Source organism: Bubalus kerabau, chromosome 10 (assembly GCF_029407905.1).
Source record: "Bubalus kerabau isolate K-KA32 ecotype Philippines breed swamp buffalo chromosome 10, PCC_UOA_SB_1v2, whole genome shotgun sequence".
Lineage (NCBI taxonomy): Eukaryota > Metazoa > Chordata > Mammalia > Artiodactyla > Bovidae > Bubalus > Bubalus kerabau.
In genome coordinates, this window is record NC_073633.1 from 85,784,330 (window position 1) to 85,928,508 (window position 144,179).

The following is a 144,179-nucleotide window of genomic DNA, read 5'->3' on the forward strand; positions in this document are numbered from 1 at the left end:
TGATGAAATCAGGGATGTTGTTAGCCATGTGGTTTTTTTAGGTTGATAAAAAAATGTGTCAACTTTTGGAAGATTTGGATATTCAATAAAAAGTACTCTCTAAATGACTAATGCACAAAATTATACAATCATGCATAGGAAAAAAAAGATTCACTTAAACTATAAGATAGACCCATGGATTTTAATATGACAGACTATGAAAAGATTACTGAATAGTTTTTCTCAGTAAATTTTTTTGTTTTGGAAAGTTCAAGTAACCTTGAAAAATTAAAAATAATTTTCACATATAATGGATTGGACTGTTTTCTAAATTTTATTTCTTTCTTTCTTGGCTGCACTGCGACTGTTCCCGTGAGCAGGCTTTCTCTAGTTGTGGCAAGTGGGCTGCTCATTGTGGCAGCTTCTCCTGTTGCAGAGCACGGGCCCTAGGGCACATGGGCTCAGTAGTTCTGGCACACGGGTTTAGCTGTCTCTTGGCATGTGGACTCTTCCTGGACCAGGGATCGAACTCGTGTTCCCTGCATTAGCAGGTGGATTCTTTATCACTGGACCACCAGGGAAGTCCTGGATTGGATTGTAAAATGTTTATTTTATTTTATTATTTTTTATTGAGGTATGGTTGATTTATAATATTATATTAGTTTCAGGTGTACAACATGGCTATTGCTATTTTTAAATGAATAAAGATGTTTTCATTTCTCAGTTTTAATGTTTAATGTGGTAAATCTATGAGTAAATAAATATATTTATAAATAATAAATAATTTGGTAAATATGTGGATATCTAAATATATGGCTATAAACCAAACAAATACAAGCTCTTTGTGGTCTTTCATACTCTGTGTTCATACTGTTGTTTTCCTGGAAGTCACAGGTCCTAAGGCCAAAACTGCTGCCTTCAAGGTAAAATTATTAGCCAAATCTATGGCTGAGGAAACTGAGATTTAGAGATTAAATCACTTGCCTGGGTCACATTGTCCCTGGGTAGCAACATCAAAATCCAAGTTCTGTTCACTGCACTATGGTTGTTTAAAGGCATGACATGCTGTAGCCATTCTGAAGGTCTGAGCTATGCCCCTGGCTTACATAAACTGTCTTCTATTTGTATAGGCTGAGAGCTTGCTAATGAAGCATTTCTGCACAGGTTATTTAATTTGATATCTGTGAAAACTTTGAGTGGGAGGCTGGGCAAGTGTCACTGTTCCATTGTACAGAAGAGGAAATCAAGGCTCCCAAGATTAAGTAAGAAATTGATCATTGTGGGCACTGATGACTTATGAGAGAGGGGTAGGAGAATGATTATCTTTATATTCTTTTATGCCTTTTGAATGTTATACATATGCATGGATTAACTATTCAAATAATCCCATTAAATGGCTTTTGTAAATGAGGTCAAGCAACTTTATGAAGGTCCCAGAACTAGTAAGTGACGGCACACTGGGATTCCAGCTCTAGTCACTGGGCTCCAGAATCATAGCTTAACCATAATGCTTTCTGCCCTCCTAGAATATGCTGTCTTCTGGCTTTAAACACTGTGAAGCATGGACATGAATGCAAAATATTTGTATCATTATTAATAATAGCACTAGACAGAGGGCCTTTTGAGAGGCTGAGACTTGGAACTGTCAGGAGCTGCTTTTGTCTAATGAAGTGAGTTAGGCCAGTTAAAGGGGGCAGGGGTACCATCCTTGGACACTGGGGAAGGACAGCTCCTCTCCAACCCAGTGCTGATGAAGCAGAGAAAGCTGGTCAACTGAGAGAGCAGGTGAGAGACGATGGACCACTGAGATCTATGAAGGCGGGTCATCCACTGATTTGCTGGTTCCCCAATCCAGATTCCCTTCCATCCTATTAACTACCAGCTACAACCAATTAGGGCTTCCCTGGTGGCTCAGGTGGTAAAGAATCTGCCTGCAAAGTGGGAGACATGGGTTCGATCCCTGGGTTGGGAAGATCTCCTGGAGAAGGGAGTGGCAGCTACCCATTCCAGTATTCTTGCCTGGGAAATCCCATGGACAGAGGAGCCTGGCAGGGTACGGTCCATGGGGTCACAAAAACAACTGAGCAACTAACACACACACACACACACACACACACACACACACACCCAACTAGGTGATGGGTTTCTGCTCCTGGAAACTAACCCAGTCCTGACAGAGTCCATGCGTTAGGCATCTACTGGCCATGTACTTTGCTTTCACACTTGATCTGCTTCTCTGGCCAGGATTATTATTACAGCCTCCCAGCTGGTCTTCCTTTTTCAGGCCTTGCCCTCTGCTTATTGTCTACACAGTAGCACACACAGGATGATTCTGCTAAAATGTTAGTCAGATCATTTCATTCCTTTGGACAAAATCTCAGAGCAAAAGCCAAAGTCCTTTCTACAGCCTGTAAGACCCTAAACATTCCAGGTCTTGACCCCTCTGACCTCATTTCCCATCACTCTTCCCTCACTTAACCACAGTTACACAGGCCAGAGAGAGTCCAGAAATAAAGTCATACATCTATGGTCCATCGGTTTTCTATAAGATTATCAAGCCATTCAGTAAAAAAAACTGTCTTTACAACAAATGGTGCTGGGACAACTGGACATCCACGTGTAAAAGAATGAAGTTGGACCCCTCACACTTTATTTTAAAATTAACTCAAAAAGGGTCAAAGATCTAAATATAAAACTATAAAAGTCTTGGATGTAAATGCTTATGACCTTGAATTATGTAGTAGTTTCTTAATTATGACACCAAAAGGCCACAAGCAACCAAAAAGGGGGGAAAAAATGGACTAAAATACATTAAAAAACCATCAAAATGTGAAATGAAAAGCCACAGAACAGGACAGGACAGTGTACTTACAGATCATGTATCTAATAACAGTCTAGTATTCAGAATGCAGAAAGAACTCTTAAACTCAACAATAAAAAGACAAACCACCCGCTTTAAACATAGCCAAAGGATTTGAATAGACATTTCTCCAAAAAGGATATAAAAATGGGCCAATGTCAGTAATCATTAGGGAAATGCAATTCAAAACCAAAATGAGATACCACTTCACACCTACTAGAATGACTGTAATACTTTTGTTTTAAAGAAAGAAAGTGGAAAATAATGAGTGTTGGCAAGGATATGAAAAATTCAGAAGCCCCATACATTGCTGGTAGAAATATAAAATGGTATGTATGGCCACTTTGGAAAACAGTCCTTGAAGTTCCTCAAGAAGTTAAAGCATAGAGTTACTATATGACCTAGCAATTCCACAAGAGAATTGAAACATATGTTCACACAAAAACTTATACATGAATGTTCACAGTGGCATTATTTGTAATAGCCAAAAAATGAAAATAACCCAAGTTCCCATTAACTGATGACTGGATAAACAAACTGTGGTATGTCCATACAATGGAGTATTAACTCAATAATAAAAGGGAATGAAGTCCTGATACATGATACATGTGGATTTCTGCTAAGTGAAAGAAACCAGACATAAAGGCTACACAGTGTACTATTTAATTTATATGTAATGTTCAGAATAGGCTAATTCATGCAAACAGAAAGTAGATTACTGGTTAACAGGGGATGGGGAAAGAGGGAATTGAGAGGTGTGGGGTTTCTTTTTGATGCGATGGAAACATTCTGGGGTTCAGTAGTGGAAATGGTTGCTCAATGCTGTCAGTATAGTAAATACCCAATGAATTATACACTTTAAAATGGTTTCAATAGTGAATTTTATGTTATGTGGAATTTATCTCAATATAAGAAAACTTAAGTAAGTTGATTAAAAAAAAATCTTTCCATAAAGAAAATTCCAGGTCCAGATGGCTTCAGTAGTAAATCCTACCTAATATTTAAGGAAGAACATGTATCAATTCTACACAGAAAATGAAAATTACAAAAAAGGAACACTTCCCAACTCATATTTTCAGTCAAGCACTACTCTGATACCAAATCAGAAAAAAATTTGATTATAAGATTGCAAGAAAAGAAATAAATTTCTAATGAACATAGACCCTTAACAAAATTTTAGCAAATCAAATCTAGCAACAGATAGAAAGGGAAATGAGGTATGACCAAATCAGGTTTATCCCAGGAATGGAAGGTTTGTTTACCATTTGAAAATTAATCAGTGTAATTCACCATACTAGCACAATTTAAAAAAAAAAAAAACCAAACAACTATATGATCATCTCAATAGAGTTGCAAAGTTTTTTGACAAAATTCAAAAGCCATTCAGTAAACAAGAAATAGACAGAACCTTCATAACTTAATAAAGGACATCTATGAATAATCTCCAGCTAACATAATACTTAATGGTGAAAGACTGAATGCTTTCCCCCAAAGACTGGGTAAAGGGCAAAAATGACCACCTTAGCCCTTGTTTTCAACATTGTACTGAAGGCCCTAGAGAGTGCAATAAGGAAAGTAAAACAAATAAAAGACATATAGATGAAAAGGAAACTATCTTTATTCAAAAACAACATGATTGTCTACTTTGGAAGTCCTAAGGTAGCTACAAAAAGCTATCAAAACTAATAAATAAGTTTGGCAGGGTCACATGATACAAAGTCAATGTACAAAAATCAAATGTATTTCTGTATATTAGCAATAAATAGTTAGAAATAAAAATATAAAATACCATTCACAATAACACAAAAACCTAGTATCTCAGGGATAAATTTAACAAAATATATGAGGAACTCTATATAGGAAACTATAAAATATTCCTATGAAAATTTTAAGACCCAATTAAATGAATGTTAAATGGACAGATACACCATGTTTATGGATTGAAAGCCTCAATATTGTTAAAATATCAATTCTCCTCAAATTAAGCTATATTTGAAAAGCAAATTGTTCTACAAAACCCCCAATTAGATGCCAGTGGGCTTTTTTCTTTTTTTTTTAAAAGAAATTGAAAAAAAGCTGACTACATCTGTATATAAAATAGGTAAACAATAAGGTCCTATTGTATAGCACGGGGACCTATATTCGATATCCTGTAATAAATCATAATGAAAAAGAATATACACAAATAACTGAATCATTTTGTTGTATATCAGAAACATACACAACATTGCAAATCAACTTTACATCAATTAAAAATTTAAGAAGTGGGAGGGAACATGGGTAAACCTATGGCTGGTTCATGTTGATGTTTTGTAGAAACCAATGCAATACTGTAAAGCAATTATCCTTCAATTAAAAGTTTTTAGAAATTAAATAAATAGAAAATGTATGTGGGAATAGAAAATACCTAGAATAACCAAAACAATTTTATAAACATTGAAGAACATGGAGGGACTTCCCTGACAGTCCAGTGGTTAAGACTCTGTGCTTCTACTGCCCAGGGGCACAGGTTCAATCCCCAGTCTGGGAAATAAGATCAGTGCAGCCAAAAATTAAAAAAAAAAAAGAAGAAGAACAGGGGATTCCCTGGTTGTCCAGTGGTTAGGAGTCTGTGATTTTACTGTTGAGACATGGGTTTAATTCCCGGTCAGAAAACTAAGATCCTACAAGCTGTGCAGTGCGGCCAACAAGTAAGAACAAAGTTCAGCTAAAGAAAAGAATAAAATTAGAAGACTTACTTTATCTGATCTCAAGACTTATTACAAAGCTACATAATCAAGACAATGTGGTATTGCTATAGATTATAGATCAATGGAACATTATAGAGCCAGAAATAGGCCAATACATATACAAACAGTCAGATGTTTTACAGAAGTGCCAAGGTTATTTTATGTAGGAACAGCGTTTTCAACAAATGGTGCTGGAACAACCTGATATCCAACTAACTTCAACCCTTCCCTCACACCTTCTTATACAAAAGTTTTTTTTTTTTTGCTAAGTCACTTCAGTCGTGTCCGACTCTGTGCGACCCCATAGACGGCAGCCCACCAGGCTCCCCCGTCCCTGGGATTCTCCAGGCAAGAACACTGGAGTGGGTTGCCATTTCCTTCTCCAATGCATGAAAGTAAAAAGTGAAAGTGAAGTCGCTCAGTCGTGTCCGACTCTTAGCGACCCCACGGACTGCAGCCCACCAGGCTCCTCCGTCCATGGATTTTCCAGGCAAGAGTACTGGAGTGGGGTGCCATTGCCTTCTCCGATACAAAAGTTAATTCAAAAATTAATACTAGAAATACAATAGATTTTTGTATATTGACTTAATATAATGTGACCTTGATGAACTCACTTGTTAGTTTTGGCTAAGGAGATGGGTAGTCAGGATGGGGAAAAGTGGGATCGGGGGGGTCATGTGTGAGACTGGCTAATTTAGAACTGGTGGTCAGGGAAGCTCTCCTGGGAGAGGTGACATCTGAATAGATTTGAAAGAGGCAGGGAAACCAGACATGGAGTTCTTTGGGAGGGGGAATTGGTGTCTCCCAGGTCTGCCAGAATTTATACTCACAACAAAGCTGGCAGCAGAATCAGGGGCTGAGCCCAGGTCTGCCCCTTGGAAAAAGTCTGAGAGAAGAGGCTTCTTTGGGGTGGGGGCAATCAGCCAGTAACTTGAGACACAAAGACACAACGACTGCTCAGGTAGCAGGCTGCCTGCCTGGGGAAGGGAGGGCCTATCCTCTGGGTGGAGTGGTGTATGGAAAGCCATTTGTCACCTCCCTAGGGTGGCTGGACACCAGCACTCTAGCTGGGGGGCCAGTAGCTTCCCCAGTGTCTACTCGGACAGAGCATATGTCACAGTGTGATACTTTATGTATTCATTCACAGGAATTCCTTGGTGGTCCAGTGGTTAGGACTCTGCGTTTCCACTGCAGGGGGCCTGGGTTCAATCCCCGGTCGGGGAACTAAGACCCCACAAGACACATGGCACAGCCAAAAAAAAAAAAAAAGAAAAGAAAATATATATTCATTTACTTATCTGTCATCAGTGTCATGAAAACATGAGCTCCTTGGGGACAGAGACCCTTAAAGAACAAGCAGGTGATTCACACAATTTCTGTGTGATGAGGGACTTCCCTGGTGGTTCAGTGCTTAAGACTCCGCACTTTCAATGCATGGCACATGGGTTTGATCCCTGATCAGGGAAGTAAAATCCCACATGCTGTGTGATGTGGCCAAAGGCAAAATAACACAGATCCATGTGATGAGCAATCTGGCAAGCCCTCCATTCCCCTCTTAAGAGAGGAAGTCAAAGTGGAAGGCCAGATGGCCTGGCCCAGGGGTAGTTCAGGCTCTGGGAAAATACTTGAGCTGAGGGTGATTCATAATTCCCATCCCACGCAGTGAAACCAGAGACTAGGTTGCTTATCCTTTACTTCATTCAGTGCTCACAAATGCCCTCTAAGGTAGATTATACTCTCACCATTCCCAGATGAAGGATCCCTGCCTCAGTGTTGAGATACCTTTACAAGTTTACATAGCTGATAGATGACAAAGCTGCTTCTCTCCAGGACCCAGAGTCTGTCATTCCACCCTGAGCTTTAGAATGGGGTTTGAAGTCACAGGTGGTTGTTATGGTGATGGGGTGGGATGGCAAAGATGAGCTCCAATAGGTGTTCTGACTGACTGCTGGCATCTGTTAGACACCAGAAGCCCTTGGGCAGGAAAGGAGACTTGGGTCAGATCCTGCTCCACTCGGACAGCCGTCTTGCCCTAGAAACACTGAGTACCACAGACTCTCTGATCTGGCCAAAGGTCCCAGGCCCAAGAGTAAATCCATTCAAATGGAGGGAGAATCCTGTGACAAAGGGGATCGTTATCCAAGGGCCTAGCTTGGAGCACCTGTGAGTTCACAGGGGAACAGCACACCCAGTGAGTCATCGGGTTTAAAGCACCTGGGTCTGTGTCTAACACACCGTAGGTGCTCAATCTTGGGTTGCTGTTACTATGATAAAGACACTATCCTTACGCAGAAATTAGTAATAAATTGGAAAGCTGAATTTCCTTCTGGGCTGAGAGTTGGAGAGCTCCCCAGGGCCGGGGTTGTGGGAACCAGATGAAATTTGTTCCTAATGAGGGCTCTGTGGAAGCTCAGCAAGTAGTTCTATCAAATTAACAGGCCCAGCGGACACAAGGGAGCAGATTTCTTCCTGAGCCTGGGCCCTGCCATCCCTCAGCCCTTGGAAATCAGATTATCGGGTGGGCAGGGCCAGGGAGGAAACTGAACTAAATACAATTACTAGCCCCGGCTGGTCCATCTGAGCCTGGAACAGGGCAGGGAGGAGGGGAAGGCAGAGGGGAGTCAGAGCCTCACTCAGGAAGTTACAAATCCAAGGAAGTGGACAGGACAGGCCCATCCCTGCTGGAGGGCCTTGTTTCCATGAGCCCATCCTGGGATTAATTGTCTCATCCCCATGCTGTTCCCACAAAACACCAGTAACCCAGGCCTCCTTCCTTGGAGATAAGTGCAATAATTCCTTTTATAGCTATGATCCCATCCAGCCTTGGCTTGAATCTCCCTAGTGATGGGGTGTTTGTTACCCATCAAGTTCTTCCATTATTGATTCAAAAGCAGCCAACTGTAGGCAAAAGCCACTGATATCTGGCCTTAGATCTGGCCACAAAGTAGATGTAGAACCGTGGGTGGGCTTGGCCGCATTTCCTCACCTGTGAGATTTGTGGCCTTGTGGGAGGCACTGGGCGCGTGTTCTCCATGTCCTTCCACACTCTCCCATGGTGAGTTCTGACTTTACAGGTGGACTCTTGCTCATTGAAGGACATCAGCCCATCACGGTCTCGAGTTGACCTGGGCGTTGCCTTGGCTGTGGTGGTCCAGGCAGAGCCACCCCTTCAGACTTTCCTGCCACGACTGCAGGAAACTGCTCTTGCCAGATGAGAACAAGACAGCCTTTGCTCTGAGTGCTGATGATGAGGGCTACCCCGCCGCCATGGAGGAAGCCGGCCTGACACAAAGCAGACACACACGGAGGCAGAGCCGAGAGTTGCGGCGGAAAGGATAGGGCCTGAGAAATAAATGTCCACTGTATCCCAGAACTTTTCAGTTATGGGGGAGCCAATAAATTACTATCATTGTTCCATGCAGTTGGTTTAAGCTGCCTTTTCTGCCACTACCAGTCTCTTAATGGGCGGAGAAGCCTTAAACGTGTGGAGATTTTTCCTATAAACCGGCTATACCTCAATGAGGAAAATAATAAATTTTATTTAAAAAGTGAAAAAAAAAAAAAAAGTGTTTTCCTAATAGGAAACTGGCTTCTCGGAGTTTCGATTCAATGGCTGTGGTTACGGCACTGGCCGTGCACACTCTGTTTCCACAGGAAGCGAGACCAGGGATCTGCTGAGTCTCTCATCTCCCACCCAGGTCAGCAGTAAGCCAGGAGGGATAGGAGTTGTTGTCAGCTCTTCCAGAGAAAATGCAGCAGAGGAAGAGGAGGAGGAACAGGAGAGGAGTCCCAACAGCTCAGCTCATTACTGAGCCACCGCATTCCCTTTTCGGCTCCTACCGAAGTTGGGTTTAAGCTGGGTTTCTGTCGCTTGTATAGACATCCGACTCCTAAAACCATTCTTTCCATCTCTGCTCCCCAGCACCCAATACTGTCTGGCACATAAGAGACTCTCAGTTAAGATTATGACTTTACTTCCCATGATTTGGAGCCTTCTACCAATTTTGCCAAATTCAAGAATATGTTAGTGTATGTGGTTGTCTCTTTGGAGGAGCAGGTTCGATTTTTGGAAGGCAGGTTCAGCAAACGTCTCTCAAGTACTGTGCCAGGGGTTTTCACATATATTACTTCATCTACTATCCAAACCGCTGTAGGTAATTCTATGCCCATTTCCCAGAGAGAGAGAAACTGAGGCTCAGAGAAAGTTAAGTAGCATTTTAAAGTCACCCAGCTAAAACTGACGAAACCAGGAAGAGAAGATATGTCTTCTTAGAGTGACACTGTTGACTGGTGATAAACTTTCATCTAGTTAAGAGAACACCAAAGGCCTTGCGGGTCCCTTTCAACTTCCTTTGTGAGAAAACCCTCCCCCACAGGCTGGCCGTGACCCTCTTTGGGCAGTGGCGGACATGGTCTGCATGCAGCTAGTCAGTCCTGCCCTGGAGTCAGCTTTGAGTCAGTCCCAGGGAGCCTTTGCCAGTGCTGGTTTTTGAATCAGAAATTGTTCGCTGTGTTCTTAGCAACTTCAACTTAGAAGTTGCTAAGTTGTGTCTGACTTTGTGCGACCCCAGGGACTGCAGCACGCCAGGTTTCCCTGTCCTTCACTATCAACGTCCATCGAGCCAGAAGGGCCAGAGGCAAAAGTGCACGTTTGAGGGAAATGGCCAGCGGGCAGGGTTAAGGTAGGTGAACTCACCCAGTTCCCTGTGAAACCAGAAGCTCAAAGAGGAAGAAGTTACTGGCAACCATGTGAGCATGCCCTCCCCCTCTGCCCATTCAAAGTGTACAACAATTGTTTTTGATACACACACACACACACACACACATACACACACACACACACACACACACACATATACACACACACACATATATACACACACACATACACACATACACACACATATATACACACACATACACACACACACACATATACACACACACATATACACACACACATACACACACATACACACACACATATACACACACATACATACACACACACACATACACACACACACACACACACACAGTTGTACAGCCATCACTATAATCTAAGTTTAAAACATTTTCATCACCCGGAAAGAGACCTTATACCCATTAGCAGTCACTCCCCATTTGCCCTCAATCTCCCTTCCCCCAGTGCTAGGTTACTTAATCCACTTTCTGTTTCTTTAGATTTGCTAATTCTGGACATTTCATAAAAATGGAATCACACATCTTGTGGTCTTTTGTGCAGGTTTCTTTCACTTAACATAATGTTTTCAAAGGTCATCCACGTTGTAGCATGAATCAGTACTCTATGGCCAAATATTACCACATTGTATGGATATACCAACTGATGGAGTCATCAGTTCATGGACATTTGGGTTGTTTCTACCTTTTGGTTATTAGAAATCATTCTGTGATGAACATTCATGTGCAAGTTTTTGTGTGGTCCTGGTTTATTTATATATTCATCTCTGTTCCCCATTCTCAGGTTCCTTCCCACATAGGTAACTGTTTCAGTTTACGTAATGTTTTTTAGTTAATGTGTTTCTGATAAATGATTCCTCTTGGGTGTGTGCATTTTTAATTTGCTCACATGGTGGTATTATGTTGCAGTTCGTTTTCTGTACTTTTCTTTACTCAGCTCTGTAGTTAGGGGGTCCATCTATGTTGCCATGAGCAGCATCTGGTCCATTGTGCTATCTGCTGTGGGTCCTTAGGGGTGGGCTACTACCACATTTTGGATCCCCATTTCCACTTTATTGTCCATTTTGCTGGCACCACACCCAAACCCACAGTGGACATCTGGTATGTGTCCCCTTCAGAACCTGGCGAGAATAGCTAGAACGTATGTCTGAGAGGATTCCTGGGACATAGAATATGTGCGTACTTACTTTGAGTGGTGCCTGACTATGAACAGTCTCCGCTGCTGGCAGACAAGACTGGGGCTGCAGAATTGTTCTTTTCATCCAATTTCCCCACACGGAAATAATAGCCTCAACAGATACTTGCCATCCTGACTTGCAAAGCCTCAGGACATCAGTACTGAGATGTACCATGCCTACTGAATGACAGAGATAGACACACCTTTTATTTCCTGTCTCACATCTCTTTACTAAGTTTCTAGGACACTGACTACATTTATACTTCCTGAGCTCATAAAGTGAGGTTGTTCTTTATCCCTCGTGGATAAAATTTATGAAGAAAAACTACTGTTTCACAATTTTTGTTTTGCTCTTGGGGTGCAAAGATCTTTGACCCTATAATGACCATCTTCTTTTTTTCTAACCAGGAGGTGAGTGGGAGGGGACTGGCTCCTTAAACTCTCCCAGCACTAGGAGCACCAAGGAACTGGGAAGAGAAGGGAGGATTCAAGGGATCAGCTGGGAATTTTCTCTGGGGTTTCTGCTGACTTCCTAGAGAGAGACTAAAATCCTTATGGATGGTGGAAACTGTGAAATTTCTTCCCTGGGAAAATGTCCTACATTTTGGGAGGATCAACCATCTGGGCAAAGCCCGAAGTTAACACATCCCCTGGAGTCTCCTAGGGGACTGGTTTCCTTTTGTTTGTTTGTTTTGGCTGCACTGCAGGGCATGCAGGATCTTAGCTCCCTGACTAGGGATTGAACTCATGCCCCCTGCAATGGAAGTGCAGCAGGGAAGTCCAAGTGGTTTCTTTTCAAGGGACTGGCTCAGAGCTTACCCTACAGCCCTACACCCACGGGTGCATCTTTTCACAAAGCACGTGCGTGTCATCATAAGTCTTTTGCCAAGAATCCATTTGTATGTAATGTGAATCCCTTTGTCCTCGTTCTGGTTCCCCAAATTCAGATTTCTCATAACTGGCTTTTCTTAAGTGAAGGCTATCCTCCTACTGGACAGACCAAACCCCTGTTGGACGGTCCCAGTGAGTCACTGGCAGGGCCTGGTGGACAGCTGGGAGTGGCTGCTGTGCCTGGGAGGGTTAGTGCTCTCTCTGCCTGTCGTCACTTCTTTCCCTCACTGACTCCTGGTTTTCAAATTCTAGCTCTGCCAAGTGGCTTCTGTGGCTGGCTTTATTTGAAAGTATTTAGGACAAAGAGAGAACCCAGCATTTCAAAACACTGAGCTTCACTTCCACGCCGCTTTCTCATAAATGCTGAGAGGGAACAGATTAGGAAGAGGAGATGCCACCTTTGGAGAAGTCACCCTGATTTTTCCCACTTCCAATGTCCTCAACATTTTGCTCAATACTGGCATCATAGACATGAGGTCAAAGGTCAGCAGGTCACTGGACCTGGAAGGAATTATTCCTTAAAACCACCCATTTTAAAAAATTTTATTTATTTTTTAATATATTTGTGGCTGCACTGGGTCTTTGTTGTTGCGAACGGGCTTTTCTCTAGCCGCGGGGAGCAGGTGCTATTCTCTAGTTGAGGTGCGTAGGCTTCTCACTGTGGCCACTTCTCTAGCTGCGGAACACAGGCACGCGAGGGCTTCAGTAGTTGTGGTTCCTGGGCTTAGCTGCCCCACAGCATGTGGGATCTTCCCCAACCAGGGACTGAATCGTGCCCCCTGCATTGGTAGGCAGATTCTTAAACACTGGACCACCAGGAAGCCTGAAGACAAGATTATGATGAGACAAAAAGCGGCACTCTTTATCCAGTGCCTTCTTCATGATGGATGTTGTGCTAATACTTGAGCCACTGGATGTGAAGAGCTGATTCATTGGGAAAGACTCTGATGATGGCAAAGATTGAAGGCAGGAGGAGAAGGGGATGACAGAGGATGAGATGGTTGGATAGCATCACTGACTCAATGGAGATGAGTTTGAGCAAATTCCGGGAGATCGTGAAGGACAGGGAAGCCTGGTGTGCTGACGTCCATGGGAGTCGCAGAGTCAGACACGACTCAGTGACTGAAAAACAACAAATATATATATATGTATGTATGTATGTATGTATACACACACACACACACACACACACACACACACATCCCTTTCCCACTAACTGTGACCATATTACTGCAAGGTAAGCCTTATCTGAGCTTTGTGTAGCCTACAACCCCAGGGTACCCTGGACACCACCGTCTACCCAACTAAGACCCTCATTTCTCTCTGACTCACTCTTCTGCTATTCGAAGGTGACTGGGCTCTGACTCAGAGCATGGGGAGGAAGAAGATTCCTTGGCACCAGGAAGGGGAAAGGGACACAGGGCTGTTAGTTCCCTCTCTGTGGGACTGAAGGCAAGCAGGGGCAGGAGAGAAAGGCCCAGGAGTGGGCAGAAAGGGGCACAGAGGGTCTGGTCACCAGAAGGCAGGGATGGTGTGGAAGTTGTTTCTCAATCCCACCCTCTGACCCCTCAGTCCTTCATAGAGCAGGACCCACATCGTGTCCCAGGGGGAGGGCTGAATGGCAGAAGCACCTGGGAAACCACACAGCTGACCCTCTCTTGGCCTTGAAGTCACCTTGAGGGCTGAGAAGATTCCTGCGATGTCAGCCTGGCAGGGGTCACGCATGTGTGGTGGGCTCAGGTTTTCCCTCCACCCGGCCTGTGCAATGACCTGGTCCTTGTGCTAAAGGCTGGTCAGAACAGGGGAAGGAAGGGAGACTGGGGAAGGGAACCCTGTAGGGAGGGAGTCCACAGTGCACTTAGCAGAAGGGTGAGGAGAGAATGAAGAAGACTGGGACTCAACATGCCTCCTTTTCTGGACTGGGAGTGCCACTGGAGGGGGCTGGCAGGACCACAGTGTGCAGCTGAGCAAATGGTGCCTCCCACCGCACTGGGAGGTGCCATTCATGTAGACCACAGTGCAGATGGCAACCCCTAGGGTCAGGCGCTCCACAGGCTGCACGGCATAGGAGTAGTCATGCCCTCTGTGCCTTAGTTGCTGTTGTTTAGTCGCTAAGCCGTGTTTGACTCTTTCAGGCCCCATGGATTGCAGCAGGCCACACTCCTCTGTCCTCCACTATCTCCCAGTTTGCTCAAATGCATGTCCATTGAGTCAGTGATGCTATCTAACCATCTCTTCCTCTGCCGTCCCCTTCTCCTTTTGCCTTCAGTCTGACTCTGTCTGAAAAGCAACAGAGTCTTTTCCGATGAGTTGGTTCTTCGACTCAGGTGGCCAAAGTACTGGAGCTTCAGCTTCAGCATCAGTCCTTCCAATGAATATTCAGGGTTGATTTCCTTTAGGATTGACTAGTTTGATCTCTATGCAGTCCAAGTGACTCTCAAGAGTCTTCTCCAGTACCACAGTTCAAAAGCATCAGTTCTTCAGTTCTCAGCCTTCTTCATGGTTCAACTCTCACATCTGTTCATGACTACTGGAAAGACCATAGCTTTGACAGTATGGACCTTTGTCTGAAAAGTGATGTCTCGGCTTTTTAATACATTGTCTAGGTTTGTCTCTGTGCCTAGAGAACATTTTAGAGGCTACTGCCTATTCTAGACTTTGAAGGTAGGAGCACTCAAGACTTGAGCATTGTCCAGGAATTGAAGAAGCCTTCTGAAGAGGCCATAATCAGTCATAAGGTCAAGTGGTTCTGGCAGGGGCCTGGCCAGAGAGGCCTTCCTGACTGCCATGTCTTGTCCCTGGCCCCATAGGCACCCAGGACTGAAATGGCAGAGTCCTTGATCTTTCCCTGCATCACCAATCACAAGAGTCAATCCCAGTTAAAAAGAGAAAGTCTAAATAATCTCAGGCACACATGAGCCAGTCCTCTACAATGAAGACACAGCGTTGCCTCTTAGGCCTGCTGCCCCAACTGTTCCATCTAGGTTCTAAGTTTGACTTCTTTCCAGTGGAGACCCCAGAGGTATGCTTGCCATTGGTTCTTTGCCTTTTCGGGTCCCCATCCCTCCTCCTGGATTCCCATCAGTAAAAAGAGTGTAGATGTTTAGTGGGCAGGGGGTCCAAACCCCACCCCTCAGGGATACCTCAGTATACTTGCCCATTTTAGGGGGAAGCGAGGTTGCCCACTGGATCCCAGATTAGGGGAGCAGAGAGAGGAAGTCAGTAGTCAGATGGAGCTGCTCACTAGACTCAGTTGACCTCACAAGGAAGACACACAGCACCCCGATTCAACAGAAGCCAAGCCTAGGGCATCCTCTCCAGTCTCTCTGTAGAAGGACAAGCTGGGAGAGTTGTAGGCTTTGGACACTGGCCTGAACAGAAGGACAAACTTGCCTTTGTGTCAGCTCTTGCCCCCACGGTTAGCCAGACATGAACGAGGCAGGGTCTCTGCCAGCTCTTCCACCTGTTGGGGCTGCCCCGCTGTCCCCAGACAGGCTAAACTAGGTGGCACCTGCTCATGGAATGCCAACCCAGGCAGGTGCTTGTAGAGCAGAGTGTTGGAGTTTTCTTTGAGCAGGGAAGTTTAAAACTGAGATAAAGATGAAGAGATCTGAACTGTAAGCTGCTTCTCACAGCTAGTTTAGGAAAAAGATCTTACCAGGACCCCACAGCTAAGATGAGTACAGAGATTTGGACAGTCTTCTTTGGTCTCCAACTGGGTAGATTCCATTTGAAATGTGTTCCTTCCTCTTCTGGTCCTTGGGTGCTCATAACTGGAAAGTTCTTCTCTCATTCATGAGTGCCAGCATACCTAAAACCTAATGAGCTTACACAAAAAATCTACAAACAATAAATGCTGGAGAGGGTGTAGAGAAAAGGGAGACTTCTTGCACTGTTGGTAGGAATGTAAATTGATACAGCCACTGTGGAAGACAGTATGGAGATGCCTTTAAAAACTAGGAATAAAACTACCATATGACCCAACAATCCCACATAGGCATATACCCTGAGAAAGTCATAATTGAAAAAAGTTACATGTACCCCAATGTTTACCACAGCACTAGTTACAATAGCTAGGGCATGGAAGCAACCTAGATGTCCATTGACAGGTGAATGGGTAAAGAAGCTGTGGTACATATACACAATGGAATGTTACTCAGTCATAAAAAGGAACACATTTGAGTCAGTGCTCATGAGATGGATGAACCTAGAGCCTATTATACAGAGTGAAGTAAGTCAGAAAGACAAATATCGTATACTAATGCATGTATATGGAATCTAGAAAGATGGTACTGATGAACCTACTTGCAGGCAGCCGTGGAGATGCAGATGTAGAGAACAGACTTATGCACATGGGGACGGGGATGGTGGAGAGGGTGGGGTGAACGGAGAGAGTAGAACGGACACATTCACTAACATATGTGAAATAGATAGCCAGTGGGAATTTGCTGTATGACTCAGGGAACTGAAAGCGGGGCTCTGTGACAACCTAGAGGGATGGGGTGGGTGGGAGGTGGGGGGAGGTTTAAGAGGCAGGGGACATATGTATGGCTATGGCTGATTCATGTTGATGCATGACAGACACCAGCACGATACTGTAAAGAATTATCCTTCAATTAAAAATAAACAAAAAACCTAATGGCCATCCTCTGATCCCTTTGATCTTTTCTTCCAGTCTCCCAAGATGTTTATCAGTCCCCTCTGAAATTCATCCAAGAGATGTGCTGACCTTTCTGGGCACTGAAACATCAGGATGGCACTCAGCACCCTACGAGCCGTCAGAGTTGCTGAGAGGTGCAGCAACAAGTCACGTTAGTCTGAGGGTAAGGGCCCTGGCGTTGATTTTCTGCGGGTGAGGGTGGTCCAAGCTCAGCTGTCTCTGGTCTTCCTTTGCACAAGGCTTTTCCCTCCTCGCCCTGCCTCCTTCCAGGCCATCTTCAACCCCCACTAGGGCTGTGTACTGTTGTCAGAGCCCCGCTGGAGTCACACTGAGGGCGGGGAGAGCAAGGTAAGTGCCCGCCTTCCTCCTCCCCCTAAGAACTACATCTAGGAAGAGCATGATGTAAGGCAGGTGTTGGACTCAGATGCCAGGCCAAGCCACTAACTGGCCTTGGGCTCTCCTCAGAAACGAGGGGGTAGACTAGACAATACAGCTACCCACCCCACCCCTTCAGGAGCAGCCCTTCCTACCCTTTCTTTACCTTCTCTTCCGGCAGATGTGTTTTATCTAAAAAGTTCCCCGCCTCACCCAACCGCAGCATAATTTCACTGTCTCTTTCCCACCAGCAATTCAAATCCCTCCTTTCTCCTATTCCTCTGCTTACCCTCTTCAAAGGCCTGTGCTCTGAGATCTCTATTCCAGATCTGGCCTGAGGCTTTAGTGGGCGGGGACTGAACTCTGACCATTTCCCCTCTTGGCCAAGTCGGATTTCTTTTTTTTTTTTTTTTTTTTTTATGGTTGAACTTCTTCTTAAATTAGATGTTACAAAATATTTAACACACATACACATGTGAAACAATCCTGCATGGAAAACTCTGGTCAAAACTTTTCTTTGGCACAAACACAGAACATTTCCATGGCTTCCCACTTTCTTGATTCTCTAGGGCTGGCCCATGGCCAGATGGAGGAATTTTAGCTCTCAAGCCAGAGAGAAGTTTGCTGTCCCAGCTCCTGAGGTCTGGGTCATCTCCAGTACCACCATATTAAGACTGTAGTTTAATAAAATCTGCCAGTATCCTCCGCCCCCTAGCCCCGAAGGATTGCTAATAGTTAAGCAAGGATCTATGGGCCCTGTCAGCCAAGTCTGGTTCTTTTTTAGAAGCTCTTAGACAAAGCCTTTAGACAGCTGGCTCCCCATGTTGGAGGTAGTGTCCAAGGCCTCAAACTCAGCTTTAGTCTGGTCCACTATAATGGGGATAATTTACTCTTTTCTATGATTTCTGAGTAAGAATAAGGTTTGCTTGTGTTGAATCTGTGTGCATGCTCAGTGTCCGAATTTTTGCGACCCCATGGACAGTAGACCACCAGGATCCTCTGTCCATGGAATTTTCCAGGCAAGAATACTGGAGTGGGTTGCCATTTCCTCCTTCACGGGTTCCCAACCCAGGGATAGAACCCATGTCTCTTGCATCTCTGGCATTGGCAGGTGAATTCTTTACCACTAGCGCCACCTGGGAAGCCCCAAGGATTGCTGCTGTTGCTGCTAAGTCACTTCAGTCGTGTCCAACTCTGTGCGACCCCATAGACGGCAGCCAACCAGGCTCCCCCGTCCCTGGGATTCTCCAGGCAAGAACACTGGAGTGGGTTGCCATTTCCTTCTCCAATGCATGAAAGTGAAAAGTGAAAGTGAAGTCGCTCAGTCGTGTCTGACTCTTAGCGACCCCATGGACTGCAGCCTACCAGGCTCCTCCGCCCATGGGATTTTCAAGGCAAGAGTACTGGAGTGGGGTGCCACTGCCTTCTCCCCCAAGGATTGCTAACAAACAGTAAATTCTTTCTCTGAAGGAGAAGTTACTTTCTATATTCCTTGGCAGACCCCATCCAAAAAAGCCTTCTTCATGGTTGCTGTCAACAAGCAATGAGGGCAGAGTAGAGAGGAATAATGAATGCAAACACTTTAGTGCTTTCTATACATAGGGCTCTAAGGCACAATAATATGCATGCACCCATGCACGCATATGTGTGCAAATGTTTTATCCTCTAACAATGTACTGGCATTTCCCGCCATTTTACAAATGAGGAGCTTGAGGTTCCGAGCAGCTGTATACTTACCAAAGATCTTGGCTCACCGGTTGGTTCTGGTGGGCACTATAGTGATGTCTCAGGAATGAGACTCATAGGAATGGGATGTAGACAGGACATGGAATTGTTAGGGGGACACACTGACTGAAACCGCCCGCCCTGGCCAGGCACCACAGTGACCATTTGCACGTTATTTTACGACAGGAGGTCCTGGTAAGGAACACAGAACGAACAAGCTACTGCCAACCAGAATTCAGGAAAGGTCAAGGGCAGATGCCAGGTGTCCTGCCACCTCCCAGAATCCTTCTCACTGGCACCCATCTTGGCTGAGCAATGCACGGGGTACCAGGAAGGACCCTGACTCAGAGTGACTGGCCAGAGAAAACCCAGAAGTTAATCCCATCACAATAAAAATGGAAACTGCAAGCCACATGCCTGAGCAGTCTTCCTAGGTACCCTTACCTTCCTGCTCTCCACCCAGGTGCCCCTTTTCCCAGTAAAGTTTCTTGCTTTGTCAGCACATGTCTCCTCAGACAATTAACTTCTGAGTGTTAGACAACAGCCCACTCTCGGGCCCTAGAAGGGCCCCCCCAAAAACTTCCTGCAATAGTATGGAAAGAATGACATTTTAGAGTTGAGAGGGACCTTGATTGTACAGTTCCCAAGAATCTGAGTGATCTGCCCAAGGTTCATGAAGCTACTCCATTGAAGAATCAATACAGAATCCACTTCTTTTGTTATTTCAATGCTATTTCTATCCTGCTCACAGGTCTCTCTTATGAGGAAGGGAAAACAGACATTAGCTTTAGTAATTTAAGGTGGGGTCTTGGAGAGGCTAGAAATGTTAAAAAAAAAAACACTGACTCTGAAAGAAAAAATAAGTTTAAGAAGTGGTAAGGGGGGAAAAAAAAAAAAAAAGAAGTGGTAAGGGGAAGCCCCAAATAGTGTCACGGACCATAGCATCTACGAATAGTCCAACAGGGAGATGTTACTCTCTGAAAGCCTATACCAACCACCAACAACCATACTTATCTGTTTTGGGTACTTGTTTCACTGTGCTGGTTCCCAGGGTTATTTTTTCCTGGAATGTATGCATTCCAGCAAAGCAAATTTCTCCCAAACCAATCCTTCACTTTTATGACTGACATTATAAATTTGGCAATTTTCAAGAATCTTGATGACCCGGTGTTTGAGGCTGATGTGGCACATTCAACACTAGTTCTGTGATCTGGAAGCAGTGCGAAGGCATCTAGCATCTCACTCCTCCTACTGCAGCCATCCTATTCTTCCTCCCTTCAAACATCTTCCATGTCAGCTTCCCTGGACCACATCTCTCGTGGCTAAAGATCTCGGTTAGCACCCTGGTAACTTTCTGTTTTACTACCTTTCTCCAGCCTTGGTGGAGGTACTGACAAAGTCAGATACAGGGAGACTCGAAAGCTAGCATTCTATATTTCAGCTGGAATATTCCATTAGCTCATGGCTTTGGGCTCCAGAAAGGAGTCATTTCCCAGTAATTTGAAATACTAGATACTCGATTTCCTTACAATGTGACTGTCTTGTAGATAAGCACTGTGGGCCCCTGCTGCACAGCTCAAGTAAACTGTTGAGGGAACAGGACTGACCAACTCTTCCTGCTGTCCCTGGCCAGGTCAGCGCTGGCCCAGTGAAGTTTATCTTTGCCTTTCAGCCTCCTTCCTGAGAAGCATCTTACCACCTTTTTACTAAGAGTGAAGTGCAATTAGGGTAGATGGCTTAGATTTTCTTTTCATATACATTTTTCTTCTGCTGCATGTGGGAAGCACTGTACTTTGAAGAAATTCAAAATTATTCCCGAGACACTGAATGTTATTTTTACTCCAGCATCAGTGCTCAAGGACAAATGAGCACTTAGATGAAAACATCCCGCCTGAGAGAAACACACAGCTTGTCCAGAGCCCTTATCCTGATGCTGTGGGCAAGTCTGGACTCACCAAGCCGTGCTTCACCTTTGTATTTCAATTGCTGGCACGTTGCCTTGCTTAGGTCATAAGGGACGGATAGTCTTCCTTTGGCAGTATAGATTTTCCTCACAAGAATTTTGGTTGGCAAGAACTTTTCAATTAACTGAAAGAGGCAGCTTTATAGGCAGGAGATATACAATGGGTTGGGTTTATTTTTAATTTCTCTTAGAAGTTTACCATGTATGTCTGGGACAGGGCAGGAAAAACAACTTGATATTTGGAAACATCAGAAAACATAACTCTTTGGAGGCTGTCTGCAACATCACTTTGCTGCATCTTTCCCTCAGTTCTGACTAACAAAAGGGTCAATTCCAGGATTTCAGTATCCTCAGTCCATCTAAGCCTGGGAAAGGAGATCAAGTAGATACTTCCTCCAACTCTCGATTTTGTGGTCCTAATGTGACCTTTGTCCCAATACCTAGAAATGACCTTGACCACTGGCATCGAGGCAGTGTACCACAGCTTTTCTTCTAGTGTTCAGGGTGGCTTTGAATCAAGTTTCCAATTAGGAAAGAATTGAAACAGGAAAGGAATAAAGGAGGAGGGGTGTCTAAGCAACCAAGTCTTCCCTGGAAGAGAAGAGGAAGCCATGAGAAGTGAATAATAGGTTTATTTGCATATACATAAGAGAAGAGCTAGCGTTGCTGGGAGAGAGGCAAGGGCTTGTGAGGAGGTAAGGCTTCAGCAGAGGAAGGCACCTTGACAAACAAGGACTCCGGGCTCAGTAAACCAAGCACAGTTGCAACCTTCTTTTGCCCCAAGCCCACTACTCATTTAACTCATTTACCTGTTGTCAGAGAGACATGGGAATCACTTACAAAACCAGGTGGTAAATAAAGTGGAGGGAACCAATTTTATAAATCTGGACCAGCCACTTAAAACTTTATGTACAGGATGCAGAAAAAACCCATAAGAGGCACCTTTGAATAGCCCAAACCTAATCAAGTGCCATCTGCCCTGTTAGTAAAAATAGCTATCACGGAAGAATCTGGGGATTAAATGTGCCTCCAAAGTTGAGGCCTCAATCCTACAAGTTTAGGCAAAGGGACCCTTGAAGTGGAAGTTCCTGCCAGGTTTGCAGGACCATGATCACAGACAGGAGATCTCTGGGGATCAGAGTGGAATGGCTACAGAAACACGCATTTCTCAGCCTGCTTCTGTGGCTACGCTGTGGGGCCGAGCTCCTGACAAGCAGAATCTGGGGTGTCTCCCAAGGATGGAAGGCATCCTTGCTAAAAACATCTTTTCTTGGATTCTAAAGTTGAACCAGAACGAACTTTGACTTCTCTTCTGAGTATCCAAATGAGATAAAGACTCTTAACATGAAAAGATCAAGTTCTGCATTTGGGAACAGTGACTACCCAGTGGCTAGTTCTCAAGGGAGCTTTACCTACTTCTTTTTCTCCAGGAAGATATGTGGATTGTCCTTAGAGAAGTCAGAAGTGGCCAGCTACTGACTAGATGCAGTAATATAAAACAAAAAGATTGGACATGCTGACTAGGAAGGGGAAGAGAAACACACACTGAGTGATTATATCTTTTTTTTTTGTATATAAAGGATTAAAAAATTCCAATTTAATAATAAATTTTGGAAAAGCAAATGTAAAATGACTTGGGCTTATAAAACCATAATTTACAATTATCTGTGTATAGTCAAAGATAAATCATAGAACCGTTCTGATTACAGATTAAAGTAATTCTACTGGTTACAGAATCACTGACCCACTCCCCGGTGAGATTACAGTTGTTCAATTGTAAGCATCTCCACTGCTACTCACACTCCTTTGTCTCCTCCTCTTCAGACAGTGTTTTCACACCCAAGTCACAGCACACACACCAGGCACATCTTTCTTTTCACAAAACTTAGCAAGATGATCCCTCCTTCTGGCTTAGATCAACAACCTTCTTTTATAAATAACCCCCCTTCCCCTGGTCACTAAATGCGTCCACGTCTTCATCCTCCACAGGCTCCCTCCCCTTGGTCCCAGTTCCAGTAGGACATGTTCATCCCTAAAAAGCACGCTGGATTTGTGAGGCCACACCAGTCACAAGCTAGGACCTCCCCAGGCCCATGGCGCTGGGCTCCTGGGTTGTCCAGTGCCTTTGTGCTCAAGAAAGCTGTAGTGTTCTCTCCCCCTCATCTCTGCCCAGCATTCTCCTGCCCTTTCATGACATCCACGCCAACAAGCTGTCTGCCATTTTAGGTTTCCCTGTCTTGTACAAGCCTTCATCAATAACCAAGTGACTGTAACTACCACGGCAATGCTGAAAAGATCCTTGTCTTTTCCTCTCTCAATCTTTATCTACCTTCATGAACAGAGTCTCCTCTAGAGGCCAGTGACTCTTCTCTCCACACTCTCTGCATCCTGAGGGACCCACTCAATAGGAATCTGTTACTCTGAGATACCTACTCTGCAAGATCCAGTCACAACACCACAGCCTCTGTGAACTGCAGGCTGGAGGGAAGATGCCAGGCCCACCAACTCTGATTGATCATTTCGGGTTAAATTAAATGAACGCAGTACCACACTCTGCTCTTCCCTACACTTCTTCATTAACACACCTATAACATCCACTTTAGTAGTCTGAGCACAAAGCTCTTGAGAGCTCTCTTTCCCCTTCTTTCCATAGGCCGAGATGCCACCATGTGGGGCCAAGCAAGTGCCTGCTGGCCTTCTGAGTGCCTCTTAGGAACTAGCGCCTAACTTGTTAAAGTGTTACCCACAACCAGTTATATTCTACGGCCCCTACAGAACGGTGCTGCACCATCAATCAATTTGCAACCAGTGAACTTTATCAGGGATCTATGTTCTCTCGAATCTGATCTTAACTGCTAACCTCTCATGAGCATGAAAATCGCTCCACTTTTAGTACACCTACTTTAATGCTCAATGAAGAAGTGCTACTGAGAAAACATGGAAGATTTCTTTAAGAAAGGAACCACGCTTTCCTTCCCAGCACAGCCAGTGGGCTGAAGGCCTGTTTCCACTCTTGTCTCCATTCTTTCAGCGTGAATCCACTACTCACTGGCAACACAGTCTGATTTAGCAGGCACTCATCATTAAAACCAGAACATCTATGGCATATAAACGAGGTGAGATGGCAAAAAACACAGATCCAGAGAGCCTTTCTGATGGAGAATGGAAAGAAAAGTCTGAGACAGTGAGCTCATGCGTGCCAGTGCACACACATGAGAACCAGTCAAACATCTCAACAAGGATTTACTGTAACAGAATCTGCACAGGTACACTATGCTCAAGTCTTACTAGAAAGGACTCACTTGCATTTTTTCCCTTTCTTAACGCAGCACGACCAATGGCCAGCTAAACATCAGACCCATTGTTGAATAGAAGGGAGCAGCATCAGACACAAAATTCCAGGCCCTGGTTTTACGTGCCTTTAATACTATTTTTCCTTTCCTCTGTGTTCACTAAACAGGATATAAATTTTTGTAAAGCTACTTTTCATAGCTTTTTGTTTTCCCTTTGTATTTATCATGTTTTTAATTTCTTCTCTGAAGAGGAATTCTCCGAATCTGGGTCTTCCAATTCAATTCGGTGCCTCTTGAGGCCACTATGGCCATGAACAGCCCTGCTGCTGTCTGTGTCTGGGGGGTCAGTGGGGTCCTCTCTCGTTCCAGCACTGGGGGACTCACAGGCCATTTCAGACCCACAACAATCTTTGTGTAGGAGTATCCCTGTCAGGGACAAGTTATCGTGGTCAGTGTCCACACGTCCTGGGGAAGAGCAGGCCAGTGCCTCCAGCTCCCCAAAGTTCTGCCCATTGCTGTGGGGGTGTGGGGGGCGGGGGTGCAAGCGTCCATTGTTGTGGTTGGCACAGATGGTTTCGAGGCTCCTCTCCTCACTGTCATCAGACTGGGTCCTGAGACAGTTGCCAGACCCGCTGCTCAGAGTGGAGCCAGACGCCTTGGGGACAGGAGGGGAGGGTGGCTCCTCAGCCCGGCTGCTCAGGGCCTTGCTTAGGGCCTTTCCATTGAGCTTCTTGGTTTCAAAAGTGTGTTCTACAGTGCCACCATTGTTGGAGTCCTGAGAAGCATCCTCGGGTGCCTCTGCCCAAGGGTGGCCACTGGGCTCGGGGCCCGGGCCATTGTTGGGGCTTACAGCAGAAGTCCCTTCTTTAAAAGCGTCCTTGCTGCGGCCTTCTGGCGGCAGGTCCTGGGTCCTCTGGGCCACGGCCACGTTTAGACAGGCTTCCTTGCTGGAAGAAGGGGCTGCGTTGTCCTTGTGGCTGGTTCCCGCCCTCCCTTCATCGGCCTCCCCAGACACGAGCGAGCTCTCTCCATCTTTGTTGTTTGAGTAGGAGATGTAGGAGTAGCGGAGCCACTTGTAAGCTTTATAAATCTTCCGCTCAACTGACTCTATGTCGGAAGTTGGCGATGCTCGGCTTGGCTGAATCTCCAGAGTGGACGCGCTCCGCTCAGGGGAGGAGGTGGGGGAGGAAGAGAGGTCATCTACTTTGATCTGGGGGTAATCATAGTTGTCTTCACCAATGTAGGTGTCAGTGGGCTTGGGAGGGGCGCCAGGCCTCTCTTCTCGAGGCGTCTTCTGCCGGCGCCGCATGGCGTTCCGCTGCCGGGTGGATGCGCGCCGTTCGTTCAGCTCCTCCTCGTCCTCAGAGCTGCTGGAGCTGCTGGAGCTGCTGGACTCGTCTTCGGGGCTGGGAGACCGTGGCCGCGGAAAGAGGTCTGTGTCCAGTTCCACCTCACAGGCATTCTCTTCAGAGTCAGACTCGTTGGAAAGGGCCAGGAGGCGTTTGTCCTGGTAGCGCCGCAGGGCAGACAGGCGCTGCTGGCGAGACGTGGCATCCTCACACGAGGGCAGCGGTGGGGTGGACGCCACCATGTTTGTGGCAGTGACCCGCAGGGGGCCCAGGTGGAAGGCGCTGTCGGCAGACTCATCCACTGTGGGCGGAGGGGAGCGGGGCAGCGAGGCCGAGGACTCGGAGTCGGTGTAGCCCGAGCGCTCGCTGACCCCCGCGTGCAGCTGGAGGATGGTGCTCTCGCTGAGGTCACTGTCCGAGTCAGAGCTCCAGCCCTCGATCTCGCGACGCACCAGGGAGTCAAAGAAGGCCATCATCCGGGGGTCTTCCTGCACCGACTGGTTGGCGTAGTCGTGAGACAGGCCACTCCCACTGTTCAGCACAAGGCTGATGTACTCTTCGTGGGTATAGAGACAGCGAGAATCATCCTCAATCCGACCGTCCAGATCTCCGGTACATCCTGGCTGCTTGTACGGGCTCCAGATCTGCACAGAAAGTGAAAACAAAACCAAGAAAGCCTGATTGGAATGTATTCTAAAGCTGTTGGCCATAAAGAGCTTCCCCAGACTCTCCCTGTCATTTAGCCAGGACTTGCTAACCAACTTTAAGCCCAGGATAAACACATACCATGACTCCCATTGCCCCCCTCCCCTTTAGCTTCCTCTACCAGTAGCCTGGAAATCACAATAACCCCCTACAGAATATCAGAGGACAGAGGATGACTTGAAGATTGCCCAGTGTGTTAAAAACTCTCAGAAGACTGGAGAGGTACCACTTTTCCAAAGTGAAAACAGACCAGCAGTCAGTCCTCTGCAACAGTTGATATTTCAGCCTATAATCACTTCTCCCCAAATGCAACATTTCTATTTTTAACTAATGGGAATTGCTTAGTGGAGCTTGGGAAGAACAGCCAGCTGCCTACACTGCAGTTCCCTCTTGGACATGCAGGCATCAGTTACCCAGGAAACTGGGTTCCCTTAACCAGGGAGCTGCTGGCTTGCTCCCCAACTATTCTGTTAGCTATTGGAGTAGGCAGGACTCACCCTCCAAGCCCACAGACCCATCTCTTAATACATTCCACAGTCAGACCTATGCGCTCATAGCCAAAAAGTGGCAGAACTAGGATTCAGACTAAAGTCTGTCTGAATGCAAAAGCCCAGCTTTATGAGCTGAATTAAGTTATGCAAAAGTGGAGTTCAAGGTAATTAAGCTGTCACTGCAGATGAGAACGATTAGCTTCACCTGACTCTACCAGACTGGTCCTGAGCAGCACAGAGAAGCTCGGTTATATCAGCTGGTAGTTATGGCAACTCAGATGAAATTCCAGGTGATTTTCTTACCTTAACAGGCTCCTGTCTATCTTTAGATGGCACCTAACCCAGAAAGTAGTGGCTTCTCATTCCCTATCCTCTATCAAGCCAATGGCTTTGCTTCCCCAAAGTTATCCAAGGACAAATTCGCCTTCCTGTGAGCATACTCCTGAGGCCTGCTCCCTCTATGCTTTACTTTGATCTCCCAGGAGGCAGCATCTCTCAGGAGGATCCCCAGTTCAAGAGGGGCTGAAGAAACCTTCTAGGCTAGGTCTCTTCACCAATTCTCAATTCAGATTCATTCCTCCTTCAACTTTGTCCCCTGCCCACAACTCCTCAGGTGTCCTCCCACCCCCAGCTTCACAATCTCACCCAGGGGAGGGTTAAGGCAGTGATTCTCAAACTTTGGTGTGAACGTGAATTACCTGAAGAATAATTAAAACGCTGACTCCTGAGTCCCACCCTCAGAGATTCTGATTCAGTAAGTCATGGGGAGGTTACCAGGGCTCTGCACTTTTAATAAGCACTTGAGGAGTGTGAAAGTGGAGGGACCAACTTTTAAGAAACACTGGAATATATTAATAGTTAGCATAAAATAAGTTGCATAAAATAAAGGCTTTGTCTGAAGCAATTCTCAAATTCTTTGTGAGACTCAATGTTTGGGAAACATTTAGATCTGGTCTTTAGCAACAGGCTCAAGCTATAAATGACTATCTTTGCAAACAGATGTCTCTGGGAATAAAAGTTTGGTGGCTTAGGAAAAAAACTGAAAGGTTCAACAAGCAAAAACCCTTAGAAGGTTTCAGAGTTGTAGTCTATATGCTGGGCTAAATCTCACTCCCCCAGTTAAAAATGGAAAATGTTACTAACCATGTTATATAATATGAAGATAAATCCTTATGTACTTCTCAGAAACTAAGAATTTAACAAAAGAACAAAACGTTCATGGTGAGATGCTTGCTGGCCCAACTATCCAACAAGCCTGGGTTTAGTCTACTGCCCAGCCCCCTGCATCTTCACTTCAGGAATGAAAATCACAACACTGAAAGCTGGCATTTATATGCGCTCTGGAATGTATTAAGCTGAGGTAGACTTCATTCCTGAAGCCTGGAGTAATGGAACAAAATGCTGGATCAGAAGGCAAGAGGCTTGAGCGTGGGTTCCCACACAGCTCTCGTTTGCTCAGCTCCCCATCTAAACAGTGAAATTAGACGGGTCTCATGCAACCCGAAGATTCAGAGCAAAACAAAAGATCCATCCCAGACGGCCAGTCTCCAGTCCTCAAGGGACCTATAGCACAGAGCTGTGGGAGAGGCAGAACAGGTAGGGACCTGAGCCTCCTCACTCACATGGCCCAGAGCAAATGACTTCACCCTTGAAGGCTCTTTCCTTAGTTGTAGACATGAGAAGGATGAAATGATGCATCATATACCAAAGTACCAATAACTGTAGTGCTTCCTCCTTCATTTGGCAAACGAATACCTCAACTAGAGGTATAAGACTCATCCTCAAACAGACTTTTGAACACCAGAGGCACTGACCATCCCAATTATGTTAGTCCTCATCCTTAAAACATCAATTTCAAACATTTGTGAAATTATCTTTTTAATACTGAAAGTCAACAACTCAGAAGTGAAGCAATGAAAGCACAGCTTCCTGTTGCATGTGAACTGTGGCTAGATATCCCTCCTCATGGGACAAGGTTCATGAGAAAAGGAGGAGGGATGTGCAGCTTTCTCTTGAAGCCCAGTGACAGTGACAAGTTTAGCTCAAGAGGCTGTTGAGCAAACAGATGCAGTTCAGTTCTTATTCAAAAATCATTGAAATGGACCACAATTTCAGTAACAAGTGTTCTGACCCACACAGGTGACCGTGACATGCTTGATGTAGCATCTCTAAACCCTCTTCTCTCTCTGTACGATTATACTAAATTCAGACATCTGGCCACCTACCAAGAAAAACGACACAGACAGAGACTTAAGTTGTTATTCCAGGAGTGCTTCACACTCTCTAATCTGGATTCCAAGACTCCCTGGGCCCACCTGTGGCCTACACCTCCCAGCCTTACATCCAAGCCCTCCCCTTTCTGTGCTCTTCACTTTGGCCAAATGATCATTTCCTAAACAGGCCCTACACTTTGCTGCTTGTGAGCATTTACTCATGAGCATACTACCTGGAGTGCAGTAGGTGAACAATAAATATTTATTGATTCAGTAAAATAAATATCCAATCTCTCTCTTTAAAATGGCCTTCCCATCTTATTCCTTTTCTTTTGCAGACTTTTTTCCTCAAAATCTGGTTCAAGTATTACTTGAGATAGTTAAGTGTACTGAGATTACCCCAGATGGGGGGAAAAAAATCTCTGCCTCCCCACACAGCAATGTTTCTCTTATGTACTTTGCACTTTTCATTACTTTTAGTTCTTTTCTCTCCTACTGGGTCATCGATTCCTATGGGGGACCTGCATTCCTCACAGGGCCTAGCGCGAATCACACACAGTAGGTATGGTTCACAAATACTGGGTGAATAGACAAATATTGGTCTTTGAGGAAAAAGAAAACGCCAGCAATTGTTCATCTTTCTCTCTCTTATGTTTAACTACAAAATAACCCTGGTTTTTTGCTAAGTGTGGGCATTCATAAGATCTGCCCTGACTCCTTTCCTCCAGGCTAGTAAGGCATCAGTAAAGGACAAGTCAGGGAGAAGGTGGAGCAAACAGAGACAGGTGGAGAGAGAGGCTGGCTGGATTAAAGCATGGTGGAATGATGCTCTTTGAGCCACTGACTCTCTCAGAAAAAACACAAGAAAGAAAGATTATTTTTTTAAGATTTTTTTTTTTAAAGCTGGACTATTTTTAAAGTCTTTATTGAATTTGTTACAGTACTGCTTCTGTTTTATATTTTAGTGTTTTGGCCATGAGGCAAGTGGGATCGTAGTTCCCCGACCAGGCATCAGACTGGCCCTCTCTGCATTGGAAGGTAAAATCTTAACCATTGGACTGCTAGATAAATACCTGAAAGTGACTTTTATTAAAATAGAAACTGTCAGGCACAGGTAACCTGTAAGGCACTCCTAGGTGTCATTCACTTGACAGATGGGAGACAGATTCAAAGAGCTGCCCAAGGGTACTAACTGTTACTGACTTAAGGTTTCCAGTGGCTAAACATGCCTCCTGGTGGGGTAGGGTTCAGACCCCACTGGAACCTGGAAGCAATGAGTTCTACAGTTTAGTCTGAATATTTTCACAGAGAAAATATTTTCTCCTTTAAGAACTTGGCTAGTCTCCAACCTCTGACCTCTTGGGTAAGGATTCCAACTGACTAAACAACGATCGGGGAGACTTAGCACAGAAGCATCCTAGGGTGTCAGCCAAGCAGGAATCTCTCTTCTAAAGGAGATGCTGAAGCAGAGCTCCCTGATAAAGAGAATGATGTCAACAGGACTACGGAGGACATGCTACTATGCCAACCTGTGAGTCACACGCTAAAGGAAAAGGGAAAGCAACGCAAGGGACAGGGCGGCTCAGTGACCACCAAGTGAAGGACTGCTGAGAGGAACAAATACAGCGGGAGCGCCAGGCCACCTGCTGCCTTCCCACCCGCACGGGAAGGGCGGCCGGACACCAAGGAGAGCAAAGAATGGGGCCCTGTGCTGGCCTTACCACTGCTAGCTATATAATTAACCCCAAACAGTAAATTTATAATTTACATCTCATCCTCTGCGAAAAGAAAAAGTCTATAAAAACAATCTAAGTCTAGGTCTAGCCCTGTTTATTTATGGGTAAATAAATGTATGCAATCATGAAAGTCAGCCCTGATCAACAATAAAACCTAAATAAAAGGAGTTGGAATAATGACAAATAAAAATACTGACCCATACTCCAACATTACATTTCTGATAGTTTCCTCTGCCTCAGACATAAGTTGGATAGTTTTTAAAAAAAGAACAAAAGAAAATGAAAACTATCCATTTGTTACAAATCAATCTTCACATTTCCCCTGAAATCTCCCTCAAGTTTTCAATTGTTATTTTGGGGGAAAGTGAGGAGTTTTATGTTTTGCTGGGGGGAAGAGGGAGGAGATATCACCTATCTTTACTTAAAAGTCAAGTCATCACAGGGTGGGTCCTCAGGAATTCATCATTTGCCTCGAGCCCTCATTTTCTCAGCTGTGGAGAAGGGTTACTAGCAGTACACTGGAATGTGAGTGATGGGCAGTGGGCCATCCTTCCGTGGACACAGGCCAGGCTGGGTCTCTCATTTACAAGCTCTAAAAATATCCCTTGGCAGGGTTACGTTCATTCAGTCAATGCGCAACTGATGCAAGTGTTCATCCTCAATCACAACCACATCAAGTGGTTTTTGATATGTCCTGAGACAAGTTAGCTGTGGTTCTGGAAGTCACTTGTTGTATCTGTGCCATATGAGGACAGCAATTAATGCAAAGTGCACAACCAGTAACTGAGGGGATGGTAGCTTCTTTATCTCCAGATGGGGTTTGGAAAGCAGAATTCATCAGACTCCAGATCAAATGCCATTGGAAATGCAGCAGCATACAGGTAGTATCTGGTTTCAAAGCCTCGTGACTAATTTTTAAGAAAAGAGTCCCTCCTGAAAGGAGGGTTTAAAAGCCGCTCTATTTATTATAACATAAATTTTTCCATATTTTGTAATATGTCAAAATAATTGAGAATTCTGATAGACCTTTAGTTATGTTTAGCTATGACGTGCTACATAGTTTTGTTTTTTCCATTTATAAACTTGCAGTGATTTCTCTAAAAGGACAAAAGGGGAATGTGCCTCACCTTGATAATCTTTTCTACACCAGAAGAGCAGATCATGTAGGTGTGGGGGTTAAATCGGACCTGGTTAACAATAGACCGATGCCCTTTCAGCACCATGAAGGCTCCGTTGACCACCCTACCAATGCCACCTGGGAAGACAGAAGGAAACAAAAATCAAATGATGAAACAGATGGAAGTAAACAGGCTCCAGTAATAGCAAACAAACAGCTCTGAACCAGAGTCGAAATTTTTTACTAACTGATCACCAGCAGAATGCCTAATCTTACAGATAAAGTTGCTATGGAAAGAAGGAAGATGAAATCTCTCTCAGCATATGTGCTCTTACCCAGAGCCTTTATTTAGCCTTTAAGCATTGCCCACACCCACCCACTGCAATTCCATTGTCAATGAAGCCACAGCCACTTAAAACATTTCTCAAGTTTTTGATCCTTAGGACAGAATCCCAGTGTTACCTTAGAAAAGGCCAGTCATAAGCAAAATGAGACTGATCTGCTTGGGAACAGTTAGGCAGCTAAGTCAGGGACATGCAGAACCAGAAGCATATAATTACTTAAGTGTACCCAAAACATCACTGATCCAGTTGCCCTCAATTTCTATGATGAAAGTAGCAAACAAAACATACAAAAAACCTCTGGGAAAATAACGGAGAAAATTCTGTCTTCACTCTGATAGGGAGAACTAAGGATAAAGCAAGGAGATACGGGTCACTTTCACAGTAAGCAGAGTCCAAGTATGGAAAATTACAGAGGGTGGGCCTTGAAGACATCATGTATGGAGGCTGCTGATAGAAAGCAGTATCTTATGGACCATCCTGTAGGCTTTCTTTTTCGATGATGAGAAAAATACCAGAGGCCCAGAACTTATAACACAGATGAAAATGTCATCATTTATGAACTTGGGATAATCTTAAAGGTTCAACTTCATTGGTAAGGGCATCACATTCCCACAGGACACAGGCACCCAAGTCTTGAAAAAGCTCACTTTTAAGCAGCCATCAACAGCTCAGTACACACAGGCTGACATGCGCTCCTGGTCAACTGGCAAAATGTGACGCATGCTGCTGCTGCTGCTGCTGCTGCTGCGTCGCTTCAGTCGTGGCCGACTCTGTGCGACCCCATAGACGGCAGCCCACCAGGCTCCCCCGTCCCTGGGATTCCCCAGGCAAGAACACTGGAGTGGGTTGCCATTGCCTTCTCCATTGTGTGAAAGTGAAAAGTGAAAGTGAAGTCGCTCGGTCGTGTCCGACTCTTCGCGACCCCATGGACTGCAGCCTACCAGGCTCCTCCATCCATGGGATTTTCTAGCCTAGAGTACTGGGAGTGGGGTGCCATTGCCTTCTCCGGTGATGCATACAGACACAGACAAATGAGTGCTCATTTATTTAAGCAGGGAGAGCCTTCGCAGACCCTGGCAGGAGTGCGGCATCGCTGGGGCACAAAGTGCCATTGGCACCACCTTGGCTCCACGTGCTCCACCCCAGGGCCAACTTCACTCAGTTCAAACATTCGTGCCAAACAATTCTCATCTCGCTATCTGCAAAGAAAATGGCTAGAACAATATCCCTCTTCCAGGGATAATCCGGTTCTGCAGAAGGTGTCTTCTGCTTTTGGCCTCCTGACACAATTCCTCTTTCACCTGTCCTGCCTCATGAGAGATATTCCTCTCTACTGACATGTATATAACGTATCTTTTTTTTTTTTTTGCAACAGCAAGAGGTTGGAGACTGCACTGATTTACTTTCTGAGTGGTGTCAACTTGGCTAGCACCAGGTGCTTACTCTACTTACCGAGTGACAAAAATGTTCTTTCCCTAAATTTTGCCCCATGTCTGACATTATTAATATCTGAATAACCCAGGATGGACACTACACTTATAGCTATTCGTATTTCAGCCCAACATCATCACATTTGCTAATAAACCATAAAAGAGAAGAAAGTAACTGGGACATAGGTGTGTTTTTATGGAGACAAAAGAGTCAGGAAAGGTTTAAGCACCCAGGTAGGCTGCCATGACAGGAACACTGAGGCATCCTGAGTGTACTAGGTTCCTAAGGTGGAGAGGGAGGAGGGGAAGGTAATCTGAGCCTAGTCAAAACAAAAAGAAACTTGAGAGAACTAAGAGGGATCCATGGGAATCTAAAACAGTTGTCTCAACACACCCCCCAAGAGTTCCTTTGGGTCTGTTTCTTTTCTATAAATGGTTGATTCAATAAGCAGCAATCCGGCTCATGCATTTCTTCTCAATCCTACGTTTCAACAGCCCACTCCTATCCATACCTCCACTGGGGTGGTCACTAGCAAAGAAACTTAGGCTTGAACCTAGTACCAATATCGTTGAATTCTTCTGCTTCTAAGAAAAAGAATTTAAGTGACTCAGAGAATTTCACGGACTTCTTCCAACTAGCTTGGCAGAGACAGAATTTGAACCACAGTCTGTTTGGTTTTAATGCCTAATATCCTTTCCATTGTATAAGTGGCCTTTAAGAGATGAAAAGGTTTGAATAGGGATAGAATCAGAAGGTCATAACCAATTTCTAAATCCTTCTGGCAGTCATCATATAAGTTGGTTTTCATTTTAAGTCCTAAATTTAATAGCGGGTGGGGTGCTTCCCAGGTGGTGCTAGAGGTAAACAATCCACCTGCCAATGCAGGAGACGCAACAGAGGCGGGTTTGATCCCTGGGTTAGGAAGATCCCCTGGAGGAGAAAACGGCAACCCACTCATGTATTCTTGCCTGGAAAGTCCCATGGACCAGAGGAGCCTGATGGGCTACAGTCTATGGGGTTGCAAAGAGTTGGACATGACTGAGTAACTGAGCACATGCAGAAGCGGGTAAGGAGAAGATTCTATCCAATGGTATCCTGAGTGCAAGGTCTATAGTATCAGCACAGGACATTTCATTCCATTGCCAACACCAAACAGTTTATGAAGTAGAACTGGATCTCATGCACACCTAGAACCTGGAGTGCAACACCTGAACTAAAGCAGGTAACCACTGTTGAATGGACAATGTTTCAGGAGAGGGCAATTCTAGAATAAGTACCACTAAAGGAGGACTTCGGTGAGATAGAAGGTCGCATGTCTTAAAAAAACAGCTACCACAGAACCAAGGTTTATTAACTAAACCAATCTTTCTGTCAAAGATGACTTACAATACAATTACACTAACTTTCAGATCTAAAGAATAATTGAAGGGTATCAGCGCTTGAAAAATTCAGACCACGGAAAATCTGTTTCTACTGCTCTTTCACACGCTGTGACCTCATTTGGTTTCTCTTCTTGGCAGTAATTTTAATACAAGATAGTTTCTCCTTCCTACCCAAGAAACCTGAAAAAGAGGAGGACGTCAATAAAGCCAAGAGACTAAAAGTGGAACAGGTACAGAAAGAATTACTGCTGCCATCTGTATAAAGTAATCCAGGCTATACACAGAATCACAGCAATGAATAGGCTTCAGAGAGGTTCTCTATAGTCCCTTTCCAGTTTTCAGGTTTCAAGTGATTGAAAACAGCTGCTACTGTACAATTTGCACAGAATGAGTTTAGAGAAGAAATTTTTATCAGTTCTGGAGATGTGTATAAATCAGATAGATTCCTTGAGTCTCAAATGACTAATGTCAAGACGCCAATACCAGTAAGAACTTGGGTTCTCCTCTCCTCCATTATCCAAGCAGAGCCTGCCCATCAACAGCAAAATCAAGCTTAAAAAACTTAGGCAGGGAATATTTTTGACAAAAACTACATAACCTACATAATCTCCCTTTAGGGGTCATCACTCATCTGTGGGTAAGAGGCCTGGTAAGGATCAACTCCACCCCATGGTTACTATGTTATTACTAATAATGGTACCAATAAATAAAACAGTACATACTCAAGAATAAGATCCCTGGCCATTTTTGAGTTGTCATTTGTTTATAAAGTTCTGTACAAACCAATGGTCATTTCTCTGAACCATCTGCTCTGGCTAGCTCAGCCAAACATGCTGGTACCATTTTGTAGGTTTCTTTTTAAGCTGAGGTCAAAGTTTCCATATATCCATCTTTCCTTTGTTTCAGAAGGGATACTAGGGAGGTGGGGAATGTTATATTTTATCTGTTCTACTTCTCTATTCTACTGCAAGACCTCAGAAAAGAAAATGAGTGAGAGGGCCATCTCATAAGACCCCAGCATTAGTGATTCACTCACTATCCTGAGATTCTAGGAAACACAAGACACTCAGAAAAAACACCTTGTTCAGAACCCTGATAAAGACCTTTCTAAAATGCCATGGCCAAATGTTCGCACAGAGAAGAGAAAGGACTAAGCCAACATGTGTTTACTTCTCTCTTTTCTTAACTATGCTCTCTCTTTTCATAAGATTCAGCCAGAGATTTGTCCCCTCAAGCCTCTCAAGAGGGTCAGGACACCACTCCCACTTCTTGCCAACTTCAATTACTTCTGTTTCTTGTCAATTTCATTCATTTTCAACAAAGTCCTCCAAGAATGAGGATGTTTTCAACTCAAAAGCTAAAAGCACCCTGGTCAGGATTTCTAGATGCTTTGGTTCAAACAGAAACTTATCCACTGTGCTAGGGTGTGATCCTCAGCAGCACTTGGGACTGACTACAGAACAGGACATTGAAATATTTTGTTCTGAAATAAACTCTGAATCAAACTGGGTAAAATGGCAGTATTAATTTTCTTGTTACAGTCTTTGGATTTTCCACTCCTTCCTACTAGTCCATTAATTAATGGGTAGGACAAACACCTTTGTGAGAATGGGAAGGAGAAACAATGGACAACACAGAGATTAAGGAGGGGGAGTCTGAAAGCAAGAGTGAGGAACCAGGAACAGGGACTAGATGACTGGAAGGGTCTGTTGGAAGATAAGAAATTAGGACAGCAGGAGATAGATTTGTGTTTCAAAAAAATAGAGCACTGGGTCCTCATGAAGAGGGTAAACATCCTTGATCTTCCAGGATTTCTATGTTGACATGTCCAAGGATAATAAGAGCTGGGCATATAAGGACTTAACAAATGATTGTTAAATTGAAATTAGTGGAGAACACTGTTAAGAGCAGTGCTTTCCAGGTGGCTCAGTAGTTAATAGAATCTGCCTGCCAATGTAGGAGACACAGGAGATGAAGGTTCAATCCCTGGGTTGGGAAGATTCCCTGGAGTAGGAAACAGCAAGCTATTCCAGTATTTTTACCTGGAAAATTCCATGGACAGAGAAGCCTGGCAGGCTACAGTCCACGGGGATCACAAAGAGTTGGACAGGACTTAGCACTCACGTGTGTACTGTTAAAGAGTGGTATTTTTAAAAACTTCATACTCAAGTTAAAAAAACACAGATTATGGTACAGGAAATGCTTTCAGCACTTCATGGGAGGACTTCATCTGGCAGCTCTAGATTAGGGTAGGAAACGGACGGCTGCAGAACACACGGATGGGGCAAGGTGGCCAGCGAGGACGTAAACAAGTGGCACCATGTTACAGAGAAAAGAAGCTGGAAAATCGGGTAACAATGGTTATCTCAATGATGCAACTGACTTCAAAACTCTGTAATTACCTAGTCCTCCCCTAAGCAATAAGACTTGGCTTGGTGTTTTTCACCAAAGAATCCAATGGTTAATTCAGTTTTCATCCTACTCATCTCATCTGACTTATTGGCAAGATTCAGCAGAGCTGCCTCCTCATGTGATGTTTTTTCCACTGTATTCCTAGGCTCATCCTCTTATGGTTTTTCTGCTACTTCACTGGTCACTCCTTTTTTTTTCTTTTAAATTTTTTACTGAAGGATAATTGCTTTACAGAATTTTGTTGTTTTCTGTCAAACCTCAACATGATGGTCACTTCTTTTTGATTTCCTTTTTGGCTCTTCTCCCTGGCTTCTTAACATTAGACTGCCTTAGGGTTCAGTCTTTGGTCCCCTTCTCTTTAACTAATTATACTCACTTCACCCACTGCTGACCTCATATAGTCTGTGGCTTCAGACACTACCAATGTCGTACCAAAACTTCAGACACTATCTACGTGCTGATACCAAAACTCAAAATGTTACCTCTAGTCCAGGTCTTCCTTGAACTCCATACCTCTATATCCAAACTGTTTACTCAGCATCTCTAGAGACATCTCAAACTCTACCTGCTCACCTTTTCTCCCAATCTAATGTATCAGAAATTCTGATGGCTTTACTTTCAAAACCTATCTAGACTCCAACCCCTATTACCTTGGTTCAAACCACCATCACTTACTCACCTGTATTATGAGAGAATCCTGTTGGTTCTCCTCATTTCTATCGCTGGCAGTCCCACTCCCATCATTTACCCTCAAAACTCAGTAACCAGAGTGATGCTGTTAAAACATGTCAGATGAAGTCACTCTTCTGCTCAAAATTCTCCAATGGCTCCCACTTCACTTATAGGAAGAGCCTACATGACTGGACACCCCTATATCCCACTTACCTCTATGACTGAGCTCTATTCTTCTCCCCTCTCTCATTCCGCTTCAGCACATTGATTTCCGTGCCATCTCTCAAACATAACAGACACACTCTCACTTCAAAACCTTCATGCTGGTTTTACCTGAAATTCTCTTACCCTGGATATCTGCAATGCTCCCGCACCATCATGAGGTTTTATTCAGATGTGACCTTTTCAATGAGGACTATACTGAATATCCTATTTAAAATGACATTTTCCTGATTCCCTTCCCCACACTACTTCCTATCTCCCTCATTCTGTTCTAATTTTTCCTTTTCCAAAGCACTTCTAACCTTTTATACACACTATATAATTTATTGTATCTATTGTTCATTGTCTGTTTCCCCAACTAGAATGTAAGCTCCATTCTAGCAGGGCTGTTTTGTTCTTCTGCTGTACCCTAAGTTTCTAAAACAGTGTCTATGTAGCACATGATAAGTTTTCAACAAGTATTTGATGAATGAATGAAAAGGCATGTATATTAGACTTTGGAATATAAGAATGCAGGAAAAGAACCTAATCTCCACTAGTGGGCTTCAACATCCAACATGTGGATTATCGAAGTGTTTCTCTCCATCTTCCTGATGTCAATTTTGGGTGTTTCTTTTATAGCATTTTTGACTACAGTAGGAGTAGAGAAATAAAGAAGCTAAGATTCTACCTATCCTTCATGATCCTTTGAAACACTAATTCCATAAAAACTTGACTGATTCCCCAAATCTGTTCAAGCTCTCCTTAATTATCTTTTTTATAGGCCTTGGAACCCATTTTAAAATTTAGCATGCGTGTGCATGCACACACACACATACATACATATATACCCTTTTCTCATCTCTCTTGGAGTAGAAGTTCTTGGAGGGCAAGAAAGTGTTTATCTTTCAATCACCCATAGGATTTGTATAACATTTTATCTAAGAGTACTCAATAAGTGAACAAATTAAAGTAAATCTCATTATTTTCTCTGGAACAAGGCTTGAAGGAGAAGGCTAAAGCTATTATCTACTAAAATGAGGTGTGGTAAGTCCTGTTCAAGCAGTTAATCTATTTCATTCCTGACTCTACCAGCAGAAATTAAGAAGGGCTGTGAGGGGCAAGAGACCACTACTTTTTCTCACTATATCTAAAAAAGAGTTGTCCAAACAATCTCTTAGTAATTCCAAAAGGTCTGCATGAACATTCCCAGGGCTCCAAGTTTCCAACCATAAAGAGAAATACAATCAGGGTAGTGACAATACAGAGAGAGCAGGGACTGCTTCCTGGGGATCATGTAACCACTTAAGAGCTAAGAAAAGCCAGATGGGGATAGTCAGTGCTGTCAGTAAAGCTCAAAGAGGCCCACAGACAGCAACACTTAATTGTACAAAAAAGTCAATTACACTAAATTCTTCTTTCATCATCTGTATTTCACATGTGTTTGCAACCAACTACTTGTGAACAATTAAGAACAGTTGTTCCTCCAATTACTTGGGAAAAAGCAGATGCCCAGGTCTGACTCCCTGAGAGGAAATGCGTCTCTGAGAGTAATGAGAGGAGAGACAGAGTATGCACACACAGGCAGGCTCATGGAGATGCACCGACAGCTGTTTCCAGCCTCCCTCCTCAGCCTGCTGGCAGGGGGGGGTGGCTGCAGTGAAGAGCTGTATGCTTCCCCCTCCATTCAAGGAAAAATCTGTCATAGGACTTTCCCCTCTTAAACTATCAATGAGTCAAGAGCAGCCTTCATGCAAGAAAAATGTAACTGACCATTCAGGAGGGTACCAGATAAGGCCCAAGTCTTGGTCTCTAAGGAGTTTTTCAGAGGAAAGTTAAAAAGGAGAAAGCTTTTAAAATGAGAAATAGGCAAAACCAATACAATATTGTACAGTAAAAAAAATAATAAATAAAAAATTTTAAATAAATAAATAAATAAAATGAGAAATAGCAGCACTTATTTATTATAAATAGCAACTCAGTAGCTACTGAGTACACTTAAAATATCTCTAAGAACCTAGGTATTATTATTACTGTTGTTATTGTTTACATTGTTAATATTCTTATCTTACAGATGAAGAAAGTTTTGGCAAGATTAAACAATTTTTCCAAAGCCTCCAACTAGAAGATGAATGTATCAGAAATTTTAAGCCCAGGCCTACCAACTCTATTACACTGTGCTTCTTTCCATAAATAGTACGGTCTTAGAGTAGAGGCATATCTGAGGGGAAGCAACTCAATCAGTGAAAACCCTAAAGCCCTTTCCAACAAGAATTAGGAAAAAGGGAAGGAGAAGGTCATATGAATATTTTCTAGAGACACCCACCTCTACCACATGTTATCAAATCCTCCATTACTTCTATTACCTAAGTTACTAGGGAGCAAATACTTTGGAAACTATGGATCTATGAGCACTGATCTTATCCATAGCAGTAACAATGTCTTCCATTTGAACACATCTAGTTTTCAGAAGGCCTTCAAGACTGTTAAATCATTCCAAACCATATGAGATGGTAGGGTGAGGGGTGGGGGTAGCAATTTTACAGAAGAAATTGAGACCCACAATTGCTGTTACATAACCTGCCTAGAATCACTCAATCAGTTATTGGAAGTACTGGACTTGAATCCAGGTATGATTTTAAGCCTAATGCTCCTTCCTATACACCATGCTGACTCTATACATAACTGTCAGTCTGTTTATCTTCAGAACTGTCACATAAAAACAGATGCTCTTCCTACATACTTCAGAGGTGTAAAACATATTCTGATGGGTTGTTTTTTCTTTGCCACAGTGAAATTCCCAGTTATATTCCTTCCTCTGATTTTTAAAAAGGTTTTTAGAAATGAGTTGTTATTTTAAATCACTTGAAAAAATTGAGCCTAATTTTCCAGGTAGGAAGTTTTATCCTGAGTATTAGGTCTTACATCTTGAAATTATTTCCTCAACCTACTAGCAAGCCCTATGTGAATTATTTAGCCAACTGGCTAATTGTTTATATAATAATGGCAACCCCTGGTGGCTCAGAGGTTAAAGCGTCTGCCTGCAATACTGGAGACCGGGGTTCTATCCCTGGGTCGGGAAGATCCCCTGGGGAAGGAAATGGCAACCCACTCCAGTATTCTTGCCTAGAGAATCCCAGCCCTATGTGAATTACTTAGCCAACTGGCTAATTCTGTTTATATAATAATACTAAATTCTGTTTATATAATAAATAAATTTCATCTCTTTGGCATTTGTGTAACAAAACATTTCCCCAGTGATTGTCAGTCTTTCTGAACAGAAGCGTAGAGAAGAAAAAGATGCCCTTGCTCTTGGCTCACACTTAGCACTGCTCTCCATCTAGTTCTCAGCATTTGGCATGCGCTGAGAAGCACACGGCAGGCATTCAATAAAAAATGTCGACTGCGTGTCATCTGATTATGCCATTAAGGCATATAACAGCAAGCCAACTTCCCCACATAGCCTGCCTCAGTATCTTACTCTGAAATGGCATGAACAGACAGCAACTCAGCCTCATTCCAGATCTGTTAAGTCAAAGAGGCAGTAGATTAGATTAGGAATTTCCTGACAGACTTTCCATCATCTAAGCATTCAAAGCTAAAACTTAAGGCCACTTTAAGCCCTTATATGTTATGTCTGGCTCACTGAACCTTGCTAAATGTTTCTTAAAACTACAAATGGCCAACAGTTAAAAATAGAGAAATTACATAGAAGAAATTTCTAATCACTGGAGTTGCTCTGGGGCAACAAGCATGCTATCGTGGTGGGCAACCTAGCAGAGGGTTTCAGTTAAAATTCCTCAATAAAAGTGTACTTGAATATATGTTAAGTTATAACTCAAAAAAATTATTGTGGGGATGGGTATGTGAGCAGAAAATTCTACAGACCACTGATCTGGGCTAAATAAACTCCAGCATGTAAATGCCTTTGCTGGGATATCATGTTTTCATTTTTATTCATTTAATAAAATTTTACTTCTATTGTGATTTTTCTTTGACAAACGTTTATTCACTAGTTTTTTATTTCTTTTCATCAGGGAATAAAAAAGGGTACCAAAAATAGCATAAAAAGTATAAGTTAGGGTTTCCCTGGTGGCTCAGTGGTAAAGAATCCACCTGCCAGTGCAGGAGACAGAAGTTTGATCCCTGGTCTGGGAAGATCCCACATGCCACTGGGCAACTGAGCTCATGCGCCACAACTACTGAGCCCGTGCTCTAGAGCCCAGGAGTTGCAGCTACTGAAGCCCCTGTGCCTGGGGTCCCATGCTCTGCAATAAGAGAATCACTATAATGAGAAGCCCTTGCACCACAACTAGAGAGTAGGCCCCCCTCCCCCGGTCACCACAAATAGAGAAAAGCCCACACAGCAACAAAGACCCAGAACAGCCAAAAGTAAATAAAGGAAAATCATAAATCAAATAAAAATTTAAAAAGTATAGCTTAATGAAATTTCATAAGATGAATATATAACCAACACCCAGGTCAAGAAATGGAATTATTCTTGGCCATTTAGAGGCCTCTATGTGCCTCATTCCTATTACAGCCTCTTCCCTTCCCTAGAGAAATCATTATCCTGGGACTTCCTGGGTGGTCTAGTAGTTAGGAATCCACCTGCCAATGCAGGGGACACGGGTTTGATCCCATATGCCACAGAGCAACTAAGTGGGGCACCGCAACCACTGAAGCCTACACGGCTTAGAGTTCAGGCTCCACAGCAAGAGAAGCCACCACAATGAAGAGCAGCTCCCACCTGCCATAACTAGAAAAAAGCCCACACTCAGCAAAGACCTAGGGCAGCCAAAAAAAAACCAAAAAAACCCCACAAATACACCATTACCTTGACTTCTATATTAATCACTTTCTTGCTTTTTAAAACAATTTTTATTCATTTCAGTATGCATTCCTAAATACTTTTCATTTGGGGAGGGGGGCGGTGGGGACATCACACAGCTTGTGGGATCTTAGTTCCTCAACCAAGGATTAAACCTGGGCCTTTGGCAGTGAAAGCATGGAGTCCCTAAACCTCTGAACCGCCACTGAATTCCTCCAGGGAATTCCCTACTAAATAGTTTTGCTTTGGTTAATATATCTTTTGGATTTTTTATACGATAGGTTACCCCCTGTCCATCCTTTATCATCAGAATGTATCTGGTGAAGAACATAAGATCATTTCACCTACAGTTTCTGACAGTCTGGGTTTTGTGGATTGTATCCTCATAATGTAGTAGTAATATACTACACCCCTCAGTCCTCTGTGCTACTGCAAATTAAAGCTAGATCCTGAGGTCTGATCAGATTCAGAGTGGTTGTACTTTGCAAGACTCTAGGCACCGCCATATTTCTCATCAGCATGCTCATGTCTAGCTGCCTTTCTTTTTGTAATGCAAATAACCAGTAGATGCTCAGTGTTTAGATGCATTAATTCATGAGGGCTGCTAAGTAATTATATTAAAACTCTGCAATTTTTTTTAAAATGTCTTTTATTTTACCTATATTTTTGAAAGATATTTTCCTCGTGTATAGAATTCAAGGTTGGCAGGTTTTAATTCTTTAAGCACTTCAGAGGTATCATTCTGTTACAGTCTGGCTCCCATCATTTGATCATCAATCTTACTGCTATTTATTTACAGGTAACTTGTCCATTTTCTCAGGCTGCTTTTAGGCTTTTTCTCATTATCTTTTGCTCTCAGTAGTTTGACTTATGATGTGCCTGGGTGTGTTGTATTTACTCTGCTTGTTTGAATCTGTATTGTTATATTTACTCTGAGTTTTTGAAACTGAAAATTGGCATATTTCATTTGTTCTGGAAACTTCCAGCTATTATTTCTTCATATATTACTTCTGCTTCACTTTCTCTTATCCTTCTGGGATTTCAATTTCATATGGGATATGTTCGATCATCTATGTCCCTCTTGTCTCTTACACTCTGGTTTAGCTCTTTCCATTCTCCATTCTCATTGTCCTTCAGTTCGAATGTCTTCTATTGACCTGTCTTCGATTCGCCAAACCTGTCCTTTCACAATTAAACCCAGCCAAAAAATTCTTAGTATTAGACATATTTTTCAGATTTAGAATGTCTACATGATTTTTTTCTAAGTAGATTCCAATTTTCTGTTGAAATTCTCCATCTTTTTATCCATATTGTCCATCTTTTCTATTTTATCACATTTACAATATTTAAAGTTCCTGATTATTTGACTTCAATATCTAGATAATATTGTGGATTGGCTTCTTTTGATCCCTGACCACATTTTCCTGTTTCATAACTTTTTTACTGCATACTGGACACTGAGGATAAAGAACCACAGTGACTGTTATGGACTGAACTGTGTCTCTTGCAAATTCATATGTCGATGCCCCAACCCCTCAAAGTGACTATTTGGAGACAGAGGCTTTAAGGAGATAATTAAGGTTAAACAAATTACAAGGGTAGGACTCTAATCCAATAAGACTGGTGTTCTCATAAGAGGAGGAAGGGACATTAGCAATGAGACATTAGCAAGAAAAGGCCATGTGAGGGCACAAAGAGAGGACAGTCATCAGCAAGCCCAGGAGAGAGGTCTCGGGAGAAATCAAACTTGCCAGAACCTTGATCTTGGACATCCAGAACTGTGAGAAAATACATTTCTGATGTTTAAATAACCCAGTCTGTGGGATTTTGTTATGGCAGCCGTAGCAGACTGATACAGAGATGAAAGTCATGTCCTCCATCAAGCATTTACCCATTCTACTTTTCTCAGGAAGGTAGGGGGCTGATCATCCTCAATCCAATCAGGAGGGACCAGGTCAGGGCTGGATTGCTTCTTTAGTCAGACTAAGTCTACTCCTGGTTTCAAATCTCTCAAAGGCAAGGCCTGTAGACTGCATGTTGCAGGTCTCTTCCACTAATGGGAGTTTGTGTCCTACACACCAGGAGACTGCAAGAGACTACACTTTGCCTTTCTGGTCCAGCTCCATCCTCGAGTGTGGCCTCTTGGGCTTTTAATGGAGAGCCTGTGAAACCTCTGTTCTCTGCTTCTGTCCTTTGGAGATTTTAAGCTTATCTCTTTGTTATCCTTTTCCAAGCAGGTTCAAAATGTCCTGTGGAGCAGACCCCTCCCACTAGGGGAACTCTGTCTCCTAAGCACTGTATACCATAGGCATTTCATTCTGCTTTCCAGTCTAGTCCCCTAACTCTCAGTGCAACCCCAGCACTCAGCAAATGTCCTACAGAGAAGACTGGTCTTGTGTTTAGGGTTCCTCTGAATCTAATATATCCTATCAACCCACGTGGCTGTTGAAAACTCTGATTTCTTTTGACCCTGGTAGAGGCTGTCTCCATGGCAGCTCCATTGACAACCTGGGCACAGATGCCGTCAGGACAGAGCACGGCCAGACCTTCTGCTCAGTTGGGAAGGTTCTTCCTTCTTCAGAACTTTAGTTCTTCTCACACACCATTACCACAGCTCTCTGATATCTTTAAAAAGGTGGCTTTTGTACTTTGAGTTTTGTACTTATTGCAGTGGGAACTTACTGCATCCTACGTGGACTCTTCTGCTGCTGCTGCTAAGTCACTTCAGTCGTGTCCGACTCTGTGCGACCCCTAGACGGCAGCCCACCAGGCTCCCCCGTCCCTGGGATTTGTTCTCCAGCCAAGAACACTGGAGTGGGTTGCCATTTCCTTCTCCGATACGTGATAGTGGAAAGTGAAAGTGAAGTCGCTCAGTTGTGTCCAACTCTTAGCGATCCCATGGACTGCAGCCTACCAGGCTCCTCTGTCCATGGGATTTTCCAGGCAAGAGTACTGGAGTGGGGTGCCATGAAGTCTAAATATTTTTTAATAGAAATTCTACATCATTCCTTTTTCCTCTTTGAAATAGCATTTCTACTTTACTTACTTTCCCCCAAATTTCAACACAATATATTTTTATAAAAATTCTATCAGATTCACCAACAAAACTATAAATACAAATTCAAATTTTTTTTTTATTTGCTGTGACCGTAAGGCTCTAAGTGTTAACATTTTGGTACTGTATAGGATTAGAGTTATCATTACAATTCTTTTGCTCAGTTGCTCAGTTGTGTCTGACTCTTTTGTGACCCCATGGACTGTAGCCCGCCAGGCTCCTCTGCCCATGGGACTTTCCAGGCAAGAATACTGGAATGGGTTGCCATTTCCTTCTCCAGGGAATTACAATTCTTACTGGAACACAACTGATCAAAACAGATACACTTTTAATGTTTTATAAAAACCAATTATTATAAAATAAAGAAGCAATTTATTGCATAAGAAGATAAGGGAGAAGGGAGGGGGCGGGTTGGGTTATAGCCCTATGATTAAAGAATTCTTCTGTTGTTTTTTTTTGCCACCTTAAGAGATCTTTATACCTTAGGGGCAATGCACCATGCCAAGGCTCAAGTGGTCAGATATTTCTGGAATATTTCTGATTTTCTGGTATTTTTTGATTGTCTGTTTGCTTCTTTTTCTGTAAAGTGGAAGAAGGATAATGGGGAAAGGGAGGTAGGAACAGACAATACATATGGAATTTAAGAATCTACAAATGGATTCCTTTAAACTAACTGTGCCTGTACAATCCTTGGAAGGTCCAGGCACCCATTTCCCAGTTTCAGTACTGGAGTCCTATATCAGTTCTGAAGGTCCCTGCCAACCCAGAGATCGCATATTCATCTACATACAAAGGCAGCCTAACAGTGGCCCATACCCTAAGCCAATACAGAAATCAGCAGGGGAAAAAAATCTACAATACTACTGCTAATTCTTCCCCCTTCTTTCAATACAAACATGAAAAAGATTCCAGAGAACAGTCCTGGGAGAGGGAAATCATCCACCTTCCATTTTAAAAGTCACATAGACTTAATAATGAAAAGTTTTCAAGATCATGTAAAAGATACAATTAAGCCCAAAGTTTATTTCTCAGCTAATCAATCTAGGATGTATGGGGTGGGAGACTTAATACAGGACTAACTCTAGAGATAGAACATCATTTTTTGTTCAGATAGACTGTTGCTGTCCCATCTGGTTGTACATCAAAGGTAAGATGCTTCATTCATACTTTCCAAATTCCAGAAGGGGAAAAAGGCCTTTTGTAACTTGTTTAGTAACCAGAGCATAGCAATAGGATAGTTTTTCCAAAAGTAAGCCTCATCAAGTTCTGAAAGGCAGATGTTTGGTAACAATATTGTTAATTCAGCAATAGGCAAGCCAACAACTTTCCTCAACTCTAAGCCCTAGACACATTTTGTGTAATATTATCAGCACGGTCCTCTATTCCTTTCCTACCATTTTCCAGTTTGATGCCATGTATCACCTGGAGCAGATGGCTGTATTGAACTGTCCTGAGAATAAAAAATAGGCATTTTTCTACCAGTAGGAAGCCACCAATGAAACACTCATCTGGGCACGTGAGGACACTAGTGTCAAGAATGATCCATGCTGCCTGGGGGCTCAGATGGCCGAGATCCAAACTTACAGAAAGCTTTCTCAGAATACATCTAGAGCAAAGGCAGAAACATTTCTTCCTAATTTCTCTCGTGTATGGGATCAGCCAAACTCCAGCGAGTACAACTGTCCATTAATAAAGAAAATTTCCCTTTAGTTAACATCACCAGGGAGGCCAAAGGAAGGGCAGAGGCCCTAACAACTGTTTGTAGAGTAGTAAGTGGAGCAGGAATGTGTGCATCGATAAAGGAAAAGCAAGGTAAAAAATATTCCAATTGTGAAACAGGAGAGAGGAAAATGAAGAGGAGGCACTCTAAGAAGTTTAAAGAAAAGTTCTTAGGAGAAAAAAATCTGAGCATGATTATGTCAGATAAGGGTATGCATGAAGGTTATAGCTAAATCTGGCTTCCAATTTTTATTTTAAAGTTTACTCTCTACTCTCTAATAAATTTATTATATTAAAGGAGAAATATTTTCCTGTTTCTGCCCTTTCAGGGCACAGCATGCAGAAGGTCAATAGCGCCAACATTAGCAGCAGGTTCATACTAAGGATATGCTCACCTGCTTCTGGATCTGCAGGAATTCTCCACATGTACAGGTTGAAGTCATCAGAGCCTGAAAGGATATACTGTTGAAACAAAAAAAAATGTATTTATTACTTATGTACTGATTGATAATATATGTATCTATACAGGAAAAGATTTTTTAAAAATAAACAAGATAAATGAACATATAGTCATAAGGCACAACACAGCACTCTCAAAAGTATCTACAAATCAGAAGACTAGTTGGCTAAAACTCAGCAACAACCAACCAAACTGATTCAAAAATGGGCAAAGGATTTGAATAGATATTTCTCCAGAAAAAGTATAAAAATGGCCAATAACATGGAAAAATGCTTAACATCACGAATTATTAGGGAAATTACAATGAAAACCACAATGAAGTACCACTTCACACCAATTAGGATGGCTGTTATCAAAGGCAAACAAGCAGAAAACAAGTGTTCGAGAGTATGTGGAGAAACTGGACCCCCTGTGCACTGTAGGTGGGGCTATGTAATGGTGCAGTCATTGTGGAACAGAAAATGGAGGCTCCTCAAAAAGTTAAACATAGAACTACCATATAACCCAGAAATCCCACTCCTAGGTATGTAACAAACAACTGAAAGCAGGAATTCAAGATATCAGTACACTAATGTTCATAGGATAAAGCTCACAACAGCCAAAAAGCGGAAACGACCTAAATGTACATCAGTGGATGAACAGACAAATACAATGTGGTGTATACATCCATACAATGGAATATTATTTAGCCTTAAAAAGAAAATTCTGACACGTGCTACAACATGAGTAAAAATTAAAGACATTTTACTAAATGAAATAAGCCAGATACAAAAAGACAGCTGTTGTATGAGGAACAGAGAGTAGTCAAATTCACAAGAGACAGAAAGCAGAATGGTAGTTGCCAAGGATGGGGAGGGAAGAGAAATGGGGTGCTACTGTTTAATGAGTATCGAGTTTCAGTCTAGACAGATGAAAAGGTTCTGGAGATGGACAGTTGTGATGGTTACACAACAATGTGAATATACTTAATACCACAAAACTGCACACTTTAGATGGCTACAGTGTTAAGTTCTATATTACATATACTTTATACCACATTTTTTCCAAAAAAATTAAAATTTAGGAGCTTCCCAGAGACCTTTTATGCAAGTCCAAGCATCCTGAACTTGCCTGTTGTCATCTGACATCATTGAGTCAATCCAGCTATGAGTTAGCGCCCCTTTTATGGGGTGGCTTCAAACTGCCCACTAAGCCAGATCTATTCTAATTAGAACTCATAAGAGCATTGTCTAACACTGTCTAATGGCAACCGGTGAGCAATTCTATGAGTTCACTTATTTCCAAAGATTAACAAAGTGCTCTACCTTACGTTTAGCTCAGCATTACTTCCTGCCTTTTGGTCCCATCTGCTTATTTACCTAGAAAAATAAAGGCCTACAGTTTTCTAATGAAAATTTCTGACTTAAAAATGACACTATGAACATCCAAAAAAAGTAAAAGTCCAATATAGCACAATCTCATGCCTAATAAAAATACATTATTAAATACATTATAATCATTAAAAATCAATTTACCAGTCTTCAAAACACTAGTGCTGCTAAGCTGCTTCAGTCGTGTCCGACTCTGTGCGACCCCGTAGATGGCAGCCCATCAGGCTCCACCGTCCCTGGGATTCTCCAGGCAAGAACACTGGAGCGGGTTGCCATTTCCTTCTCCAATGCATGAAAGTGGAAAGTGAAAGTGAAGTCGCACAGTCATGTCCGACTCTTAGCGACCCCATGGACTACAGCCTACCAGACTCCTCCATCCATGGGGTTTTCCAGGCAAGAGTACTGGAGTGGGGTGCCATTGCCTTCTCCACAAAACACTAGTAGTGACATGATAAAGGAATTCAAAGATGAAGAAAATGTTATCCACAGGGACTAGGTGATTTGGCCCAGGGCACAGTGGAAAAAGAAGTGGGTTCAGTTTCCTCATCTGGTTGCTCTGGTCTGAATGTTTGTGTTCCCCCAAATTCACATGTTCAAATCCTAATGCCCAATGTGGTAAAAGAAGATGGGGCCTTTGGGAAATGATTGTATCTTGAGGGTAGAGATCTCATAAATGGGATTAGCATTCTTATAAAAGAGACCCTACAGAGCTCCCTAGCCCCTTCCGCCAAGTGAAGAAACAGTGAAGTCAGCTGGCTGCAACCATGAAGACAGCTTATAGCACAATCCAATCAGGTTGGTACCCTGACCTTGGACTTCCAGCCTCCATAACTGTTAGAAAGAAATTACTGAAATTATAAGAATCATAAGTCACCCAGTCTGTGGTATTTTGTTATGGCAACCAGAAGAGGCTAAGGCTCCTTTAGTTCTAGGATTCTATGATTACCCTGTGAAGGAATGATGGAAGCCAGATCAGAGCTGAAAGTCCCTAAACTGCTGGCCCATGGTTACTTGACAAGTCACTACATAAGTATGTTCAAAATAAAGAAACTCAGTCTAGTCCTACTACATTTCAATTAAAAAGTTTCCTCAACAACAAAACCCAAAGATTTTTAAAATGGGCAAAGTACTTGAACAGACATTCTTCAAAGAAGAAACATATAATGGCCATATACAAATGGCCAATAAATACATAAAAAGAAGCTCAACATCACTCATCATTAGGGAAAGGCATATCAAAACCACAATGAGACACTGTCTCACACTCATTAGGATGACTACTATCAAAAAAATAGAAAACAGTTCCTCAAAAAATTAAGAATAAAATTACTACATGAGTCATCAATTCCACCTCTGGATATATATCTAAAAGAACTGAATGCAGGATCTCTTAGAGATATTTATATAACAATGTTCATAGTTTTTATTTATAACAGCCAAAGAAGCAACCCAAGTGCCCATCATCGGATGAATGTATAAACAAAATGTGGTGTATACACATGATGGAATATAATTCAGATTTCAAAAGGAAGGAAATACTGACATGAGCTACAACACAGATGTATCCTGAACACTGTGTGTTCATGACAAAAAGGCAAATACTGTATGCTTCCACTTAGGAGGTTAATAGAATAACTGAGTAGTCAAATTCATAGAGACAGAAAGTAGAATGCTGCTTTGCCAAGAGTGGGGGGGCAGGGGAGAATTGGGAGATAGTGTTAACTGGGTGCAGAGTTTCAGTTTTATAAGATGAAAAACTTTTGGAGGCAGATGCTGGTGAGGGTTACAGACCAATGTTAATGTACTTATCACCACAATACTACACACTTAAAATTTTTCCTTTAAAAATAAAAGAAAAAAAGAGAAGATGAATCCTCCTTGTCTTGATTTAAGGTCCATTCACTAACTCCCTGCAGTTTATGATACTATCTTATTTGAAGTTAGGAAGCTGGAATTCAGGAGCCCAAGGCTTTCCTCTCACAGCCTGTTTGGCTAAACTACCTAGTAGTTAGGGGGAAAATTCACTAATTACACAAGAGCCAAGCACTTACATGCCAGGCACTCTGATGTTTACAAAGAAATATAAGGTAATATCCAGATTCCCAAGGAGCTTAATTTAAGTAGAAAACTTACACGTGGGTACACAACTACCATGCCATGAAGTAGACATCACTAGGTGCTGTTATGAGAAATAAGGTGCCTGGTGAGTCACAGAGGTCAAGGCAAGACAGATTTGAGCCCTGAGCCACCCCCAGGTAAAGCTGTGGTAGAAAAAGGCTAAAGCAAAGAGCAAAGATAAAGCTATGGTACTCATGTAGTTTTAGCAGAAAGCAGAAGCATGGGTAACTCACTCCTTCATACCCGGCTCATGTCTCTCAGGCCTTACTGCTCAGTGTACCTGATCGCCACGTGCCAGTATTCATATCTCTTAGTCGAAAGTCTTCTCCAAGGCCCAGGAGGCTGCAGGCTGCTCTAGGGAATGAACCTCCTTGGGAGCAGGTTCCTACAATGATTCAAGGAAGCTGGCACATCAATATTCAACCTGCCTTGTTCCCAGGTAGAACAGCCTGAAGTGTGCGTCCTAAAGGATCTCCTGGTGGCTCAGTGGTGCTAAAGAATCCACCTACCAATGCAGAAGCAGTAGATGTGGGTTTGATCCCTGGGTTGGGAAGATCCCCTGGAGGAGGAAATGGCAACCACTCCAGTATTCTTGCCTGAAAAATGCCACGGACAGAAGCCCCTGGCAGGCTACAGCCCACGGGGTTGCAAGAGTCAGACACAAGTGAGTATGCACGCATCTCATGTGTTCTATGCCCCTTCCCCTCAGGATCAAACTTCAACTGCCCACAGTTGTAGCTGGCTCACTAAATCATCCTTCCTTTCCCTGTTTCTCCTTTCCACTCCTGTGATATTTCCTGCATTTCCAAATAAACTACTTGTATCTGAAATGGGAACCCAAATTAAGACACACAGTGGAGGGGGGACAGAACACAAAAGAACTGTGCCTAATAATTTATATATAAAATACACGTATTACTCAATAGCTCATCATTTCATGTTCTGTTTAAAAGAGGCTATAAAACTTCACACAGAGAATTCCCTCTACCCTGTGCCCACCCCCATACTTTTCCCAAACTAAACAAACAAAAAATAAATATTAAAAAAGGAGTGAGCTGAAGTTGGGGGTTTTCAGAGGTTTTACTATTAATACATCACTGCGAAGGATCAGTGCTTCCCTCATCTGTTCAACTATTCACCAGGGAAAGCCATGACAAGTTCAAGGGGACTCCCAGACAGAATGCTGACTCAGAAGAGTGCCTTAGAAGGAAGAAAACTCCCGAAGAGCTAAGGCCTCTCGGATTTAATATGACAGCTCCAGAAATACAGAGAAAATGAGTACAACGTACAGGCTTCCTCTCAGGGATAAGGGCCATTCCCGACCCTTTCTTCCTCTTGCAACCACCACAAGGGGACAGTTTGGGATGATTTCCAAGGAGGGGGTCTTGACCCACTGCCGTCTAGTCAGACCGTTTAAGTGTTCACACACACTAGAATCACATAACTGCCCTGAGGAATTCATTTATGGCATTTCTTGCTTGTCTGCTGGGCCCCTTCCAACATTAAAAGTTGGCTGCCTGGGATACTGCTGACTGTGGGAGAGTAAAATAAAAATGATTTCATCCATGTATTCATTAAACAAATATTTATTGAATGTCTACTATGTGTTGGGCACTGTCCCAGGGAAAGGAGCACAGCACTGATCAAAAAAGACCCTGTCCCTACCTTCATGTGAGTTACATTTTATTGGGTGGGAAGAGGAAAAGAATTTTATGCATATATACTGGAGAGTGAATAGGGGAAAAAAAGTTTAAATATATATATATATATATATATATATGTAATATGTCCAATAACAGTGTTACAGAGAAAAATTAAACAGCAGCTTAGAGCATATAAGGAGTGCTGGGGGTGGTTAGTTCCATTTTATGTAGGGTGGTCACAGAAGGCCTCTCTGATAAAATGGCATTTTGAGCAGAGCCCCGAAGGAAATGAGGGAGCAAGTTACATGGATATCTGGGAGAGGAACATTCTAGGAGAAAGACTAGAGTCCTGGGCTATTTTAAAATACAAGGAAGCCAAAAGAGATCTGTTTCTTCTCTTTTCCAATTCTCCCTTACTTTCTGTCTCTTTCTTTCTTTCTCTTCCAACCTCCTTCCCTTTCTTTCTGTTTAAAGCTTTGCAAAAATAAGCATCATTTCAAGTGGGCTGAGTCCAGAGATACATTTAACATCATCAGAGCAGTTGGAAAGATCCCTCTCGTCCCAGGTTGAGGGAGGTTGAAGCCTCTGAGGGGTGAGTGACAAATTAAAAACTCACTTCCCATGAGTGTCTCACCTTGTATCCTAACACAAACATATAGGGCAGGGTTCCAAAGGAGAAAGAATGTTTTAGGGAATCCGTTTTTTAGGCAATAGAAGCCCCACTTCCTAAAATGCTGAGGTATAGGGGGGGTGGGGGAGGTGGGAGACCCACAGGCTACTTTAGATCAGCGAGTAGAAGAAATACCCAGTTTTAACTTGGCTTTGTGGGTTAAGATAGGTGATACCAGTGCAAAAATGAGCATAAGTTCTTATGTGGATGCACACCATCCATAATCCTTCTCAGCTGGCCACAAAGCTTAAAGGTTGGCTACACTTTAACCTCATCTCTTACTGTTCATTCATTTCATATCCCAAGAGGAAAGCCTGTTTACTGATCTTGATGCAACCCAGTCATCTTAAGCAGAGTTAACCTAAGGCCAGTGCATTTTATCTAACCTACTGTCAGTATGGAGATACTAAGTTGTTCAAGCACACAAGAGCAGCAATTGTTCCTCTTAATAGGTTCAAGAACCACCAGCATGACCACCGCCACCACCAGCCACCCCACCCAAATCACGATATTAGCACTCTGTCATTATTCTATTCACCCACATGTCCTCTGTCAATCTATTAACCTTTAGAGAAAACAGGCACTCACAAAATACCCCCTCTTCTGGTAGACTGCCATAATGCCCTCCAACAACTCCTGCCCCTTCTTCATCTTTTAGCATTCTCAAACCGAGCATGCTCTCAAGAAAGACTTTTTTCTACATGCAAAGGCATTTTGCTAGCTGGACTCACAGACAGGCCCATGCCTCTAAATATAAAGACCACGTTTGTAGAGTGACCTAAGTCACAAGTAATTGTTAATAACTTGAAAGTTCAAAGAAGGATCTAAATATGGCCTGCCATGGCAAAAATGCCTACTAAATAGAAGCTTACTGGGAAAAAAATTATTTATTAGCCATCTTCAAGCAAAGCAATAGTTTCTTTTTCCCTAACATCTTTATTTAAGCCTTAATGGTATCGAAAACAAACTTATGGTGACCAAAGGGGAAATGTAGAGGGAGGGATAAATCAGAAGCCTGGGATGAACATTCACACACCACTATTTATAAGACAGAGAATCAACAAGGACCTCCTGTATAGCACAGGGAACTCTACTCAATATTGTGTGACAACCTATATGAGAAGAGAATCTAAAAAAGAGTGAATATATGTACATGCATAATTGAATCACTTTGCTGTACCCCTGAAACTACTACAACATTGTAAATCAACTATACTTCAATAAAATTAAAAGAAAATGCATCAGTAAAAAATTTAAAAATAAATAAACCTTAATGGTTAAACAAACCAAATAAAGGGACAAATTTGGAATATAGATAACTCCCTATCAATTATATTTTAAGGCCTCACTGGGTTTAGAAACAAACAAATGAAAAAAGTCCCCCTATTCACACCCACCAAAATCTATATTAAAAAGAGGAAAAAGTTCTAGAAGGCAGGAGGAACAGGCCATCTACCTGATACACTCCAAAAATAACCCAGAATATGTCTTAGGTTCTTTACTAACACATAAATCTCTTTCTGCTCAATTTCTCTGCCCTACCTCTCTCTCAAAGTGTGTACACACACACACACACGATGTGTATGTGTAAGTGTAAAGTGTGTGCATACGTGTGTTTGCACAGTATTTGATATTCCCCAATATCTGCTAATGGAGAAAGAAACATCAGTCAGCTACTATTCACTGAGTACTGATCAATTTACACAGTTCTAAGGTTCTTCCCATAATAACTGATTAATCATTTCTCCAGTAAATGGCATCCCTGTCCAATTAACTGTATTGACTAGGACAGAAAAACCAGATGGCTCTCTGGCCTTGATCAGCGAGAGCAGAGAAACTGCTACTAACATTTAAATCAAACACAGTTCTCATTTCTCCCTGACCTTTGTCAGAAGGGGAAAAAAATGTGACTGAACAATTCTGTGATGTGCTCTCTATGAGATTACTTTCAGTAAAAGGCTTGCCTATTGGTATATAATATACCTTTGATCATATCATTTATACTGAGTGCCTGCCACAAATACCATCCAAAGAAAACAAGAAAATTTTTCTTTGGAAATGGCCAAAGCCATAGGTTTATTCGATTTTATTTGGTAAGAGAAAATAGAGGTCTGTTGGCTCCCAATAAAAGCAAACAAATATGCATACTCATAAGATTAACACTATTTTTTGCATGTGAAGTGATATGATTTTTGCTTCTTTGGATCATTTGCCATGTCAGCTCCACTAGGCTCCTGGAATTCTTTGGTTTATTAAAGTAACTAATGTTTATGGGTTCTGAGTAGGAAAAATTCTATTAACAAAGAAACGTTCCATAAAGACAGCCAATAATTGTGAAATAATCATTAGGAAAGAAATTTTTTAAAAAAGCTCTAAATCTCTAACAGCTGCTTGTAACAAAGTAGCCTGCATTACTTAAAGATGAATCTTTGGCAAAACTCTTTTGGAAACCTGGGCAAGAAGAGGCGTCATCAACCAAATGGCCTTCAGCAATCAATTTCTCTTCTGTGGTAAAGCTACTTAACGGAAACTCTACAAGGAGCATAGGGCAAGTAGGCAGGTTATACTCTGCTCCCATCATTAATATCTACCAGGGATTTCCAAGTGGAGCCCAGACTCTTAGTCAGGAACTATACGTTAAAGGAACACTACCATGCTGCGTTAGCAGATCACATCAATTCCATTTGTTCCCAAGAAGAAATCAGGTCACCTAGTGTTCCTTTTCAGTTTAACAATTAAAAACTAGACCATATCTAGTAGGTCTGCATACACCCCAAAACCTTTAAGCTTTCTAAGTTCTACATCAGCAAATGAACCAAAAGATGGTTTAATACCTGAGTTAAATCTTAATTCAGGATTGCTAATACTTGAAACCCCTAGTTTTCAGGAATTCCATAAACTCCTTAACATTATATGCAAAACTATGTGCGTATGTACATTTTTCTGAAATGAGTGTTCAAAGCTTTTAGATTTTCAAAGAGGCTCAGGATTAGAAAAGAACTATAAATGGCTGATTTAGTAAGTTATTTTCATGCTACCTTCTCTTTATAGAATAAAGTTTCCTAGAATATTCACCTAAAAAATACATACAACAAGGAATTCCTCGGCCACAATATTCTGTGTTCAGCTCTTTCTCATCAGCCCATGGAAGAGGCTATCACCACTTGATCTGACAACACAGGTGGCAGCATGCATAGGAGGAAGAGGGTACATCACAGGCAAGGGGCTGAGTCTAGTTCTGGTTCAGCTACTGACTGGATCTGTAGTGTCAGACCACTCTAGACCTTAGTGTCACATGGGGATCGAACCTGTCCAACCACACCCAAAGGTTGCTGGGAGGATTAGTATGACATAAAAGCACTTTTGAAGCTAAAGTGCCAAAAATGTGTGTGTGCGTGCTCAGTTGCATACCACTCTTTGCAACCCCATGGACTACAGCCCACCAGGTCCCTCTGTTCACAGAATTTTTCAGGCAAGAATACTGGAGTGGGTTCTCATTTCCTCCTCTAGGGGATCTTCCCGACCCAGGGACTGAATCTGCATCTCCTGTATTGGCAGGCAGGTTCTTTACTGCTGTGCCACCTGGAAAGCCCAAAGGGCTAAAAATATATGACATAAAAGAAAGGAAAGAAGAAGAAAAAGCTGACACAAAACAAGTCAAAGGAGATAGAACCCAAGAGTTGAATCTCCCCTGTTAAAAGGGTGCCTTTATTTCAACTGAAGGGGAACATATGGCACACTAGGCCCCCAAGTGAGCTTAATCAGTTTTTATTGTTGCTGTTGTTTAGTCACTCAGTCGTGTCTGACTGTTTGTAACCCCTGCAACACACTAGGCTTCTCTGTCCTTCACTGCATGGAATTATTAGGGAAAAAGAAAAAAGCAAAGCTATAACTTTCTAGGTTGCTTTACTGGCCTGGATCGCACTTCCTGACAAATTCCTATACCTCTGCTATGCCCATACAATGTCAACACAGAAAGGTTGAGTGGTGATGTAACGTCTGAGGCCAAGCCAGGTATACAAGGTTATTTTGTTGGCTTCACAAGGGTACAAGTCAGGAGATGAGATATGGTGATTTAATTATCATGATTTTAGGGGTTCTGCCATCTATCAAGTTCAAAAGAAAGACCTGTGTAAATGATACCAATGTTCAGACACTCAAGGGCTCAGCCCTTTCAAGAAAACTTTATTCCTCTCCTACTTTCAGCAAGATGTAGTGACTATTAGGCCAGGTGTTAAATGAGACTAAAGCAAGAGAAGAATTTTAAATTACCACAGTCTATCTCCAAGCCACACAAACCCATCAGCCTAAAAGACTTATTTCCCAGAAGCCTGAGCTCCTCTGCTGGACCTGAGCAATCTAGGGCAAGAGCCATTTAAGGAATTGTGAAAGAAAAGGAACAAAAGCGGAGTGCTGTCTTAAAAGTGAGTGCCAGAAAAGCTAGCAGGTGGAAAACTGGCCTTCTTTTTTAACCCTGTTAAGAGACTGACTCACTAAGTATACAGAGGGGAATATGAAGCTTGGGAGACAGAATGTACCTAGTCAGGCTTCAGGGAGAAAAGCAAAAACAAACAAACAAAAATCCAAGTATGATACACAAGCAAGGAGGAGAATCCTTTAGATTTAGGCAGCCTCCAGAGGAAGGAATGCTATTTGCTGTTTTACTGAAAGATTCCTCATTATACCACAAGACTGGAAAGCAGGCTGCCTTAAAAAAAAAAAAGTTAAGGCTTTATTTGGGGCTAATTGGTCCTGTTGATACCCAACCAATCTGATGTCACTTATGTCACCTTATCTGATGACAGACATTATCAAATTTGAATAAGATTGTGCTTAATCACTCAGTTGTGTCCAACTCTTTGCAACCCCATGGACTGTAGCCCACCAGGCTCTTCTGTCCATGGGGATTCTCTAGGAAAGAATACCGGAGCAGGTAGCCATGCCCTCCTCCAGGGGATCTTCCCAACCCAGGGACTGAAACCAGGTCTCCCGCACTGCAGGCAGATTCTTTACCATCTGAGCCGCCAGGGAAGCCCTATATTATTATTATTATTATTATTATTATGTAGCAATAAATAAACTGTGCATCTGTAGCCAAAAATGGGGGTGACAGAGTCTATACAAGGCTTTGAATGAAAGTCTCAAAGAGGATACAAACTGGCAGTCATGTAAATGTGTCTACCACAGCATCTGGCACACAGTAGATGCTCAGTAAATATCTGTCTTCTTATTATAAGATGGAAGGGGAAAGGGCATGAAGTTAGGACAGGTTCAGTAGGAAACAGGAAAAATGGATGTTTTCCTGCTGAAGCAGAGGTTTGAAACTTGTGGCTCTAGAACAGAACAGATGCACCTGTTCATTCAATTCATACAATGAAGTATGAATTTGCTGCAATACTTAAAATTCAAGAAACTTCATATCAGTTAGTCAGTCAGTTCAGTCACTCAGTTGTGTCCGACTCTGAGATCCCATGGATTGCAGCACACCAGACCGCCCTATCTATCACTAACTCCCAGAGTTTACTCCAACTCATGTCCATTGAGTCGGTGATGCCATCCAACCATCTCATTCTCTGTCGTCACCTTCTCCTCCCGCCTTCAATCTTTCCCAGCATCAGGGTCTTTTCCCATGAGTCAGTTCTTCGCATCAGGTGGTCAAAATATTGGCGTTCAGCTTCAGCATCAGTCCTTTCAGTGAATATTCAGGACTGATTTCCTTCAAGATGGACTGGTTGGATCTGCTTGGAGTCCAAGGGACTCTCAAGAGTCTTCTCCAACACCACAGTTCGAAAACATCAATTCTTCGGCACTCAACTTTCTTTATAGCCCAACTCTCACATCCATACATGACTACTGGAAAAACCAGAGCTCTGACTAGACAGAAAAGGAAAGATATACCCATTTGAATGCAGAGTTCCAAAGAATAGCAAGGAGAGATAAGAAAGCCTTTTTCAGTGATCAATGCAAAGAAATAGAGGAAAACAATAAAATGGGAAAGACTAAAGATCTCTTCAAGAAAATTAGAGATACCAAGGGAAACATTTCATGCAAAGATGGGCACAATAAAGGACAGAAATGTCACATAACAAATCTTGATTTCTGGTTTCTCTTGAAAAAAACCAAAGGCCCTCTTGGCCACAATAGGCTGAAGCTGAGTCAAAGCTTCATTTACATGGCATTCACTTAGATTTAGGGAGGGTAAATCTAAGTCGTGACTATAGTCCCCACCACTCACTATTGCTTACTTCTAGCCCAACTCATTCATCTCTGCTGCTTGCCTTGCTTCTGTTGGCATTAAATTGTGACCTTCTATACATCGAAAAGGAGCCTCTATTGAGAGCTCAAAAATCTGGGTCTAGCCCTCTCACACCTGTATGTCTTAACTTGTTTTAACTTAACTCTCTAAGCCTGTTTTCTCATCTGTAAAAGGCCCTCCTAGGGATTGAACAGAATCTCTAAAAGCTCTATAATTAGAATTGGTCCACAATGGTGGCAATGAGCATGCAGAAGACACAAAACACTATTCAGTTTTACACTTTATTCCAAGTCCAAGATCTTGAAATGTTAGTTTCATTCTGGGCCTAATGAATTACCTAGTGAACCTAGGATAGTCTAATAAGAAATACAGACTCTCTTGCATAATGTTTTGATTTGGGTGGACTGCGTAATCTCATTGTAATGAAAAGCCAGAAGACTGTCTCAGATAGATAAGTCACTCACTGCCTTTCCTGACCATGTTCATTCCTATTATGGAAATTCTCAGATTCCTCTCTGGGATGGTTACTTACCCAGCCTATGACTAAATGAAGAGTTGCAGAGCACAGAGCTTCAGGCTGTGGGCGTTCTCAAAGTATACAAGAACAAGATCAAATGTAAAGACCTGATATAAGGAAAGAGTAGGCTTTGGAATTTGAAAGCAGCTAAAAAGATCCTGTTCAAACTAGTCAAAGAGAATCAGTCTTACAGATCATACAGTAACTATGGCAGTCGTTGCTTCAGCCCAAAGTGTGTAAAGGCAGAGCCCATAAATCACCTTTGAGAGACATGTTTCAGAAATGAGACAATAATTTTGGCCTCCTGTGTAACACTTAGAAGTATAAGCTCAGCTGATTAGTTTCACTGAAAATCCATTATTTAATCATCCTCCTAAAGCTCCTGGAAGTTGAGCACGAAAATAGGTATTATCAGTCCTGACTTACAGTTAGACAAGCCTTAGGCCCAGAAAGCTAAAAACCACATACTGACTAAAATACTTAAGATTCACTTCAACAAATATTTATTGTGCTCTCAGTACACCAGGCACTGGAGACAAGATAATGATGAATTAGCTACATTTCTTAGTCCCTAAGGGGTGAAGAAAACAGCCACATATAAATCTCTGTACATCTCATTCCCTAGGTTATATACTCTGATAATCTATATGGGGAATATAAACAGACTTTAACTCTGAAATGGATCTGAAGTTAAGACTCAGTGACTTCCCACCCTCCTTTATCCATGGTAAACCACTTAGCCCATCCAAAAAACAGTCTAGTTTGTCAGAAAGGATACATTACCCACAAACTCTTCCCATAAGACGTACATAACCGTCAAATCTGAATAGAGAAAATCAAAAGCCTTCCCATGTTTTTAATCATTATTTATAACCTGAAAGGCAAAAAGCACTGCATCCTGTCAATGTAGATAACCAGGATCACCACAAAATAACTCATGTGGTTCTGACTATGTACTTGACCCAGGAATTGAACCGGTGTCTCCTGCATTGCAGGCAGATTCTTTACCAACTAAGCTATCAGGGAAGCCCACTTGTCCCTATGCATCTCATAACTGTAACTTAGGGTAAAAGTTCTCACCTGAGGCAATTCTCCACCCAGGAGATAAACTGGCAATGTCTGGAGACATTTTTGGTTGTTTTGGGGAAAGCTGGGAGAGATGACACTGGCATCTAGTGGGGAGAGGCCAGGAATGCTGCCAACTATCCTAGAATGCACAGGACAGCCCCTCACAATGAAGAATTATCTGACCAAAATGTGGACAGTGCCAAGCTGGAGAAATCATGGCCTAGGTGCTCTTACATCTCGGTTAGAAGCCTTTGTTCTCCATCTTTCAAGGACTCCATGCAGACAGGTTCCAGCTGCTAACACAGGAACTGACAGAAAACACAGCATCCATTCCCCTTCACCTCTTTTCTCCTTTTTCTCAGGCCCTGTGTCTCCGGTAATAAAACCTAATAAACCACTTCATGAAGTAGTGCCTGCTCTTTATTGTTCAATGAAATAAAATTCACATGCATAAGAGGTTGACGGAAGATGGAAAATCAACAAAAGCAAGGAAGAAAGGTAGAGAGAGAGGAGGAGGCGCGTGGTTGTCATTTCCGCAGCTAAATGAAACTAAATCAACCATCTGCAGAGCAGAAAGCTACCTGTTCTATCAAGAGTCAGTTCATCTCTGGAAACTGCTTCTTTCCGCCCAAGAAACAAACTGCCTAATAAAAACTAAGTCTATCAAGAATTGTGGTCTCTCAAGGGAAATTTATCATTTATGTAACTGAGGCCACCTAGTGGTTTTAAGTGAGGATCGCAGCTAAGTAGGCCCTGACTCGAATATAAATTCTGAATTTAGACATATCTTCTCTATTTACAAAAGGGGAAATCCCTAGTCTGGGCAACTTAGAAGATATTCTCAGCTTCTTTAACAAGCGACTCTAATTAAAAAGCTTAATTGTGTTCCTACTACATATGCTAATCCTTAAGCTATGATGTTGGAGAGCCTCCAGCAACCTCAGCTAGGGAGAAAAATCCTAGCTACTCCTTTCAAAAAAATAGGATCTTCACAAGTTCTCAAATAACTATTTCTTTTATGCCCCTTGCCCACAAATAACTTTAAAGCAGTGGCATACAGCATGTGAGAATTGTATGTAAAAATCTGACATAGCTGATAAATCCAAAGAGAACACAAAGAATTAGCAAGAAACTAAAGTTTCTTTTTCCAATCTAGATGTGCAACAGCAATAAGATTTGTTGTGTTTCAGAATAAGAAGAAAAAAAAAACATTATTTGATCAATCTTCCTTTATATTTGTCTTTGCTAAAACTTGGTTACTCAGACCAGTCCAATCGGTCCATTCACTGACACTCACTTTAGCACTTCTATGGCCAAGATTGACAAGGTATTGGTATGTTTTTAAACTGCCAGCTCTAAGGCAACATCAGTATTTCGACTCCCAGTAAGACTGTGAAAAGGCAGGAAACTTCACAGCTTCGGTTCTCCTTCCCAGTTGTGGCGCTGGCAATATAAAGGAAGAGAGTCAGCATCTGGCTTCCTCTCAAAGTTGCACAGTCCATTTCATCCAAGAAAAAGATGCCACCCAAAAGGGCCATTCAGGATGTATGTCTCTTAGCTGGTACCCACAGTGTTTCACTGATACAAAAAAAAAAAAAGGTGTCCTTTTTGGCAGGCTAATTTTCTATGGACTTCCTCCTCTCTTCTGATATGACACATTCTTAGAATCTTAAAATCTGTTCACAAACTCGGCAGATGTAGGTTGCTCAGAACTATACTGTGGTTTATGGTGTGTACCTCATATTATCCAAAGGCAACTCTGATGAAGAAACTCACTATTAAGCTGGAATGTCTTCAGACACTTACTGTTTCCCTTCAACTGTTTCTACCTGACATGGCTAAAGAGAAATAAAGACCAGTCCAGAAAGAACAATCTGAGAGCAAAGCCTGAATGTGGGATGCAGGAGACAGAAGGCACGTACCTGGTCACGATCTCCAGCAAAACAGCAGCTTTTCATGGTGCAAGAGTTGAAGTAACCCTGATTGTCAAACTGGAACACAGGCAGACGGGAGTGGATGTCATAGAGCACAGGCGGCAGGCGACGCCTCAGGGCCAGGAGCTGGGTCCCATTGCTGTTGAATCGCACACTCATGGCACTTTGGAGGGACAGGTTGCCCCCATATCGCAGGAGAGAACTGGAAGGCAGAAAGCACATGGGTCAGGCATGAGGCAGGCAGGATGAGAATCTGCAAAAAAACACTGCATTTCATAACCAGGACCTCCCATCAGGCTTGCGCATCTGAATTCTGGCAGAAAGGTGTTTCCACGCAGTGGGCTAGAAGGTAATAAAAAGGACAGAGATGACTCCTTGATTACATTAAAGCAAGTTATTTAACTTGGCGGTTCCTTTCTTCAATCTCCAAAAGTTGAATTACCACTAAGTTTATAGGAATGAAAAGACATATTAAAATGATTAGTTCTTTTATTTATTTGAGCTACAGAAGCAAACAGTTCCTTGTCAAGACCCTGGGAAGTCAGTGGTGTCCACCCTAACTGACCATCATGGATGGTATTTAAGAAATATATCTGTCTTTTGAATTAGAGACACAGAAACCATCAGCCAGAAAAACAAGATACTCTAGTTTATTCTGGATTTTTAAAAATAATAATGACTTTATTGCTTATGCACTTATTTTTTAATTTTCGATCTGTTCAGAGAATTTTTATATTCCATATGGCATAACTCAAGAATAAATATTAAAGAAAAATTTAAAATTAAATACAGAGCCAGCAGTTACAACAATTAGAAAAGCAGGATGACTTGCCTCACTTTACAATTCCCAATGAGTTTATATTTAGCTTTAAAATATACTTTGACTAATATATATAATTCCATTTATCCAGCTTCTACTAGAGACTGGTATATTCTGATTCACCCAGTATTCTTCTATAGCTTCATAATGTTCATAACATTTTAAAAAGTCAGATGGTATGGTTCAAAATTATTTATTATGATGATTCAGAAGATACTTCCAATTTTACAGTTAACTAGGATGACCATGAACGTTAACAATTAAACAGTACTAGGTAACTTATCTTTCTAGTAGTCAGTCTCCTTGACTACCCATGACTATTCATTGTCCATGCATAACCAAACTACTGGTAAGAAAGTGAGATTACATACACTGATCATGTGCATTGGAAATGCTACAGAAATGAGGGCCACATTAGTGCTATTAACTCACTCTGTTTCAAAAGACATTGTGATCTTGCAAAGAGAGTCTAGTAGTTTAATAAAAAAAGTTTATATATTTAGGGAATCAGCGCTGGAAAGGGCCTTGAGACATCTAAATTAGAGCCTGGAAGATTTATTTGAAATTTATTAGTATTAGCATGTTTGACCATTTGACATAATTTTATTCACAATTTTAGTTTTTTCAACATGCTGCTTTATTAAACATAAATCCAAGTAGTCGCCTTTTCTCTGAAACTCTCTGATATTAACTTTGGTTTTGAAGACTCTTTAATACATTATTTATATACAATTAAATTTATTTCATTATACAAATATAATAAAATGGTATGTAATATAAAACTTTGTAACTAAGTGCTATACAAATTACAGAGATTACTATTTAAAAAAAAAAAAAAAAAGAAAGAAAGGAGTCCCTGGACCACAGTCCAAAGGAATTTACCAACCTGTCCTGATCATAAAAACATTCTGCACCATCGCTAGCCAGCCAGTCCTTTGTCCCCCAGGGCAGTCTTTTCACCTGCCTAGGGAAGAACTCTAGTACCTCAGTTATGTGTGAAAACAAGGCTTGGGCAAACAGACTTTAATCCTGTTAAGTGTGAAATGGAAGGAAAGAGAGAAGTGGTTTAGAAAAAATGGTCCCTAGAACTCCAAACATCATGGAGAAGAAGCCTAGTCCTGCTGTAGGCCCCAAGAAATAGTCCCTACAGACTGATGTTCTAAAACGTCCTAACACTGGCCACACGCACACACATACAGGGAATGAATGACAGGGCTACTGAGTCCAGGTATTTCCTTTACAGGGTGTCCTAGCTGCCACAGGCATGCGGTGTTTCCTAAACACTAAGCTCCAAAACAATGAGAGCCTTTCAAACTTGAGACCAGCCTAGAGTGTGCAAATAAACCGGCATCTGTATACAGGACTGACAAGAAGTTGGGGGTGGAAACAAGAGTCAACAAAAAGAAACTTGGCCAACCCCACCAGCCACAGCAGCAGGGGTTTGCATCAGCTGAGGCAACCCTGACGGGAAAGCTGGGGCTGCTGGCAAAAGCCCTTTGCATCCGTTAATAGCAATTTCCTCTGCAGATTCCAGTCAGACCTGCAGGACAGGCAGATATCTAGGCCCATCCCATTCCCACCCCAGCTCCTATGTCTGCCACTCTGCAGGGGTCTGTTTGTGGGTTCCACAAGAGTCACTAACTTTTCCCTTAGCTTCTGGGCAGGGGACTCCTATCTCTCACACAGAGAGGGTAGGTACATAGGAATCTTGCTCCTAGAATGTTTAAGAGTACAGCTACAAAAACAACAACAACAAACAAAACTGTAGCAGCAGTTATTAAAAATAAATACTTTATGTTTGGGGGCAAGAATCCTTTCAGAGGGATAGACGGACACTTGAAATTCAGAAAGTGAGCTACATTAACTATAACTTCTCAGCAGGGGTTCTGCTGCTGGCTCCTCCTACTGAGAATAAGAACGATCTAGTTCATCAGGAAGAAAAGGCTTAGCAGTAGTTTCCTCTCAAAGTCAAGATACAATGTCAAAGATCCTGTTGTTTATGATTCCAAGTGTAAGATGCATGATAAATCATCTGGTACTTTTTCTCAAATGCAGATTCTCAGGATCCATATGCAGATAGTCTAATTCAATCTGAGAAGTGGGCCCAGGAATTTGAATTTAACGAGCAACCTTAATTAATTATGATGCATGTGACTTCCAAACCACTCTGAAAAACATGGTTCCATTTCGGAATTTGGGGTGAGTGCGAAAATAAGGTGGAGAGAAAGCAGATTACTAGAAGCTAAATGAAAAGCCAACTACCCAATATGGCACTTTTTTTACAGCCCAGCCTAACAGGAGAAAGGACTCCAATTCCTTTTAAGATCAGAGTTCCACTCTACCCACAATGCCTGAAATGCTTTTTTCCTGCCCTCAACACATTCCCTGAAGGAGAAGTTTCTTGTTTACCCTTTGGAGAACTGACGGTACCTATACACAAGAATGCCTCAAATTTGACAGTCTCCACTCCTCCAGAGAAGTGGCTACCATTACACACCCAAATGAGATGAGTGCTATCTTGAAGGGAGTAGCAACAAGTTGAAATGAGTTCAAATCAAAATATCCCTATAAGAAAAAGGAAAGCAAAAATCAACTCCTGGCTTATCTTCACACACTGCTTCCCTGGTGGCTCAGAGAATGAAGAATCTGGCTACAACGCAGGCGACCTGGGTTTGATCCCTAGGTTGGGAAGATCCCCTGGAAAAAGGAATGGCAACCCACTTCAGTATTCTTGCCTGGAGAATTCCATGGACAGAGGAGCCTGGGAGGCTACAGTCCATGAGGTTGCAAAGAGTCAGACATGACTGAGTGACCAACACTTTCACTTTAGACCTATCTTCAACCAAGAATTTTTAACAAAATGCAACAAGAATGGGACAGGAGGTGATCCAAGGGTTAGCATGTAAAAGGCCCAGGACAAAAGCAAGAGAACCTCAGAACATCAGGAAAATATTCCTCATTAGTGTGCTCCTCTGTTTTCTTTTATTTTTTTTTGCTTTTTTGGTGTTTTGGCCCCTCAGGAATAGTCAATTGGATTTCTTTATTGCTTTGGCAGGATAAAAAGAACATTTACAAAAAGTCTTTGGCCAAGGTTAAAGTCTTGGAACAGAAGAGAAATAAACCAAGGCTGTTTCCAGAAAAAGTGACTGGGAGTATCACATTTAGCACAAGATAAAGCACTCGAAAACATTCCAAGATCTGGCTTCATGAAGCTAGACTTCCATAAATTTATGACTAAGCAATTCATCAAACAGTGCCAACAAGATTTTCTAAAGCCCACTGGCATGCATTTCCTCAGAGTTACTATGTGAAAGTTTCCTAACACCTGTGAAATGGCTGGAGTCAAGGCAGTGCTATTCCAAATCACAGACATCAGAGCTGGTGCCAGTCAACCAGAGAGGAAAATTCAATGTCTCATAGGTAGGAAAAAATCTCTCCCCTTCTGTTTCTGCTTTAGGATAGGATGACCTGTAAAGAATACAGGTGGCATTTTGTACTTCCTATAACACAACACAGAGAACATGACAAATCCTAGAGGATTTGTTAACGGAATTAAGTAAAAAGTGAACAAGTTCAAAGAGTTACAGCCTGTATCAGTTCTGTTCAAGTATATTCAAGATCTTGGTAATCCCATAAACTTTTTCTTTCTTTTTTAAAAAAAATCCACTTTAAAAAATAATTTTATTTATTTATTTGTGGCTGTGTTGGGTCTTCATTGCTGTGTGGGCTTTTCTTTAGTTGTGGTAAACGGGGGCCACCCCCTAGTCGTGGTGCGTGGGCTTCTCGTTGCGGAACACAGGCTCTAGGGCATGTGAGCTCAACAGCCGCAGCTCCAGGGCTCTAGGGCAGGCTCAGCAGCTGTGGTGCATGGGCCTAGTTGCTCCACAGCACTTGGGATGTTCCCAGATCAGAGATAAACCGGTGCCTCTTGCAATGGCAGGTGGACCTTCCACCACTGAGTCACCAGGGGAGCCTTCTTTCTTCCTTTTTTTTAATTGAAGTCTAGTTGATTCACAACATTGTGTTAGTTTCTGGTGTACAGTGAAGTGATTCAGTTATATATATGTGTGTGTGTGTGTGTATATTCTTTTCCATCATAATTTATTATAGGGTACTGGATATAGTTCCCTGTGCTCAGCAGCAGGACTTTACTGTTTATCCATTTTATATAGAGCAGTTTGTATCTGCTAATCCCAGACTTCTAATTTTTCCCTCCCCTACTCCCTTTCCCCTTTGGTATCTAAGTCTGTTTTCTATGTCTGTGAGTCTGTTTTTTAAGATTCCACATGTAAGTCGTATCATATGGTACTTGTCTTTCTGATTTACTTAGTATGATAATCTCTGGGTCTGTCTATATTGCTGCAAATGGCACTATTTCATTCCTTTTCGTGGCTATATAGTATCCCACTATATATACACATTATATATACATATACATAATATATACACACACCCCTCACATCTTCCTTTTTAAAAATTTATTTATTTATTTTTAAAAATGATTGTGCTGCACACGTGCCTGCAGGATCTAACTTCTCCAACCAAGGACTGAATCTGGGGCCACAGTAGTAAAAGTACTGAGTCCCAACCACTGGACTGTCAGGGAAATCCCTAGCAAATCTTCCTTAACCATTTCTTTTATGCAAGTTGGAAGGGGAAGAACCTGGGCTTTCAGGTACTGCAGAGCCTCTAATCACCACCTTCTAGAACAGGGGCATCACGCCCAGAGCTGAAGTGATCTACAGCCCATGTTTTTGTCTTTGGCTCAGGGGGTCCCAAAAGCCACATATAACCAACCAAGATTTCAACCCTATACAAGATCTCAGAACGAATTAAAAGGCAGTGCCATAACAGATTTGTCCTAGGACACTCGTGATTTTTCTATAGAATTAGGGACTAAGCATTCAGTCATCTCAGTTCATCAGATGATTTGCTTATTCAAAAAATCCCCCCATGGAGAAGGAAATGGCAACCCACTCCAGTAATCTTGCCTGGGAAATCCCATGGACAGAGGAGCCTGGTGGGCCAAGAGTCAGACACGACTGAGGGCGGGGCAGGCGCTCGCTGGAGGCCCCAGAGCTTTTGATGGCAGAGCCAGCACTGTGGCTGAGGACTCCTGGCTCTCAGGCCTCTCTCACCAGATAGGAGCGTGGAAAACTAGTCTAAAATATGCCTGAGGGCTTGCCGGGCAGCTCAGTGGTAAAGAATTGCCCCCCGCCAAAGCAGGGGACATGAGTTCCACCCCTGGTCTGGGAAGACCACACGTGGCAGAGCAGCTGAGCCCATGCATCACAGCCGCTGGGCCGGGGCTCTCGAGCCCGGGAGCCGCAGAACTGAGGTCTGTGGGCAACAGAGCCCATGCTCCGCAACAAGAGGAGCCACAGCTAGAGAAAAAAAGCCCATGCAGCATGAAGACTGTGCACAACCATAAATAAAATCATTAAAAAAAAAAAATCCCCCTTTACTGCAAGCTGTGGAAAATAGAGAAGGGTTTTATAAGCAGTCATTTAATCTTCATCCTAAGTTATCAATGGCTCTACCTTCTGACAGATGTTACAAAGCATCAGCCCTGACCTCACAGTGTAGAAAGCTGGAGAGGGAGAGTTTAATGAATACAGGTTGGTAGGAGGAAGAAAAAAGTCAGAGGAAGGCGGGAGACTGAGATGGCAGTTGCTACAGCAACAGTAAGGGTGCAGAAGGAGTGGGTGGGAATACAGGCAGGTAAACAGGCAGTCCCTGATGGCAGAAGAAGAAACTAGGTGGGTGTGCTGACTGTCATGGAACTAGGCCACAAAGCCAGAGGGCTGTTAAAGAGGAAAGAGGCAAAGCCTAGAAAAAATGCTAAGCAGAAGAGGGTTTGAAAATAAAAATCACAATTTGATCCCTTCTACGAGAACACTTTTGCAAACAGTGGAAAAGAGGAAGAGAGGAATGCAATGGGAAGGCCAAAGTGCTGACTGATGAGATGTGATTATAGGAAGACAGCCTGTTTCATATAGGAGCCGCTTACTGAGAGTGTCCAAAAACCAAAGTCAGTTCTAGTTGGCAAAAATATAAATGCCTTAAGATAATGGTTTCCAAACATTTTTATATAGTAACCCTTTATAATAAGCTTATTTTATACTGTATTCCAGTACACCCACATTTATTTAGCATAAATTCATTAAACAACTTGCCATCTACTGTGAGCAGTGCACTGATTTTCCATTTTCTATTTAATAAATACTTGTGACCACCTAAATCAATTCCATGGCCCTATGGATTACTGAAAGAGTTTCCTATCTTGTCTTCATGCCTCTACTCTTGGCCCATGCTTCAGTTCATTCTGAATATGACAGCCAGAGGGATGCTGAACCATAAGTCAGACTGCGTCATTCATTTGCCAGTGGATTTCAACCAGGTTAAAACTCAAACTCTTTATAATCCCAACTGAGACCCTAGACACCTCTCCCCACCAATCCCTCATGTCTGACTCTACCTCCTGGCACTCTCTTTCCCTTACCCTACTTCAACCACATGATGCCTCCTTAGAACACATCAAATATCTGCTTCAGGGTCTTTGTACTTGCAAATCCTGAGGGAATGTTTCTCCCCAGATATGAACATGGTTCATTCATTTACTTCTTTATTCAAATATCCTCCTCAATTAGTCTGTTCTGATACCCAATGCAAAAATGAAACTTCCCCAATGCTCCCTTGTCTCCCTTGCCTGTTTAGTTTCTACTAATGAATCACCATCTTACATACCATTTATTTTGTTTCTTATTTGTCCTTTCCCACTACACTATCACCTTTTATACCACTTCCTGTGCATTCCAAGTGCTTAAACAGTGCCAGACATGTACCAGCATTCAATAAATAGATGCTGCATGATCTAATGGATCATGAGCAGCAATCTGAAACACTCCGACTTTATAACATTTAAAAAAAAGGCTCCACAAAGGTTTACCTGGCTCCTGACATTTGTCTGCTCACAAAACCTAATCTTGAGAGGGAAGCAACAGAGCAGCAGAAAAATTAAAGAAACAGCAGGAGGCTTGGAGAACATCTAAGTCAAAGTTTTCTATTACAGCAAAGAACTGTGGCCCAGAACGTAAAATAATTTGCCAATGACCACTCAGGTATTCTCTGCACTGACACCACCGCACATCCTTCAAATGAGTCAAATTTATGTACCTGCTAATAAGTAGTCAACAAGAAGGAATAGTTTAACAGGTAAACAAGTATCTTAATTATATCTTGTACTTTAAAGCAAGTTTCTGGTATTTGTAGGATAAAAGTTCAAAAGGAAAATTAATAGTCAAACTTTAGGAATCAATTACAAGCTAAAAAAAAAAAAAAAGAAAATTCATTTACCCATTTTCAGAAAGTAGACAGTGAATTCTATAGGCTTTGAACACATGCCCTACCCAATCATATCTAAAATTAGATAGTGATAAACATTTAGTTTGATGGATATACTGAGAATAAGACGATACGTCAATCAAACTATAGCATTTAGTTAATTTATTTTTATACCTTTCACTTTATTTTCCAAGTCTTCCTACAATGAACATAAACTTCTGTAATCAGAAGAAAATACCTTATTCTAAAATGTCATCTCAAACATACTCCTTCTTTAATTAAGGGACCATAGAAGATAGCTTTGAGGGAAGTATGAGAGAGCAGAATTTAAAGAGCTCAACTGAAATTTCAGATAATATGCTGCCCTACAGGATTCTGGTGCAGATGCAAATCTGAAATTAAGCCATTGTTCTAAATTCTTTAAAAGACAGTTAAAAATTTGCAAAGGACTCTAAAACTACCAGTGTCCCTCACCATCCTTCTCAATGAAGGCAAATAATATCCCTCCTTTGAAAGGATTTTAAGTAATAAACAGGCCCCACCTTGGTTAGCACTGGACACAGTACCAGGTTAGATCTGAAACTATACTTAGTTTGGTTTCTCTTTGCAGATACACCATCCCACTTCCCAGGTACCTATAAATAAATGGCAAAGTGTACTACTGGAATAAAAAACAAATTCAAAGTGTAAAGTATTTTATGTAGAATCCAGAAACATTAGCAAGGTTCCTGGAAAGTCTTCCATACATGGGTAAATTCATGGATAAATGAACCCAAGATTATTAAGAGTATTCCAAGATATCTCTGTCTAAAATACGTAACTCACAACAAAGTACAAATGGTCAAACCTAAGATCACAAAATAAAAAGTTCAAACTATGAAGAATTCACTGATTCTTCAGTGATTCTTAAAAGAATCAGATCACAACAGATACCCTTGAAGAAGCAACACGTTTTTCATTAAATTTAATTTCCAAAATGTTTACATAGACAGTGTATCAATTAACCCTTACAATAACCCTATAAGGTGGATAGTGAAGGTAACATTATTTTCATCTCAAACTGGAGGAGACCTAGGTCCTAAATGTTTATATGACCTGGCCCTGACCATACAAAAAATAAGCAGCAGAAATAGGGCCAACAAGTTGTTTTCTGCTTCTTGGTTCAACAAGATTTCACTGACTACATGGTGGAGATGAATTATTCCACCCAGCAAAAAGAACAGCATCAGATGACAATACATCAAGGCCAGAAGGATTCATCTAAGTAATTCACTTCAGATCCTTCCCTGTAGTTCAGTAACTCATATATATATAACTCATATATGCATGCCTTTACTGAATAACCATTTATTGAAAACCTCCTAACTATTCTAGATACTATGCTAAGCACATGGATTTAAAGATGAAATAAGATGGAAAAGACATCCTCAAGAATTAATGAAGTACAAGAAAGCCGGCAGTTTCCTTCTATAATATGAACAACGTTGTAATAAGGGGAATATGTGCTGTGCAAGACATAGGGAGGATATCTGTCCCTCCACTGGGAACACAGGAGAGGAGCAGTCACAAAAGACTTCCTAGAAGAAAAATCTAAGCTGACTCTTCACAGAGAGAGAGAGAGATGACTCAAGTTCTTAACTGGCAAAAGAAACAAGATAAATCTGGATATGTTAATACATGGATAAATTCCCAAAACATACTGATGGGTGAAATAGTCAAGTGGTAGAATAACTGCATAGCAGTACATCATCCGTGTGAAAAACATACCTCCATATAGAAACAAAAATCATGTATTTTCTACAGGTACATGTATAAGCATATAAAACCAAAGAAAAAGTTCTGGAAGCATATACAAACTTAACATTCATTACCCTCAGGAAAGAGGGCAGGAGACCAGGATTGGAAGTAGTCAAGAGGAATTTTAGCCTTATTCATAGTTTTAAAAGGAGAATGCTATTATGTATTACTTACATTTAACTTTTTATGTTGAAATAATTATAGATTCAAAGGAACCTAGGGCTTCCCTGGTGGCTCAGATGAATGAATCTGCCTGCAATGCAGGTGACCCAGGTTCAGTCCCTGGGCTGGGAAGGTCCCCTGGAGAAGGAATGGCAACTCATTCCAGTATTCTTGCCAAAGAATTCCATGGACAGAGGAACCTGGCGGGCTACAGTCCATGGGGTCACAGAGGCAGACATGAGAGAGTGACAGTCATTCTCAGAGGAATTTGCAAAGAAATTTTCTTGTAAAAAGGGTTTGCAAAGAATAAAAATCATATGATCATCTCAAGTGAGATGCAGAAGAAGCTTCTGACAAAACTCAACAACAGTTTATAATAAAACTCTCCAGAAGTGGGTGTAAAGCGAACATATCTCAACATAATAGAGGCCACATATGACAAACGTACAGCTAATATCATACTCAACAGTGAAAAGTTGAAAGTATTTCCTCTAAGATCAGGAACAAAACAAGAATGGCCACTCTTGCCACTTTTATGCAGCATAGTTTTGAAGACCTAGCCACAGCAATCAGAAAACAAAAAGAAATAAAAGGGAACCCAAATTGGAAAGGAAAAAGTAACATAGTCACTGTTTGCTAATAATAGGATACTATATACAGAAAATCAAGAAGGTTCTTTGAACCCTTTACCCAGACTCTGCCGGTGTTACCACCTTGCATAACTATAGTATCGGAGAAGGCAATGGCACCCCACTCCAGGACTCTTGCCTGGAAAATCCCTTTACCCAGACTCTGCCAGTGTTACCACCTTGCATAACTATAGTATCGGAGAAGGCAATGGCACCCCACTCCAGGACTCTTGCCTGGAAAAGCCTGAAAAATCCAGGAGGAGCCTGGAAGGCTGCAGTCCACGGGGTCGCTGAGGGTCGGACACGACTGAGCAACTTCCCTTTCACTTTCCACTTTCATGCATTGGAGAAGGAAATGGCAACCCACTCCAGTGTTTTTGCCTGGAGAATCCCAGGGATGGGGAAGCCTGGTGGGCTGCCGTCTATGGGGTCACACAGAGTCGGACACGACTGAAGTGACTTAGCAATAGCAATAGGAATAACTATAGTATGATATCAAAACCAGGAAATTTACATTGGTACAATCCATAGAGCTTATTCAGATTTTGTCAGCTATGCATGCACTCACTTGTGTGTGTGTTGCTCTATGCAGTTGTATCACGTGTGTAACTTCAAGTAGTCACCACAATACTTATGTGTACCATCACCACAAGACTTCCTTTTATAGCCACATCCACCCCTTTTACCACTAAACCCTAACACCTGGCAATGACTAATTTGTTCTCCATCTCATGAATGTTACATTAGCTCATGAACGTTATATAAACGGAAGCATGTAGTATGTACCCTTTTGAAATTGGCTTTTTTATGTAGCATAGTTCACTTAAGGTTTATCCAAATTGTTGCACGTATCAACCCTTCACTTTCTTGTTTTTTATTACCAAGTAGTATTCTACGGTATAAATGCACTACAGTTTTATTATTATTTTTTAAACTACTTACAGATTGAAAAACGTATGGGTAGTTTCCAGCTTTGGGTATTATGAATGAAGCTGCTATGAACATTCATGTACAAGTTGCTCTATGAAAATAAGTCTTCCTCTCTCTTGGATAAACACCCAAGAGTGCAACTGCTGGGTCAGATAATAAGTTCATTTTTAATTTATAAAGCAACTACCAAAACATTTTCTAGATATTTTGTTGTACTATTTTACATTCCTACTCACAATGTATGAGTGATTCAGTTTCTCCACATCTTCACCAGCGTTACTTGTATTTTAAAAAGCTGAACTGAGAAGTCAGTCAATGTATTTTAAAACAAAAGACAAAACCAGACATTTTTGGCTTCCTTATGGATATATACAACACTACCTATGAAATATTTTTGTAACCCCCACCAAAAAGAATCAAGCCTAAAACTGTTTCAGTCCCTAGACCCAATACCAATTTATGAAAAAAACTGAGATAAGAGGGAACATGCTAAATGATGGTATAAACATGCAATCAGTACAGCTGCCCCTTGGCATCTACAGGGGATTGGATCCAGGAACCCCACAGATATAGAACCCAAGGATACAAAGGGCTTTCTGTATAATCTAAAATGTGAGAAATTCCGTAAAATAAATAATCCACTTTCTTTAACAAATAAGTTACAAGAGAAAAAAATGAAAAGTAGGAGTATCCAAAGACTTAGAAATCATGTCAACTAATTGCTTGGTACAGACCTTATTCAAATCTTGATCCATAAGAACCAACTGTAACATTTAGGAGGCAATTAAGGAAATGTAAACACTAAATATGCAATGGTATTAAGGAATTATTGCTAATTTTTTAGGTGTGATAATAATATTATGATTTTTAAAAGAATTATCTTTTCATGGAAAGTAATATGGCAGTTCCTCAAAAAGTTTAACATAGGCTCACCATATGATCCAGCAACTACACTCTTAGGGATAGAACCCAAAGAACCAAAAACAGGTACTCAAACAAATACTTATTCATAAATCTTAATAGTAGCACTACTCACAATAGCCAAAAGGTAGAAAAGACTCAAATGTCCATCAGTAGGTGGATAAACAAAATATGGTATATATATCCATACAACAGAAAATTATTCAGCCATAAAGAGGAATGAAACACTGTACTGATACATGTCACAATGTGGATGAATCTCAAAAACTTTAGGCTAAGTAAAAGAGGCAGACTAAAGGTCACAGACTAAAGGTCGCCATAGATACAGAAAGCAGACTGGTGGTGGCCAAAAACTAGGGGAGAAGTATTCTGGGGAGTAACTGCTTCATGGGTGTGGGTTTTATTTTGGAATGATAAAAATGCTTTGGAACTAGACACAGGTGGTAGTTGCACAACACTATGAATGAACTAAATGCCACTAAAGTTTTCACTTTAAAATAGCTAATTTTAACTATTTAAAATAGTTAATTTTATATCATGTGAATTTTATCTCAATTTTTAAAAAAGAATATCTTTCAGAGATACATACTGAAGTATTTACAGAGGAAATAATACTAAGTTACATGGAAATGGAATCATCTCAGTGGAAGAATAAATGAAGAAAGATTGTCCATGGGTTAATTATCAAAGCTGGGTGCTAGGTGCAACGGAGTTTATTTTACTATTTCTCAGTGTGTGAGAGAGAGAATTTTTAAACATAAAAAGTTTTTGTAAAATAAAAAGAATCAAGATTTGATTTTAAAGTAAAAATGTCTACTTGATTTAGGGGTCTGGTATCACCTCCCCCTGGGTAAGAGGAGTTGGGAAGTATTAAAGGGAGGCTATGAAGTGGAACATGCTTCCACAACTCCCACCCATTCACCAGGCGTTCCCCAGATGCTCTGGTCTGAAGCTAAGCCACTTGCTATAAAAAGGCACATTTGTGTTTGGTGAGAATGAATAGACACAGGGAAGCTCTGGCCTAAAGCCGGAAGACCTTGGGTCCAAATGAACACAGCAGCAAACTCAACACAGATCTCTGAAAAATCACAGCTTCCACCTTGCAGGATAAGCAAAGTTGCCAAATCACCTGGGGTATGTATTCAAAAATGGCAGATTCACAGGGTCTGCCCTGGATCGACAACTCAATCTCTGGGTCTGTGCTCCAGGAAGCAGCACTTTTAACAACCTCCGCAGGTGATTCTGAGGCCCTCTGAAATTTGAGAATTACTGGGTTAGGATAATGGGGCCCTGGTGTCTTCTTGCAGCGAAGCTGATTCTAGAGCTCCACCTTGTGGCCCAAACACTAGAAAGCAACTCTGCCACAATTCTTGACTTCCTTACATCGCTAGTTTAACTCACTGACAACCGTTCAAAGCCCTGCAAGAACTCTAAGGGTTTATTCTCTACACATGACATTTTGATCCATGCTATTACACTCAGGGAGTTAATGAAAACATTACAGAGAGCTAGCTTTGAAAATACATACTATTTCGTGATGAGTGTAACACTGCACTCACTATTTACTGAAGGTTATAACATTCTATAAGCATTGTACTAGGCAACAGATATAAAACATGGCCCTGTCTTTAAAAATCCACAGAAAAATATGCAAAGTAATAGTACAAATTAAGACAAGTGCTTCCTTTCTGAGAAGCAATTCCTGAGCACTAGAAAGAAAAGACATAATCTTTTATCTGGAGATAAAACATAGTCATAGTAAAGATAATCAATGATGGCAAAAACAGTGACTAAGACATGCAACATGAATGTCACAGACCCTAAGTACTTTACAGAGGCGCTGGAGAGAGGGATCCTTTCTGCCAGAAGTGAGGGAAAGCTTCATTCATTCGACATATACTCTGGCCAAAACTGGGCTAGGTGCTGGGGACACAGCGAGTAAAAAAAGGAAGGACACTTTAAGAGAATGTAACGGGGAGATAGAGCAAGGACGTCTGCACCGATGGGCTGCCATTTGATCTTGGACCTTGAAGGCTAACTAGAATTTGAATAGGCAAAGAAAAGATAAATTCTCCTTTACGTGTGTTTGTATGTAGAGGACACGCTACAAGGGGAAAAGGGACACTGGCACCAGAGAAGGGGCCGACTGCTTGCTTAACAAGTTTTCATTTCGTCCATAAACCAGGTCATCCATTCATTAAAAAAAAAAAAAATTTACTGGAGCATCCCACATTACTGGTTCTGGGGAATATGGCCATAAACAAAGATAAGAAGCAGCCTCTAGAGCTCCTGGGTAGGGGAATGGCAGAAGTATGTTTTAAGGACATGTGCTGTGTGCCAGAAGCAAGAGCAAGTTAAGAAGCTAGCTGACACCTTAGAAGTAGACACCTTATGGAAAGAGTAATATGGACCTGAAATAGGGCAGAGGCTTTAAGAACTGAAAATAGTAGCCAGGCACTAACACAGAGCAAGGCTGGTTATGGCAGAGAGAGTAAGAAATAGAAGAGGCATATGGGACTCTGGATTTTAGCCAGGATCATTACAAGAGTGATGGTGACATTAATAAAGAACTTAGGGAAGGAATATAGTTTCAGGGGAAAAACAAGCTTTTATTATGGGTTTAATAGATGGAACATTTGCCTGAGCACTGGATAGGTTCATATAAAAAGTAAAGATGGGTGAGTGGGAGAGAAGAGATAGAAAGCAGAGCATGAATGATTTTTTCCCCAGCCTTTGAAGCTGAACTCTTGAGCTCTATTTTCCCACAACAATATGAGCAGCCCTCAAAGGGAATGTGGCAGAGACTGCCCGGCTGTTCAGAAGACAGAGCTGCACTTAATTTGGTCTCTACAGAAGTAGGATTGGCCCAGGCCCAGAAAACAGATATCTAGGCCCCAAAGCCAGGTGAGTTACTAAGAGGAAGCAAGTCCTTCCTGACAGCAGGAATTTGCATTTACTGCCCATTTACCCAACACATAAAAGCACCAGCTTATGAGGTAAGTCTGCAGGAATTCCTGGCTTGCCCTAGTTTTATTATCGAGTGGGAAAGAAACACTCTCTTTATTATCCTTGTCAAAGCAAAACATTGTTACCTGTCACAGAACTAATAGTTCCTGACAAAAACTGACAGAAACTATAAAGACATGAGAAAGGAGAGAAGTAGTGAGTGAGCAGACAGCTAAAACAGGCAATCATAATGGTGAGACAAGGAGAGTAACAGCTGGGGAAACTTCACTTTTCCTTAATGCTTTGGATGTTCAAGGAGCTCAGTTCTGAAAACTGCCCAGAGGTCACTGCAATAGACCAAGCAAGACATCACAACTGGGACACTGGCAGTGATAAAGGACAGAATGGTTGTGAAAAAATACCAGCAGAAACAATTTACATGAAATGAATGAAACCTCATCCAAACTTCAATTATACTTCTATATGTGAAGTTTTCTCTTATCCAGTCATTATACTCAAGTTACCTACCTATGGTCCACTCATGTGCACTAAAATCCCCAAAGCAAACCTTCAAATTCCAAAGACTACAGGGCCAGGGAAGTAATATAAGTAATTATTATTTATAATATATATATATAATATATATATATAATATATATAATATATTATAACTTATAAGTAATATAAGACATGAAGGAGTGGTGGGACTTGTAACACATCCTAAAGGTTTTAAGAGGAACGAACCCCTGATTCAGCTTCGGCTGCTGTCATATGAGAATAAAGGTCCAATGATTTCAGGTCTTTTGACTTTTTCAAGAGATGTTAGAAATTTTGATCTTTTTCTGTGTAATTTTCTAAACACTATTATATCATGTAGGTCAAACAAAATATCCCTGTGGGTTGAATATGGCCTATGGGCAACTAGTTTACAACTTCTGTTCTAAAACTTTACAAAAGAAAAATTAATAGCATGTTCAGATTTCCAGGGTTAACAGAGCAAAAAATTTGGAAAGTCAGTGTGCAAACTGGGGCTGGGCCATAAGACAGTGAAAAGTGAGGCAGAAAGTCTAAAGGACTCAGACTTTAGAGTTGGTAGGTCTGTATTAGAAAAATTTGAGAGGAATTTTGACAAAGTTTTATTTCCAGGAAGCACAGATGAAAGAAAACTAGGATATACAGGGTCCCTAATTGATTTAAAAGGGGGAAGGAAATAATACACATATACACATGTTATTTCACCTCTCTGTATGTACCTTGACTTCTTTATCATTAAAATAGGAATAACAGAATCGATTTAATAAGGCTGTCATAGCATTAAAAAGGAATTATTCATATAACTGTCATTTTCCCCAGCAAGTCATGTTTAATATATGTTAGCTATTATTTGTTATTATGAGGCACCGAGAGGTAAAGTAACATGCTCAAGATCCCATGGCTATTAAGGTGTACTGCCTGGCTTTGTATCCAGGATGTACTTCAGATCCTACTCTCTAAACCATTAAGCTCTTCTGCCTCCGTTTAAAATCTGTACAACGAGTAAGTCAGGTCAGATGATAACGGAAGTCCCTTCTAAAGCTGACACTTTATTCTAAAAGCCTGACCTCTCATCAGCTTATTTCAGGGCAGCAGTGGGATAAACATGAACCTGTCCACACTCCTATGGGCTGCCTGCTGAAGTGGAGAGAGACAGCTCAGGTTTGGGGTAGGGCAAGAAAACCACTCTAGCATGGAACTCACCCTACGGTAAGGTAGGAAGGAAAAGGTATTCAATGTGAGCCCCCCTTCGTTGTTCCACGGAGGTATATTTGTTTCTAGGAAGCCAGTGGACCACTCAGTTAGGCCCAGAACGCACAGATGTGCCCAAGCTACAAGCTGGAAGTTACTGAGAAGTCGGCTAAGGAACCATATAGGCTCTAAATCAAGAATCTTTAGAACACCGAGCAACTCATCCCCTTGGGATTCAAGGGTCTCTGTGAGAACCTTGTAAAAGCTCTCCTCGTCCCTAGAAAAAAAACGCCACATGTGCTCACTCAGATACACAAGCACATATCATTTTACCTGCGATTATAAGGGCTCATAAATTCTTGAAAATCTCTCCCTGGACATTAAAGTACCCCTGAAATAGATCATCTCTCCTATTCTAGGCTTGTCCTCCCAGGTGATTCAGAAGTGTCCCAAGATTTGGGGGCTGGGGTTTCCAGGCAGCTGTGTTAGGAGACAAATCATCCACTGCAGCGCAGCATAATTAATCCCACATGGAAAAGACAAAGGGCTGTCTCTTTTTCCCCACACCAACTTGTACTGAGAAAGTTCAAACAGAAAAGAACTGCACTTTAATCCCCAAACACTAGAGGATGTGGAGAACACGACCCCAAGAATATCTCATAGCTTTTTTCTGCCTTGTATCCATAAAATTACATAGAACCTTAGAAAAGATGAAATAAACAGGTAAAAACATCCTAGTCTCCACAGCACTGTGCTCTTCCTTTTACTCCAAGAAAGGAATCAGTCAAGAATGCCAATTAGCTTTACTAGATGACTTTTCTCCCATATGGGCTTTGAAAACTATACGTTACCAAAGAAACCACATAACCTTATGCATAAATGAAGTAATCAAAACAAGAACATAGTATTTTCCCCCATAAGACTTGTAACAGTTTAGGTGTTAATGAAGGACTATTAATGAAGGACTACGTGTTAATGAGATACATGTGGTCTTGTGCAGTTTAGAGATGTGTATATCAGCGTAGCCTTTCTTGGTGGTGGGAAAATTTGACAATTTTTATTTTAAAAAGATGTAAAAACATCCATTTTTGTTTGATGCAGCAATTCCCTAGATATTTTGCAAAGGTAGGCCAAATATGTGTGACCAGGGTCAGTGAAACATAGTTTATAATGGCCCAACAGGAAATAAGAAGTCTGGTTGTTGGGTACATCACATGAATGGAAAACTAAGTAGCCATCAACAGAATATGCTAGATCTGTTACCTGCTGATATGAAAAAAGCTGCAAGACATATTATTAACTGAAAAAAGACACTGGAAACAAGGTACCATTATGTGGTTCTTTTAGTTTAAATTCTTCTAAGGATATGTATTCTTTATGCTAGCCATATGCATTCAATTTTGTTCTTGACAGATACCTAAGAAACTGTTCACTGTAGTTACTTTTGGAGAAAGTGACCAGAGACCAGCAAAGAGAAGAATGGTACTGACACAAAACATTTAAAAAACATACAAGCAACAGAGATCAGCTTGAGATAGGATCTTCTTTTTATCTTTTTCTTTACATTTTTCTGGATACAGACCCTAAATTTAGTAAGTGTTACTATAAAAATACAGCAGAAATCTCACTTAGAATTTTTTAAAGAGAAAGAAGCCATGTTTAGTGAAGGGTAAGTAGAAAGGGGAGGAGGGCCCAAATACAATGCACAGTACGAAGCTGGTGGAGGAAAATCGGGAGAAACATTAACATTCAACCGCCCTCTTCTCTCAAGATACTGCTGACATCATGAGCTACTCAAGCTTTCCACTGGGGATGAATAGCTCAGGCCTCACTCCAGTTGCCAGCTATTCATTCTCAGTACGGGAGATAGCAGGCTGGGAGAAAGCTGGCATCGTTAGTTCAAATTCTGCCTTTTGTGATATGGACAAGGCAGAACAGTTGCTCCCGAAGAGCGCAAAGTGGAGAGAATGCTAAAGCTAAACACAGGAGACTGTCTTCCTGGCAGAGAACAAGCCTCCCTAAGCACACAGTGCAAAGGCACCACAGGGGTCCTGCCACTACACGCACTCCCGTGGCATGGAAAAGCAAGAGCCAGGTGCACATGCAACAGAGAGCAGGAGAAATCTCTGCTGCCCTACGGAGCCTCAGGGATCCCCACTCACACCAGGGATCCCCTTCTGGGATCCCATAGTTCCAACCTCATCAGACTGGCCCATGGAGAGAATTAGCTAGGACTGAAAAATCACCAAGGAAGATAATCCTCTGTGCTTAATTGCCCCTTTCATCTGAGGCCCATGAAATAAACCATAACCTTGTTTACTCTGCATGATACTCTTCTGCAATAGTGCCTTAAAGTGGGAAGTTACCACCATATGGAATTTTCAGAAAAGCTAGCAATGCATGCAAATCTTTCATAAAGCAAGGTTTGGCTTTATATGCCATAAAAGGTCATAGGTGCCATAAAAGGTCATCTCTCCCCCGTGGGATTTAAGGAACATGAAAGAGGTTCCTACTTGCCCCATCCACATATTTCTTTTAATGATGTCTGATATTCCCCCATAAGTGATTTGAATCGTCAGCTCAGAATTGCCCTAAGAGTACTCTTTAATAGTGCAAACACAGGGGAACACATCCCCTAACACTGCAGTGGCAGCTCTTAAGCTTTACTGTTGTCGTCACTGGTCCTTTTGAGAAACGGAAAGAAAAAAAAAAACCTTCCTCCTCACAAAAACACACTTAGGTGAATACACAATATAATTTCCATGCAATTTGGGGATTCACAGTTCTCCTGAAGTTCATATCCCCTTCAGCCTGGGGTTAAGAAGCCCCAGTTCAGTAGTAATGAGTTTAATAAAACACCATAATTCCCCTTCCATGCATCTGGGGAACCATGGACCTAAAGATAGAAGGTAGTGCTAAAGCAAGGCTTTCCCACTGCAAAGTTTGCCTAGAACTGATCCTGTCTAGAGCCTAGACTACAATTTATGACTTTTCCTTAGCAAGGAGTGTGGATATCTCACACTGCCTGCCCCTTGGGAATAGAGTTCTCCTGGCTTCAGAGAAACCAGGATACGTTAGGAGGTGTCCAACCGAGATCAACTGCCAACCAGGTTCCCACAACACGTGCTGGCTGATTATATTTCTTGAGAGTTCAGGCAGGGAAAAGCGGTAATATCTTCTGAATAAAAGGAGCTCACCTCTGAGGTTTTCGAATATCCCAGAGTCCCACTCCTTCCTTTGAATTGGCTGTGGCCAATAACCTGGGCTCCACAGGGTTAAACATGACACTGTGAAAGGCTGATGGATAGTTGGCCAGGCAGAAGGGCTCTGTGAAGAGAAAAATTCTGATCAGTCCACTTCAGGCACTTCTGGGCCCAATGGCAGGTAGACAAGGAGGAGTGTGAAGGCAAGGAAGAGCACAGCCTTAACAACTACCCCTGTAGGCTGGAACCCACTAGCATGCTTACTCACAAAGTCCCCACGAGTCCTGGCACACGCCCTCTGTACACAGAAAGTCTGAACACAGCAACTTAAACACATATGCACAAAGTTTAAGCTATAATATAATACTGAGAAATACACATAGCACCTATTTAGATCCCGTAACAAAACACAAATGGTCATTGTAACCAGGAAGGTAAACTGTTTCACAGTAAGTAAAACTGAATTCCTCATGAGCTAAAAAAAATTCACACTCAATTACTGGTAGTATTATTATACCTTAATCCAAATTTACCAGCTTTAGAAATTAAGTTTTATAACTATATAGACTTAAAATAACAGTGCAGTTTTTCCTTCTGGCAATATTGTTCCCTAAATTGAAAAGAAAATGGCTTCAGTCTAGAATTTTAAGATTTCATTTCCAATGTTGGAATACTTCAAAAAAAAAAAAAAGACATCTAATACTTGAACTTCTCTTGCGTCCAGCCAGCACCTATGTATATCAATCTCCCCTAGAAACCCTGCAGCCTCTTGCATACACTAGCTGGCTCTGGGTGAGGAAGGAGCCACTCTGCTGCCTGGGAGGACTCAATCCTGTGGAAGTTGTTTAGAAGCAGAAGGGGGAAAGCACTCCTCAGTCTATGATTCCGTACAGGCCTCTGTGGGGGGAGAGGGCACAGGGAGTGCTCAATCATCTCAGCCAGGAGGCAGTCCAGACAAAGGAGAATTTCATCTAAGAAGCAAACCATTACATTCAACCATAGATGCTGCTTTGGCTACCTTATCTTCCTGACCCTTAGAATAAGCTTCTCCTATAGCCTGAACCTCAGTAATGAGCACAGACCAACATATTAAATGCTCCGCACATAGAATAAAGACTCAGAGCCTGCCAGACAAGGCAGGCAGGATAGTAACTTGGGTACAGAGGTATGGCGCTGACAAAGCTGCACCAAGAGTGGGGCTGTGGGTGGCGCTGAGGGTATGCTGGAGAAAAGAGCCTTTGAAGATAGAGCGACTGAACTCTCTCTGCAGGAAATGAGCTGAAAAGGTGAATTTCCTGAAGAACTTAAGAGAAAGTCAACAAGACAAATTCTTCATTTTACATTTCAGAGATGCAAGGAAAACATTCAGAAGAGGAACTCACCCAGACAATCCCCCTTAAACAGAGTGTATCTACTATCATTTTAAGTTTCTATACACAGTTAAGGTGAGGGTCTGTGGTTCTTCCAGCAAAATAACAACCCTGGAACTAGGATGCAACAAAGTGCACAATGCCCCCATTCTCTTAAATAACCAAGAATATGTGCATTTCAGCACCATGCACACAGCTGGCCCTTGTAGCTCCCCTCCACCAATGAGGCACAACACATTCTATTCCTTGGGGCTACCTTGCAACAAGACACTGTGGTGTTTACACTACTGCAAAGGTCTGTGGACCACAAGTGACTGGAAGAGGACTGGCTAAGGTGCCTCACTTCTGACTACTGGGGGGTAGGATGGGACCTCCAGAGACACACATTTACGCCCCCATGAGAGTTTCCTCTCCCTTTACAGCACTTCCGCCCAGGTTACTCAAGTCATAAACTGGATCTGTGATGAAGCTGACACCAAACTCTGCAGCACAGTCCAGCTACGTTGTGCACAGGGGCCCTACCTCCATGGGGAGATTCCCGGATGTCCCAGATGAGAACCCGGCCATCATCGGAGGAGCTGGCAAAAATGTTGTCATTCACAGGGCTCACTGACAAGCCATACACCGCATCTTCATGAGCGAACACATCTAAGGTCTCACTGCTGAGAGACAGAGAGCAGAGAGAGGCACATAGGCACACACATACACACAAAAATAGTGCAGAGTCCCAGCCCTCTAGTTCCTAGAATGAAGCTCTCTTCATTTCCAGGAGAAAGTCAACCCAGCTAACCCCCCAAAAAATACCTACTTTTTTACTAAAAAGTAGGTATTCAACTTTCAGGTTAAAAGAAAAAGGTATTATTAAAGAGACAAGACCTCACAACAAGTTTTTTGCCCTAACTGAGTGTATTTAAAAGTGACTCAAGGGAATTCCCTGGCAGTCCAGTGGTCAGGACTTGGTGCTTTCACTGGAAGGGCCCAGGTTCAATCCCTGGTTGTGGAACTAAGATCCCCACCGTATTCCTCCCCACCACATGCCCGCCAAAAAAGTGACTCAACATATGAGTTTCGTGTTTTGACTTACTACAGAATGCATCTGCTTGTGTACAGACTTGGGGAGTGGTGCTGGATTTCCAAAAAGTGAGGGAAAACAATAAAGCAGCCCTGATGCCAGCAAGGGAAGAAGAGGAATTCCTGATGTCTGGCATGTGAGAAAATGCATGGCCCAAAGCCAGGCTGCCTCAGTTCAGATCCTAACATCACTTGACCTTAAGTTACCTAACATCTCCATGCCTCAGTTTTCTAATTGGGATCATAATAGTACTGCCTCATAAAATTACTGTGAGGGTTAAGTGTTTCCTTCCCTTCTAACCTTGCCCTTTAAAATTTCACCAGAAAACTATAATTTTATAGCAACTTTGTAAATCTTTTTATAAATCAAAATTTAGTTTGAAAACTATTACCGAAATCTTTTTTTCAGCAAAAGACAGTTGATTTTATGCTATTTACTTCAAAAAAAGAAGAACTATTTTGGTCTAAAGAGATATCTGCCTTCTTCATATGAAAAACAGAGTTAATCACTTTCACATATCAACAATCTATTTACCTTTCAACATCATGGAGGATAACTTGCTCATCATTTCCTGTAAGGGAAAAAGCAGACATTTGACAATTCCTGCAAAGTGGTCCCGTTCATATTACAATTCAGTATGTTAAAGATTTCAGGGAAAACAAATGGACAAAGTCAGTGTTAATAAAAATTAAGAGTGCTAATTAGAAAAAAGGTTTATAAAAATCATTAAGGATAGAATATACTTATAGAGAATTTTAAAAAGCATAATAGCAACTAAAAATAACAAAATAACAATCTCCAAAATGCATTATCCAATGATTAAAAAAACAAAAACAAAACAATGGCTCTTCAGGAAAAGAGTAAGTGATCATTGGCAAATCAATCAACTACTCCAAGCTAGTGTTTTTTTCGTTTGTTCCTTTTTTTTTTTAAACAAAACATTCATTATCCATGAGACCTGGAATAATATGTTACTTTTCTATGTCTCAGCACAACAGGAATAATTGTGTCTACTTCATAGTAGTTGTGAAGATAATAGTGTAAAAGCATTCAGACTAGAACTAGGCCCCCCAACAAATGTTTGCTACTATTCACATCCTCATCTTTTATAACATAAAAATTTAATGATGATTTAATTAAAATTGGATGATGATGATACTAAATGAAGGGAAAGTTTTTATCCACAACTTTTTTCTCTTGCATTTTCTTTATTCCATCAAGGCATCTAAAAATACTATACATTCATGATATGTACAGTCCTGCCTTCAAGTGGTTTATACAGCTAACAAATAAAAACTCCAAAATGACGACAGTAAAAAAATTTCCCACTCTATGCTAAAAGTATAAGCAGTAGAGATGTGGCTAGGTCATCTTAAAGTCCTCCCTGTAACTCTATTGTGGGTTCATATGAAGTAAATCAAACCCGTGTCAATGCCTTATAGGTGACAGGCACAGTGTGAAGTGCTGAAGATCTGAGAGGAATAAGTGAGGAATTCACAGTCTACCTGCACGAACAATTAACAGTGATAAGACGGGTTATCTTGTAGTGATATGCTCTACCATGGGAACACAGATAAAGGGGCAATTGTGTCCTTTATGAGCAGGGTGAAAGTACATGGCGAATATGTTTTTATGGGAAAGGAGACACTTGAATAGAAACTCAGAATTCTAACCGATGGAAGGCTTAGGGTAATTGGTGGGGTTGGACAATGATCATGGCCTGTGGAAAAACAGTAATGGCACTTAAGATGGCAAGTGACTTAGGAATCTAGAGCACAAGATGCGGGGGAGGAAAATGAGGCCAGGCAGGGAGACTGGGTTCAGACTTTATCCTGTGGACAGACACTGAAGGTCAAAGGTTCACAGGACTGATTCGACTTTTCAAAGAAAACTTGTATAAGCAATGAGTAAGAAGATACTGGTAGCAGAAATCACAGAAGGACACTACAGTAGTCTAGGCCAAAACTGAGGACCTGAATCAGAGCAGTAGGTACAGCAACAGAACAGAAACTAAAGGATGAATATGAGGCTTTCAAAACATTAATAGCTGGTGACTTATGAGATGTAAAAATGACAGAAAGGCACGTTTGGTGCTGATTTTGAGATTTCTATTAGACTGAACCATATAAAATTGTCATTGTTGTAGGTTGAAAATGCTTCAATGTCAGCAGTTCCCTAAAAGTTAAACCTAACAATTTAGATAATTACTTGAATGGTGATAATAACTGAGAAAGGGAATCCATGAAACAAGAGGAAGTATTTGTGCAGGTGAGAAGAACTAAAATCTTAGTTTTAGATCTGCTGCATTTAAACTACTTTTGGAACACAAGGTAGATATCCAGTGGGGAAATCTGCAGTGCAGAAGAGAAAGCGTTAGTCGCTTAATCATGTCCGACTCCTTGTGATCCCATGGACTGTAGCCCACCAGGTTCCTCTGTCCATGTAATTCTCCAGGCAAGAATACTGGAGTGGATTGCCAGTCCCTTCTCCAGGGGATCTTCCCAACCCAGGGACTGAAGCCAGGTCTCCTACATTGCAGGAAGATTCTTTACTGTCTGAGCTACCATGGAAGCAGAAGAGAGGTCAGGCCTAGAAATGTAGTGGTCAGACAGGAGTGTGATTGATGGATGCCATCAAGAGGCTGGCTTGACTGCAAGCCATTCCAGTTATACCCCAACATAACATGTTTTCAAACAAGAGCCACTAATGTGTGGGTCATAATACCAATTGGAATCAAAACCTTTAAAATCTTTAAAAACAGAATAGAAAAAAAAAATAAGAGTGAGTCACACATAGTAAAGTACAGTACTCTTTCTAATATGTATCTGTGTACCAGACTGCAATGTGAAGTTTTCTACCAAAAAAGATAGAAAGAAACAAGAGCAAAGGAGAGAAAGGACAGACAGACATTAGTCTGATATGTGTATCTAAACTGCTATCATACAGAGAAGACAAGCTATGGGAAACCAATATTTCCACAACTCAGTGGGCTAAAGGAAAGGAAATTTGGAGTAATTTTAACACCCCTTTGTCTTAAATCCCAGCCACAGTCAATTTCCCAAGGGGAAATCTCCCTTCTGCTCACCTCCAGAGAATACTTTGGTGTTCCCACTGTTGAAAGCCAGGCAAAAAATGTTGGAATGATGCTCTCCTTTCAGCTGTATGGGCTTAACTCTGGAGTGGATAGCTTGTTCCATGTGCCATAGTAGAACCCGGCGATCATCTCCTCCTTGAGAGGGGAGCAAGAATCTAGGGTTAAAACAGCTGGCATTTCAAGGCTGATATTTCATTTTTCCAGCCTGAATCCCATACTTTTCAAAACTGCATCTCCCCAACTCCATGAGACTCTGATGCACATAAACCCAGGACTCTATCCCCTTAATCATCAGTGGACATGTGGCCTCTAAGTCACTCACTCTTCCCCAGGAATTACATCTTGAACAGACACAGAGAAATTCCTGAATTTTCAGAGACCCAGTCATTTACACATTTCTTCATTTGCTACCTAAAATTCTTCCACTAAAGTTTCCCCACTTTTTTTCTGGTCTAACAGAACCTGAGTTGCTTTCTACTGCTTGCAAAGAACTCTAAAGAAATTATCCCCGAATTTAAAGCATAATAGTTTTCCAAAGCACTCTCCTTGATGAGATCTCATTGACTATGGGACACTAGACAAAGGATAACTGAGGAACTGCCTGTCACAGCAGCAGGATCAAGACAGAACTTGGCTCTCAAGAAGCTCGGTCCAGCTCTTTCCTCTGCACAACTCTCTATAGTCTGAGTAGAATGAGCAATATTCTACTGCATGCGCCAGCTCCTAGAGAATGAGAAGATACATGTTCTACATATTCTTTATTTTTGCAAATGCATTATACATGTCTGGAAGGATGAACAATGGACTGTTAAAAGGGTTTACTACTTCCAGGGAGTAGGATTAAAAAACAGTTAGAACACATGTTAGAAAGTTTTTACTTTTATAGATTTGGCACGGCTTGACTCTTTATAATAAGTCTATATTATATTCCTAATAAAAATGTAACTTACAACAGGGCAGAAAAATAGTAAGTTCTATACTTCAGCCTCCCCTTCTCCATTCAATATAATAGCTACAAATTGTATCACAATCATACAAAAGCGTACCACTAGATGCAACCACTAAATCAATAAGTCTGTAAGAATTAACACAGAAAGGTGACCAAAGGTCTTTGTCAGGGGAAAAACATGAAGTGTAAAATAGTATGCATACCAACATCCTTTTGTGTAAAACAAATTTTTAAGAAGCTCCATGACAGCAGGAACCTTGTCAGTTTTGTTCACTGCAGACCTTCTAGCACCTAAGTGAATGCCCCAAAGAGTAGACACTGAATTAACATGCTTATGCTTGCATGTCTATGCTTGTATTTGCATATCTACATATTTTTTTTTTTTGTATTTGCATATCTAGATGGCTGTAAAAGGAGTTGTTTTCAGTGGACACCACTTCTAGGCTAGGGCTACTGGGAGACTTTTCATTGTGATAAAATATATATAACAGAAAATGCAGCATTTTAATCATTTATGAGTGTACAATTCAGTGGCATTAAGTATATTTGCAGTGTTGTGCAAACATCACCATTATCCATCTCCAGAACTTTTACAACATCTCAAACTTTTAGTTTGAGTACTGTACCCAATATTTATTCTGTACCCAATAAACGATATCTCTCCCCAGTGCTCAGTAACCATTATTTTACTTTCTGCCTCTATGAATTTGATTACTCTAGGTACTCCCACATAAATGGAATCATATAATATTTGTCCCTTTGTGTACGGCTTAGTCACTTAGCATAACATCTTGAAGGTTCATCCATATGGCAGCACATATCAGAATTTCATTCTTTGTAAGGCTGAGTAATATTTCATTACACACATATCATTTTTTTAAAGTTCATTCATCCATCTATAGATATTTAGGTTGTTTCCACCTTTCGGCTATTGTGCGTAGCATTGCTAAGAGCATATGGATGTATAAATATTTGTTCAAGCCCCTACTTTCTGTTCTTTGGGTATATACTGTTGGAAAAATCATTATGTTTTAATTATTACTTTATACCTTCCTTTACTACTTGATGTTTTGCCATAAACATATTTCCTCTTTTAGTTAAAAAAAGCAGAAAATAGAGTAGTCAAATCAAACTTATTCTCCCTCCTCTAGAAAGAAGCTGCCTTCATTCCTTGAGTTCCTTTGTTTCTTGGGATTCTTCTTCCTTCCATTGTTGGTCAAAATCAAGTTGTGTCCTCCTTCAAAGTATTTCATTTATCAATCAAGTTGTGTCCTCCTTCAAAGTATTTCATTTATCTACCAGAATGATCCCTTAACTATGACCCACAATGTTCTTTGTTTATGATTTGCCTAATTCAACTAGGCTGGCCTGGGATGGTTATTTAAATTCCGTATCTCTTATAAAGTTAAAGTCATGAAAATAAAGTTTGGGGGTTTGCTTTATTTTAATGAAAAATGGCATAAAGGGGTTTTCCTCCCTATTCATAGATTTGGACAAGCCACGGGCACTTTAGTTCTACATAGTCTCTACTCTTTCTGATTTCCCCCACCACTTGAGGCCACAGGTCAGGGACTTGGCACTGTTTTTGCTACTCTGTATCTTGGAGAAATATTTTTCTGTGCCCACCTCTGTATCAAAAGTGCAAATTAAAAGATAAAGAGGCCCACATGTTTCTTCCACTTACTCATGTTTCTAATCTAATCTCTCTGAGCCTGACTTTCATCAAATACATACCTAGGATCAGCTTTACTCTCATGGGTTTTACGGACTATAAAGTCAACTACAAGAGAGTTAAGTAACTTGCCAAGGTAATAACAGTAAATAAAATGGTTGGTTAATCAAGATTCAAAGGGCTTCCCTGGTGGTTCAGCTGGTAAAGAATCCACCTGCAGTGCAGGAGACCTGGGTTCGATCCCTGGGTTGGGAAGATCCCCTGGAGAAGGGAACAGCTACCCACTCCAGTATCCTGGCCTGGAGAATTCCATGGACTATGGGGTCACAGGACTGAGCGACTTTCACTTTCACTTTCATGATTCAAAAGGAAATAGTTAAAAGACTCCATAGTCCCCATTCTCTTAACCACTATTGTAGATTGTTTGCATTACAAAACAAAAAACAAACCATAACCAACAAAGCAAATTCAGTTGATGAACAACTGAAGGGATTCTCTGCCTTGGTAGCACAACTCAAAACACAGTAGGTAAAAATAAAACAAAGGACCACAGGAATAAAAACAGAAATCAACGTAACTGGAGTTAAACAGAGGGAGCAGAGACAGGGACCGAGAAGGGACTGCCTGAAATGATAAAGATCCTAGTAGCAACACACAAAACTGACCATGGCTTATTTCAAAGAATACACAAGAATTTCTACAAATCAATTTTGAAAACCACTAGGAAAAGAGGCAGACACGACAACTCACAGAAGAGGAAAATAAAATGGCAAACAGATATTACAGAGGATCTCAACCCTAAAGTAATTAGAGAAATGTAAATTATAGAGCTCTTCTTTCAAAATGGCACAAAGAAACGTACAAGAATGTCCACTGCCTCACTGTTCATAATAGCAAAGAAAAAAAAAGTAGATAACATAAATATCCATCAATGTATGAACAATAAAAACAATTGGGATGAAAATACAAATAAAATCTAAGCTCAGTGGAACCACTACCCAGCATTTAAAATGAGCTAGATACATGTACCAAAATGAATAAACTTTGAAAACCTAATTTTAAGTAATAAAAACAGGTTTCAGAAGGATATGTAAAGGAAAACATTAAGTATTTATAAACATGCAAAACACCACCATATTATTTAAGAATAAACACTAACAGTAAAAGGGGACCTCAAATGTATGTGTAAAATCTTGTTTCTTTTTTAAAAAACTAAGATTAGAAGCAAATTCAACAAATGACCAACACACTGTCAAATTCGATATATCTCTTCCTATTTAAATATGGCATGACATTGTTATATCTTTTAGGTATAGTAATGGTATTGTGGTCATGCTAAAAAAGAAAAAAAACTTATCAGTTAAGGATGCATTCTCTAATGGGGTTAAGTGGTGAATGTCTGGAAGTTCCTTTAAAATATTCCAGAAAACAAATGGAGGTGAATAGGTGATAAAATATTAATTGTTATAGATGGGTATACTACATTTTTGTATATGTTTGCACATTACCAAAGAATTTAAAAAATATATATTTTAAAGATTTTTTAAAAATGTGGACCATTTTTAAAGTCTTTGCTGAATTTGTTACAATATTGTATCCTTTTTTATGCTTTGGTTTTTTGGTCAGGGGGCATGTGGGATGTTAGCTCCTCAATCAGGGATCAAACTTCATCCCCTGTACTGAAAGGTGAAGACATAATCACTGGACCACCAGGGACATCCCTATATATTTATATATATATTAATGTTCATGATAGAAAAAGAAAATAAAACTCTCCAGGATGTGCCGGGATATCCACAGAAAAGAAATATAACTGAGGGAACCTCTGTGTTTCATTAAAATATCAACAGGCAGCACAACCTCTCTCTGCCAGCACGACCTCTCTTGAACTGCAGTAGCATTAAAAAAAAAAAAAGGTTCAATAAAAAAGGAAACAATATCTACACCTATGCACTCAAAGTCATAACCATTCTCAACCAAAGAATCTTCCCCTATCACCCAGATTATCTTTAATCTTCATTTTGGATTTAATTTTACAAAAAAAAATACTTGGGGATTTAACATGAATGGTTATTTGTAGAGTGCCTCGGGATCATGTAAAATGATGTGTTCTTAGTACCTAAAATGATAATGGCAGCCCAAGTCCACAGGAGACTGGAATCACTGAGGCAGAAACCATCCCTGTGACAGGGCCTGCTTCCTCGGCTTGCCCTCAAGGGCAGTGTCAGAAGATGCTAGGTGCACATTCTCCCCGACCCTGCCCCATTTCCTCAGGCAAGGTATTAAGAGCCCTGTACAAAGATAACACTTTTCGACCCTGTGTTGGCAAAAAACACAAAGGATACAAACTGAGGCATTATCTGAAACTGTTGGGCTGCTTTTTAGCCAATAGAGGGAGCAGAACAGCTGTGCCCAAATTTCTGACCCCAAAAAGCTAAGGAGAGCTGATGAAGCAAGGATAAATCAGTTTAGAACGCGAAAAAAGCTCTACAGTTTCTACAGTTCTGTCTCTGTGAGTCATCTGGTCAGTTCAAAAAGGACAGAGGTTGCCTGTACCACTTACTACCTATGTACCTTTAGACAGGTTGCTGCTGCTGCTGCTGCGTTGCTTCAGTCGTGTCCGACTCTGTGTGACCCCAGAGACGGCAGTCCACCAGGCTCCCCTGTCCCTGGGAATCTCCAGGCAAGAACACTGGAGTGGGCTGCCATTTCCTTCTCCAATGCATGAAAGGAAAAGTGAAAGTGAGGTCTCTCAGTCGTGTCCGACTCTTAGCGACCCCATGGACTGCAGCCAACCAGGCTCCTCCATCCATGGGATTTTCCAGGCAAGAGTACTGGAGTGGGGTGCCATCGCCTTCTCTGTTAGACAGGTTACCTCTCTAAATTGTATCCTCTGATCTGCAAAACTGAGAAAACAACGACCTATTGTCTATAGTGTTACTGGACTTCCCTGGTGGTTCAGATTATGAAGAATCTGCCTGCAATGTGCTTGATCCCTGGGTCGGGAAGATCCTCTGGAGAAGGGAATGGCAACCCATTCCAGTATTCTTGCCTGGCAAATTTCATGGACAGAGGAGCCTGGCGGGCTATAGTCCATGGGATCGCAAAGAGTTGGACATGACTGAAGAACAAACACATGTTAGGATTAATGATAGATCTGTGTGAAAGGCTTAACCCACTGCCTGATAAATAACACAGGTAGATAAATGTTAGCTAATGTGTTAGCTAATTATTATGCTATTTGAACTAAAACAATAGCTAACTTCAGTTAAACTTACTCTGGGTGAGGGACTATCCTAAGTGTTTTACATGTAGTGGATCTTCTAATCCTCTTAATAACCCTATGAATCAGGTATTATCCAGATGAAACTACAGAAAAACTAAGTAACCTGAAGGTACACAGCAACCAAAAATGTGAGCCGGGATCTGAATCCAGGTAATCTGTCTCCAGAGATGGTGCTCCTTACCACTATACAATCCAGTCTCTCAAGTACACAGAGGCTAGTCAGCAAAGCAAACGAGTGAAACTTGCCAGATTAAACAGCAGAGGAGAGATTACACAACTTTGTTTAAAAGAAAGCCACTACTAGGCCAGAGGAGTACAGGCTTAAATCAGCCATATCTCCCAATGTTTTAAGAGAAGACAGCACCTTGATTTTCGCAGGCTGAGTGCAGGCTTCAGTGCAGGCTGCATGCAATTAGCCAATGGAGAGGTTAAAACTGGGTGATTTGTCCAAGGTCACAAAACTGGGGTCGAATGGCAGTTCCCAAATTAGGGAACTCTTCCAAGAGAAGACTCTACACATGGACATCACCAGATAGTCAATACCGAAATCAGACTGATAATATTCTTTGCAGCCAAAGATGGAGAAGCCCTATACAGTCAGCAAAAACAAGAGAGGGAGCTGACTGTGTCTCAGATCATGAACTCCTTATTGCCAAATTCGGTCTTAAATTGAAAAAGTAGGGAAAACCACTAGATCATTCAGGTATGACCTAAATCAAATCCATTAAGATTATACAGTAGAAGTGACAAATAGATTCAAGGGATTGTATCTGATAGAGTGCCTGAAGAACTATGGATGGAGGTTGGTGACACTGTACAGGAGACAGGGATCAAGACCATCCCCAAGAAAAAGAAACACAAAAAGCCAAACTGGCTGTCTGAGGAGGCCTTACAAATAGCTGTGAAAAGAAGACAAGGGAAAAGCAAAGAAAAAAAGGAAAGATATACTCATTTGAACGCAGAGTTCCAAAGAATAGCAACAAGAGTAAGAAAGTCTTCCTCAGTGATCAGTGCAAAGAAATAGAGGAAAACAATAGAATGGGAAAGACTACAGATCTCTTCAAGAAGATCAGAGCTACAGAGGGAACATTTCATGCAAAGATGGGCACAATAAAGGACAGAAATGGTATGGACCCAACAGAGGCAGAAGATATTAAGAAGAGGTAGCAAGAATACACAGAAGAAGTATACAAAAAAGATCTTCACGAACCAGATGATCATGATGGTATGATCACTCATCTAGAGTCAGACATCCTAGAATTTGAAGTCAAGCAGGCCTTAGGAACCATCACTACAAACAAAGCTAGTGGAGGTGATGGAATTTCAGTTGAACTATTTCAAATCCTAAAAGATGATGCTGTGAAAGTACTGATATGCCAGCAAATTTGGAAAACTCAGCAGTGGCCACAGGACTAGAAAAGGTCAGTTTTCATTCCAATCCCAAAGAAAGGCAATGCCAAAGAATGCTCAAACTACAGCACAATTGCACTCATCTCACACACTACTAAAGTAATGCTCAAAATTCTCCAAGCCAGGCTTCAACAGTATGTGAACTATGAACTACCTGATGTTCAAGCTGGTTTTAGAAAAGGCAGAGGAACCAGAGATCAAATTGCCAACATCCGCCGGATCATGGAAAAAGCAAGAGAGTTCCAGAAAAACATCTATTTCTGCTTTATTGACTATGCCAAAGCCTTTGACTGTGTGGATCACAATAAACTGTGGAAAATTCTGAAAGAGATGGGAATACCAGACCACCTGATCTGTCTCTTGAGAAACTTCTATGCAGGTCAGGAAGCAACAGTGAGAGAGTCAGTTCCTAGGCAAGTTGATAGGGAGTCTAGGGGTCCCCAAGAAGAGAGGGATCTGGAATTCTCAAGGAGGAAGAAAGGACAAACTTTTTTGTCTTTCTCTACATTCCTTAGGATTATATAACAATAATGTATCCTGCCTAAGGACAGTCTTTGGATTCAACCTTTTGTTAACTTACAATGTTAATTATGGGAGTGGGTCTGATGAGGTCTTTGCAACCTCCAGACATTCTTTGGATTATATAACCTCATTGCTAACACTAGCAAGCAGGTACTCTTTCTGCCCCCTTCTGATGCCTATGTCAGAAGCTTTCTCTATCTCCTTTATACTTTAATAAAACTTTATTACACAAAAGCTCTGAGCGATCAAGCCTCGTCTCTGGCCCCGGAGTGATTCTTCTCCTCCGGGGGCCAAGAATCCCGGTGTCTTCGCGTGATTCAACAACAACCTTTCAACAGTTAGAACTGGACATGGAACAACAGACTGGTTCCAAATAGGAAAAGGAGTACGTCAAGGCTGTATATTGTCACCGTGCTTATTTAACTTATATGCAGAGTACATCATGAGAAACGCTGGACTGGAAGAAACACAAGCTGGAATCAAGATTGCAGGGAGAAATATCAATAACCTCAGATATGCAGATGACACCACCCTTATGGCAGAAAGTGAAGAGGAACTCAAAAGCCTCTTGATGAAAGTGAAAGAGGAGAGTGAAAAAGTTGGCTTAAAGCTCAACATTCAGAAAACGAAGATCATGGCATCCGGTCCCATCACTTCATGGGAAATAGATGGGGAAACAGTGGAAACAGTGTCAGACTTTCTTTTTCTGGGCTCCAAAATCACTGCAGATGGTGACTGCAGCCATGAGATTAAAAGACGCTTACTCCTTGGAAGGAAAGTTATGACCAGCCTAGATAGCATATTCAAAAGCAGAGACCTTACTTTGCCAACAAAGTTTCGTCTATTCAAGGCTATGGTTTTTCCTATGGTCACATATGGATGTGAGAGTTGGACTGTGAAGAAGGCTGAGCGCCGAAGAATTGATGCTTTTGAACTGTGGTGTTGGAGAAGACTCTTGAGAGTCCCTTGGACTACAAGGAGATCCAACCAGTCCATTCTGAAGGAGATCAGCCCTGGGATTTCTTTGGAAGGAATGATGCTGAAGCTGAAACTCCAGTACTTTGGCCACCTCATGCAAAGAGTTGACTCATTGGAAAAGACTCTGATGCTGGGAGGGATTGGGGGCAGGAGGAGAAGGGGACGACAGAGGATGAGATGGCTGGATGGCATCACTGACTCGATGGACGTGAGTCTGGGTGAACTCCGGGAGCTGGTGATGGACAGGGAGGCCTGGCGTGCTGGGATTCACAGGGTCGCAAAGAGTCGAACACGACTGAGCGACTGATCTAATCTGAAAATCACTGCAGATGGTGACTGCAGCCATGATATTAAAAGACATTTACTCCTTGGAAGGAAAGTTACGACCAACCTAGATAGCATATTAAAAAGCAGAGATGATACTTTGCCAACAAAGTCCGTCTAGTCAAAGCTATGGTTTTTTCAGTAGTCATGTATGGATATGAGAGTTGGACTATAAAGAAAGCTGAGTGCCGAAGAACTGATGCTTTTGAACTGTGGTGTTGGAGAAGACTCTTGAGAGTCCCTTGGACTGCAAGGAGATCCAACCAGTCCATCCTAAAGGAAATCAGTTCTGAATATTCATTGGAAGGACTGATGCTGAAGCTGAAACCCCAATACTTTGGCCACCAGATGTTAAGAACTGACTGGATCACTGGAAAAGACCCTGATGCTGGGAAAGATTGAAGGTGGGAGGAGAAGGGAATGACAGAGGATGAGATGGTTGGATGGCATCACCGACTCAATGGACATGAGTTTGAGTCAACTCCGGGAGTTTACTCAGGGTTTACTCAATTTACAGGGAGGCCTGGAGTGCTGCAGTCCATGGGGTCGCAAAGAGTCAGACATGATTGAGCGACTGAACTAAACTGAACTGAAATTAGGGAGAAAAAAATCAAATGGCAAGTGCAGGCAGGGGTGGAGAGAGAAGGTGGTATCACATGAATTTGACTCTTCACTACAAAGAAGTAGCCACAGGAGTAATACTTCTGCTATTACTCTGCTCTTATCTAGTATCTTTATCCTGAAAACAATTCCACTCATCTACCGATTATCTCATTTTTCCACATATCCGATTAAGTAAGTAAGGCAGAAAAATTATCCCCATTTTAAGGATGTGAAGAGTAAGGCAATGGTTTGCCTCAATGAAGGAAGCCTCAACTCCTAGTTTGAAACACTTTACACTAAAGGAGAAGCAGAAATTAAAGTTGCAGCAACACCCTAAAGAGACAACTAGAACACTGGGAAATAAAATGGTTTCTCTAAAATCAGATGACTAACAGCAGTGGAGTTTAATAGAATTAGGGTCTTTAAATCCTAAGCCAGCACATCAATCCCTAGAAAATGTCTCTACTTCCTAAACAGAAATAGAGGGGAAAAAATCCATATCAGAATCACAGAATAGAGTCCGAAGACACCTAACAGATCATCTTCTCCAATTTCCCCATTCTGCCAACGAAGAAACTAAGGCACAAAGAGGTAAACTCCCCTGTCGCAAAATACACACCACCAGTTAGAGGCAAAGTGGGATTCAAATCCAAGATGTCTGAGTCCAAAGCCCCTGTTTCTCCTAAAGTGTAGTAAGCAGAGGCCACTGGATGATTTCAGACAGTAGAGAAATGACTTTAATAATTATGTATTTTAACGTGTGTTAGGGGGAAAAAACCTAGCATATTAAACCCATGATTTCACAGACATTATAGTAATATAAAGTTTCCTTTCAAATACTGTTTTAAGGAGTCAATTTAGAAAAAATGCTAAATAGCAAGGTGATATATGAAAAAAAAAGAGAAAACATAAAACAGCAGAGGTGGCCTAATTTCAATTTAATTTTTTTAAATATACACATATAAAGACTAAATAAAGTATGTCCCATATGTCCAAAATGGTCATCCTGAGTAAGTGTGATCTTTCTTTAAATACCTATTTTACAAATTTCCCATAATTAATATATGACATTTAAAAAACATGAATAAGTGGGAAGTCTGTCTTATAAGTGCCATAATCTGATAAATTGTATGACTCAACAGGAAATTCTCAATAGTAAAGTATGGGAGCAGTGAAATGTCAAAGGGCAAAAGCTCCTCAAATAGAGCTGTTGAGTGCTCAGTCGCTCAGCTGTGTCTGATTCTTTGTGACCCCATGAACTGTAGCCCGCCAGTGGAATTTTCCAAGCAAAAATACTGGAGTGGGTTGCCATTTCCTACTCCAGGGACTCTTCCCTACCCAAGGATGGAACCTGGGAATCCTGTGTCTCCCGCATTGGTAGGAGGATTCTTTACCACTACAGCCACCTGGGAAGCCCCAAATAGAGCTAGGGCAATACTAAAAACAGATTCTCTGGACCTCAACAACAGTCAGAATTTACAGGGAATTTATGAGAGTGGACGATACATTCATTTTGAGGTATTCCCAGACCACAGACTGTCCTCATGTCCTGTCTCATTTCTGCCATAGAGAACTAACCTGGACAATATGCTTTCCCGATTAAAGCATAGATGCTCTTCATTCATTCTGCGAAGTTTCTTATTTTTACTTTTTTCTGTGTTTAAGAAAACTGCCTGCCTAACTTTTGCAGAATTCCTTGCATAAGCAAGGAACAACACAATAAAGTTTTCTTTTACCCTTCATAGGCAATTTCTAACAATTAAACCAATGTAGGCACCCATGCTTAGTCCCTCCAGGAAGGTAAACAGAGAGGTCAACTCTAAGACTAAATCAAGTTGACGGTGGTTGCCAAGCATGCCAGTTTCAGTTGTTTCTTGCCGTATGTCTAAGGCAAAACATGCTGCAGCCACCTATGGCAGGAAGCCATAAAATATTAGTACTAGGCCATCAAACATAGTTAAAAAATGTACAAAAAAAAAAAACAACAAAAAACCCACTAAAACTATCCTCAGAGACTCCAATTAGTTACTTGGCTTTAAGGGGTAATGCCAAATACACAACCAGAATTTAGATATAAGACTTTAATGGAACTTTAGAATGAGGAAAGTTGTATAACAAGATTTTGACAGGTATCTGGATTTGCAAAAAATTCCTCCTCCTGAGTAACGTTCTTGGAAGACTTTTTAAAATAAGGAAGTATAGGCAGGCTAAGAATTCAAACTAGAGAGTCAACCAGATTGACAGTCTGCCTCCACCCTGGAAAATCTCTACTACTCATCTGCAAAATAATGAGGCATCATCAACTTAATAAAAACAATCCCTTTCAGAGACAATAAAACTGCAGAGAGAATGTACTGGTGGAGTAAGCCACTTTGAGGAAGTCCTTTATAAATGCAGAACCTATTTTCCCTACTGAGGGACCACGTCAGAAGACCCAGATTTTAATCTTGCTTGTACTGCTTTCTAGTTGTGAGCTACTGGGCTAATCGTTTTACCTCTTTACTCCTTTATGTTCTTGCATGTAAAATTAAAGGGGTTCAGTTAGATGATCATTAGTTCTTTTCAGCAATAAAGCTGCATGATTCCACAGGGGCAGAACATCAGCAGCCTAAGATCACAAGACGGGTGAAATCAGGCCTTTAACCCAGGTCTCTTAAACCTCTTCAATGATGACATTACATGGCATCAAAGACACTCTACAGCCAACTGCCCACATACCTGAAAAACTACAATATCTGAAAACTCTTCACAGGGCCAACCTATACACTTGAAAGTCAACTTTCATTCCAAATGTACCTGGTGCTTAGACAAACTAAGCCTTTAGCATGGTTTCAATATCTATATCACATCACTTTGGGTTAAAAACACCTCAGGAAAAAAATTCCAACTCAGTGGAGAATCATTCATCAAAATGCCTTTCCCCAAAATCAACTCTGCAAAAAAAACAAGCCACAGGGAGAGTTTTTTAAAAAAGAAAGGAAGGGGACTTCCCTGGTTGTCCAGAGATTAAGAATCCACCTTCCAATGCAGGGGACACAGGTTCGATCTCTGGTAGGGGAACTAAGATCCCACAGGCTGCAGGGCAACTAAGCTTGAGCACCACAACTAGAGAGAAGCCCGCACACTGCAAATCCTAAGCCCGTGCGCTCTGGAGCTTGCAAGCCACAAACAGGGAAGCCTGCAGCTGCTGCAATGAAGACCCAGCACAGCCAAATATTAAAGAAAAATAAATAAATAAAAAGAAAGAAAAAAGAATGTACGAGTGAATAGCAGGACAAGAACTATAAGAGGAAGTACATGGAAAGGCGGTGGTAACTTAGCCTCTAGAGCTAGCATTTTCTTAATGGTTTTAACATGTTTTTTGGCGGGGAGGGGGGTGGTTTCTAGGACAAGGAGAAAAATGTCTAACCAACCTCGTTGCCTCTCAAACTTATACCTTCAAAGTGGCAGCTGAAAGACCTGACATGGGGAGAATGGAGGCTTGGAGGCTTTTCCAGTAGAGGCATTCAACAGTGAATAGGAGGAGTGAAGAGACTAAGGCTTTGGTTCTACCAGAGCTCCAGACAGCTCTTATGATCATGAGTAGGTGGCCCTATGACTTATCATCCAAACCAGGACCTTTTTAGGAATGAAAGAGCACTAATCATTGTATTAGGGCTATGGGAAAACTGGGTCCCAAGTAAATCAGATATATGGTCATCTTAGGTGTTAAGGGCCCCAGCAAAGGCAGGGGTGCTTCCCCAGTGGCTCAGCGGTAAAGAATTCACCTGCAATGCAGGAGACGCGAGTTCAATCCCTGGGTCGGGAAGATCCCCTGGAGGAGGAAATGGCAACCCACTCCTGTATTCTTACCTGGAAAATCCCATGAACAGAGGAGCCTGGAGGGCTACAGTCCATGAAATTGCAAAACAGTCAGGCATGACTTAGCAACTAAACAACAACAAAGCAAAGGCAGGGGATCTACAGAGTTAGCTGATCGACCATATGACGAAACCTTACCTCACCTTATCAACCACAGGAGCCCCAGCAGAGGCAACAGGGAAGATGGAAATCAGCCTTTCAGCTAATACCATCTCTGCTCCTTGGGTACAATATAAACTTGTCAGTTACCTCTGGTGCCATTTTCTCAGTGATTCCTACGTGTCGCAGCCCTCTGGAATAAACTCCTTTACGACTGGTCCTAACAGGAAAACAGTACTCAAAGCACACAGACCTGATCTCCAATGGATATCAACTCTGTATCCCAAGAGGTACATGACAGAATCTCGGGTATGTAACACTGCAAAGTGCAAGGAGTGAGCAAGGTGACAAAGGAAGTGTGAACATGAAGGCATGGGGAGAGCAGGTATCTGAAGTGACAAACCGCTGTTGTCAATTCTTCCCCTTAATCCCTGACCTATAAAAACTGACGTAAGGGCAAGTGGAATCCAAGATCAGAACCTGAAGAGTAATCCTCCTTTTTCACCCAGTCAGTGAGTAACTCCGGAAGGAACCAGAACACCTTCTTTTTTACAGAAACAGAGTGAAGCTGCTGGCGACAGGAGTTAACCTGACCTGCAAGAGCACTATGCTCCTTGTTAGTGTTAAAAGTGCCTCCAAACGACTTATGGGCAGATCTCCCATGTTGCATTGTTTAAACCTTCTTCCAAAAAGCAATTTATTCTGAAGCACATTATTTATCTCTACCCCAGGCATAGATATTTTCTCCCCATGTATAATTATAAGGAAATACACTTATTTCTGTTGGCTGGAATTCAGCCAAACATACTCAAGCAGCATACTTTCAGCAGAAATCAAACTCAAATCACAGGCTCAGTGAATACATATATACTGTTTGTACTTCTAGTGAGGTAAATGGGGAACAGGAACTAACTTGGTAACCAGAGTATTATAGCCACTCCTATTCAGACTAAAGCAGGTGAGTTTAACCCAGTATGAAGTTACTCACATGGTTTATAGAAGCAAGCATGAAACACAGTGTTAGGGAAGAAGACTTTAGAAGACTCCCAAAACCAAAATCCAGGTGAAGTAAGTTTTACTCCTGAGAGAGATCTTGAGAGGTGAGAACTGAAGCTGTGATCAGAACTGTGCCTATTATTGGCTCCAAGCCCATGATCCATCCCCTCAACCCCACCAACCCCTTTCTGTTTTCACATAAAGGGGAAAAAAAACATTTAGCACACCAGAGTGATAGCATAGGGAGATGAGAATATAGGGGAAAGGTCAAATCCTTTTAAAATGTATATAACATTCTAAAAATTTCAGAGCAGTTAGCAGCATGTCTCAGAACTCATGCAGACCCAGGCTGGAAATCCAGCTTCACCACAAACTACAGGTTTCACAAGTTACTTAACTTCTCTAAGCTTCAATTTATTGTCAAACATTTTTTTCTTTCTTCCTGTTTTTGATAGCACTGCAGTGGGATCTTAGTTCTCTGTCCAGGGATGGAACCCGCACCTCTGCAGCCGAAGTGCAGTCTTACACTGGACTACCAGATAAGTCACTGTTAAACATTTATTTTTATAAACAGTAATATCTCGAACACCAGATGAACCATTCCTACTCAATGTGGTACACGCTGGGGAGCACTATAGATTTTTGAGAGATCAGCAGGAGATATAAGATAATGAGTTAAATTTTAGGGAGCTTATATTATGTTGGCAGTGGTGAGTAACAAGTATTACAGCTGAAAAGAACAAAAATTTGGAAAGCAGCTATTGGAATAAAATTTTCTACAAAGATTAAGGTAATATATAAGGTAGTAAAAAAACTCTTATTTCATTCCTAGAATTCTATTTCATTTTCTTTTAACGAGAGACAATGAATTCCAGTATCTATTTTTCCACTAATGCCCTGAGTGAGTGAATGAGTGTTCGTCGCTCAGTCACTCTGACTCTGACTCTAGGCAAGAATACTGTATTGGGTAGCCATTCCCTTCTCCAGGGCATCTTCTCGATAACCCTGGTTTCTCACATTGCAGGCAAATTCTTTACCATCTGAGCCACAAGGGCAGCCCACTAACGCCCTACCTGTTCTCATTACAGAATCCTCATCAGTCATTTATCAGTGTCCTCTTTTGATTCTTTAGCACTTAGTTATGACAATTAATACAAAACCTTCAAATCCCCTATCTTTCTAGATCATAAGTTAACACTGGCTATTCTGCAAGTGGCAAATAAGACATACAAAGTGTTTAGCAGAGGGCCTGGCATTTCCACACACTATCTGCTAAATAAATGTTTTAAAAAGTAACTCAGAGCTATTATTGAGATTAAGGAGGTAGACATAGTGTGTTCTCTGTAAATATTTTAAATGAATAAACATAACATACCTATTTGAAATAAGTTATTTAATCAAAACATAGCAATACAATTTATCATCTAAGAGGAGCAACTAGAGTTGGACATGTGCTCAGAAATTGCTAACATTCAGCTTTCAACTGTTTCGAAGAGCTCCAGAAAAGGTCTCCTGCCTGATAAGAAGGGGCAGAAAACTATTAAAAGGTAACCTACAAGGAGCACTTGCCTAGGAGCAATGAGTCCTACTTAGTCCTCACTGCCAAAGACTAACCAAGCACTCTGGGCAAGTCACCTTTCTACTTCTCCACTCCTTCTTCCATAAAATGAAGATCTTTCCAACTCTCTGATTCCATGAGAAAGAAGGAAGAAACCAAATAGGTTTTCTAAAGTAGTATTTCCCAGTCAGTCAAGATCAACTTTTGATTTTTGCCATATCTACATAACACAGCCACTGTCATTTTTCTTTAAAAGAACTTTTAAAAATTTAGCCTCACCTTAAGCAATAAATCCATGAAAGCTATTTTATACATGTTAGTTAACTTTTCTAATCTGTATAAAATAAATGTACTATTAAAATGTAAATATTCATTCAAAGATCCCTTAAAATCAGCTTGTATACCCACACTTTGGCAAATGGTAACCTAACTATTGTAGGCTATTCATAACTTAAAAGCAAAAAATTTAAAGAACACAAATTAAGTAAAAAATAAACGTAATTTCATGTTTCCACAATAATCTAAGCATTCAGTCAGTTCAGTTCAGTCGCTCAGTCGTGTCCGTCTCTTCGCAACCCCATGAATCGTAGCACGCCAGGCCTCCCTGTCTATTACCAACTCCTGGAGTTCACCCAGACCCACGTCCATTGAGTGAGTGATGCCATCCAGCATCTCATCCTCTGTCGTCCCCTTCTCCTCCTGCCCCCAATCCTTCCCAGCATCAGAGTCTTTTCCAATGAGTCAACTCTTCGCATGAGGTGGCCAAAGTACTGGAGTTTCAGCTTCAGCATTATTCCCTCCAAAGAAATCCCAGGGCTGATCTCCTTCAGAATGGACTGGTTGGATCTCCTTGCAGTCCAAGGGACTCTCAAGAGTCTTCTCCAACACCACAGTTCAAAAGCATCAATTCTTCGGCGCTCAGCCTTCTTCACAGTCCAACTCTCACATCCATACATGACCACTGGAAAAACCATAGTCTTGAATAGACGGACCTTTGTTGGCAAAGTAATGTCTCTGCTTTTGAATATGCTATCTAGGTTGGTCATAACTTTCCTTCCAAGGAGTAAGCGTCTTTTAATTTCATGGCTGCAGTCACCATCTGCAGTGATTTTGGAGCCCAAGAAAATAAAGTCTGACACTGTTTCCACTGTTTCCCCATCTATTTCCCATGAAGTGATGGAACCGGATGCCATGATCTTCGTTTTCTGAATGTTGAGCTTTAAGCCAACTTTTTCACTCTCCACTTTCATCAAGAGGCTTTTGAGTTCCTCTTCATTTTCTGCCATAAGGGTGGTGTCATCTGCATATCTGAGGTTATTGATATTTCTCCCTGCGATCGTGATTCCAGCTTGTGTTTCTACCAGTCCAGCGTTTCTCACCATGTACTCTGCATATAAGTTAAATAAGCAGGGTGATAATATACAGCCTTGACGTACTTCTTTTCCTATTTGGAACCAGTCTGTTGTTCCATGTCCAGTTCTAACTGTTGCTTCCTGACCTGAATAAAAGTTTCTCAAGAGGCAGGTCAGGTGGTCTGGTATTCCCATCTCTTTCAGAATTTTCCACAGTTTATTGTGATCCACACAGTCAAAGGCTTTGGCATAGTCAATAAAGCAGAAATAGATGTTTTTCTGGAACTCTCTTGCTTTTTCCATGATCCGGCGGATGTTGGCAATTTGATCTCTGGTTCCTCTGCCTTTTCTAAAACCAGCTTGAACATCAGGAAGTTCACGGTTCACATACTGCTGAAGCCTGGCCTGGAGAATTTTGATCTTAACAAATCAATATTCAGTTCTTAAACTATAAGAGATAATACTTTTAATATAATGTGGGTCATCAAGAATTGAACATAAAATTGATTCCTTCCTAACCTACATAATCTTCATTTGAATTAGGATTTTGGTTCCTTTAACCTTAAAAGGCTTTAATTTCACCTTTGAGTATTTAAATTCAGACTAAAACAATAAGAAAAGCAATTACTTCTTTCTTGAAACCATGAAAATAAAACAAAAAGATCAAAATTAAACACTGTTTATAAGCAATGAAAGTGCTCTTCACCTTGCTCAATGCATGAGAAAACAAATAAACCCACTTAACTCAGAATTCAGAAAGCAGCACTCCTGGGTCTCAAGTTTTACTGGTCAATAAAGTGTCCTTGATCTAAATGATTCCAACTACTTCACATCCAAATCTACCAGTAATCAAGGGAATGAGCACACACTTGTACCTGGCTGACACCTCTCTTCAGTGTGTGGCCAGGATACACAACTGAGGGCCACAGCTCTTCAGAACTCTTAGGGATCAAAAAATGTACTAAGTTCAGTGATGATCCTCTGAACAATAATGAACATAAAGACAATTTTTTGATGTATTTATAATGTCTAATGAGACTGGTGGCCATCAATTAAAACTCACTAGGTTATTTTAAAGCAAAGGTGACAAACCCAGGCATAATTTTAAATTTGCCAGTCTTTGATAGATAGCAATTAGTTGACTGAAAAACGAGTGGGAAAAATAATATGTGTCTATAAATATCTGTGATACCATATCCTTGTGACATGATCTCTAAAATTTATCACAGCAGTGTCCTCCAAGGCCATTTCTATAAGCCATCTTTTTTTCCCACTCAGGCTAACAGACAAGGGGATTTTTGCTATATTAAACACTAAAAACCAGAGAAAAATCAAATATCTATTAAAGTATCATAAAGCAGAAGAGAAAATTTTTAAAGGACCATGAACTGTTACAACTGAGAAGTAAAGGTTCCGCAAATGAAAGCTTAAAAGTATGATTTACACCTGATTCATCATCTCTGCACTTTCTATAGCTCCAGTCTTATAAATAGTATCTGCTCAAAAACTATTTGTTGAACTAACAGACCAAAGAATAAAATTTAACACCTTCACAGCAATGAATTATTAGTAAATAGCAAAGCCCAGAAGAAAATTCAAGAATTGATTCTCCTAATCACCATGTCAAAATGTATGTCACTACAAAAGCTTCTGTCAGAAATCTGGCCATATTTCTCCTGATTAACTAACCCCTGGACCAAGATATTCATTCTAATTAAACATGTGAGAAGTTTATTAATAAAGTCAGAATTCATTTAACTGGCTAAAGCCAAACACTTAACCTACAGGTAATATGTTCTTACAAGAGTTAATTTACAGAAAACTGATACCATAAAATGAAATATAGGGACTTCGTCAGTAGTCCAGTGGTTAAGACTGCGTGCTTCCACTGCAGGGGCCGTGGGTTTAATCCCTGGTCAGGGAAGATCTAAGATTCCTCATACCTCAAGGTGAAGACAAAAAAATTAATTTAATTAATTTAAAAATAAATAAATAAAGCTTAATTACATAAACTTAGTGGCCCAACCCACCCTCCACCCCCACAAAAGAAATACAGCTAGTGACTGGGCAACAGGAAATGATCATCAGTTAATAGGTTCCAATTAAGCATATAGTTATTATCACAGCTATTATTTGATGCTTAAAATTATGCTGTGCCAACAGTATTGGGGTTAAGCTTATTCATAAAGCGTTTCTAATAGTTCCCCTCACTGAGATCATTCTTAATTTTTTACACTGCTCTGTGCCATCTGCAATAAATGTTAGATGTTGAGGTGTCACTCTCTTAAAAGCTTTTTTGTGAGGTTCAAGTTAAACAACAACAGTAACAACAACTGCAGCAGGAGCAGCAACCAGAGCAACAGTATGGTCCAGATCCTTGTTAGAAAAACTTGACAAGTATTATTTCATTCAACACTTATCACAACCCCGTGAGATGCATCACTGTCCTTATTGTATGAACATGGAAACACAAAGGATGGGTGACTTGTCAAAGGTAACCCAGTAAGCAAGCAGTTTAGTTGATTTTCATCCCGAGGCACTCTCAATCCAGAATTCATGCTCTTAACCTCTATGTGTAACTGTGGATACTTATAATGATAAGTAAAGTCGGAGACCCACAGAAAACAGAAATAGGACTAAATAGTGAGTCCAATTATAAATATTATGACCAAATAATTAAGTGCCTCTCCCCATTCACAGCTCCTACTTAATTAACACTTTGAAATAGTGTAGTTGCTGATGGTATCTGAAAAGGTTCTGAAGGTGCTTTTTCTACATTGGGTCATAAGGGTTAAAAAAAGAGATCATAATCTCTCACCATAACTCAAAACTTCACACTATGGGCTATTAATCTGCTGGTGCTACAAGTTCCAAGGCCTTAAGCACCAATTCAGGGTAAATGATATTACAGCAACTCTTATCCCAAAGAGCTGAATATTTTTGTTTACTGCTAAGTCTGTTTATACAAACCATTTATAAGATACAAGAAAGCAGAGATATATATACAGAGCTACATTCTTTTTTTTTTTTTTGGCTTCCAGGATCTCAATTCCCAACCAGAGACTGACCCTGGCCCTGGAAGTGAAAAATGCCCAGTCGTAACCACTGGACCGCCAGGAATTCCCCCAGAGCTACATTCTGATTGGTCTTACAATCAGATCTCAGGAAGATGTTCATCTTCTTCCCCAGGAGAAAATAAAAAGACTTTGAAGTAAACATATTTCCATTCGAGGGAAAAGGAGAAACGCAAGAGAAGGCAGGGCTTCCCTGGTAGTTCAGCAGTAAAGAATATGCCTGCCAATGCAGGAGACTCGGGTTAAATCTCTGGGTTGGGAAGATTCCCTCGAGTAGGAAATGGCAACCCACTCCAGTATTCTTGCCTGGGAAACCCCATGGACAGAGAAGACTGTCAGGCTACTGTCCAAGGGGTCACAAAGAGTCAGACATGACTTTGCAACTAAACACCAACAAAGAGGAGGCAATGGAGGCAATTTAAAAAATCAGATGCAACCAAAGACTCAAAAGGTAAGCCTAGGCTATGCGCTAAATAAGTGCACTAGCATAACCTCTTTGATGGTGTTAGGATCTCTCATAAGGAGCATTTCAACATACATTTGTTGTTCCTTACCTCTCTCAAAGAATCAACACCCTTAAATATTCTAAGATGAAACCTGCAAGCATCAAGCATAAGCTGTCCTTTATAGACAGTAATGTTCACTCAAACCTATGGAGTTTGCAAAGTACCTTCACATATAACATTTCACTGAATACACCTTCTTGTTAGGTAATGACAGTAATTTGATAATCCCAGTTTACTGATGAGGAATGATTAGGACTTGCCTAAATTCAAACAATTTGAGACTAGAAGAGCTTCCAACATCATGTGACACCAAATTCCAGATTTTTTCCATACCATTCTGTGCCTCATTCCACATCAAAAAGTCACAAAACTATCCTGTCTGCCCCATTTGCACATGTTCACTACCAGCACTCTAAGAACAAGTGTCAGCTAATTACGACATCATGAGTTATAAGTACAAACGGGAAAGAAAACAAACTCAGCATTTTTTCTGAGAGGCCTGGCACTCTGTTCATTATCCAAACTAAACCTGGCCTAATGTAGTTGTTACAACAGCCCTTCAGGTGGGTGCTGGTATTCCCTGCTCACATCAGGAAAGAAAAGTTTAGCAACTTGACTAAGTGAAAGTGAAGTGAAGTCGCTCAGTCGTGTCCGACTCTTGGGGACCCGTGGACTGTAGCCCACCAAGCTCCTCTGTCCATGGGATTCTCCAGGCAAGAAAACTGGAGTGGGTATTCTTGACTAAGGTCACATATTAAACGACGTGTGCTGTGCTGTGCTAAATCGCTTCAGTCATGTCTGACTCTTCGAATCCGTGGATTGTAGCCCACCAGGATCCTCTTGTCCATGGAATTAGCAGTGATTTTAACCATGTGTATGTTATACCACACTGCCTTGTGTGATACCACAGTAACACCCTTTATAGTAACAAACAAAAATATTTTTTAGGTTAAAGTACTTTTGTATTTTAAAATGCCCCAAAACCATCCTCCTACTTATTGATGTCCTACATTCACTTCCCAGCTGAGCACCTTTTCTCCTTCCTGGTTTTCTCTGCTTTACTCTTAATATCTTCTGGACTCACTGTGCCCTGGAAAAGGGGCTAGCTGTTAGAACAAAAAACCAATGACGTGTCCTTAACAAACAGAATTGTTTGTAAGGCCACAGGATTCATGCAAATATTTTTGCCCTAGGTCTAAGTTAATTCTAACAAATAGTATGTGCCAGGGAATTCCCTAGAAGTCCAGGGGTTAGGACTCTGTGCTTTCACTCCCACAGCCCCAGTTCAATTCCTGGTCAGGGAACTAAGATCCTACAAGCCTCCCAGCATGACCAAACAAAATTTAAAAGAAAAAACAAACAACAAAAAAACCCTACCCAGATAGAGTGTGTCAGTTTACAGAAATGTGAGCCTGCCCAAACAATTAGAAAATGAAAACAGTGAACAAACTAAGGACAATCATTTTAAAAAAATTGTTTTTCTTCCAGTTTTACTGAAATATAATTGACACACAGCACTGTAAGGTGTACAGTATAATGATTTGGCTTACATATACCAAGAAATGATAATCACAGTAAGTTTACTGACTGGTCCACCAGTTCATATAGATATAAAATTAAAGAAATAGAAAAAAAAATTTTTGTTATTGGAAGGACTGATGTTGAAGCTGAAACTTCAATACTTTGGCCCCCTGATGCGAAGAGCTGACTCATTTGAAAAGACCCTGATGCAAGGAAAGATTGAGGGCAGGAGAAGGGGACGACAGAGGCTGAGATGGTTGGATGGCATCACTGACTCAATGGACATGGGTTTGGGTAGACTCCGGGAGTTGGTGATGACAGGAGGCCTGACGTGCTGCGGTTCACGGAGTCACAAAGAGCTGGACACGACTGAGTGACTTGAACTGAATTGAAAGATTTACTCTAACTTTCATATAGAACATACAATAATGTTAACAATTGCACTATACATTTCATTACTAGTACCTGTTTATCTTATAACTGGAAGGTTGTACTTTCTGACTGCCTTCACCCAATTCCTTACCCCTTGACCCGACCCCTGCCTCTGGTAACCACAAATCTGATCTCCTTTTCTATGGAACATTATATCATCATAATCATCACATTTGAGGGCTTTAACCAATCCAGACAAGATATAAGAGCTACAACAAAATGCATAGAAGTAATCTCATCTGACCTCTTACCACATTTTTGGTGAAACATTAGGAATAGATAGCATAAGCCTCAAAATACCTGGTGCTCTTCCCCTCAGGTGTTAACTGCTAAAGAACAATGATAGATGAAATGTAAATATGATACCTTAAATAGTTTTAAATTTGGGAGGATTACTGAAAGACTTTCTAGAACAAAATTTAATTAGCCTTAACAAGTGAAGGTATATTTATGACTCCCAGAGGGGGTTTCCTTATCTGAAGCAAACAGGAGGACCTTTCTGTTGTATAAGTTATATTCATAATACACAAATAAGCTAATAAGGCTTTTAACCAAAACTCTACCTACCTTCTGGGAACAACTAAGAAAAGCTAACAAAAGCTAACACTACCTGAGCTAAACTGGACGAGCAGGAAAAAGCCTACTACAAGACTCAGAAAGGGACAGGAGTATATAAAATGCAAATAGGAAGAACTGAGCTAGAGGAAGTGTGAGGGGAAGGAGGAGTAAGAGGCAAAGAAGGCTGGAACCCAGGAAGTACTGATGGAGATGGGCTACTTACGCCTAGAATCAGAAGGTTCACCAGAGCTGCCCTGTGGAAAGGGCCCTGCTCTTCTATAGACTAAAATTAAGATAAAGAAAAGGAACTGGTCAAGTCTAGAGAAAATGGGGTTCATGTAAGACAAAGGGGAACATACAACACAAGGAAAACCGGTAGAGAGGAGGCAACTTTTTATCGCCTTAAAAAAAAAAGTTCTAATGAACTTTAAATGGATGAATTGTATGGCATGTGAATTATATTTTAATAAATCTGTTATTTTTTAAAAGCGTGTTAAATTGAGCAATGTATGACTGCATTTATCATTTAATCAACATGCTTAATTAGCTCAGTCTGTAACAGCACCTCCCCGTCCCCCCCCACCTCAAAATTCCCTCACTCTGTAGGGTACATTTACTTGGGAATATCTCCGTAGGAATAAATCAGTCTAGGAAGGAGACAGCGTATGATGAATACAGAAGTAGCAGTAGGGGAAAAAACTGTGAGCTCTTGTAACAGCTCTTCCCCCCATTCTTGCCCTGTGGGGGAAGGAAGCTTTTGTTTAGGGGTATGCCTCGAAGTGGAATATCAGATGTCTTCAGGAAATGATTTAGGGCCAAACTCTACCTAGTCAAAGAGAAAACGATACGATGTGGAGAAGTCAAGTCAGTCCTGAAGAAACCCCAGAAGGCTTATCGTTTAATGATCCCAAGTCTTATCTCTGCTACCCCAAAACTGGACGGCACGCCCCGTGCCACTTCGCGAAGAGTTACTCGCGAAGACGATGGATGCTTTGCCAGGATCCCAGAAGTTTCTGGCGAGCTGCCCACTGACGTAAATTAGAAAACCATTCAGGGACCGGGCTGGGTGAAGCGAAGCGCCACGTCCAGCGCAGGGCTCCCCCTTCCTCCCTCTAGACGTAGGAAAAGGGATGGGGTAGGGAGGGCAGAAGGCGAGCGGGAACGCCAGATCAGCCGTCTTCGCCCTCCCACCCTGGGCCGGGTTTCGGGGAGCCGCCCCCAGCGTACCCCATCCCCACTCGCCCGCCTTGGGCCCACGACCCCCCAGATGAGGGCGGCAGCGAGCGCCCCCAGGGGCCGCAGGCGCACCTCCTCCGGGGCAGCTGTCGCCACCACCCGCCCGGCTCCGGCCTCCCCGGGAGCAATAGGCTATCGATTCAGCTGCCTGTCGCTAGGAGCCCCGGGAGAGCGAGGCCTACATCGCCCGGCCGGAGCCCCGGCCTCGATTTCACCACCTACCCCACACCGGAGGGGGAGCCGCGGGAGTGGGGCGGGGGGGAGGCAATCAAGCCCAGGTGGGCGGGAGGAGGCGCAGAGACCACCTGCAACGGGCAGGCGCGGGGGGAAGGGGGTGCGGGCTCGCGGCTCCCGCCAACCAGTCTCCCGGGGTCGCCCCCCTACCCCCCACCCCCACCCCCTGCCCTCACAAGTTGCGCATTCAAGTTCAGGCCGGTGTCCCTTGGCCTTCCAGAGTCCTCGGCACTCCCGAAACCAGAAGAAAAACAAGACACGGAAGAGGCCACCCCCAGGACCCGAGGAGATGGCGCTGGTGCCCCCGAGGGCGCCGAGGGGAGCGGCCCACAGGGACCCGCCCGTCACCTCCCCTCGGCTCACCCGGAGTCGCAGCCCCGACCCTGTCACCGCCCTACTCCGGCCCCCCCAAGGCCCCTTCCCAGGACGCCGGCGACAGGGGCGCGAGCTCCCCCTCCCTTCCCCCCCACCCCGGCCTCAGGCGCGCCTCGGCCTCCTCCCCCTCCAAATCGCCCAAAGGCCCCCCGCACCTTTTAAAGTACACGAAGGAAGAGTTTCCCATCAAACTTTGTCAGGCCGTAACCTCGCCCCCCCACCCCCTCGCCAACCCACACTTCCAGGGCAGTCATCAGGACAGATCACTTTACACTCGGGATAAAGCGAATTAAGGACCTGTCAACCATTTTAGGTCTTTTTTTTTTTTTTTTTAATAGAAGACATCCTCTTCTTTCCCCTTCCACCCTCCCCCAGCCAGGGTTTTAATCTGACACCCACCTTCCCACCGCCGAAGAAGGGGGGGGGTGTGGGTTGAGGAGGGAGGGGGTACGGACGGAGGGCAGGAGGAGGGTGGCGAGAGAGAGAGAGAGAGAGAGCGAGAGCGGAAAGGGGAGGTTGGAAGGGGGCCCGGAGGCGCGGGGAGGGGAAGGGGGTTGATTTACCTGAGACCAGCCACTGGCCTCCATTGTTGGAGAATTCAATGGCATTGACACAGCCGAAGTGGCCGAGGAGGTCCTTCTTGTAGAGGTTTCTGCAGCCTCGCAGGCGTCTCCTCTGAAAGTCCTGAGTGAGCAGGGGGTCCCCATGCAAGCCCCGCTGGGACAAGAAGCCCACCACTGACCTCATGCTGCCCCCCAGGCCAGCTCTCCTCTTCATGCTGGAACCGCCGCCGCCGCCGCCGCCGCCGCCGCTCGCTCGCGCCGCCGCCCCTCCCTCGGCCTCACGCGCGGCCGCCGCTCTCCACCACCCCCCCACCCGGCCCTCCCCCCGCGCTGCGATCCGGCTGGTTCTTTTAACCAGCCATAGCAAAAGACGGAGCGAGGTGTGCAGACACTCGGTGGCGTTCGCGGCTTCCTGACGGTCCCCTCCCTCCCCTTCCCTCCACCCCCTCCCAGACTCCTCCCTCTCCTTCTCCGCCTCCTCCAGCAGCTGATCCACAGCTGCGGCCGCGCTTCCGCGATGCGCGAGGCCCTTCCGCCGGCCGTGGGGGGCCGGGAGAACGCTGGCGGCGACGGCCCCTCCCCCGCCGCGGGCTGCGGGGCCGGAAGAACGCGGGCGGCTGGCCTTGAGACCGCGGGCGGCGGCTGGGGCTTTCGCACCGCAGCTCCTCCCCCGTGCGAGGACCCAGGTCGCTCTGGGCGGAGGCCGGGCTGCACCCCACCCGCCCCCTCCCTGAGCGGTGCACTCTGTGAAGTTGGAGGCGCGCAACAATCAAAGTGGCCGCGGGGCCGCGGACTCGCCTTCCTCCCCTGGTGGCCCACGGTCCATCACCGCCCCGAGGCCCGGCGGGTGCCGGGACGAGTGTGCTCCTCGTCCTTTTTTTTTTTTTTCCGGTCCAGAAAATGCAGCCCGAGGTGGCAGAGAGGTGGAGGGAGGGTTGCAGACGGAGGCTTCGGTCAGTCTCCCTCAGTTCGCCTCATGCTTGGGCCGTCCAAGTCCTGTCCAAGAGAAGGGAATCAGGATTAGGACTGGACACTTGGGTGTAAGGTTGCTTGAAAGTGAAAGTCGCTCAGTCGTGTCCCGACTTTCTGCGACCCCATGGACTATAGAGTCCATGGAATTCTCCAGGCCAGAATACTGGAGTGGGTAGCCTTTCCCTTCTCCAGGGGATCTTTCCAACCCAGGGATTGAACCCAGGTCTCCCGCGTTGCAGGCGGATTCTTTAACAGCTGAGCCACAAGGGAAGCCCAAGGTTGCTTGGCGCCCCGCAAAGATATTTTTAACACCACCCTTCCCCCCATTCAGTTCCCTAATTTTCCCTTCCTCCAGCCATTCAGTGAAAAAGAATGAACTGGGTTTCATCGGTTAGATGATAAAAGTGGTATATGGTGGGGGTGGAAAAAAAAGAGGAGGGGGAATAAATTTTTCAGATCTGGCAAGAAAATTGCCAAAACCGAGTTGAGAAAGGTCCAGGTGAACAGAAAGGACTTCTGTTCATTAGTTCCAGGTACATCTGCAAAACACAAGACCGCGTTATTCGAAAATAATACTACATGTTATTTAAGTGGGTGTGGTAAGGTCCTCTTCAAGGTCTTGAGTGTGGAGCTCTGAGGCTGTACAGCTGTTAACTAGCAGCTTCCTACCAGGCCGGAAGCAGCTGCGTTTTAGTGGCCTGGAGCCGGAGCCTCTGCAATGACCCCAGTGAGGAGAGTGTTAGTGCTTTGGAATTTTATCAGACACTAAAAAAAAAAAAAAAAAATCACCTTATTCAGTGCATTGTATTAGGTTGGGACAAAAGTAATTGTGGTTTTGGACCATGAATTTTAAATCATAATTACTCTCAAACTCATCTTTATTGATCAAAATAGAGACTATTAAAATCAACACACTTTTGCTAACAAAAAATAACTTTGTTTATTCCTGTAGCATAAAAATCTGTGCTTTGGGATATGAGGAACTTTTGGAAAGCTTTTTATGCATCCTGCTGGTTGTGAAAGCGTTTTCCCTGCAAAAGGTTATTGAGATGCTTGAAGAAGTGGTAGTCAGTTGGTGAGAGGTCAGGTGAATATGGCGGATGAGGCAAAACTTCATAGCCCAATTCGTTCAGCTTTTGCAGTGTAGTTGTGTGAGGTGCGGTCAGGTGTTGTCATGGAGAAGAATAGGGCACTTTCTGTTGACTAATGCTGGCTGCAGGCGTTGCAGTTTTGGGTGCATCTCATCGATTTGCTGAACATACTTATAGATATCATGGTTTTTCCAGGATTCAGAAAGCTGTATTGTATCAGATTGGCAGCAGACCCCAAACGGTGACCATGACCTGTTGTTGTTGTTGTAAGTTTGGTTTGGGGTTGTGCTTTAGGAATCACTGAACTAAAATGGACCGGAATGGGTGAATTTAATTCAAATGACCATTATATGTATAACTGTGGGCAAGAATCCCTTAGAAGAAGTGGAGTAGCCCTCATAGTCAACAAGAGCGTCCGAAATGCAGTACTTGGGTACAGTCACAAAAATGACAGAATGATCTCTGTTCGTTTCCAAGGCAAAATATTCAGTATCACAGTAATCCAAGTCTATGCCCCAACCACTAATGCCAAAGAACCTAAACAGTTCTATGATGACCTACAAGACCTTCTAGAACTAACACCAAAAAAAGATGTCCTTTTCATCATAGGGGACTGGAATGCAAAAGAAGGAAATCAGGAGACACCTTTGGAGTAACAGGCAAGTTTGGCCTTGGAGTACAAAATGAAGCAGGGCAAAGGCTAACAGAGTTTTGCCAAGAGAATGCACTGGTCATAACAAACACCCTCTTCCAACAACATAAGAGAAGACTCTACACAGGGACATCACCAGATGGTCAATACCAAAATCAGATTGATTATATATTTGCAGCCAAAGATGGAGAAGCTCTATACAGTCAGCAAAAACAATCAGGAACTGACTGTGGCTCAGATCATGAACTCCTTATTTCCAAATTCAGACTTAAAATGAAGAAAATAGGGAAAACCACTAGACCATTCAGATATGACCTAAATCAAATCCCTTATGATTATACAGTAGAAGTGACAAATAGATTCAAAAGTTTAGATTTGATAGAGTGCCTGAAGAACTATGGAGGGAGGTTCATGACATTGTACAGGAGGCAGTGATCAAGACCAGCCTCAAGAAAAAGACGTGCAAAAAGGCAAAATGGTTGTCTGAGGAGCCCTTACAAATAGCTGAGAAAAGAGGAGAAGCGAAAAGCAAGGGAGAAAAGGAAAGATATTCCCATTTGAATGCAGAGATCCAAAAAATAGCAAATCTTTCCAATGCAAAGAAACAGTGGAAAACAATAGAATGGGAAAAACTGGAGATCTCTTCAAGAAAATTAGAGATTACAGAGGGAACATTTCATGCAAAGTTGGGCACAATAAAGACAGAAATAGTATGGACCTAACAGAAGCAGAAGATATTAAGAAGAGGTGGCAAAAATACACAGAAGAACTATATAAAAAAGATCTTCATGACCCAGATAACCACAATGGAGTGATCACTCACCTAGAGTCAGACATCCTGTAATGTGAAGTCAAGTGGGCCTTAGAAAGCATTGCTACGAACAAAGCTAGTGGAGGTGATGGAATTCCAGTTGAGCTATTTCAAATCCTAAAAGATGATGCTATGAAAGTGCTGCACTCAGTATGCCATCAAATTTGGGAAACTCATCAGTGTCCACAGGACTCAAAAAGATCAGTTTTCATTCCAATCCCAAAGAAAGGCAATGCCAAAGAATGTTCAAACTACCACACGATTGCACTCATTTCGCATACTAGCAAAGTGATGCTCAAAATTCTCCAAGAGAGGAGGCTTCAATAGTTCGTGAACTGAGAACTTCCAGCTGTTAAAGCTGGATGTAGAAAAGGCAGAGGAACCAGAGATCAAATTGCCAAAATCCGTTGAATCATAGAAAAAGCAAGAGAGTTCCAGAAAAACATCTACTTCTGCTTTATTGACTACGCCAAAGCCTGTGTGGATCACACAAACTGGAAAATTCTTAAAAAGAAGGGAATATCAGCCCACCTTACCTGCCTCCTGAGAAATCTGTATGCAGGTCAAGAGTTAGAAGCAACAGTTAGAACTGAACATGAAACAATGGACTGGTTCCATATTGGGAAAGATGTACGTCAAGGCTGTATATTGTCACCCTGCTTCTTTAACTTATGTACAGAGAACATCGTGTGAAATGCTCGGCTGGATGAAGCACAAGCTGGAATCAAGATTGCTGGGAGAAGTATCAATAACCTCAGATATGCAGATGACACCACCCTTCTGGCAGAAAGTGAAGAAGAGCTAAAGAGCCTCTTGATGAAAGTGAAAGAGGAGAGTGAAAAAGCTGGCTTAAAAATCAACATTCAAAAAACTAAGATCATGGCATCCAGTCCCATCACTTCATGGCAAATAGACAGGAAAACAATGGTATCAATGACAGACTTTATTTTCTTGGGCTCCAAAATCACTGCAGATGGTGACTGCGGCCATGAAATTAAAAGACGCTTGCTCCTTGTAAGAAAAGCTATGACCAACCGAGACAGCATATTAAAAAGCAGAGACATTACTTTACCAACAAAGTCTGTCTAGTCAAATGTATGTTTTTTCCATTAGTCATGTATGGATGTAAAAGTTGGACCATAAAGAAAGCTGTGCGCCTAAGGATTGATGCTTTTGAATTGTGGTGTTGGAGAAGACTCTTGGGAGTTCCTTGGACCGCAAGGAGATCCAACCAGTCAATCTAAAGGAAGCCAGTCCTGAATATTTTTGGAAGGACTGATGCTGAAGCTTCAATACTTTGGCCACCTGATGTGTAGAACTGACATTGGAAAAGACCCTGATTCTGGGAGAGATTGAAGTCAGGAGGAGAAGGGGACGATAGAGGATGAGATGGTTGAATGGCATCACCCAGTTGATGGACATGAGTTTGATCAAGCTCCGGGAGTTGGTGATGGACAGGGAAGCCTGGCGTGCTGCAGTCCATGGGGTCACAAAGAGTTGGACACGACTGAACAACTGAAGTGAACTTGGAGCTTCTTCTTAGTCCAATCACTGAATTGATTCTTACTGGGAGTCATATAAAATCCACTTTCATCACATGTCACAATCTGATCAAGAAATGGTTCGTTTATTGTTTCATAGAATAAGAGAAAATGATGATCATTTTGATTTGAAGTCAGCTCATGAGACTCCCATTTATCAAGCTTTTTCACCTTTCCAATTTGCTTCAAATGGTGAATGACCATGGAACAGCTGATGTTGAGTTCTTTGGCAACTTCTCATGTAGTTGTAAGAGGATCATCTTCAAAGATGCTCTCAGTTAGTTGGTCATTGTCAACTTCTGATGGCTGGCCACCGCGCTTCTCATCTTCAAGGCTCCTTTGCAAAACTTCTTGAACCACCACAGCACTGTACATTGGTTAGCAGTTCTTGGTCCAAATGTGTTGTTGGTGTTGTGAGTTGTCTCCACTGCTTTATGACCCATTTTGAACTCAAAACATCACTCAAATTCACTTTTTGTCTAACATCACTTCTGTAATATAAAATAAATATAAAATAAACAGCAAGTAGTAAGTTATTTGCTGGGAAAAATTGAGGACAAGAGGAGAAGGGGGGACAGAGGATGAGATGGTTGTATGGTATCACTGACTGAGTGGACATGAGTTTGAGCAAACTCAGGGAGATAGCGATGGACAGAAAAGCCTGGTGTACTGGAATTCATTGGGTCACAAAGAGTCTGACACAACTTAGTGACTGAACAACAACAACAACAAGTAAGTTATTAGCAAAAAAAAAAAAAAGGCATTAAAACGATGTATAATATAACCACACTTAAGAATGTATTCGGGTATCAAATGGCAAAGTTCAACACTGCAAAACCGCAATTACTTTTGCACCAACCAAATACTTTCCCCAGAAGTTATCCGCTGTGGTTAAACAGTAATAAAACTACAATAGGCAGATGTCAGTTTTGCCCCTTTAATTTAGCAAGAATTATATCCTCTGTATCAGAGATAACACACAGGCAGTCAAGTATACCACCATGAAAGATGAGCTGAAATGAAAAATACACTCATCAACCAAAATCACAGACTTCTACTTTTCATATAAGGACAATGATAAGATTAATAATACTGATAACAAAAGTGCAAGTAAATGTTTAACTTAAAAGTCAACATTATAACAAATGTTACAAAACTTAACAGAAATTCTCCAAATTCCAAAAATTATGGTTTTAATGGAGTACCATTTTCCTAAACAGGAAAAGGTGTAATACTTTATTTTAAAACGTTCAATTCTCAGGATGCTTCATAGTGTTTATTCATTGTAATAGCACCATAAAAATTAGTAGTGATATGACAGCTTGATTGGGCTTCCCAGGTGGCCCAGAGGGTAAAGAATCTGCCTGCAATGCAGGAGAAGTGGGTTCAGTCCCCAGGTCAGATAGATCCCGTGGAGGAGGGCATGGCAACCTACTCCAGTTTTCTTGCCTGGAGGATGCCATGAGCCTGGCAGGCTTACAGTCCATAGGATCTCAAAGAGTTCAGTTCACTTCAGTCACTCAGTCGTATCCGACTCTTTGCGACCCCATGAATTGCAGCACGCCAGGCCTCCCTGTCCATCACCAACTCCCAGAGTTCACTCAAACTCACGTCCATTGAGTCGGTGATACCATCCAGCCATCTCATCCTCTGTCGTCCCCTTCTCCTCCTGCCCCCAGTCCCTCCCAGCATCAGAGTCTTTTCCAATGAGTCAACTCTTTGCATGAGGTGGCCAAAGTACTGGAGTTTCAGCTTCAGCATCATTCCTTCCAAAGAAATCCCAGGGCTGATCTCCTTCAGAATGGACTGGTTGGATCTCCTTGCAGTCCAAGGGACTCTCAAGAGTCTTCTCCAACACCACAGTTCAAAAGCATCAGTTCTTCGGCGCTCAGCTTTCTTCACAGTCCAACTCTCACATCCATACATGACCACTGGAAAAACCATAGCCTTGACTAGATGGACCTTTGTTGGCAAAGTAATGTCTCTGCTTTTGAATATGCCATCTAGGTTGGTCATAACTTTCCTTCCAAGGAGTAAGGGTCTTTTAATTTCATGGCTGCAATCACCATCTGCAGTGATTCTGGAGCCCAGAAAAATAAAGTCTGACACTGTTTCCACTGTTTCCCCATCTATTTCCCATGAAGTGATGGGACCGGATGCCATGATCTTCGTTTTCTGAATGTTGAGCTTTAAGCCAGCTTTCTCACTCTCCTCTTTCACCTTCATCAAGAGGCTTTTTAGTTCCTCTTCACTTTCTGCCATAAGGGTGGTGTTATCTGCATATCTGAGGTGACTGATACTTCTCCCGGCAATCTTGATTCCAGCTTGTGTTTCTTCCAGTCCAGCGTTTCTCACCATGTACTCTGCATATAAGCTAAGTAAGCAGGGTGATAATATACAGCCTTGACGTACTCCTTTTCCTCTTTGGAACCAGTCTGTTGTTCCATGTCCAGTTCTAACTGTTGCTTCCTGACCTGCATAGAGGTTTCTCAAGAGACAGGTCAGGTGGTCTGGTATTCCCATCTCTTTCAGAATTTTCCACAGTTTATTGTGATCCACACACAGCCATGAGGTCAACATGTTCCCCCCCATACATTCTCTCGAGAGCAGGGCCTGTGCCTGTTCTTCACATGCGTGTATGTCCAGAGCTAGCAGATGCTGACACTGAGTGGCCACTCGAGTGTTTGTTGAACACACAAATGAAGTCAAGGACAGGGGAAGGTAACACATCAGTTTCAGGTATCTGTGCATCAGTCTGAGGTATCTGTGCGTAATTCCAGTGGAGACGATTTCAAAGCCAGTTTCTCATCTCACTGTTCTTTTGCTTGATCTACTCAATCCACACATTCAAGAATAGGGAGCTCCTCTGGCTCCTCCCAATTGATAGGACATCATCTATACCTATTTCATTTTGCCTGGGGTGGGGTAGATGTGAACGGTGATGATATGATTGAACTGTTCTTTACTGTGGCAATATATGACACCCTCCTCTCCCCTCTCAAGCACATACCTCTTCTCTACAATTTTAAATATAACTTGATTTTCCCCAATCCCTGGAATAACTGTCCCATTTATCTCAGCCTAAAAATAGACCAGGATCTGGTCACAAGCCAGCCCAATTCTAGGACCTTGCTAGAAACTTCCTTAGCTGTTCAGTAAGCAGCCAGAACAGAAATGTAAGGACCACTGTCTGTTTATATCATACTGCTAGACTGGGCAGCTTTTTGTAAGGCGAGTGCATAAAATCTCTCTTATTCACGTAATTAGAGTTGCCAGGTAAAATGCAAGATGCCCAATTCTATATGAATTTCACATAAGCAATAATTTTTAGCATAAGTATGTCACATGTAATATTTGAGATATACTGAAATTATTATTCATTGTTTATCTGAAATTCAAATTTAATTAAGCATCGTGTATTTTTATTTGCAAAATCTGGCAACCCTAACTATAATATAACCCAACTTCAGAAGATCAAGCCCCATGATATCTATTTGCTTTTATTATGAATTGATCCTTCTATCATTTGTTGCAAACTAATTATATTGTATATAACTATTAAAATACAACTACATAACACAGGGAGCTTCCCTGGTGGCTCAGACAGTAAAGAATCTGCATGCAATGTGGGAGACCCAGTTTCAATCCCTAGGTCGGGGAGATCCCCTGGAGAAGGGAATGGCAACCCACTCCAGTATTCTTGCCTGGAGAATCCCATGGACAGAGGAGCCTGGCAGGCTGCAGTCCATGGGGTCTCAAAGAGTTGGGACACAATTGAGTGACTAACACTGGAGAAGGCAATGGCACCCCACTTCAGTACTCTTGCCTGGAAAATCCTATGGATGGAGGAGCCTGGTGGGCTGCAGTCCATGGGGTCGCTAAGAGTTAGACACGACTGAGTGACTTCACGTTCACTTTTCACTTTCATGCATTGGAGAAGGAAATGGCAACCCACTCCAGTGTTCTTGCCTAGAGAATCGCAGGGACAGGGGAGCATGGTGGGCTGCCGTCTATGGGGTTGCACAGAGCCAGACACGACTGAAGTGACTTAGCAGCAGCAGCAGCAGCAGCAGCAGAGTGACTAACACACACATATATAACAGAAAGATTTTATCAACTTCAGCGACCATTTGAGCTTGGCCCTTTTTGATATAGGCATTTATATTAAAAAAAAAAAAAAGCCAGTGTACTTAGCTTAAAAATGGCAAATGAAATTGGACTCCTGAGTAATCTCTCCAGAACATAGAGTATGTGGAGGAAGAGGGAGAAAAAGTAAAGAATACATATTTTTCTTACATAGGCCCAGAAAATTCTGTGTATTAGCATTTATATTCAGAAAGCCTTGAAACTCTGTTTTGAAAACTTCATTCTGGAAAAACCAAGATATGGAAATTGCTTAACATGAGATCACATCAGATCAGATCAGATCAGTCGCTCAGTCGTGTCCACTCTTTGCGACCCCATGAATCGTAGCACGCCAGGCCTCCCTGTCCATCACCAACTCCCAGAGTTCACCCAGACTCACGTCCATCGAGTCAGTGATGCCATCCAGCCATCTCCTCCTCCCCCCAATCCCTCCCAGCATCAGAGTCTTTTCCAATGAGTCAACTCTTCACATGAGGTGGCCAAAGTACTGGAGTTTCAGCTTCAGCATCATTCCTTCCAAAGAAATCCCAGGGCTGATCTCCTTCAGAATGGACTGGTTGGATCTCCTTGCAGTCCAAGGGACTCTCAAGAGTCTTCTCCAACACCACAGTTCAAAAGCATCAGTTCTTCGGTGCTCAGCCTTCTTCACAGTCCAACTCTCACATCCATACATGACCACAGGAAAAACCATAGCCTTGACTAGACGAAACTTTGTTGGCAAAGTAATGTCTCTGCTTTTGAATATGCCATCTAGGTTGGTCATAACTTTCCTTCCAAGGAGTAAGGGTCTTTTAATTTCATGGCTGCAGTCACCATCTGCAGTGATTTTGGAGCCCAGAAAAATAAAGTCTGACACTGTTTCCACTGTTTCCCCATCTATTTCCCATGAAGTGATGGGACCGGATGCCATGATCTTCGTTTTCTGAATGTTGAGCTTTAAGCCAACTTTTTCACTCTCCACTTTCACTTTCATCAAGAGCCTTTTGAGTTCCTCTTCATTTTCTGCCATAAGGGTGGTGTCATCTGCATATCTGAGGTTGTTGATATTTCTCCCGGCAATCTTGATTCCAGCTTGTGTTTCTTCCAGTCCAGCATTTCTCATGATGTACTCTGCATATAAGTTAAATAAACAGGGTGACAATATACAGCCTTGACGTTGTTCCATGTCCAGTTCTAACTGTTGCTTCCTGACCTGCATACAAATTTCTCAAGAGGCAGGTCAGGTGGTCTGGTATTCCCATCTCTTTCAGAATTTTCCACAGTTTATTGTGATCCACACAGTCAAAGGCTTTGGCATAGTCAATAAAGCAGAAATAGATGCTTTTCTGGAACTCTCTTGCTTTTTCCATGATCCATCAGATGTTGGCAATTTGATCTCTGTTTCCTCTGCCTTTTCTAAAACCAGCTTGAACATCAGGAAGTTCACAGTTCACATATTGCTGAAGCCTGGCTTAGAGAATTTTGAGCATTACTTTACTAGCATGTGAGATGAGTGCAATTGTGCAGTAGTTTGAGCATTCTTTGGCATTGCCTTTCTTTGGGATTGGAATGAAAACTGACCTTTTCCAGTCCTGCTGGCCACTGCTGAGTTTTCCAAATTTGCTGGCATATTGAGTGTAGCACTTTCACAGCATCATCTTTCAGGATTTGGAATAGCTCAACTGGAATTCCATCACCTCCACTAGCTTTGTTCATAGTGATGCTTTCTAAGGCCCACTTGACTTCACATTCCAGGATGTCTGGCTCTAGGCCAGTGATCACAGCATCGTGATTATCTGGGTCATGAAGATCATTTTTGTACAGTTCTTCTGTGTACTTATGCCATCTTTTCTTAATATCTTCTGCTTCTGTTAGGTCCATACCATTTCTGTCCTTTATCAAGCCTATCTTTGCATGAAATGTTCCCTTGGTATCTCTAATTTTCTTGAAGAGATCTCTAGTCTTTCCCATTCTGTTGTTTTCCTGTATTTCTTTTCATTGATCGCTGAAGAAGGCTTTCTTAGCTCTTCTTGTTGTTCTTTGGAACTCTGCATTCAGATGCTTATATCTTTACTTTTCTCCTTTGCTTTTTCCTTCTCTTTTTTCACAGCTATTTGTAAGGCCTCCCCAGACAGCCATTTTGCTTTTTTGCATTTCTTTTCCATGGAGATAGTTTTGATCCCTGTCTCCTGTACAATGTCACGAACCTCATTCCATAGTTCATCAGGCACTCTATCTATCAGATCTATTTCTCACTTCCACTGTATAATCATAATCTCACTTAAATCTATTTCTCACTTCCACTGTATAATCATAAGGGATTTGATTTGATTTAGGTCATACCTGAATGGTCTAGTGGTTTTCCCTACTTTCTTCAATTTAAGTCTGAATTTGGCAATACAGAGTTCATGATCTGAACCACAGTCAGCTCCTGGTCTTGTTTTTGTTGACTGTATAGAGCTTCTCCATCTTTGGCTGCAAAGAATATAATCAATCTGATTTCAGTGTTGACCATCTGGTGATGTCCATGTGTAGAGTCTTCTCTTGTGTTGTTGGAAGAGGGTGTTTGTTATGACCAGTGCATTTTCTTGCAAAACTCTATTAGCCTTTGCCCTGCTTCATTCCGTATTCCAAGGCCAAATTTGCCTGTTACTCCAGGTGTTTCTTGACTTCCTACTTTTGCATTCCAGTCCCCTATAATGAAAAGGACATCTTTTTTGGGTGTTAATTCTACAAGGTCTTGTAGGTCTTCATAGAACCATTCAACTTCAGCTTCTTCAGCATTACTGGTTGGGGCATAGACTTGGATTACTGTGATATTGAATGGTTTGCCTTGGAAATGAACAGAGATCATTCTGTCGTTTTTGAGATTGCATCCAAGTACTTCATTTCGGACTCTTTTGTTGACCATGATGGCTACTCCATTTCTTCTGAGGGATTCCTACCTGCAGTAGTAGATATAATGGTGATCTGAGTTAAATTCACCCCTTCCAGTCTATTTCAGTTCGCTGATTCCTAGAATGTTGACATTCACTCTTGCCATCTCTTGTTTGACCACTTCCAATTTGCCTTGATTCATGGACCTGACATTCCAGGTTCCTATGCAATATTGCTCTTTACAGCATTGGACCTTGCTTCTATCACCAGTCACATCCACAGCTGTGTATTGTTTTTGCTTTGGCTCCATCCCTTCATTCTTTCTGGAGTTATCTCTCCACAGATCTCCAGTAACATATCAGTCACCATTAAATACTATGTTAACTGTGAGTTTTATAAGATTCCCTTATGCAGAACTTCCTTTTTATTCCTATAATGTTTTTATCATGAAAAGATGGTGGATTTTATCAAATGTTTTTTCTTTGTATGTTGAGATGATAATACGGTTTTTGTCCTTTATTCTACTAATATGATTTTCATACGTTAAATCAATCTTTCATTTCTGCAATAAATCCTACTCGGTCATGGTGTTTAATCCTTTTTATATATTGCTGGATTCACTTCACTAGTATTTTGTTGAGTTGTTGTTGTTGTTGTTGGTTTTCAATTGTACTCATAGAGATGTTGGTTTTTATTTTTCTGGTGATGTTTTTATCTGGTTTTGGTGTCAGGGAAATATTGGCCTTACAAAATGAGATGGCAGTCCAGCAACTATTTTTTGGAAGCATTTGTGAAGAATTAGTGCTAATTCTTTTTTAAACATTTGGTAGGATTCCCTAGGGAAGTCATCTGGCCCAGGCTTTTCTTTGTAGGAAGATTTTGATTACTGAGTCAATCTCTTGTTAGAATTCTATTCAGATTTTCTATTTCTTCTTGATTCAATTTTGGTAGTTTGGGTATTTCTAGGAATCGTCTTGGTTGTCTAATTTGTTGGCATGTTGATAGTATTCCCTTTTAATTCTATTTCTGTAAGATTATAATAGCATCTCATTCCTGATTTTAGTAATGTGAATCTTATCTCTTTTTTCTTTGACAGTCCAGATGACTTGTCAATTTTGTTGATATTTCAAAGAACAAAGTTTTGTTTTTTTTTTTTTATTATATCTATTGTTTTTTGTTTCAGTTCAGTTCAGTTCAGTCGCTCAGCTGTGTCTGACTCTTTGCGACCCCATGGTCTGTAGCATGCCAAGCCTCCCTGTCCATCACCAACTGCTGGAGTTTACTCAAACTCATGTCCATTGAGTCGGTGACGCCATCCAACCATCTCATCCTCTGTCATCCCCTTCTCCTCCTGCCTTCAATCTTTCCCAGCATCAGGGTCTTTTCCAGTGAGTCAGTTCCTCGCATTAGGTGGCCAAAGTATTGGAGTTTCAGCTTCAATATCAGTCCTTACAATGAACATTCAGGACTTATTTCCTTTAGGATGGACTGGTTGGATCTGCTTGCAGTCCAAGGAACTCTCAAGAGCCTTCTCCAACACCACAGTTCAAAAGCATCAATTCTTTGGCGCTCAGCTTTCTCTCTAGTCGAACTCTCACATCCATACATGACCACTGGAAAAACCATAGCCTTGACTAGACGGACCTTTGTTGGCCCTTTTGTTTGTTTACTTTATTTATTTCTGCTCTAGGCTTTATTATCTCCTTCCTTCTGCTTGCTTTGGGTTTGGTCTTCTTTTTCTAATATGTTAAAGTAGAGGTTTTGTTAACTGATTTGAAATCTCCCTTTTTTAATATAGATATTTATAGCTATTACTTTCTTTCTAAGCACAGTTTTAGCTGCATCCCATAAGTTTCTGTATGTTGTGTGTTTTCATTCACCTCAAGGTGTTTAATTTTCCTTGTGATTTCTTCCTTGGCCCATTAGTAATTTAAGAGTGTATTGTTTAATTTCCACATATTGTGAACTTCCTAAAATTCTTTCTGTTATTGATTTCTAATACATTTTTTAAAGGGGCATTTTTTCACAGGTTTTGAAGTGAGTTTCCAGCTTGTGAAGTAATTGAATTCAGTAATTAAAGTCAGAGTAACATTTGTTACTAGAATTTTCAAATCACATCCAACTTACTTTCCAGACATTTGGTTCAAGTTTTCCATGCATCATTCTTCATGATGAATGAAGAAATTCAGTTTGAAATAACCGTTAATGGAGTGAAAGTGAACAGAAATCCTCAATGGTCAGGATTATTCATTTGATATTTACTCAGTGGTATCTTCTGTGCTATTCAATGCCAACTATCTGGGTTTTGTATATTTGAAGTTTTCTTGATGGAATTATCATGAACCAGCTGTTTTTACTTATTTTAAATTTTAGGTTTCCACATGAATAACCCCTGGTGAGAGGTATGAGAAACTGTTTAAACAGTTATTGTTGATTGCACTGGATATGTAGTCACATAGCCAAAATTTCTTTTCCAGAAATAGTTCCATGGATATATAAGATTTATTGAGCATCTTCAGTCTGCTAAATACCATTTAGAAAATAAAATTGGGCAATGCCCCTTCCCCAAAGTAAAATATGATCAAGGAGAAGCAAGAAGATTCTTTGGTAAAGAGGTCGAATATAAATTGTCATTATGGGTTCAGTGGTAATTGAGAACAGGCTCCTAGAAAATGAACTGACCACAGCATGTGTTTATAAACTTGTTTCCCCTCTCTTCTGAACAAACCACATGAACTCAGGATGTAAATACAATCAGTATTCTTGACTACAGACCTCACTTAAGTTGGAGCTGGTCAAGTACTGGTCAAGTACCTGGCTATCCATGAGCTTGCTAGAAAATAATCATCGTTCAAATCACAAAATGGTAAAGCCCATTGAATCTCAGAAATCACCTGGTCAGATCCCTTCACCATTCATGGTTTATTTTGACCACTGTTAAATCAATAGCCTCAACAAGAGATCCTGGCTCACTAGTTGTTGGGTGAAAGAATCTTCCTGAAATGTCTCTGCTCAGGATTCTCTTTTCTCTGTCATTTCAGGTCAAGCCTCCTTTATCTGCCTATCAAGTCCCTCTGTGATTTGTCTCCACCATGTCTATAATTAGATTTCCTGTTACTCCTCATCATACACCCACCAAGTAGGCTCGTAGCCCATTTTCCCTACATACCCATATGTTCACACTACTCTACAAATCCTATACATACTCTGAGGTCCACTTCATCCATCAAAATCCTGTATATATTCTGAGATCCATTTCTTCCATGAGCCCCTTTTCCGACAACTTTAGGCCACGTTAGTTTTCCTTTCCTAAGATTTCTGTTATGGTTACAGTTAGCATCATAGTTTACCATTTAAATGTTTACTATTTCAGTATCTCCATGTAGTTTTAAAAAGTACCTCACATACTTTTTTTTTTTTTTAATATAACAATCCTGTGTGGTTGGCCAGAATTACTATTTTTTCACTCGAGTAATGTGTTTGGAGTATTTACAATGTGCCAATGCTCTAGGGAGACACAAGGGAAATAATAGTGAGTAAAAAAAAGAAGACCTGGACCAATGTTCATGGTTCTTACAGGAGAGAGACAAACTTTAATCAGATAATCATGCAAGTGTAAGATTACAACAATACTAACAGTTGCTAACATTTTTTGAGCATTTATTATTTGGCTGGCACTGTTCCAAATCCTTTACCGATAATAACCTCATTTTATGTTCTTAATCACCCTATGAACAAAGTACTATTATTCTATATTGCACATGAGGAAAATTACAGTTATGGCACATAAGTGTATAATAACTCAGTATCCACATATAACAAATTCTTTTCTGTAGAGTCCTTAGATCAGTGACTAACTTGTAGTAAACATGTCTGAGTATTAGCTATTATGAAGGTGAGAGATTAAAATCCTGTTGGGAGAATCCTGTTAGAGACATTTAACTAGGAGCTATGATCTGAAGGAGAGGCAGGTGTTAATGAGGCCAAGTGGGTGGTTGGGTGGCTGTTTTCCAAGCAAAGGTAGCAGCACATGCAAAGAGGCTCAGGGGGAGGGGAGAACAGAGAGTGGGGGTGAGGGACACCTAGAAGGCAGCCATTGCGATTGAAGCCCAGATGGGATGGGGAGCATGATATTAGATGAGGACGCAGCTGAAAAGCTGCTAGATTCTGCAGGGGCCTGGCCATGTTGAAGATTTTAGTTTTTATGTAAAAATCACTGAGGGGTTTTTAACAGGAGCTTATATGATCAAACATGCATTTTATATGATTATTTTGGCTACTAAGAGGAGAAAGGATTGGAGGGGGCTAAGAGTGGATTAAAGTAGATGTTAGGAAGATTTTCCAGTAGTACAGGGGAGAGAAGATGGTAACTTAGACAAGTCTAATGAAAGTAGAGTTAGAAGTAACTAGATTTAATATAAAAAGATAGAATTTGTTAATGAATTAGAGAGATTAGGGGTTGAGGGACAAAACATCAGGGAAATGCCTAGGTTTTTGTATTGCTATGCTAAGTCACTTCAGTCGTGTCCGACTCTGTGCGACCCCATAGAGCAGCCCACCAGGCTTCCCCGTGCCTGGGATTCTCCAGGCAAGAACACTGGAGTGGGTTGCCATTTCCTTCTCCAATGCATGAAAGTGAAAAGTGAAAGTGAAGTCGCTCAGTCGTGTCCCACCCTCAGCAACCCCATGGACTGCAGCCTTCCACGCTCTTCCATCCATGGGATTTTCTAGGCAAGAGTACTGGAGTAGGGTGCCATTGCCTTCTCCGGGTTTTTGTATTACTATTCCCTGAAATAAAATTCATAGAGAAGGCCAGGTTTTGAGGAAGAAAATCATGGGTTCAATTATACATACATTGAATTTGGGATCCCTCTGAGACTTCCAAGAAGCAATGACAAGTAATCTGAACTCAAACGCGTGGTCAAGGCCGAGGTCATTGATATAGAGGTGGTGATAAAGTTGTAGGCATGGACAAGAATATTCAGAAATATTAAGCAGAAAGAAAAGAACAGAAGGCCAAGAGCCAAACTTTGAGAGATGCTTGAAGTTAATGCTTGGATAGAGGTGGATATGCTTATAGGGAGTCAGAAGAAGTGATCAGAAGTTTAAGAAAAAAACTGGGAGAGTATTGTCCTGGAAGCTGGGAGAAGACAGCATCTCAAGAAAGAAGAGTGATCAGTTGTGTCAGTTGTTGGAAAGTCATTAAGATAACTGGGAAATGTTGGATTTGTTGACACCAAGATTTTATCAGTGAGACAGAAGTGACCTAAATCAGAGTTTCTTCGGGGGTGTGATAGTGTGGGGCCCCAGAGAACTGGCTGAACGGTGAGTAGAAGGAAAGGAGATGAAGGCAGTTAGAGGAGCAGCTAGAAGGGAACCTAGGATCTAGGAAGGGTTTTGTTTTGTTTTCTTTAACAGAAAAAAGAATTGAGATTGTTTAAAACTATTGAGAAGGATCCAGCGGGAAAAAATTTGAAAAAAAAAAAAAAATATATGAAACCAGACTATAGTCTTCAGGAAAGTGTCCTGAGAAGACAGGGTGGAAGGAATCCAAAGCACAGGCAAAGAATTTGGCTCTAATTAAGAGGAAAGACAGCTTTCCATTTCAACAGAAGGGAAGGAAAGCAGAATGGGTACAGGTGAAAGTAGACTATCAGTTTAATAGTAAGAAGATGGGAAATGCCCATGTGATAGTTCCTATTTTCTCAGGCAAGTCAATTAAACTTCCACTGGAAAGACTTTATCTTGCCTTGTTATCAGTTAGATACAGTTTACATAAGTCATAAAATACCTCAAAAGCCATAAAAGGCTAGAATCAGATAACCTGGAAAGGTCTGCTCTGAAGAACGTGTAGCTTTCCATTGAAAACATCGATCTGCTTATTTCAGATTTCAGTACATTTGTCACCCCATAGGTCTATGGGACCTGAGAGTATAAGCAGCACCATTGGGGTGGGGCAGCAGGAAAATAGTGTCCTCAAGGGAGAGTCAGGTTTTAATAATGATAAGAAACTGAAGAGAAATTTTGACAACATGGGGGCTTTTGCAGGTTGTGGATGAGAAGTTCCAGAAGGCACAGTGGAAGAGTTTGGAAGGTAGGGTGAGGCTGAGAGAAAGGTAAGGATGTAGAGAGTAATATAGACATAATAATACATTAGCACGTTGATTCTCAGTGGGGGAGGGGGTTGCCCTCCACACCTAAGCTTGTCAGATAAAACACCAGCAGTTAATTTTTGAATCTCAAATACGAAGAGAAGTTTAATGATCCAAAAAGATACTTGTACCCCAATATTCATTGCAGCACTGTTTACAATAACCAAGACATGGAATCAACCTAAATGTCCATTGACAAAGGAATGGATAAAGAAGAATGTGGTACATATATACAATGAAATATTACTCAGTCATTAAAAAGAATGAAGTAATGCCATTTGCCACAACATGGATGCACCTAGAGAGTGTCATACCGAGTGAAGTAAATCAGGCAGAGAAGGAGAAATATCATATGACATACCTTATATGTGAAATCTAAAAAGAAATGATACAAATGAACTTCCAAAACAGAAACAGACTCACAGACTTCTTAAAGGAGTTTATGGCTGCCAGGGAGGAGTGGCGAATAATTGAAGGAAGTGATGGAGTGTTTGGGATATATATAAAATGCATTCCTGCTATATTTAAAATGGATGACCAACAAGGACCTGCTGTATAGCACATGAAACTCTGCTCAGTGTTATGTGGCAGCCTGGATGGGAGGGGCATTTGAGGGAGAATGGATGCATGTATACGTATGGCTGAGTTCCTTTGCTGTTCACCTGAAACAATCAGCATTGTTAATCAGCTGTACCCCCATACAAAATAAAAGTTTAAAACACAAAGAATAGAGGTTTAAAAACACAAGTGTGTCATGTTGTTTTTATTTTGCTAAATCTGGCAACCCTAAGGGGACCTTTGTCAATGTTATACTGTCCTAATATATTATGTACAATCACAAAAATATTAAAATTTAAAAACTAAAGAATGAGGACTTCCCTGGTGGTACAGTGAGTAAGAATCCACCTGCCAATGCAGGGGACATGGGTTCGATCCCTGGTCCAGGAAGATTCCACATGCTGAGGAGCAACTAAACCTGTGCACCACAGCTACTGAGCCCAAACTCTAGAGCCCTTGAGCCACAGCTACTGAAGCCCAAGTGCCTAACAGCCCGTGCTCCACAGCAAGAGAAGCCATCTTAATGAGAAGTCCCCACTTGCCACAACTAGAGAAAGCCCATTCGCAGCAACACAGACCCAGTGCAACCAAAAAAACTAAAGGATGAGATGAAACTGAAATAAACACACTATTTTAAAATATAAAAATGTGTTTATTTTCTATACAAAAAGTCCTTTTTACTCCCATGAACGTTATTTTTTAAATCAAGGTCAATCTGATTGACTTTGCTTTGCTTTTGAAATGGTGGTTTAACACACTATGATGTTATGATTTCAAAAGTTTGTATGATCTGACTACTACTTGGTTTTAACGGAAATGAAACTCACAAAAATATATAAAGGATCCAAGTGAAAAAATACCTGGTTGGGCTTATTCAAACATGAAACATTTTTCAGTCCCATTGAATTTTATTGAAATTCATCTAGTTGATTCTTATCTTCTGTAATATCAATCAGTTGCATTTGCAAATTAATCAATAGATGTTGTGTTTTTAGCAAATATATTTAAAATTCACTGAATCTCTTTTATTTGGAAGATTCTTAAACACAGTAGAAAACTATTTCCAAGGTTTTATGCATGCGAATATGAACATTTTATAAGTGACATTCTTCTATGTTTTTTGGCAAGAAAAATAGAAACACTTCTAAATATCATTTTTCAAAATATTTGTTTACAATAGCTTTCAAAAAGCAATTATTTGTCATTCATTATACTATCAAGTTTCTCTTGAAGGAAGAGAATTTAAAACATTATTTTTTCACATCTATACTGCTGCATACTACTATCATTGTCAAAAAAGTCAGCAAATTTGAATGCTTATTTTTTTGCAAAGAAAAGTATTTTATCCCTCACCACTGTCTTCCCCAGCAGGAAAAAAGAAAAAGAAATGTGAGTTATTTATAGGTTTTGACAACTATTTTAATGCTCTAACAACAAACACTCAGTAAATCTGAGTGAAGCCAAATATCTTTGTCATCAGTCCCCATTTCACCATAAACTACTGGATTACAAAGATTCTATCACCTGCTAAGGCAGGGAAAACAGTCGATCTCTGGTCCAGGAACTGAGATCCCAATGCCATGGGCCAGCTAAGCCCAACGCGCTGCAACTGCTGTAGCTCACTTGCCTAGAGCCTGTGCTCCTCAAGAGAAACCACCGCAATGAGAAGCCCACGCGCCACAACTGGAGAGTAACCCCCACAGCTAGAGAAAGCTCACGAGCAGCAACGAGGAGCCTGCGGGCTGCAAGGAAGATCCAGCACAGCCATAAGTGAATAAAGAAAGAATGAATTATAAAGATTCTGCTACATCAAGGTCTTGGTTCTACAAAATTGAGCACACTGATGTCATCGCTTAAACACAAAAAATAGAATATGGTGAGCACTATCAATCTGTTTGCACTGTGGAGCTCCTATGTCTCCCTGAAGATACTGAGATGACCCATAGCCAGCTGGCATCTAGACCAAATAAGGATGCCAGAGTCTATCTGTATATTAAATAGTAGCAAAGCTGAGTTTTCTCTATTATTTTTTTTAGATTTAAAAAGTATAAATATAAATCTAGCACTTTCTGTTAACATCCCAGTAGACCATCACACACCCTGGATGTGCCCATTCTACTCCACTGTGGGGGCCATTACACTAGAGGATGGGGTAGCTGGAGACCATTCCTATTTCTTTGCTGTGATGCATGAGGTGAAGACAGGTGCAGACTGAAGTCAGAAAGACCTGGGTTAGAGCTTCCTAAAATGGCTCCATCATTCATCAACTGTGTAGTCTTGTGCAAGTTACATAATCTCTGGGCTTCTGTTCCTGTATTTGTAAAATAGAATAGTACTGTAAAGTGGAGATAATAACTCCTCATAGAACTGATGGGAGGATTAAATGAAATATTGTTGTTAATACAACCATACCACCTTTGCTAAACCCTCATAAACTGAGCACACTCCTCAAGTCCTTGCCCTTAGCCTTGGCCTCTCCATCCCCTTCACCAGGATCATGGAGGCCATTGGTTGATAACTCCTTCAATTTCAGGTCTTTTCATGGCAAAGCTACTCTTACCTGAGCACAGTGCTTTCACTGTGCTCTAGAACCATCTCCTGTTATCTCCTCATGTACCTTGTTCCATTAAATATCCTCTCTTTCTCATGTATGTTAACCCATCCAATTCTATTGGCTTTTCCCCCTAAGTTGGCAAATATGTTTAAGTGTCTCCCAACACTGAAAAAAATTCGTAAACCAAGATAAGTTAAAATCTGTATTTCTGCTCTTCCTCAATGTCTGAGAGGAAACATGAATAATAGTTTAACTCTACCCCATTATTTAAAATTTCTGCATAGCATAGTGTTCTATGATTAATAAATATCTCTTGAGTATCTATTTGTTCTATGCACTGAGGGTATAGCATTGAACAAGTTAGATAATATTCCCTGTCCTTCCCTGCTTTACTTTCCAATGGGCACTAAAAGTCAATAAGGTAAACTATATTATATGGTATATGATGATAACTACTTTGAGATTTAAATAAGGTGGAAGGAGAAAGCATCACCAAGAAAAGTGACATTTGAATAAAAATTAAAAGGAGGTAAAGGAGAAACCCTCAGGGATATCTGGGGGAAGAGCCTTGCAAGCAGAGAAAATAGCAAGTGCAAATATCCTGAGGCAGGAAGAATGCTTGCCATGGAGTTATAGTTAGAATATCTATCTGTAGGCAATGTTATTTACTTCTCACATTCAGTTCAAGGTCCTACCTGCATATATTGAAACCAAAGACTAAATTGTAGAGAATTCACTGAAATTGTCATGGAACTAAGATCCCACAAGCTGCACGGCACGACCACTGTCTTCTGTCCTCCATCGTTTCTGGTGAAAAGTAGTAGGCTGTTTTTTGTTTTTGTTTTTTTTTAAGATGTATTTGCTGCACTTGGGCTTTCTCTAGTTGCAGCAAGTAGGGCTATTCTCTAGTTGCTGTGTGCAGGCTTCTCATTGCAGTGGCTTCTCTCATTGCAGAGCACAGGCTCCAGGCACGCAGGCTTCAGCAGTTGCAGTGCGTGGGCTCGGTAAGTGAGGGCGCACAGGCTTAGCTGTTCCATGGCATGTGGGGTCTTTCTGGACCAGGGATCAAACTGATGTTTCTTACATTGCAAGGTAGATTCTTAACCATTGGACCATCAGGGAAGCCCCCAAATTCATAGTTTTTTGACTCATTCTCTTGTGTGTAATGAGTCATTTTTCTCTAGTTACTTTCAGAATATGCCCTTTGGTTTTCAGCAGTTTGAATATTCTATGCCTAGGCATGGTTTTCTTCGAATTTATACAACTTGGCATTTACTGAGATCTTGGGGTCTGTAAATGTATGTCTATCAACAAATTTGGGAAATTTTTGATCGTTTGATCACTGTGTGTTCAAATATTGTTTTCTGCCTCTTTTTCTCTCCTCTCTGTCTGGGACTCTAGTTTAGTATGCATTAGGATTTTCTTCTATATTGTCAGTGATCTCTGAAGCTCTGTTTGTTTTCCTTCCGATGATTTTTCATTTCAGTTTGTCATATTGGATCATTCCTATTATCCTGTCTTCAAGTTAAGCTGACTCTTTTATCATCTCTACACTGTTGTTATACCTACCCAGTGAAAATTTCTTATTTCAGAAATTTTTTTTCCTTTTCCAAAATTCCCATTTGGTTCTTTTCAATCATTTCAGTTTGTCTGCTGAGATGTCCTATTTTCCTGTACATTATGGACATTTCCCCTTTATATCATTTAAAGTGGCTCTCTGCTTTAAAATCTTTGCTGATTGCATCAACTGTATTATACTGGTATCCACCTCCATTGATTGTCTCTTCTCTTGAGAAGATGTGATACATGGTCTTGTTTCTTCATACATCAAGTAATTTTGAATTGTTGTGGAGACTACATTCTGTCTAGTCTCTATTAGATGTCTGATAGTTGTTTTTCTTAAAGAGTGTCAGTTTTGTTGTGGTGGTTGTTTTAGCTTGCCATTGTGGATGATTCGGAGAAGGCAATGGCACCCCACTCAAGTACTGTTGCCTGGAAAACCCCATGGATGAAGGAGCCTGGTAGGCTGCAGTCCATGGGATCGCTGAGGGTCAGACACCACTGAGCGACTTCACTTTCACTTTTCACTTTCATACATTGGAGAAGGAAATGGCAACTCACTCTAGTGTTCTTGCCTGAAGAATCCCAGGGACGGGGGAGCCTGGTGGGCTGCCGTCTGTGGGGTCGCACAGAGTCGGACACGACTGAAGCGACTTAGCAGTTAGCAGCTGTGGATGATTCAAACTGCAAATTCTGTTTTGGGGCTGCAGCACAAATTTCAGTTCAGTTTTTTTATCTTTGGTTGGGCTGCTTGCAGTTTGCCCTCAAAATATGCAATTCAGGGGTTCACCAGAAGTTGAACAGTGTTGAAACACGAATTATATGGCTCACTCTCTCTGGTTCTCTCCTTTCTTGGATTCTCCACTCACTGTCCAACAGTTGTGGTTCCCCCCGCCACCCCAGGTCTCTCCTCTGGTCTTTTGGGTCAGAAAGACTGTGAATTTTCTATCAGAGTTTTAGCAGTTGAAGTAAGTAGCCCTGGATGAAGCCTGCCTTCAGGTTCAAGACTATAAAGATAGAAAATTCAACCCATGCTATTGCTTGCTACATTTTAGGTGTTGACCCCCTGTCAAAATGTATCTGCTTTTTTTTTTTTTAATCACTCTCCAGTGCCTTCAGAGAGTTGGTTTGTGGTGTGTTTTGTCCAGAGTCCATGTCAGGTCCAGCACAGGGTTTTACTGATGCTGCTGCTGCTAAGTCACTTCAGTCGTGTCCGACTCTGTGCGACCCCATAGATGGCAGCCTGCCAGGCTCCCCCGTCCCTGGGATTCTCCAGGCAAGAACACTGGAGTGGGTTGCCATTTCCTTCTCCAATGCATGAAAGTGAAAAGTGAAAGTGAAGTCACTCAGTCGTGCCCGACCCTCAGCGATCCCATAGACTGCAGCCTACCAGGCTCCTCCATCCATGGGATTTTCCAGGCAGGAGTACTGGAGTGGGGTGCCATTGCCTTCTCCGAGGGTTTTACTAGGACATACCGTAAGTGGAACTCCAGTAACATTTTATTAAGCTGTCCATTTAACTTGGGACACCAGGATCAATCAGTCACTGCCCCAAATTCTTGCATATCAAAGTTCATACCTGCTGCTCATTATGATAATTCTTCCCACACTGTCTTTTTTTTTTTTAAGTAAATTTTTTTACTTTAGAACAGATGTAGATTACAGAAAACTTGTGAAGATAAAGAGTTCCTTTATGTCATATCCAATTTCCCCTATTATTAACACCTATCTTAGTATGGTACATTTGTCATGTTTTTTTTAAGTAGTATAACACATTTTTCTTTTATTCCTAAATTTTATTTATTTGTTTATGTTTGGCTATGCTGGGTCTTTGTTGCTGTGTGCGGGCTTTCTCTAGTTGCGACGAGTGGGGACTACTCTCCAGCTGCGGTTTCTTACTGTGGTGGCTTCTCTTGTTGTGGAGCACCTGCTCTAAGCCACTTGGGTTCAGTAGTTGTGGCACATGGGCTTGGTTGCCCTGCGGCATATGGAATCTTTCCAGACCAGGGATGGAGCCCGTGTCCCCTGCACTGGAAGACAGGTTCTTAATCACTGGACCACTAAGAAAGTCCACATTTGTCATAACTAATAAACCAATGTCATTACATAGTTGTTAAAACCCATGCATCAGATTACTTTCGTGTTCCAGGATCTCATCAGGGGATCCACTTTACATTCAATTGACATGTCTTCTTATGCTATTCTTGGTTGTGACAGTTTCTCAGACTTTTCCTTGTTTTTGATGATCTTGGCAGTTATTTTTTACAAATTTTATTGAAGTATAGTTGATTTACAATGTTGTTTTAGTTTCAGGTGTACAGCAATGGGATTTAAATATATATATATATTTATATATATATACATGCATATATATATATATAGAGAGAGAGAGAAGGCAATGGCACCCCATTCCAGTACTCTTGCCTGGAAAATCCCATGGATGGAGGAGCCTGGTAGGCTGCAGTCCATGGGGTCGCACAGAGTCGGACACGACTGAGCGACTTCACTTTCACATTTCATTTTCATGCATTGGAGAAGGAAATGGCAACCCACTCCAGTGTTCTTGCCTGGAGAATCCAGGGATGGGGAAGCCTGGTGGGCTGCCGTCCATGGGGTCACACAGAGTCGGACACGACTGAAGTGACTTAGCTGCAGCATATATATATATATATATATATTCATTCTTGTTCAGATTCTTTTCTCATGTAGGTTATCACACAATATTGAATACAGTTCCTTGTGCTATACAGTAGGTCCTTGCTGGTTGTATCTCATATATAGTAGTGTGTGTGTGTGTCAGTCACAAGCTCATCATTTATCCCTCCCCCCACGTTTCCCCTTCAGTGAGCATAAATTTGTTTTCAGTATTTGTTAAGTCTGTTTCTGTTTTGTAAATAAGTTCATTTTTAAAATTAAATTCCACACAGGAGTGATACCATATGATATTTGTCTTCCTCTTTCTTACTTCACTCAGTTATTTTGTTCTTTTTTATGGCTGGTAATAATCCATCGTGTATTTGTACCACATATTCTTTATCCATTTCTCTGTCAATGGACATTTAGGTTGCCTCCATATGGAAATAGTGCCTCAATGAATACTGTCAGTCTCTCAGCCACGCCCGACTCTTTGCAACCCCATGGACTGTAGCCCACCAGGTTCCTCTGTTCATGGAATTCTCCAGTCAAGAATACTGGAGTGTGTAGTCATTTCCTTCTCCAGGGGATCTTCTTGACCCAGGGATCAAATCCAGGTCTCCCGCATTGGAGACAGTTACTGTCTGAGCCACCAGGGAAGCCGCAATTGGCGTGCGTGTATCTTTTCAAATTATGATTTCCTCCAAATATATGCCCGAGTGGGATTGCTGGATAATATGGTAGTGCTATTTTTTTGTTTCTTTTTTTAGGGACTATTTTTTTGGTCATGCCGCACAGCTTGTGGGATCTTAGTTCCCCAACCAGGGACTGAATCCAGGCTCTTGGCAGTGAAAGCTGGAATCCTAACCACTAGGCCACCAGGGCACTCCCCAAAAGCCTTTAAGTTTAATTAGGTCAAATTAATAATAATAAATAAATAATAAACATTTGTTTATTTGTGTTTTTATCTTCATTACTTTAAGGGGTGGTTCAAAGAAGATATTGTGGCTATGCTATGCTATGCTATGCTATGCTATGCTAAGTCACTTCAGTCGTGTCCGACTCTGTGCAACCCCATAGACGGCAGCCCACCAGGCTCCCCCGTCCCTGGGATTCTCCTGGCAAGAACACTGGAGTGGGCTGCCATTTCCTTCTCCAATGCATGAAAGTGAAAAGTGAAAGTGAAGTCGCTCAGTCGTGTCCGACTCTTAGCGACCCCATGGATTGCAGCCTAACAGGCTCCTCCGTCCATGGGATTTTCCAAGCAAGAGTACTGGAGTGGGGTGCCATTGCCTTCTCCGGATATTGTGGCAATTTATGTCAAAGAGTGTTCTGCCTATGTTTTCTTCTAAGAGTTTTATAAAGTCCAGCCTCACACTTAGGTCTTTGATCCATCTTGAGTTTATTTTTGTGTATGGTGTTAGGGAATGTTCTAATTTCATTGTTTTTACATGTAGCTGTCCAGTTTTCCCAGTACCACTTATTGAAAAGCCTGTTTTTTCTCTATTGTATATTCTTGCCTCCTTGGTCATAGATTAATTGGCCATAGATACATGGGTGACCTTAGTAGTTTTGAAGAATATTGGTTAAATATTTTGTAGAACATAATTCAGTTGGGATTCATTCGATGTTTACCTCATGATTTGACTGGGGTTATATGTTTTGGGGACAAAGAGCACAGAGGGAAAGTGACATTTTCATCAAACTATATCAAGGGTATTATATGGACTGAATTGTTTCTTCCCCTGTCTACTCTCCCCAAATTCATATGTTGAAGCCATAAGCCCCAATTTGACTGTTTTTGGACATAGGGCTTATCAGAAATAATTAAGGTTTGACATGAAGTAATGAGGGAGGGGCCCTGATCCAATAAGATTAGTGTCCTTATAAGAAGAGATACCAGAGAGCTTTCTGTCTCCATGATGTGAGGATGCAGTGAGAAGGTGGCCATTCACAAGCCAGGAAGAGGGGTCTCAGCAGAGACAGAATCGGCTGACACAGCCCTCAGCACTGTAAGTAGATTTCTGTTCTTTAGAGGGTCCAATCTAAGCTGTTTTGTTATGGCAGCCCTAGTTTATTTAGGCGAGTATGTACTGTTATCATGACTTACTGCCTTGATTCCCTCAGTGAGGTAGTGTTTGTCAAGATTTCGCACTGTAAAGTGACTCTTTTTTCCTCCTTGTTCCCTACTATACTCTTTGGAAGAAAGTCCACACGTTGTCTCTTCATTCACACTGACTTGACCTCTGTTACTCCAGGATCCCATCTCTTCTCTCCACTGAAATCCAGAAACCCAACTCAACTATACCTTCTCCCTCCACCAAACCTGTCTAGAGAAAACAGTCACCAAATTGTTAACAGGCACACTGGTACCCATTCACTGATATATTTCTCAATGCATTAGAGAAGGGAGTGTCCTCTGGGATTTCTCAGATGCAATAGTGATGGGGTGGCAGTTCATACATGATAGAGCCACTCCAAGC

At 41.7% G+C, this 144,179-nt stretch overlaps 1 protein-coding gene and 1 non-coding gene across 3 annotated transcripts; one reads left to right on the forward strand and one right to left on the reverse strand.

Moving 5' to 3' along the window:
• The first annotated feature begins 6,719 nt into the window (after nt 1–6,719).
• Nucleotides 6,720–6,792, forward strand: TRNAG-UCC (transfer RNA glycine (anticodon UCC)). Its single transcript has one exon. It is a non-coding gene; the product is annotated as a tRNA-Gly (tRNA).
• A 14,885-nt stretch (nt 6,793–21,677) lies between these two features.
• On the reverse strand, nt 21,678–116,464 carry DCAF5 (DDB1 and CUL4 associated factor 5). Of its 2 annotated transcripts, none has more exons than XM_055538433.1 (9): nt 116,349–116,464; nt 90,052–90,195; nt 87,501–87,537; nt 86,417–86,556; nt 84,519–84,648; nt 64,036–64,249; nt 48,407–48,473; nt 31,975–32,102; nt 21,678–26,346 (listed from the first exon to the last, which is right to left on the reverse strand). In XM_055538433.1, exons 2-9 carry the CDS (start codon nt 90,161–90,163, stop codon nt 24,577–24,579), a joined length of 2,598 nt encoding a protein of 865 aa, XP_055394408.1. In that variant the 5' UTR covers nt 90,164–90,195; nt 116,349–116,464; the 3' UTR covers nt 21,678–24,576. The 2 variants fall into 2 exon arrangements, with proteins under 2 accessions (XP_055394408.1, XP_055394407.1); XM_055538432.1 differs by having other exon boundaries at nt 116,170–116,449.
• Nucleotides 116,465–144,179: the final 27,715 nt, after the last annotated feature.

Coding starts and splice junctions, on each gene's coding strand:
- DCAF5 (XM_055538432.1), bottom strand. CDS start 116,383: ATGAAGAGGAGAGCTGGCCTGGGGGGCAGCATGAGGTCAGTGGTGGGC. Junction 84,649..86,416: donor CCGGGAATCTCCCCATGGAG/GTAGGGCCCCTG, acceptor TTCTCTTCACAG/AGCCCTTCTGCCTGGCCAAC. Junction 26,347..31,974: donor GTGTAGAAAAGATTATCAAG/GTGAGGCACATT, acceptor CTTTCTGTGCAG/ATCTGGAGCCCGTACAAGCA.